Source organism: Mesocricetus auratus, unplaced genomic scaffold (genome assembly GCF_017639785.1).
Source record: "Mesocricetus auratus isolate SY011 unplaced genomic scaffold, BCM_Maur_2.0 Super-Scaffold_100707, whole genome shotgun sequence".
Taxonomy (NCBI): domain Eukaryota; kingdom Metazoa; phylum Chordata; class Mammalia; order Rodentia; family Cricetidae; genus Mesocricetus; species Mesocricetus auratus.
The window spans coordinates 14,001,119-14,140,504 of record NW_024429269.1 but is presented as its reverse complement, the minus strand read 5'-3'; the positions used below and the strand labels follow the sequence as shown (position 1 = coordinate 14,140,504).

Sequence of the window (139,386 nt, the reverse complement as noted above, 5' to 3'; positions counted from 1 at the left end):
CTGGAAGAGGCAGAAACCAGCCCAACTGCCTGCTATAGGTTTAGGCCAGAGTCACTTAGAAAGGACACTCCCTAACCTATTGAGCTGACAGACATCAGGCTGTATGGTGCACTCCAGGTTTTCCAGCTTTTGTGAGCAGTCACCCACCCTGGGATGGGTCTTGGTGATGCAGCTGTCCTTGGATCATTTCTGTAAGTAACCCTCACCCATATTGTTGGGGAAGTCCTGTGCATTTGTCAATAAAGCACTGTCTGGCCAATAGGAATCTAGATAGGAGAGACTAGGAGTCCAGGAGGACTCTGGGAAGGAGAAACACAGGAGAGTCAAGATGTAACGCCATGCGGTAGGAAGCCCGGAACTATTCTCCGGTAAGAAACATACTTAGATTAACAATTATAGGGTAAGCCGGGCATTGGTGGTGCACGCCTTTAATCCCAGCACTTGGGAGGCAGAGGCAGGTGGATCTCTGTGAGTTCGAGGCCAGCCTGGTCTACAAGAGTTAGTTCCAGGACAGCCTCCAAAGCCACAGAGAAACCCTGTCTCGAAAAACCAAAAAATAAAATAAAATAAAATTATGGGGTAATTACTTAAGTCAGAGGTAGCCAGTAAGAAACAAGCAAGGCCAACAGCTTCATAATTAATATAGCCTCCTGTGTGTTTATTTGGGACTGATGCCGCTCTGGAACCAGGTTGGCGGGAAGGCTCCTCTCAAAGAAAAAGCTTCTCTTTCACATATTCCTGCAAGTAGCCATAATAAAGCTCCTGGATGACCAAGTTGGACTTGGTGTCATTGGTACATTGATCTGCTGTAGGTTTCTTATCTGGGCTAATAGATGTGTGTGTTGTGTCTCCCAAGGAAAAGTTTTGTTGTACGACAAGCATCTACATGGCAGCTCACAGCCCTCTAACTCCAGCTCCAGGAGACTGGATGCCATCTCTGGCTCCCATGGACGCCACACATACGTGATGCACGGACATACGTACGGGCAAAACATCTGTATATCAATTTTTTATTTAAAAACATGATGCATTTAAAAAAAGAATTTGCCAAAATGAATGTATACACATATTTGTAATCCCAGCACTTGAGAAACTAAATCAGAGATTACTACAATGTCTAGGTCAGCCAGAGCTAATGGACGAGAGACCTGAGTTGTATAGATGAGCCCAGTCTACTTGTGATGGTAGGTAGTCATCAGAGGCTAATTGCTATGGAATAATCCTCTCATACACTGTAAAGATTTGACATTTGAAGGTTTAATAAAACACTGATGGGACAGTATCCAGGCAGGAAGGATAGTCGGGGAGACCAAACTAAGGGTGATGGGAAGAATAAAGGTGGAGACAGAAGCCTCCAGCCAGACGCAGCGGGAGCAGGAGATGAATGTGCCATTCTAATAAAGGTACCACCACATGGCAAAGAAGAATATGGGTTGACTTAAAATGTAAGAGCTAGCCAGGGTGTGAGGCAGAGGCAAGCAGATACCTGTGAGTTCGAGACCAGCCTAGTCTACAAGAGCTAGTTCCAGGACAGCCTCCAAAGCCACAGAGAAACCCTATGTCGAAAAACCAAAAAAAAAAAACAAAAAAACAAAAAAACAAAAAACAAAAAACCAAACAAACAAAAAGTAAGAGCTAGTTAGTAATAAGCCTGAACTATTGGCTATGCATTTATATAATCTATATTAAGCCTCTGTGATTATTTGAGAGGGACTGCAAGACAGGAAACTTCTGTTCACATATGGCACCCAACATCTGGAGTGGATCCACATAAGACCTGAGAAAGCTTGAAGAGCATTCTAACTGCAGGCGTGGTACAGAGATGCATCTATAGAGAGCTGTCGTAGAGACAGAGCCAGCCGCCAACTGCAATGAGCTAATTGGGGTGACATGTTTCTACCATCTCTCACACGGCTACAGTACAGAGAGGTGTTTCCTAGCTGCTGCCTTTAGACTTGAGCTGTGAGCTCGAGCTCACTGCATGATAGATTTGGGACTTTGCTCATGCAGACAGAAAAGGTTACAGGTACACAGCAAGGACAGATTCAGATGGAAAGAACCTCTAAAGGGGTTACAGTGTGTCTAAAAATATACGTAGGCCTGGGAGAGGAAAAAAAAAGGGTAGAGAAAGTCCTCAAAAAGAAATAGAGTAATGAAAAATATAATAAGTCACATAAAGGTGGAAAATAAACAGTCTAGGTTATGCATATTTTTGTGTTGTCTTTAATTTTTTTTTTCGAGACAGGGTTTCTTTGTATTGTTTTGGCGGCTATCCTGGAACTCACTCTGTAGACCAGGCTGGCCTCCAATTCACAGAGATCTGCCTGCCTCTGCCTCCCGGGTGCTGGGATTAAAGGCGTGTGCCACCACCGCCTGGCTCATCTGGGTCTTTTTTATTGGTGTCTGGTCCCCTTGTTCTGAAAATACATAAACTTATAAAAGTAACACATATCTGTAGTAATACAAATATACGCCGGGCGATGGTGGCACACACCGTTAATCCCAGCACTCGGGAGGCAGAGGCAGGCGGATCTCTGTGAGTTCGAGGCTGGGCTGGACCGATAGCCTCCAAAACAATACAGAGAAACCCTGTCTCATAAAAACCAAAAAAAAGAGTAACAGTAATACAAATATAAAATGTGCATTGTACACAAGTCAGCCAAAGATATATTTTTTGTTTGTTTTACATTTAAGTAGGTAAAATATACATCTTGTGACTTGTAGTTACCTTAGGTTTACTTTTTAATGTCAAAAAAACAAGAAAGAAAAAAGACCCAGATGATCCAATATTCAAAACAACTTCAAGGCTACTGACTGAGACGTCCAGCCTCACAGACCACTCCAGTCAAGACTTAACAATTACCCTGATTTTCTCAGGGTTCCTCAAAGATCACTAGCACCCACTAATCAACAGGAAGGAGTCTATAAATCTATGCCCACATTCCCAAAATACTGGTTATAATTTTTTTTTCACTTAAGGGGGGGAGGTTGGTTACAAATTATTATTGGTCATAGTCAATATTTTTCTAAAAGAAGAAAGGGGGATAGGATATAAAAATTATGGGGAAAATGCTAGGTTATTATGATGGGAAAGGGGGGGTAGATTATTGAATCTACTTTAATCCAAAAAACAACTGTTAATCTCAAAAGATTTTACATTGGTATGGATTTTAGTTTATTGATAGAAATTTAAAGTTAATTTTGTTACATGGTATGTATATTTCTACTCTTGTTTTTGTTGTTATTGTTGTTGTTTCGTTTTGGTTTTTTGAGACAGGGTTTCTCTGTGTAATAGCCCTGGCTGTCCTGGAACTCACTTTGTAGACCAGGCTGGCCATGAACTGGTGAGATCCATTCACCTCTGCCTCTCAAATGCTGGGATTGAAGGTGTGCGCCTCTATGCCCAGCTTGATTAGACTCTCATGGAAGCCTCATCAAAAGTCTACAGAGCTGAGAAAAGTCAGTTTTCAAGTATGGGTGCCTCAAAAACAGAGTGTATAAAAATGTTTTTCAGAGCCGGGTGTTGGTGGCACACACCTTTAATCCCAGCACTCAGGAGGCAGAGGCACGCGAATATCTGTGAGTTCGAGGCCAGTCTGGTCTACAGAGCAAGTTTCAGGACAGCCTCCAAAACAATACAGAAAAACCCTGTTTCGAAAAACAAAAACAAAACAAAAAAAAAATGGTTTTCCAAGCTGGGCGGTGGTGATGCATGCCTTTAATCCCAGGACTCAGGAAACAGAGGCAGGCGGATCTCTGTGAGTTTGAGGCCAGCTTGGTCTACAGAGTGAGTTCCAGGATAGTCGGGACTATTTCACAGAGAAAACCTGTCTTTTTTTTTTTTATCACACATACAGTGTTCTGTCTACATGTCAGAAGAGGGCACCAGATTGAATTGTAGATGGTTGTGAGCCACCATGTGGCTGCTGGCAATTGAACTCAGGACCCCTGGAAGAGCAGTCAGTGCTCTTAACCTCTGAGCCATCTCTCCAGCCCTGAAACCCTGTCTTGAAAAACAAAACAAACAAACAAAAAAAGGTACAGTCTAAAAGACTGCATACAAGAGTCTTATCTACTAGGAAGCAGCTCGCTATCCCCTCAAGTGGCCCAGTTATAAGTGTAATTTTTCCATTCTCTTGGCTTCCAGAGCTCCAGGAGGCAGAAGTCAAGATTCTATAAAAAGAAAAAGGCAAAGGAAACCATTGAATTTGCTTCCCCCATGCCCACCTCCAGCCATTAGTGATGGGGTGTATGCTAGGCAATACTGGTCCATCAAGCTACAATCTAGCCATCAGCCTTTAGCTCTGGTTGGCCTCAAACTTTTGATCCTCCTGTCTCAGCCCCACCCCCATCCCCTTGCTAGAACTGCAGGCATATACCATCATGCTAGCAGCCAGGATTTATTATTATTATGTGTAGGGGTGTTTTCCCTACATGTGTCTATGCACCTCATTCATGCTTGGTATCTGAGGTCAGAAGGCATCAGAGCTCCTGGAACTGGAGTTACAAAGATAAAAAGCATTTTAACAACCAAGCCATCTGAAGTTCCATTACTTTTTTTTTTTTTTTTTTTTTTTTTTTTTTGGTTTTACGAGACAGGGTTTCTCTGTATTGTTTTTGAGGCTGTCGGTCCAGCCCGGCCTCGAACTCACAGAGATCCTCCTGCCTCTGCCTCCCAAGTGCTGGGATTAAAGGCGTGCGCCACCACCACCCAGCATTCCATTACATTTTCAAGGCATATTTATAAATGAACTTCTAACAAATACCCAAGTAAAAAACACAATACGGGGCTGGAGAGATGGCTCAGTGGTTAAGATCACTGACTGCTCTTCCAGAGGACCTGAGTTCAATTCCCAGCAACCACATACATGGTGGCTCACAACCATCTATAGTGAGATCTGGTGCCCTCTTCTGGAGTGCAGGCATACATGCAGGCAAAACACTGTATGCATATAAATAAATAGATCTTTAAAAACCACAAAACACTCACAAAATATCTGTGCCAATTGTGATGCTGGGAACAGAATCTAAAAATGCTATTAACTGCTGAACCATCCATTCAGGCTCCTAGTGGCAAACATTTGGCTCTCTTGTATCTACTTCCTGAATGCTGGGACTACAGATTCTAGCCCATGGGCCAGTTCCATCTGACTCTTCTTGCATACACTTTTTTTATTTATTATGTATACAGTATTCTGCCTACATGTATGCTTGCTGGCCAGAAGAAGGCACCAGGTCTCATTACAGATGGTTGTGAGCCACCATGTGGTTGCTGGGAATTGAACTCAGGTCTTCTGGAAGAGCAGTCAGTGATCTTAATCTCTGAGCCATCTCTCCAGCCCCTCTTGCGTACATTTTTATTCCAAGTGCCTACACCACAGTTCCAGCGGAGACCAGAAGTCGGCTTTTGGAAGTTGGTTCTCTCCTTCTGCCATGTGGATTCTGGAGATTGAATTCAGGTCATCAGGCTTGACAGCCAAGTGCCTTTACCTACTGAACTACCTCGATGGTCCCCCAGTCTTATCCTTGTTGGGTTCTTGGTGACCAGAGTTGTCCAGAGCAAAGAGCACAGATCAGCTGTTAAAGCCTGACCCTTCAACTTTCACCACAGAGAGAGCCTAACTTAACCATTATTCCCCTTTCTCCGTCTCAGTACTAGTATGCTAGCTAGTAAATACGGTCTTAGCCAAACAAGGGCTACCTATAGCTGTCCCCTTGACACCATTTCACCAGTTACCAGCAATTGCAACAGTAAAGACAAGTATTAGGAGGGACAATCTAATAAAAAGGGAATTTGGGGATCCTGTGCTGACAAAGGGTAGCTGGTTGTTTCCCAGCTGCTGCCTGTCCCTCTGGCAAGAAGAGTTTTGGGGAGCCCCAGGCAGTATTATGCAGGCCTAGATGGGAGGGAACACAGAAACCAAAAGTACAGCGGAGAGTTTCCTATAGCAAATTCCGAGGCTGAGCGCATAGGCATATTTATAAATGAACTTCTAACAAATAACCAAGTAAGAAACACAATACACTCACAAAATATCTATACCAATTGTTATTTATTACTAGAATTTAAACTTTTTTATTTTAAGTGTCAGCAAAGTAGATCAGGTAGGAAAAGACACGCATAAAGGCAGGGAGCCATCTTATCACTTACAAAGTGCCACAAAGTTGATAAATGCAGGTTGCTAATAACTCTGAAGTACTCGTGGTGAACAGGCGGAAACCACTGAGAGTTGCTAGATGTAATGAGGACAGAACCTTTAGGCGGCTACAGAAACACTCAAGAGAGGATGGAGCTCTTGGCATCCGGCTCATCAAATGAACTGAACTTGCAGCCAGCAGGTGAGCTGACTTCACCACATCCGGCCTTAGGTAAATTCAAGCTTCAGAGAAGCAGACTGGGACCAACTGTTTCGTTCTTTCCAGCTTCCCCAAAGCCGAGTTGTGGGGCTGTAGAAGTCCAAGGCACAATCCCTAGGGAAGAGGTGGGCCTCAAACCATAAGCTACTGCTAGAGAACTAAGGGAAAAGTCACCTGAGAAAAAAGGACTCCCAGAGGGAGGTGCACAGACACAAATGTACCCACATACGCCGGGCTGGAGGGCTCAGTGCACTTCAACCCTGCGTGGGGCTGGCCTGAAGCTTCCTGGACATCCCACCCAGGAAGTGTCACACCAGAGACCTGCTCATTACTTCCCCAGCTGAGAAAAAAAAGCAGCCAAGAACAGGCCCCACTCAGCCTCCCCGGTCCCTGAGAAACAGGCAACACAGGCAGCAGCCCCCGGCCCCCCCAGAGCTGGTCCCCATCCCAGTCCCAGCAGACACATGGGAAGCGCACTAGTCCTTAGGGAGACAGCCAAGAAATGACTCATCATGAAGTCCAGGGCTCCCAGCCCTTCATGCAGACAAAGACAGGTCACTGTGGGAAAGGCCTGGCCGACCCTATGTATAGCGTGCAATGGACTGGGGGTGGTTTCTGTGATGCCATCTCGTGTGACCCAGCGCTGGGACATTGCTTGATTTTTATAGAAACATACACTGGAAATATACAACCGAATCTGATGTTCAGAAGTACTGAAACCTGCCCATGTGCTATGAGGCATTTTCGTAGCACAGACTGCACACAAGGAAGACCAGCCAAGCCTCCTGTCAATCAGAAGGTCCCTCCTCCACAGCCTATTTGGAATGTTAGGATCTTTGGGTCTCTGGCCTCTGGGGCCTCCCCAGAGAACTCAGAAGGATTGCAGGGTGCATTCCTCTTCCTCGCCTCAGCAGGCTAGAGAACTCTCCGTAGGGTTGATGGCAGCAGCAGGAAGCACAGCTCAGACATAGTTGGTAGGGGGCTGTCGGGCATTGAGCCGCTGCATGTGACAGCCATGGCAGAGCAAATGTCCATCGAGAGGGAAACAGCAGCAACCTTCCTCGTCACTCAGCTGCATGCGGCAGTCCTAAGAAGGAACGCGTTCACGTCAGCCCAGGCTCCCTACATACTGAGGCCATCTTGGGGGTCTGTTGGGCTCAGCATCAGACTAGCCAATGACTAGGAGGATGGTGGCCAGGCAGGGAGGGTAAAGGGAGACAGGGTGGACAGGACAGAAGTGAAGACCCAAGAAACGTTTCATCTGGACACCAGGGGTCGCTACTGCTGCAGAAATAATGACACAACCCCCATCTCCAGCAGTTCACTCTGGCGAAGCCACGTCCAAAAAGATCTACACTAGGACCAGGAAAGAGTATGAGACTACACATAGGTCACAGCGGTTTTCTGGTCCTGTCCCACTCCCACAGACGCCCAGCTGTTCCAAGACTGACTCCCCCTCCCAAACCCCAGTTTTCCTTCATCAGCCCTGAATCCCCAATACTCACCTCACAGTGGTAGCACTCAAAGTGATAATCGCGATCCATGGATATCACCCTTACGATGTCGTCACAGCCCTGAAACACGCAGAGCCCCATGGGGGTGAGCCCAGCACAGTGTCCCCCGAGTCATCATCCCACCCACTGAAGCCCTCCCACTCCAACAGGCAGACCATGCAAAGGCCTCTCTGCAGTAGGTACTATGCCACATGGTTTACGTAGTTTTGAGATGTTTGAGCAATGCTACCCCTAACCACGGCACCGCTCCAGGACAGTATGCCTCCATGCTTGCAGCTCTCCCTCTACAGAGGCTCAGCCTTACCTGCTGCTCATGGGTGCAGAGAAGCAGGGAAGGGGGAGGGGCGGGGGAACGGCACGGCTGAGCACACATCAGCCAAAGAAAGGCTTTTCTCCTAGGCACACTCTCTGTCTACATAGCTTAAATAATATCTGACCCCATTTTTACCAGCCTAAGGACAGCTTCACCCTTTTTCAGTCCCTATATCTGGTGACCTTGAGAGCCTTGTTCCCTGGACAGGGACAGAAGATAGCCTGGACCCAGCAAGACTATGGGACATGTCTGGGTCCGGAAGTTTAGGTCAGGGTGGTGACCCCAAGAGCAGAGTCACACGGGAATCTTCATGGAATGTACATTCCTCAGAAGTACCACTTCCCAAGGGAGGCCAGGCTGCATGTCCCCATCTACTGGCTGCCTCGGAACTCAGACCCACTGACCTCTGAGGGGAGGATGGGCTGTCCACAGGCCGCACATTTGGGGGCGTAATTTCTAGAAGAGAGAAAACAGTGATACGCTGAGGCTGAGGGCCCCCGGGGCTGGTCCCACATCTTACCTCCCCAGCGAGACTCACTTGTGGTAGTCGGTGACACAGTACACCTGGTTGGAGAAGTCCACTGTGAAGGGGACGCCATCCAGGCACTTGTTACAGACGACGCATCGGAAGCAGCCTGGGTGGTAGGATTTCCCCATGGCCTGCAGGATCTGGCTCGCAGGGCGGGAGGAGGATCAGTCTCCGTTCAGTCTCGGGCTCCAGCTACCCATTATGTTCCAACCCCCTCCTGTCCTCCTAGAAGAGTGCTACATAATTTGAGGGGACCAAGGCGTCTTAAAATAAAGGCAAAAAAACAAACAAACAAAAAAAACCTGAAAAGGGTCTCAGAAACTTCCAAGCCTATGGATTTTTTTGTTACTGTTTATTTCTTGGACACAGGGTCAAATATATCTTCGACTGGCCTTAAAAACTATGTGGCTGAGGATGACCTCTTGCCTCACTTCCAGAGACCTGAAATAACAGGTGTGCACACTCCACCACACCTGGTGTGTACGGTGCTGAGGCTGGAACCCAGGGCAGTTCCTGTAAGGCATTTGCTCAGCTAACAGAACTGTAGCCTCAGGCCACACCTAACTTTTTATTAAAGCTCAAGGTGGGTGCCAGAATTTTTATTTACTTTTCATTACTTCCCAGGTATCTACTAGACAGCCATAATTAAGAATCACCAATCTAATCTGATTCCTTTTTTTTCTTTTGGTTTTTCAAGATAGGGTCTCTCTGTTTAGAGCTGGTTGTCCTAGACCTCACTCTGTAGACTAGGGTGACCTCAAACTCAGAGATCTGCCTGGCCCTGGTGGGATTAAGGGCCTGTACCACCAAGCCCAGCTCCAATTCCTCCTTTTTATGCAAAAAACTGAGTTTCAACTGTTTTCAACCAGTAGCAAAAAAGGGAGCATGTTCACCTAGCTCAGGCTGGAGGGGAGGTTGTGTCTGTACAATCAGGGAGGGGACAGGTGACAGAAGCCAAGCGGGGTGAGACTAGGGTTACAGATTTGCTCTCACAGGCAGAGGGGCAGCACTGGGGAGGAACTGGAGCACACGCATCATCTAGTGACAGGCTCCCCTGCCACCTTCTCTTATGTTACGACATCACTGGTCCTCCCCCTCACTTCCAGGTCTCAGCTGAGGCGAATTTCTTACCTTCTCTAAAATCAAGTGGCCACAGACACAGCACTTCTCAGCTGCCTCCTGAAACCCTGAAAACTAGAGAAGGGACGACAGGAGGTAGTCACCAAGCTGAAAATGATGGAACCCGACCAGACGGTAGGCTACCACTGGACGGGCGACCAAAGTGTGGCAGTGTCAGAGTCAGTTCTAGGCCCCTCACTCACCAGATAATCTTCCTCACAGTAGACGGAGCCATTGACACTGTAGAAGGCCTTGCAGCGCAAAGTTCGTCCTAGAGGCAGCAGAGAAGGGAGCCTATCTCTGGAGTCCACACACAGGCCTTTTCCTCTCTCTCTCTGGTCCCTGCTCCCTGAGGTTGCATGGGACAGTTGGACCTAGACCTTACAGCTTTCCCTCCTAACTGTTGTCTTCCTTCCCAAACAAAAACACCATATGCACGTGGAGACTGAGGCAGGAGGATCAAGGGTTTAAGGTCATCTTGACCTACAGAGTAAAGCCTGCCTCCAAGAGAAAAAGATAAAAATCCCATACAACTCCAAATGGCGGTGGCCTCACTGCAGCCAAATGTTTCTGTGCACTGCTCGTCGAGCTTCACTGGTTGTCTGCCACGCACACCTCTTCAGGCCCTGGCACACCGGGAGCCACCTGAGAGGCGGGTAAGCCGAGCCGAGGTCAGGCAGGCTGTGTGCCTGGTGAGCATCTGAGTGCAAGTTACTTGATTTGCAGAGCACTGGTCCTAGGCCCTGCCCTCTGGGACCTTCAACCTAGGCTTCTTTGTTTCAGTAGGCATCCTGCTCTCGTATCTGTCTAGCTCCCTCCTGTCACATGGTACCTCTCTGGCGGTCAGGACATCTTGGAGAAACTACTCTGTGTGACCGAGAGCTTAGAGAAATGCACGAGTCTTCAGGGTCAGAGGCAGCCTGCAATTTTCCCAGGTCTACACAGCAGACAGTGTCCCTTTAGAGCAACATCCGCAAAGCTACTCCATAAGGTCTAAGTGGTCACGGGGAAGCAAGGCGTGAGAACGGGGTGGGGGGATGGGCAAGTTTCCCATTGAATCCCCTTCCAGCTCTGCTGGGGGGGGGGGGTCTAGAAAAGCTCACTTACGTGACTTGGGAGAGAGGAAAGGGGGAGGACATACCGGAAGAGGCCCAATGGGAAGGACAGCCAAATCAGCCCATAGCCATAGAGATGCAGGCAGAAGCTGGGGGAGGAAGGAAAGGCTGAGCGCTGGAGCCAGACAGGCAGAGATAGGAGATTACAGGGTTAGCCAAAGAATCAGAATGGTAAGCAGAGGGATAATGAGAGGTGAGGGAGGGTGTGGGGGAGCACCCCCACAGAGGGCCTCCTGAGCTAACAGCAGCAGCAGACATTCCTGGAGTGTGATGTCACCAGCTTGGCATGGCCTGATGGCCTCCACTCTAGTGAGGTGGCTGAACTCTGACCAGCCAAGAGAAAACCCCCCTCCCTGACCCCCCCACAGCTCCCCATTCCCCCAGCCCACACCCGCCCTTCCCACATTCCAGTCTTTCACTGTCGCCCCAGGCAACTCTGCCTCCTCGCAAGACCGAACCTCACCGAGGAGAGGTGGGGCTGGAGCCCAAGGCTGGGCCAGCAGGGAGGCACCAGAAAAGGGAGGTTCAGAGAGGAGCAAGGAGGCTAGAAGAGAAGCCCAGAAAGTAGATCCAGCTCGGGGAGGGAAAGCCGGGTAGCACTCGGACAGGCATGAAGGACAGACAGGGTGGCTACGGGTTCTGCCAGGTGTTTCTCTCCACGAAAGTGTTTGGGGGGGCGCGCTGGGAGGGGGGCGGGGGCGCGCTGGGAGAGGGGGCTTGTGTAGCAGGTGCACTCACCACAGGAACAGCAGACAAAGCACTGGGTGTGGTAGAGGCTGTCCAGGGCCTGGCAGGCATTGCTCTGCCCATAGATGCCTTTGTTGCACTTGATACAGGTGCCTGGAAGGGAAGAACCGGTCAGGGTCACACCCACTTCCCCAGCTCAAATCTGGGCATCCCCAAGCTTTTTCAAAGGTGCGGGACTGTTGAGCCCAAGGACACACTTCCCTAACTATCTGAGAAGAGAGGGTGACTAGAAATGGGACCCAGTGGCTTGGAGACACCAGTGTGGCTTGCAGAAAGCTTGTCTGCCATGTGTAAGGCCCCAGGTCCCACCCCTGGCACTGAGGAAATGGGTCGATAGTGCATGCTGGAAGTCAGGAGGTAGAGGCCAGAGGGTGTGGAGCTCAAGGTTACTCTGGCTACACAGCGTTGGAAACCTAAGCTGAAGCCATGAGACCCTGTCTCAAATGAAAAAAAGAAAGAAAAGAAAAATAGGGCAGCCGGATCTTTTTTTTTTTTTTTGGTTTTTTTTCAAGACAGGGTTTCTCTGTATTGTTTTGGAGGCTGTCCTGGAACTGGCTCGGTAAACCAGGCTGGCCTCGAACTCACAGAGATCCGCCTGCCTCTGCCTCCCGAGTGCTGGGATTAAAGGCGTGCGCCACCAATGCCTGGCCAGAACCTAAGTTCTTAAAAAAAGATGTTAAGTTCACGATGGTTTGCTTCTTTTGGGACAAGAGGGCAAGAAGTGGCTGGCGATGGGGACACCGGTACACGGGGGCTGGCAGCACCTGGAAAAACTTCCTAAAGAGAGCAATCCAGACCCGAGAGTCTCTCTGGGACATCAGGTTTTTATCATCCATAAACTTCGTCTGGCCCAGCAGAGGGTGCTCTGAGCAGACAGGCCATGTGAACACTCTAAGTCACAGCTAAGGGCACAGTGGGGGCTTCGGGGGCCAGGAGTGTGTGGGGTTGGGGGTGGGGACGCAGCCGTAAGGACCCTTCCTGCCCCGTGAAACGAGGCTCACCTGGCCTTTCCTGGCACTGTCCACTAACTTACACACACCTGGCCCTGGAACCAGCCTTTCCTGGGTGTGTTCCTCCTCCCTCCACTCCCCAATTCCAGGCTCATGACTGAGGGCTAGGACCTGTCTTTGGGGAGCAGATCCCGACGAGCCTGCCCACCTTCCCCTGGGCACACTGCCACGCTCCCTGCCTGTTGGGGCCCATCCCAGTCTTTGCCCAGGGGCTTTGGGAGCTGGTGCAGCAGCTGCGGCAACTGATGGGCCCGGGCCTGTCCTGTTCCCACCCTCTGGCAGCTGGGCAGTGCTGCAGCCAAGGAAGAGGCCCCTACCGGAGACAGCAGTAAAGGGTACCATCACACTAGCGAGGGCACAGCCGCTGTAGGGGCCTCCTGGTTTCCCTGGTTAGGGACAACCTGGTTTCATTTCTGAGTTCAAAAGGTGTTCTCCCTCCTCATGACCGGAGAAATCTGCCCAAGACTGCCATGCCAGGGGGTCCGTCAGAACCACGGACACCGTGGAAAGAGGAAGTTGCTCGGGGGTGTTTACCTCGCCTCCGTTGGCAGGCCATCGACTCCCAGCATCTTCCTGCCATTTAACTGCACTTTCTGAGTCTTTCTTTGGGCTCTAAGGGTTTAGGCAGTGAGACTTTTTTTTTTTAAACCAGCTCTCCCGTGGACCGCAAAAGGAAATTGTTAAATGGGCACTGCCGTGGTTTCCCCCATCAACGTGATTTAGGTCATCTGCTCTGCGAGTCCCCTCCACCGCTTACCCAATAGGTGAAAAAGCGTGTGCGGGTATTGAACTCAGTCCCCTCCAGCCTACTCCGGTATTACCTCTGAACTTCCAATTATCCTTCTCTCTAATCATATTTCTAGCCATAGGACGGTGTGTGTGTGTGTGGTGTGTGTGTGTGTGTGGACACGACAGTGGAGGAACACGGATGGTGGGAAAACGAGGGTCCTTGGAAAACCGAAGAGCCCCAGAGTCCAGGAGTGGGAGTGTCCTCCACATTAACAACGGAACTGCCTTATATAATTATGTCTGTGGGGGCTAACACCCTACCTCCTAGCTTTAACAACCGATTCTTGAAAAGAATATTGGAGAGAGGCAGTGGCCAGGTTTCCTCAACAGTAACAGGCAAGTAGGGCTACTTCTTCCTGAACGCTCGTCAAGTTATGGGGGAATCTCAAAGCCGGTTAATACCTGGTAGTCACACAGAGCAGGTATCTACAAGGGTAATGGTCTCCAGGCGGTCACTGGTCTTGCCCTGACTTCCGAAGGCCGGGAAAACAGGCTGCTAGGTCCTGGCCTGTTTTAAAAGGCCACCGGCACACACCTCACCACCAGGACTGGGGTTGACCTGAGTCCCCGCTTTCCATTCTAGGGAGTTCAGGCCTCCCTTCCAGGCTCCATTTCCCCGACAGCAGCCTGGACGGCGCGGGAGCAAGCAAACATCCCCCAGCGCGAGCACACGCTCCCCACCCCTGCGCCGGGCGGGCGTCGCCCACGGCACCTGGAGCGCCGGGGCAGGAGTCGGCACGCACGCGGCCGCCCGCCCCGCCCCCCGCGCATTCCCCGAATTCCTGCGGGCGGAGCCAGGAGCGGGTGGGGGCGCGGCACGCCGGAGCTTGCAGGAGCCCAGCCGAGAGGGGGGCGCGGAGGATGCTCTCCCGGGCCCGCAGCGCCTCCTCCTTACAAGGCCTCCTACTGCGACAGGCCGAGGTGCACCGATGCTTGGGGAAAACGAGAACCCCGAGAAAAATCAGGAGGTCGATTTGCCAGGGGTCAGTAGCCCTGTCCCATGAGAAACCCAGCAAGTGCTCTAGGGTCCGCCCTCTTCCATCCCTCTACCTCTTTTCTAGTCCGGGGTCTCCACCTGCCACCCCCGGGCACCGGCAATTTGGGCCGTCGAGGCGCTGGGAAACCGCATGCGTTGTCGGGTCTCTCGGGTTCTACTCACCAAAGTAATCTTCTCTGGCCTCTGGCTCCCGCATCCGGGCTCGGGAGGCCTCCGGCACGAAGGGTCCAGGAGACTCCTCCAGACCCGACGGCTCAATCCCCGAGGGTTCCCCGCGGGCACCGGCTTCTCGCCCACCGGTAGCCACCGTCAAGCGCAGCAATGCTGTTAGCTCGTCCTGGTAACGGGCCCCCGCGGCGCAGTCCCCGTAGCCCGTGACTGAGTGTCGTCCGGGTTGCGCCCCGCGTCTCTCCAAGGGCCCCGCTGTTCCCACTACAGCTCCGGCTAGAGCTCCGGGACTGCCCAGGGCTGGGGGGTACGAGTGGCGGCTCTCCTGGCAGCCGAAGCCCACGGGCCGATGAGCGCACAGTCGGTCGAGGGCGGCATGGAGCTCCGGGTAGGTGGACGGAACCGCTCCAGAGGAGTAGCCCGCCGGAGCAGGATTCAGGGGGAGGCCGAACAGGCACGGCCCCGCGGGCAGCGGGCTCCCGTGGCGCTGGTCATAGCCCATGCTGATGCCGCTGGTCCGATTGCTGCACGGCCGGCTGCCTCCTGCTCCGCCGGCCCCCGCCCCGTCCAGCAGCAGGCTGCCCCGGGGGCTCGACGGCTTGCTGGCGTCGCTGGCCGAGCTACTGGCGAAGCTGGAGCGAGGGCTGAGAGCCGGGGCCGTGGTCTCCAGCCGAAAATCAGGAGGCAACGACGGAGGTAGAGGCAAGGCTCGAGTGGGCGGCGGCCCCCCAGGAAAGGAGCCTTCGAAGCGCTGTGCCTCAAAGGAGCCGCGTGCGTTCCGCTCGGCGTCCAGGGACCCTGGCTCCCTGGCCGTCTCCAAAGGCTCATCTCCAGGCCCCCCATTAGCTCCTCGATGTCCTGATTTCCTAGGTCCCCCCAACCCACTCAGGCGCCCCTTGCCTGCTCCGGGGGTCCCATCAGACCCAGACCGGCTCGCTTCGCCCTTTCTGCGGCCGAACTTGGCGCTACCGGAGTCCGAGAGTCTCAACTTTTCCAGCAGGCGGCTGGCTTTCTCCCCTAGCCGCTCCATGCCCTCGGATCTGGGGCCTGCAGCCCCCTCCCCGCCCGGCACGCTGCAGCGTTTCGGCCCAAGGCCGGGCTTGGGTTCCCCGGGGCTCGGCTTCCCGGGGTGCAAGCGACCCACGAGGGCTCAGCGGGCGGCCCAGATGCCGGGCTCCCGCGATCCCGAAGCATGCCCCGGCGAGAGGGTCGGCGCGCGGCTGGCGGGGCCCGCGGCAGCAGCCGTCCTCCGCAGGTCTGTCCACGCGTCGGCTCGCGCCACCGCCCGCCCGGCCCGCCCCCCTGGCTCTCACTCGCACCGACCCAACTTCTCCAAACTTTTGTCTGCCTAGCCGGATCTACTTTCCGGGAAGGGCGGAGCGCCGTGTGCACCCGGGGTTGGAGTGTCCGCGCAAGGATTTTCTGCATCGCAGGAGGACGCTGTGGTAACTGCCTCCGAGGTGGAAGACTGCCGGCAGGACGTGAAAGGTCAAGGGGCAGACTGGGCAGCTGCGACCATAAAACTCAAGAGTTGGAACAGGAAAGAGTTCGAGGGGGATGAGTGAAAGGGAACTCTTTGTTTACAGTTGGAATGTGCGGAGGGGCACTGTGGAATGTATCCGTCAAGGATGGGAAGACGGGGCATGTTCTACACAGACATCGTGACACTGTTCTAACAGTGGGGACCGAGGGGGAGACGGAGAGAGGTGGCACAGAAGTGATAGGACGGGGGGGGGGGGGAAGATAACCATAAGAGGACGATGAAAGGTGGATACATAGGCTCAGAGACCTGTTTGTAAAGCTAGCTCTGAGAGGCAACGAATCGCAGGCAGCAAGTGTGGGAGCTGTAAGGACTACGGATGCTTACAACAGGGAAAGGACAGGTTGGCCCTGAGAGCTGAGAGACACGAACAGATAAAATGCAACACAAAGAACTTTCTGGACCCACGCTTCTTTGATGGTGGAGCGGGAGGACACAAGATTTATGTGCTTATGGGAAAAAGGAGAGAGGAAAATGATTGGGGCTGATCCCTGCTTCAAGAGCAACACAGGAAGATTTAGTGTGTACATAAAAACACGGAGGAAAAGGTTTGGGACTAATGCACCTTTAAGCCGGGAGGGAAAGGGAGCGGGGACAGGGAGAGACACCCCCTGGTGTTGGAAAGTGAAACTTTTAGCAGGCATTTTAGGTGGCTAGAGATCAAAAGTATGACTTCTAGGCAAGCATCCACCATCCCTAAATCTGACCCTCCCCATGGCTTGGTCACAGAGGTTGGTGGAAAACTGTATCAACTTAGGGGAAATAGAGGATATAAGTGATCAGGATGGACGAAGGAAAGAGGTGATAGTCATCAGTGATCGGAAATAAGGAAAGGAGGCTGGAGAGATGACTCAGCAGTTGAGAGCACTGGCTGCTCTTCCAGAGGACCTGGGTTTAGTTCCCAGCACCCACATGGCAGCTCACAACTGTCTGTCACCTCAGTTCCAGGGAATAAGACACCCTCACACAGACATACATGTAGGCAAAACACCAGTGCACATAAAGTAAAGACAAATAAGTTACTCCTGGGTTGATGGCACACACCTTTAATCCCAGCACTTGGGAGGCAGAGGCAGGCAGCCAGCCTGGTCTACAAAGCGAGTTTCAGGACAGCCAGGGCAGTTACACAGAGGAATCCCTGTCTGGGGTTGGGGGTGGAATAAGGCTCTAAGAAGACACTGGACTAAAACAAATTAGGCAGCTGGTTTTTTTCCAAAATAGCATGGCAGATGATGAACAATAGGAAACGGTGGGTAATTTCTCTCTTTTTCTTTTTTCCTTATAAGGAAAATATTTAATTGAAGGGGGGGGGTCTTTTTTTTTTTCTTTTGAGACAGGATTTCTCTATGTAGCCCTGGTTGTCCGGGAAGTTATTCTCAAACTCAGAGATCCCCCTGCCTCTGCCTCCAGAGTGCTGGAATTGAAGGCATATACCACTCCACCTGGCTTCCCTTTGTATTTAGGCACTATGAAGACTGCACACACACAAATCGTCCATATTGTTTTCATCTAAATATTTTGGGCACCTTTTATAATTTTAGTAACCATAGGAATGGGGAAGAAGAAAGTATAGTCACAGCACTTAGAAGTTTGAAGCAGGAGAATGAACAGGTTGAGGTCAGTCTGGATTATATAGTGAGGTCCAGGACAGCCTGAGCTATGTAACTCCTCCCTCTCTCTCTCCCCCCTCTCTCTCTCTCTCCCTCTCTCTCCCCTCTCTCTCTCTCTCTCCCTCTCTCTCTCTCTCTCCCCTCTCTCTCTCTCTCCCCTCTCTCCCCTCTCTCTCCCCTCTCTCCCCTCTCTCTCTCCCTCTCTCTCTCCCTCTCTCTCTCCCTCTCTCTCCCCCTCCCTCCCTCCCTCCCCCTCCCTCCCTCCCTCCCCCTCCTCCTCCCTCCCCCTCCCCCCCCCTCTCTCTCTCCACAAAAATAAGGCCAGGAGTACTCAGAGAGGCAGAGGCAGAAGGATCTCTGTGAGTTCCAGACCAGTCAGGGCTACATTGTGTCTCTAAACCACACCAACCACACCAAACAACATAGGAAATGAGAAAATGGCTTTTTTTGTATAAATTGCATTTTCTCTCACAGTTCATTTCCCCAGGGAATTGGCCTGGTCAAGTCTACAGCTTTTCTTGATCTTGAAATTTCCTCCCAGGCTGGAAGCATTAGTAATGAAGTAAGCTATCAGATTGCAACCTGCTGTGGGCAATCTCTTAAAACGCAGATGACGGTCCCACCCCATCTCCCACCTCCAGATGGAAGTAGGGTTTGTGTTCTTCCAGGTATTATCTGAACTATATGTACACCTCTAATATTTAGAAGATTTGACTTTGGGGGATGAAGATGAGAGTAATTTGTTGCTGTTTAGTTGTTCTTGTTTTTTTTTTATTATTTACTTTTACTTTATTTACTTGGTGTTTTGTCTGCTTGTTATGTCTGTGTGAGGGTATTAAATCCCCTGGAACGGGAGTTATAGATAGCTGTGAGTTGCTATGTGGGTGCTAGGAATTAAACCCTGGGCGGGAAGAGCAGCCAGTGCCCATAACCACTGAGCCATCTCTCCAGCCATTGTTGTTTAGTTTTTTTGAGATAGGGTCTCTCTATGCTAGACTGGAATGATATATAGACCAGGCTGGCCTCAAACCTACAGAGATCTTCCTGTCTCTGGCTCCCAAGTGCTGGATAAAAGTCACCCCGGTGAAAGAGCAAATTTATTTATTTATATAAAGATTTGTTTATTTTAGGTATATGAATGCTCTGTCTGCATGTATGACTTTATTCCAGAAGAGAGCACCAGATCTCATTACAGATGGTTGTGAGCCACCATGTGGTTGTTGGGAATTGAACTCAGGACCTTTGAAAGAACAACCAGTACTCTTAACCACTGAACCATCTTTCCAGACTCCAAAGAGGGAATTTTTTTTTGAGCTGGGGTTTCTCTGTATTGTTTTGGAGGCTGTCCTGGAACTTGCTCTGTAGACCAGGCTGGCCTCGAACTCACAGAGATCCACCTGTCTCTGCTTCCCAAGTGCTGGGATTAAAGGTGTGCATCACCAATGCCCAGTGAAAGGGAACCTTTTTTTTTTTTTTTTTTTTGGTTTTTACGAGACAGGGTTTCTCTGTATTGTTTTGGAGGCTGTCGGTCCAGGCCAGCCTCGAACTCACTGAGATCCGCCTGCCTCTGCCTCCCGAGTGCTGGGATTAAAGGCGTGCGCCACCACCGCCCGGCTCGTGAAAGGGAATCTTAAGAAGAATTTTGAAGTTCCTAAAAAGGCTTGGCAACAGTGGGAGCAGCTGATTGAACAGCTGTTTACAAGGGATACGGGGAAACAAAGTAACGAAAGGACATGCCCCAGCAGTGCTCATGATGTCAGGGAGCCACCCTGGTCCAAACTGGCTCTGGAGCTCCATCAGCCTCTTATTTTTATTATCGTGTTTGTCTGTTGTGTGTGTGTGCGCCTTGGTGCCCACGTGGAGGCCATTTCTCTTGCTACTATGAATGTCTTCTGGTTGTCTGACTTGGCAGCCAAGCCAGTAAGTCATCCAGATGGCCTTTTGTTTCTGATCCAGGGTTTGGCTTGGAGAGCTGTCTTCAAACTCAAAAGCCTCCTGCCTCTGTGTCCTGAGTGCTAGGGTTACAGGTATGTGCCGCCAGGCCTGACTTGTGCAAGCCTTCTCCATCTCCAACACTGCGATTGCAATCTACACACACAGCTGACTTCTTAGCCCAGACTTTTTCTTTTGGACTTAAAAACTCAAATGACTAGCCAGGTGGAGCCTGAGTCAGGAGGACTGTAAGTTCAAGACGTGTAGTGCGATCTTGTCTCAAAAAAAGAGAGAGGCTGAGGTATAGCTCAGTGGTGAATTCCTGTTTACTTTGTACTTGGTCTGAAAACAAGCCACTGGCAATCACCCCACATTAATAATGCTAATACCACCACTCCGCCTCTAAAGCACCCAATATCTGCGTTAATCCAGGACCCACTCCGGGCCACCTACAACCACTCTTGCAGCTCTTGCTAACTGCTTAGCCTCCCAACTCAGGAACCTAAGCTGGGCCCTATTCCTTCTCTCCCCCCCCCCCCCAATTATTACTTTACTTACTGTGTACGGTGCTTTGCCTGTGAGGACGCCTGTATACCTTGTGCCCAAGGACGTAGGGAAAGGGCATCGAGTCCTTTGAAACTGAAGTGATAGGTGGTTAGGAGCTGCCATAGAGATGCTGGGAGATGAACCTGGGTCCCCTGGTTAACAGCCTGTGCTAACTACTGAGCCATCTCTCCAACCCCTCTTCACCTCAGCCTCAAACCTGACCAGGTCAGTTGTATCAATTCTGTTTGCTAGAGATCTCAGTTGTCGCCACCGCTGCTGCCGCCGTTACAGTGTCAGGCCAAGGTTTGCTTCCTTCCATGTTCTACCCTGAGGTCAAGTGCTGTTTTAAAAATAATTATTTATTCTTATTTTATGTACACTGGTGTTTTGCCTGCATGGGGGTGTCAGTTTCCGAGTGATTGCTGGGAATTGAACCCAGGTCCTCTGGAAGAGCAGTCAGTGCCCTTAACCGCTGAGCCGTCTCTCCAGCCCCTAAGTGAGTCTTATAATACGTAGAAATGATCATCTCATTTCCTGACTTTAAAACTTTTCTGTGAGGGCTGGGGATCTAGCTCATTTGGTGAAGCATTTGCATAGTATGCAGGAGGCCCTGGGTTTGACTCCCAAAACCAGCATGGTGACCCGAGAGGTGGAAGCAGGAGGGTCAATAATTCAAGGTTATCCTTGGTTATGTGGTAATATCAACCTGGGCTACTTGAAACCCCGACTCCCAACAAACAAACTGCGTCCTCTGGGTGATTTCTGGCTGCCCTCAGCTAATGCCTGCATGTGGCCTAAGATGCCAGCCCCTTCCCTCAGCGCTGCGCCTGCCTCCAACACTGTGGGAGAAGTAGCCTCTGACCCGACTCACTCTTGCCTCTGGGCTTTGGAACTGTTTAGCTCATTCTCCTGGCCTTTGCCTGTGTCCTGGCTAATACTGTCCCTCTTTTAGGTGTTACTTTAAACGTCGATGTCTGTGAGAGGCCATTCCCAACCGCAGAAGCTGTTAGCCGTGTCTGCGGTGTTAGCCGTGTTAACTGTGTTAGCCGTGTCTGCGGTGTTAGCCGTGTTAACTGTGTTAGCCGTGTCTGCGGTGTTAGCCGTGTTAACTGTGTTAGCCGTGTCTGCGGTGTTAGCCGTGTTAACTGTGTTAGCCCTGCCGTCTGTCTGCTACTGTTACACCTTACATTCCTCCAGGCCCCGCCCTCTTAGGGTTTCATTTGCTACTCAGTTGCCAGGCTTCCCGACTATACAATGAACCCAGCAACCCGAACCTGTCAACTTGGTGTCGGCAGCCCCAACACAGTATATGACACCTAACCAGCTTATTGCTGTTGTTTGGAGCTCTTGATGGCCTCGAACTTGCTATGGAACTGAGGAAGACCTTGACCTCCTGATACTGTTGTCTTTACTCCCAGTGTCCATCCCTGCTTGGTTGGTTTTTGCTTTTTTTTCCCCTGAGACAGGGTGTCCTCAAACCTGTGACCCTTCAGCCTCGATCTCCCTATTGCTGGAATTATAAGCATAGACCACCACACTTAGTTTTAATATTTGTTGCACGACAAAATGAGTAAAAAGCCATTTTTCGAGGCGGTTTGCTTTGGAGGCTGTCCTGGAACTCCCTGTAGACCAGTATGTGTGTACATACTCCTTCCTCAGAGTACCGCTTTGGCTGACAAGACTGACAAAACCTACAAAAATGTGTGTTCTTGGTCACAAGAATGGAAGAGGGGCAGTCAGTAAAACAGGGGAGGGGTGTTTTACTCATTTGTTTCTTTTTGTTGTTTCTCTTTTCCTTTCTTTTTTCTTTTCTTTTGGTTTTTTAAGACAGAGTTTCGCCGGGCGTTGGTGGCGCACGCCTTTAATCCCAGCACTCGGGAGGCAGAGTCAGGCAGATCTCTGTGAATTCGAGGCCATCCTGGTCTACAAAGTGAGTTCCAGGAAATCCTCCAAAACAATACAGAGAAACCCTGTCTTGAAAAAACAAAACAAAAAAACAACAACAAAAAAAGACAGAGTTTCTCGGAGGCTGGAAAGATGGCTCAGAGGTTAAGAGCACTGGCTGCTCTTCCAAAGGTCCTGAGTTCAGTTCCCAGCAACCACATGGTGGCTCACAACCATCTGTAATGCGACCTGGTGCCCTCTTCTGGCCTGGGCAGAACACTGAATACATAATAAATATTAAAAAAAAAAAAAAAAGACAGGGTTTCTCTGTGTAGCTGTTGTTTTTCTCAAGACAGGGTGTCACTCACTATATATAGCAGGCTGGCCTGGAACTCATGGAAATCAACCTGCCTCTACTCCCATGCAGGGTTTCACTCTGTAACTCAGGCTAACCAGGAATTCACTCTGTAGCCCCGGCTGGCCTTGGACCCACAGCAGTCCCCCAGTTTCAGCTTTCTAAATGCTGGGATTCCAGGTATGAGTCACTATGCCCGGCAACATAAGAAATGTTTAAGCTTTAATTTCCTCACATGTAATATGTGAATAATAAAATTTTCTCATATAATCCAACAAATAATAGCCATCATTTAAAAAATCCAAACTATAACTAGCAATATCTAGACCCTAATTCCAAATACCAGTAAGCCCACGTTCCCCTGCTAAGAAGAGAAAGCCCATGACTAAAACGTCCCACCAGGGGGCAGTATTACCCTGGACTGGTCTGTTCTGCTTCCAGGGCAGCACAAGCGCAGTTTCTCCTGAGCTGTGGGTACAATGAAGGGAGGGAGGGATGGGAGGGTGAATGGGGGGCAAGAACAGAAATAGGGACACGTATCAAGGCCTCATGTTTCTTTGACCCATCCCCCTTTTCATCCCAGGCTCCTCCGAGGCACTGTTTATGCTTAGGAATAAGCATTTTCTGGCTTGCCACTGGCGCGCGGGAGAGGCACTCCCCTGCCTTCTACATAAGTTCTGCTACCCCACGAGAGTCTCCAGCTTCCACTTTAAGTAGACACTATGTTAAGAGAAGCAGATTTGCTTTTGCCGACTGCAGGAGGCCCTCATTATTGTGAGCCACCGGTTTCCGGGATGTGGAGAGTGACGGGGCAGAGCGACCCTCGTTATAGACTATATTCATCCTTTTCCACCTTGATTTCAATGAATGAGTTCAGATCAGGACAGGACGTCTTGTGAGGCTGGTCAAAGGATGGAGAGGCTGGTCCTTTCTCGTTGCCTCCTCCTCCTTCCTCTTGGAAATTGGGATTGTAAAGCTCGGGTGGAAGGAGCTGGGCTTCCACAGACGGCAGTCTGTCTGAGGGAGGCCCGTACACACGGTTGGCTTTGGTGCCGTGCTTTGAGTTAGCGTCCAGGTGGTAGCAGAGCTCTGTGAGACGCTGAGCCCGGAATCGGGGAGAGCGGGCCACCCACACACCTGGCTCATTAAGACTGTCCTCCTCATCGGACATCAGTTCTTCTGTCACGTTCTTCCACAGCTGCTGGTCCTCGGGCCCAAAATGCCTCATGATACTGGATCGGTTGGCAAAGAGCTACGGTAATTCCCAGGACAGAGATTAGAAGAAACAGACCATGGATTGTAGGAAGGGTTTATGCTGGGAGAAAGGACGTGTAAAATCTGTGCCTAAAGGCACCTGGTCCTCAGGTGAGACCTCAGGGTTAGCTCACCCTCCACCCGGCTGTCTGTCTGTCTATCTGTCCTCCAGTCTGCCGACTGTACCCTCAGCTGCTGTACTCTCTGGCATACCCTTCCCACTACAACTTACTGGGATCTAGGCTAGGGTTTCAGATCTCAAAAGAAAGGCCTAGAGACCTACCCGGTATCGGCGACTTCGAAGTTTCTTCTCCTCCTTTTCCTTTAGGCCTTTGAAAGGGTTAAGAGAGTTGCGGTACTCCCGCCTCTTGGTTAGGAAGTAGGCCACACAGGCTCCTGGGGGGAGGAGACAGCAAGAAGCAGGACCTTCCAGAGCAGGGATCCCCGGCCCACACTGCTGCTTACTGAGTGGAAGCTTAGAGCCGCCTATGAGCAGGCTAGGCTGTCAGTCCTCTTGGATTCACCTTCACCCCCCAAATATCCCTCACTGCAAAGAGAACTCCAGCTGCTTCTGTGCATTAACCTCTAGCGTCGGCTCTACTATTGCTACCCTACCCATAGATCGCAGGACTTTCTTGCAGCTGTCACAGGACCTCAGCAGTAGGTGTAGGCGACAGAGGAAAGGAAGGCAGAAAACTCAGAACTCCGTGGCTTTAGTTTTTGAGATCTAATGTTATTTGTGGGGGGGGGGTTTGCCTGCATGTGTGTCTGTGTGGCACATCTGTACGGTGCCCTCAGCAGCCAGAGAAGGACATCAGATCACCTGGAACTGAAGTTACAGATTCCTGTGAGCCACCATGTGGGTGATGGGAATTGAACCCAGGTCCTCTGGAAGAGCAGCGGGTGCTCAGTCACTGAGCCACCTCTCTGGCTCCAGAACATATAGCATTCAGGGCAGGGGACTGGCTTCTGGGTTGGCAAGATGGCTTACGGGGTAAAGGAGATGGGTGCCAAGTCTGATGACCCTAGTGCCATCCCTGGAAGCAGGGAGTCAACTACCACAAGTTGTCCTCTGAGCTCTACATTCGTACTGTGGCAAGCAATTATAGATGAGCATGTATGTGCACACACACTACACACACTAAATAAATAAATGCAGTACCTTTTGCTTTGTTTGTTGTTTTTTCAGCTTTTCAAGTCAGGGTTTTTCTGTTACTGCTCTAGATAACCTGGAACTCCCTCTGTACACCAGGCTAGCCACAAACTCACAGAGATCCGCCTGCCTCTGCCTCCCGAGTGCTGTGATTAAAAGTGTGCACCACCACTGCCTGGCTTGTAATGGTTTTTTTTAGATTTATTTATTTGTTTGTTTGTTTATTATGCATACAGTGTTCTGGCATGCATGTCAGAAGAAGAGATCTCATTATAGATGGTTGTCAGCCACCATGTGGTTGCTGGAAATTGAACCCAGGTCCTCTGGAAGACTAGCCAGTGCTCTTAACCTCCGAGCCATCTCTCCAGCCCCTGTAATATGCTTTTTAAAGGAGTGGGGCTGGAGAGATGGCTCAGCAGTTAGAAGAACTGGCTAGTCTTCCAGAGGACTGGACTTCACAGCATCCACACGACAGGTCACAGCTTCTGTTCTTGCAGTGCCTGGGCATCCAATGCCTTCTCAGGCTCACACATGCAAATGGTACACATGCATACACTCAGACACACATACACATGCAACATAAACAGATAAATACATATTTAAAAAACATCAACAACAAGGCCAGCATGGTGGCACGTGTGTCTCTGTAAGTTCAAGGCCAGCCTGGTCTACATAGACAGCTTCAGGACAGCCAGGTGACAGAGGGAGACCCTTGTCCAATAATAGTAATAATAATAAGCAGCTAACCCTGACCGCAGAGTCAGTCTCTACTAACACAATGTGTAAGGGCACTCTAGTCCTTTTCCCGTTTCCATTCCAAAATGAGTAGGGAAGAGGGCAATTTGGAGTAATCTTTAATAAATTCTAGGCGAGAACAATAACAAAAGGTTTTAAAATGCACACGCACTAGTCTCTCTCCCTTCCTTCCTTCCTCTCTTCCTTTCTTTCTCTTTCTTCATAGCCCAAGCTGGCCTAGAACTCTGTAGATAGCCTAGATTGGCCTCGAACTTGAAGTGGGCCTCTTGCCTCCGTCCCCAGTCCTGGGACCACAGGAGTGAGGTCCCATCCCTAGCTGCTACGCGCTATTTTACTACCAACTCCATCATCCCCGTGCCTCCTGCCTCCCAGCCAAGGGTAAGTAGTAGAAGGGGCAGGCAGGGAGCAGGAGCAGAGGGAAGTCTCTGGTCCCTAGGGTAAAAAAGCAGAGGGTTCCTTACCCTTTAGCTCCTTATCAGTGTAGTTGTGGGGACTGCTCATCAGTTCCTGCTTGAGCTTTTCCAAAAGGAATTTCACTACGGAAATATTCCAAGAGGACTTAATGCTGTCAGAGAGGAGAAAAGACAGAGTTAGGCAGACAACTTCTGAGCAGCCAGACACACCTGGAATGAATCAGCTTTGCAGTAATCGCCTTGGCTTGACACAAGCCAACATCCGCCCCCCCTCTGGGTCCCCCCCCTCCCTCTTCCCTCTCAGCAAAGCACCCTGTAAGCTTTTTGTCTTCAAGGGACCACACCTTTCAGATCCGTTGAATCTCTTGTCATTGGTGATGTGGTTATGCACATTGTGGACCAGTTTCTAGGGGGAGGGAGAAAGAATCAGGTCAGGAGTAGACAGGAAAACTTCCCTCTGGTCCCTAGGGTAAAAAGCATCGTCCCGGTGTGTGGCTTCGTCTCTGTCCCAATCATCAGTTCTACTTCCCAGGCTTTTTGTTTTGGGTTTTTTGTTTGTTTGTTTGTGTTTCTCTGTGTAGACATGGCAGTTCTGGAACTTGCTCTGTAGACCAGGCTGGCCTCAAACTCACAGAGACCTGCCTGTCTCTGACTCCCAGGTGCTGGGATTAAAGACATATGCTACCACCACCCAGCTTTCAGACACCTGTCTTGGATAAGTTTTTTTTTTTTTTTTTTTTTTGGTTTTTCGAGACAGGGTTTCTCTGTATTGTTTTGGAGGCTGTCCTGGAACTCGCTTGGTAGTCCAGGCTGGTCTCGATCTTACAGAGATCCACCTGCCTTTGCCTCCCGAGTGCTGGGATTAAAGGCGTGTGCCACCAATGCCCAGCTTCCTTGGATAAGTTTTTATTGCTGTAAAGATACACCATGACCACAGCAACTCTTATAAGGCAAACATTTAATTGAGGGTGGCAGCTTACAGTTTCAGGGGTTCAGTCCATTATGATCATGGTGCAGAGCATGACTGGGAGCATGGCAGACATGATTTTGGCTACATCTTGTTCATAAGGCAATAGGAAGTTGACTGATTCACTGGGCAATATTCAAGCATAGGAAACCTCAAAGCCTGTCCCCACAGTGATATACTTCCTCCAATAAGGCCATACCTGCTCCAACAATTTCATACTTCCTACTAGTCAAACTCCCTATGAGATTATGTGGGCCAAATACATTCAGAGATCGGTCTGCCTCTGCCTCTGCCTCTGCCCTCTGGCCTCTGGCCTCTGGCCTCTGGCCTCTGGCCTCTGGCCTCCGGCCTCTGGCCTCTGCCTCTGCCTCTGCCTCTGCCTCCTGAGTGCTGGGATTAAAGGTGTGCACCACTAACACCCAGCTGACACGCTGAGTTTTAATGAAGGGTTTTATATTTATTTCTGTTATATCTAGCTTTGTTTTTTTTTCTGATTTTTCATCCCAAGCCCCTGCAGTCAATGGAGATTATGAAAAGTGATAACCCCCTATTCAGAAACCCCCAGTCTATCCCCCATCTCTAGAGTTGGATGACTATACAAAATAGGAAGGTACCATCAGCTTTTAGTAGTTCCAGCCTCCACTTTATGAAGAAGAACAGTACTATTAGCTTCAAATTCTGCATGATGGCACATACTTGTAATCCCAACACTTGGGAGGAAGAGGCAAGACTAGAAGTTCAAGGTCAGCTTCAGCCATACTGGGGGTCTGGAACCAGCCTGGACTGCATGAACCTTTTAAAAGGGGGCTGGAGAGAGAGTTGAAAACACTGGCTGATGTTGCAGAGGACCAGGATTCAGTTCCCAGCACTCACATGGAAGTTTACTTAATTCAAGTCCTGGGGATCCAGTGCCCTCTTTTGGTTTCAGGGGGTACCAGACACACACACAGTACACATGCATATATGAAGGCAAAATACTTCTACACATAAAGATAAGAAATACATCTTTAAAAACTAGAAACTAAAGTTCAAATGTAAACAATCACACAGGAATAGGTGAACGATTTCATGAAGGTGGGACCTCTCAAAAAAGGAAAAGGAGTTGCCTGTCTTCCAAGCTCGTAGCTTGGAAGAGATCAGATGATGAAAAACCAAGCCAGACTTGAAGTGCAAAGGGAAAGCACTCTAGACGGTGGGTGTTGAGACTGTAAAGGCTGTTGGCTCATCTACCTCCTGGGTGAGCTAAAAATAAATATACTTCCCCAAGGGTGGCTGGCATCTGCAGCATTCCAAAGAGTTAAGCATACTGGCCTGGTCCACAGGCTCCACAGGGTCCCTAGCAGCATCCACAGGCATCCCAGCAGATCAGAGAGAGAGCTCTTGGACTCCTTCCAGAGCTCAAGATTAGCACTCTAAGGCCCTATAACCATTCTTCCCTTGCAAGCCAACAGTCTTGCTCAATAATGTATTTTCCTTTATTTTTCTGAAATAGTCTTACTTGCTGTAGTGCCAGGGCTGGCCTCAAACTTAGCTTGTGTAGACTAGGCTGGTTTCAGACTCAGTATTCTCCTGCCTTGGCTTCCCAAGCCCTGGAAGTACAGGTATTCTCCAAGTGTGCCTTTTTTCATGAATACCTTCCTTTCTCTTAACACTAGTACTTAAAACCTAAACTAAAGGGCTTGCTGCTGTTCCAGAGGACCCAAGTTCAGTTCCCAGCATCCATGTCAGGTAACTTACAATCACCTCAAACTGTGGCTCCAAGGGATCTGACATCTTCTTTTGGCCTCTGAGGATACATAAACACACATGGAAAACACACACACACACACAAATATATGTGTGTGTGTGTGTGTGTGTGTGTGTGTGTGTATCATTGCTTTTCCAGAGGACCCAAGTTCAATTCCCAGCACTCACACTGGGATACTCACAACTGCATATAACTCTGGCTCTAGGAAATAAAACACTTTCTGGCCTCTGAAGACTCCCGCACACATATAGCACACACACACACACACACACACACACACACACACACAAATTAGAAAACATTAAAAATCTATATTAAGATTCAGTTTCGGGGCTGGAGAGATGACTCAGAGGTTAAGAGCACTGACTTCTCTTCCAGGGGTCCTGAGTTCAATTCCCAGCAACCACATGGTAGCTCACAACCATCTACAATTCAATCTGGTGCCCTCTTTTGGCATGTAAGCAGAACACTGTATATATGATAAATAAATAAATCTTTTTTTATAAAAAAAAGATTCAGTTTCAAGGACAGCCTGGTCTACATAGCAAGTTATAGGTCAACTAGGGCTAATGTAGTGAACCCCACCTCTCATTAATTGATTAATATTTAATAAACTCCAACTGCTTCTAAATAAATAAGAAAACACACTCAGAGTACACTGGGTATAGTGGTGTATATGCTTATAATTCCAGTCAGCACTTGTGAGGTAAAAGCAGGAGTTCAAGGTCAGTCTCAACTTTGTAGTGAATTGAGGCTACTCAGTTTCACGAGACCCTGTTTCAAACAAACAAAGAAAATAAAGCCCCCCAATCCCACAAAGCTCTTGAGCTCACAGTTGATCCAAGAGACTACACTCACACGGAAGAAAATCTCGCCCTCTGTGCTGTAGACAGGCTGAGCTGGAATGCACATTGAGGGACATGCAGTTCGGTTCCTACCTGGCTTCTGCCTGTTGGATGTAAGCATTCTCCCTCTGCCGACCCACCAGCGACAACAGTCTGCAAAGTGGCTAGTCGTGATACATGTCCCTGGAGGGCAGCTCCTCCAGGCTGAGCAACACTGTGCTACAAGGTCTTTGTTTCCGCTGGCTGCCACACTGAGGACTCTCAGCCCAGCAGCATGTCCCTGGGGCTCCCATCCTCTCCAAGAAAATGTTAGGCCGTCTTCCTAGCCAGTCCCTTTCTGCCTCCAAGGGCTCTCAGAATGACTGGATTCTCGAGAAGTCTGTGGTTGGGCAAATGGCACTAAGCCTGGTGGCTTCCCACCTCTGTGGGGCTGGACACTGACTGCTTCAGGACACTCTAGCTTTCCCACACAAGACGACCCTTGTTACTTACCCTGCACATTGGCTAAAACTCGACCCTTGTGGGGGGGGGCGGTCAGTCTGCTCAGTCCTTAAAGATCTTCCCATCAGCATTATGAGAACACGGAGAGAGAGAATTCTCTTCTCTTTAAAGGGACACCATTCTGTCTACACAAGCTGGCAAGACCAGGCAATGGAAACGCTCTGCCCATGCTCAAGGTTACAGAATAATGTCTCTCTTTATCCTTCTCATTCCAGTAGGATTTAAGGCACTACTCATTCTATTTGGAGGCTTCAAGTCAACCCACTCTTGCAAACTAAAGAAAAAAATGACTGAAACTGAGCTCACTTACGGAGAGCACCAGATCTCGCTTGCGCCTGGAGTTTTTCTGCCCAGTCCCTCGAATCCTGCATGGGGAGCCAATAAATCCCATCGAGCGGCTCAGTTCCCCAGCGACGCCAGGGCTGGACTCATCCACGGCATTGTCCAGTGCCACCGAACCAAGCATGTCCTCAGGGCGGGCTGTGGGGAGCTTGGTTCCATTTTCTGGTCCTGTCTCTGAGGATGCCCTCTGGATAGCCAGCTGTGTGGCTGGTGAAAGCTGTTTGGCATAGGCAGGGACCAACACTCGTTGTATTGCCCCCTCAGAGGCCACATACTCATCCGCCATCTGAGAAGACAAGAAGAGCAGTCTATTAGAGCCAGGCAGAGCAGGACCTGCTTCACCACCATTCTTGGCCAAGAACAGGGAACAATGTAGAGGAAAGGTCAGGTCAGCAGCCTCTTGTGCCAGTGGCTTATTTCTGGGACTCTCTGAGAGCATCAGGAAATCGCAGATCATTCTCTTTTCCCCCGGGTGTGTATGGGTGTCTTTGCCTGTGTGTCTGTCTGGGCACCACATGTGTCCAATGCCTATAGAGGATGTCACACAAACAACAGACACCCAACATACGCTCTAGTTCCTTAGAGGGGCCGGTCTGGGCCAGGCTACAGCCCATAGTCTGGGCCTTCACCTCCAGCTGATGCGTGTGCGGTCAAGGACACACAGGGCAAGGAAAGGAGGGGGCAAAGCAGACCGCGGGAGGAAAGGAGTGGGGATTTTGCAGCCCGGAAAACAAAACGGTGGAAGGGAGGGAACCACACTCGTGGAGAACGATGCGGAGGAGGCAGCTGAGATCCGCAGGCCCATGAGCTGCCTTCCGTGCTGTGAAATCTAAAAGCTAATTCCATCCTGCCAGCTTGGAAGCCTTCCCCGCCCCAAAGAACCCCCAGCGCAAAGCACCACCTGGCCTGGGTATCCTCCCGTTTCCTGTCTCTCAGGCCCAAGCCAGGCAGAGAGGGCGAGGTACAGGGACCAGTGCTACAAAGCTAAGCCTTTAGGAGCGACAGTCAGCGGCTAGGATAGGCTAGCGTCACCATCAGCAGATGGGCTGGGAATTGCCCCTTCTCATTCACCCCGTGTGTTCGGGTCTTTACTCTTTACTGGGTATTGTTACCATGTTTGGGGCAAAAGGCAGGAGTGGGCAGACAGTGGGAGAGAGCTGAAGACCCCGCTGTAGAGTGTGGTGCACCTGCCATTCCCTGCCTCTGTGGTCTCTGCCATCCTCTGTCTCCTCCTCTTCCCTGAGTGCCTTTCTGCAGTTCTTCTTAGCCAGGGTTCTCCCTTGGGCACGGAAAAACGGAAGCACTGTGTGCTTCTGTGTCTTCTCTTGCCCAGAAGAGGCTCGATTTCCCTCCTCCTCTGCTCTCTGCCCCCACCTTCTAAAAGACATGTTTTTATTACTTCTAATTATGCGTTTGCATGTGTGTGCGTCTGTGTGTGAGTGTGAACACGTAAGTGCAGGTCCCAGGAGACCAGAGGCATCAGATCCCCTTGGAGGTGGCTGTTGTGAGCCACCTGACAAAGATGCTGGGAACTGAACTCAGGTGCTTTGGAAAAGCAGTAAGCACTCTTCTTTATTATTATTATTAATTTATGTTTTACATTCCAGCGTAGGCACTCTTAACCACTGAGCTGTCACTCCAGTCTCCACTTGGGCTCACCATGAAGCCCAGGCTAGCCACAAACTCATGATGATGTCACTGTCACACCCTCTATGTTCCTAATGTTCCTATTCACTTTTCTTTTGAAACAGGGTCTCAGGCCATGTATATTCTGATGGCCTTCATCTCACAGAGATTCATCTGTCTCTGCCTCCTAGGTGCTGGTACTAAAAGTAAGCAATTAAGCCAGTGGTGGTGGTCACTGCCGCCGCAGCCTTTAATGCCAGCACTTAAGAGGCAGAGGCAGGCGGATATCTGAGTTCAAGGCCAGCCTGGTCTACAAAGCTAGTTACAAAATAGACAGGAGTACATAGAGAAACCCTGTTTCAAAAAAACCAAAAACAAGGGGGGGGGATTAAAGGGGTCTAGAGAGATGGGTTAATGGTTAAGAGCATGCATTCGCTGATCTTCCTAAGGACCTGAGTTTGTGTCTCAACACCCACACAGAGTGGCTAGTTAACAGTCTGTAACTCTAGTCCAGGAGATCTGACTCCCTCTTCTGGCCTCCCCCTGCCATGAGTGCACGCACATGGAGCCCCCATATATACATAATTAAAATTAAAAAATAAATCTTGGGGGGCTGGAGAGATGGCTCAGAGGTTAAGAACACACTGACTGTTCTTCCAGAGGTCCTGAGTTCAATTCCAAGCAACCACATGGTGGCTCAAAACCATGGGTAATGAGATCTCACATCCTCCTCTGGTATACATGGAGTGTTCTATACATAATAAATAAAATCTTCTTTAAAATAAATCTTGAAAGGCAATCAAAGGCATACATCACCATGCCCAGTATTCTGCCTGCCTTTCGAGGCTCACACCTGTAATGCCAGCTCTCAGGAGGCTGAAGGGGTAGAATTGCTACAAAGTTGAGAACAGGAGCTGGAGAGATTGCCCAGTGGTTAGAGCACGGGCTGCTCTTCTAGTGGACCTGGGTCCAATTCCCAGCACCCACATGGCAGCTCACAACTGTCTGTAACTTCAGCCAGAGGATCTGACCCCTCACACAGCCATACACACAGGCACAGAAAAATAAATGAATAACTGGAAAAAGAAATAATGCAAGTATTCTTGCCAGGCAGTGGTGGCACACGCCTTTAATCCCAGCACTCACTTGGGAGGCAGAGGCAGGCGGATCTCTGTGAGTTCGAGGCCAGCCTGATCTACAAGAGCAAGTTCCAGGACAGCCTCCAAAGCCACAGAGAAACCCTGTTTCGAAAAACCAAAGAGAGAGTAGCAGGATTGCTGTAAATTTGACAATAGCAGAAACTACAGAGTGAGTTGTAGGCCAGCTTGGGCTAGAGTAAGATCCAAGCAATCATTGTTACCATCAAACAGGCAGTACCTCCTCATCCGACCTAAATCTTCCTTCCTTCCTTCCTTCCTTCCTTCCTTCCTTCCTTCCTTCCTTCCTTCCTTCCTTCCTTCCTTCTTCCCTCCCTCCCTCCGTCCCTCTGTCCCTCCCTCCCTTTTTTGCCAGACAGGGTTTCCTCTGTGTAACAACTCTGGCTGTCCTGGGTCTCGTTCTATAGACTAGGCTGGCCTCAAACTCACAGAGATCCGCCTGCCTCTGCCTCCCGGGTGCTGGGATTGAAGGTGTGCGCCACCAACGCCCAGCTTCACCTGACTTTTAATACGCTTATCCTTTGGCTTTCCCCTCTTCCCCTCCACGCTTCCGTCTCTGCACTGAAGCCCTTCTTGGCAAGCTGAAGGCCATGATAAAATATGAATGAGACGTCTGCTCATGGCAGGCGTTCTCGCCAGGAAAGGCAGAGCTGGTGGAGCAGCCGAGACAGCTGTGGAAAAGATGCCACGCTGGAGCTGTTGAGAAGGTGGGGAGCACCACCTCACTCACCACTTGCGCCAAAAATGACCTGCCAAAAAGACTCGGGTGGAAACAGGAGTGCAGGCTATCCCTGAAAGCGGGGGAAGCCTGGTGGGTGCCCTTCTGTTTTATCACAGACACACGTGGAAGAACGGCTTAAAGACTGAAAGAGGCGTGTGATGAGTATCTCCAGAGGCTCGGGCAGGGCAAGCATACGGGAGTTAGGGAGTCACTTACGGGGTTGAGCAGAGGGGCCCCCTCTGCGGCAGCCAGAGCACATCCCGGGAGCCGCAGATCTCTCTGGGGGGCCGCGAAGAAGCCCAAGGGCCCCTGCCCCACGGTGGAGGCTGCGCCCAGCTGCCTCAGCTCCTCAATCACCACCTGCACACCGCTGCCCACGCTGTCACACTCCTCCTCCATGGCAGACACAGTCTTGCAGGCTTCCCCCGGGCTCCCCTTGAGCAGTCCAGGCTCTTCGGGTGGTGGGCTGCGGGCCCGGTTCTCCCCATCTTCTTCAGTGGTGCAGACTTTCCCCTGCCGTAGCTCACACACTTCCTCCTGGAGCTGTTTTAACAACTCGTTGTTGGCCCGAGCAAGACCCAGGGCGGCCTCAGCCAGACCCACCGCCTTGTCCACCCGCTGGTAGATAATATGCAGGAGCTGTTCAGAGCTCTGCACCGCCAGGCCGTGTCCTGTCACTGTGATAGGGGTGCTGGCAGGAGGGTTCCCACCCTGAGAGCCCGAGCTGCCCTGGCTCGTCTCACTCTTACAGGTACAGCAGCAGCATCTGCCTTCACTGCCACTGGGAGGGGAGAAGAGAATGGTGGCACTGAAGGACATAGCTGATGGATGCAGATAACCGGACGGCTGCGCAAGTGTCCCGGATAACCGGGTGCACACTGCCGGACGGCTTGTTCCAGACAACCGGGTGCACACTGCCGGACGGCTTGTTCCAGACAACCGGGTGCACACTGCCCGATGACTTGTTCCAGACAACCGGATACACACTGCCGGACGGCTTCACAAGTGTCCCGGATAACCGGGTGCACACTGCCGGACGGCTTCACAAGTGTCCCGGATAACCGGGTGCACAGTGCCGGAGGACTTGTTCCAGACAACCGGGTACACACTGCCGGACAGCTTCACAAGTATTCCAGATAACCGGGTGCACACAGCCGGACGACGTCACAAGTGTTCCAGATAACCGGGTGCACACAGCCGGACGACGTCACAAGTGCTCAGAGAACTGGCCTTCAATAGGTAAGAACTGGCCTCGAGATCCACTTTCCTTTCTCATGGGAGGCGGTAGGAAGGGCTGGGGCTCCAGGCTGTGGGATCCGGGAGGAGTAAGCTAGTGGGTGAAGACACACACAGTCCATGGTTGCTTCTCAGCCTTCTGTTGGCAGGTCCTGTGCTCCCTAACCACACGGCACACTGGTGTCACACAGCCTTCACTGAAAGAGTAAAGCAGAGCAAAGGGTCTATTGAGTACAGTTCCAGAGGATTCAAGGCGTTCTTGCACCCAAGCAAGGACACTCCCAAAGCCCCACTGTAACCCAGGGGACAGGAAAGGACCACCTGCAAAGATGAAAAATCAAGGAAGAAAGTGGAGATCTATTTCCCCCTTTTCTCTCTGAGTCCTGTCATTACTCTAATTGCCCCTTGGTGCTTTGACAGCATCCTTTAAGGAGTTCAGGACACTTCGTGTAGGACATCTCATCTACACAACGCTAGGACACAAGTATCAGCCAGGCCTGGAGAAGAGAAGTGCACAGAAGTTATGGCTTTCTTATGGTCAAAGAAGAAGATGGAACCTGGTTATTGCTATTTGCAGCCTAATATATATTTAAGCTGATATCAAAATTTTTGTTGCACAATTATTTATTATTATATGCTATAATTTTCATACAGGTGCATTCAGAGTAAGACTTCTAAAAATGGTGCTGGAGAAATGACTTAGCCATTAAGAGCCTGGACTACATAGTGAGTTCCAGGATACCAGGGCCATGTTAAGAGTTCAAACACTTCGTATAGGAGTTTAAAAGCCTCTAATTTGCTCCCTTTATATTGAAGAAATAGCTTTCCTAGGCTAAATATTCACTATAAAAACTTAACTCAAGGAGCTAAAGAGAATGCTTACCAGTTAAGAGCATGGGCTGCTCTTCCAGAGGTCCTGAGTTCAATTCCCAGCACGCACATGACACAACTGTCTATAACTACAGTCCCATGGGATCCGATGACCTCTTCTGGTGTGCAGATCTGTATACAGACAAAATGCCCATATGCATAAAAAGCATAACCAATAAATCTAGAGAGGAAGCAGAACTTAGCTCAAATCCATGTACAGCTTTCCTGTCGCTACAGTCCCTGGAAAGCACAGCTGAAGTTGAAACTAAAGGTTAAAGCAAAACCACGAGGCAAATGTATGTCAGCTTGTGGATGGATGTTTCCATAAATTTACATAATGCATTCTTTCCCTTCCTAGATAAGGCCTATACTGCACCTGAAGATCTGGGTGTGTACTCGTGAGAGTAGTATATGTGTGGGTGTTCCTGTAGGGACCAGAGGAGAGCACTGCCTGTCCTTGGCCTCCTCTATCCCTCTCCATCTTTTTTTTCCTTGAAGGCAGGGTGTCTCGGTCTCTTCCTGAAACTAGTACTCTCATTTTCTCCAGCAAGGCTGTCAACCATTTTCCTGCTCTGCTCTCCACACGCTAGCATTACAGGTGCAGCAGACCAGCCTGGCTGTTAGGAGGGCGCTGTGATCTGAACTCAGGTCCACAGCAAGTGCCTTTAACCATTGAGCTATCTCTTCAGCACCAAGATTCTTTTTTCTTTTCTTTTCTTTTTTGTCTTTTTGAGACAGAGTTTCTCTGTGGCTTTGGAGGCTGTCCTGGAACCAGCTCTTGTAGACCAGGCTGATCTCGAACTCAGAGATCTGCCTGCCTCTGCCTCCTGAGTGCTGGGATTAAAGGAGTGCGCCACCACCACCCTGTTCCTTTTTTTTTTTTAAGATTTGGTTTTTTTTCTTATGTAGACAGTATTCTGTCTACATGTATGCCTGCAGGCCAGAAGAGGACACCAGATCTCCTTATGGATGGTTGTGAGCCACAATATGGTTGCTGGGAATTGAACTCAGGACCTCTGGAAGACCTAGCTGGCTGGCTTAGTACTTGCCACGTATCCCTGTATAATATACAGCAGTTACATAGCAATTTTCCCAGTTTTCTCATCTCTCCTGTTGTGTGTGTATAAACAGTGTCTGTCACAGGGGCTGGGGAGATGGCTCAGAGCCTAACAGTATTTGCTGCTCTCCCTCAGGGCCTGAGTTCACATCCCAGCAGCCATGTCAAGTAGCTCACAACTAACTGCAACTTCAGCTCCAGAGGTTTCAATGTTCTCTTCTGGCTTCCAAGGGCACCATCCCCAATACACACATGGACACACGAATAAATAATTTAAAAAGTTTTAAAAAGATTGTCTACATCAAAAACACCTACAGAGACCTACCTATAAGATACTGTCACAGGGTCAATGCTCCACAGATAGCAGCTTGCTAATATTATAACTATTATTACTAAGTTTTGTATTCCTACGACAGACATCAAACCTGACTCTAATTTGCTTGTTTTGGAGGTTGTTCTTGAAACAGAGTCTAACTATGTATCCCGGGCTGGCCTGGAACTAGTTATATAGCCCAGGCTACCCTTGAACTCTTGGAGATCCAACTGCCTCAGCCTCCTGGGATCAAAGACATCTTGTCATAATGCTCAACATGAAATTTTTTTAACTTTTATTGATTCTTTGTGAATTTCACACTGTGTATTGGGATCCCACTTATCATCCCATCTCCTTACATCTGCCCTCTGCAAGAAAAAAACAAAAACAACCAAAGAAGAAGAAGGAGGAGGAGGAGGAGGAGGAGAGAAGAAGAAGAAGAAGAAGAAGAAGAAGAAGAAGAAGAAGAAGAAGAAGAAGAAGAAGAAGAAGAAGAAGAAGAAGAAGAATCTTGTGGAAGCTGTAGTATAGCCCATTAAGTCACACAGCTTACCCTTTAGTGCATTCGTATTTACTTCCAAAATGAATTTCTAATTTGAATAAAACATAATAGCCTGAAACAGAAGTGGAAGATATTTTCCCCAACCTTAACATCCAATTTCTTCTCTTTCTCCTTTTCTTCCCTTCCCCTGTCTCTCCCTCCCTCCCTTTCTTTCTTTGGAGACAGGGTCTCATTCTGTAGCCCAGTCTGGCCTTGAATTTATAGCAATCCTCCCTGCTTCAGCCTCCTGAAATCTATGATTACAAGCTTGAACCACCATGGCCAGCTTTTTTTTTTCAGTATTTATTCATTTATATTTATTTGAACTTTTCTGTTGTATTTTTCTACTTTCTTGAGACAGGGTTACTCTGGGTAGCCCTCCCTGACTGTCCTGGAATTCAATCTGTAGATTAGGTTGTCCTCCATCTCAGAGATCTGCCTGCTTCTGCAATCTGATTGCTAGCATTAAAGGCTTGAAACTTTTTTAAAGATTTATTTTTATTTTATGTGTATGAATGTTTTGCCTGCATGCATGCATGTGGACCATGGTCTTGGTTGGTGCCCGCAGGAGATCAGAGAAGAGTATAGGATGTCTTGGAAATGGAGTTACTTACATACAGTTGTGAGCCACCAGGTGCTGGGAACTAAACCCTGGGAACCTGACTCATCTCTCTAAGCCTTAAATATTTGTTTGTTTTTCTAAACAGAGTTTTTCTGTGTAGTCCTGGATGTACTGGAACTCGCTCTGTAGATCAGGCTGGCCTGGAACTCACAGAGATCCACCTGCCTCTGTTTCCCAAGTGCTGGGATTAAAGTCATGCACCATCACCGCCCGGCTAAAGACTTTTATTTTGTTTTGTTTTGTTTTTTGAGACAGGGTTTCTCTGTGTTGCTTTGGAGCCTGTCCTGGAATTAGCTCTGCAGTGCTCTTGAATGCTGAGATTAAAGGCATGCACCACCACCACCACTACCCGGCTAAAGACTTATTTTTAATTGGTGTGTGTGTGTGTGAGTGTGTGTGTGTGTGTGTGTGTGTGTGTGTGACCGAGAGAGACAGAGAGAGACAGAGAGACAGAGAGAGCACTAGAGAGAGCAGTATGGATGCCCTTGGAGCCCTGATGCTGGAGTAACATGGGACTCAGCTGCATGACAGATGTGGTTGCTGGGAAAGGGTCTTTTGGAAGAGGAATAAACACAGGCTGAACCATGTCTCCTGCCCTTTTGCTTTTGAGACTGGGGCTGAAGTAACCCAGGTGTCCCTGAACTCACTGCGTAGCTGAGGGTGGTCTTGAACCCTTTATCTTCCTGCCTCCATCTCTCAAATGCTGGTATCACAGGCATACCTAGCTATTTTTTTTTTGTTTTAATCAGAGAGTTTAGCTATGTACCCCAAACTGGCCTTGAACTCACTATGTAGGCTAAGCTGGCCTCCAGCTTGCAGCAATCCTTTTGTCTCAACTTCTCAAGTACTGTGATTATAGGTGTGCGCCACCATGCTTGAGATGCAGACAGGAGGGAGAGTCAGAATTCAAAGTCATCCTTGGTTACCAAAAGAAAAAACAAAAACGATCTTGGGGCTAGAGAGACAATTCAGGATAAGAGGGCTCTTTTGCTCTTGCAGAGGAACAATGTTCAGTTCCCAGCATCCACATGGCCATTGGTGACTCCAGCTCCAGTGGATCCAATGCCAACTTCTCATCTCTCCTGACTCCTGCACACAGTCAGTGACACACACAGTCACAGTCACAGTGACACACACACACATTCACAGTGACACACACACACATTCACAGTGACACACACACACATTCACAGTGACACACACAATAAGTCACAGTGACACACACACACAGTCACAGTGACACACAGTCACAGTGACACACACACACAGTCACAGTGACACACACACAGTCACAGTGACACACACACACAGTCACAGTGACACACAATAACAGTCACAGTGACACACAGTCACAGTCACAGTGACACACACACAGTCACAATGACACACACACAGTCACAGTGACACACACAGTCACAGTGATACACACACACAGTCACAGTGACACACACACAGTCACAGTGATACACACACAGTCACAGTGACACACACACAGTCACAGTGACACACACAGTCACAGTGATACACACACTGTCACAGTGACACACACACAGTCACAGTGACACACACACAGTCACAGTGACACACACAGAGTCACAGTGACACACACAATAACAGTCACAGTGATACACACACAGTCACAGTGACACACACACACAGTCACAGTCACAGTGACACACACAGTCACAGTGACACACACACAGTCACAGTGATACACACACAGTCACAGTGACACACACACATTCACAGTGACACACACAATAACAGTCACAGTGACACACACACAGTCACAGTGACACACACAATAACAGTCACAGTGATACACACACAGTCACAGTGACACACACACACAGTCACAGTGACACACACACACAGTCACAGTGACACACACACAGTCACAGTGACACACACACAGTCACAGTGACACACACACAGTCACAGTGACACACACACAGTCACAGTGACACACAGTCACAGTGACACACACACAGTCACAGTGACACACACACAGTCACAGTGACACACACACAGTCACAGTGACACACACACAGTCACAGTGATACACACACAGTCACAGTGACACACACACAGTCACAGTGACACACACAGTCACAGTGACACACACAGTCACAGTGACACACACAGTCACAGTGACACACACACAGTGACACACACACAGTCACAGTGACACACAGTCACAGTGACACACACACAGTCACAGTGACACACACACAGTGACACACACACAGTCACAGTGACACACACAGTCACAGTGACACACACACAGTCACAGTGATACACACACACAGTCACAGTGACACACACAGTCACAGTGACACACACACACAGTCACAGTGACACACACACAGTCACAGTGACACACACACAGTCACAGTGACACACACACAGTGACACACACACACACAGTCACAGTGACACACACACACAGTCACAGTGACACACAGTCACAGTGACACACACACAGTCACAGTGACACACACACAGTGACACACACACAGTGACACACACAGTCACAGTGACACACACACAGTGACACACACACACAGTGACACACACAGTCACAGTGACACACACACAGTCACAGTGCATATAAAACTCTTGCAAGTACAACACACATAAAAATAAAAACTCTCTTGTCTTTTTGTTTTTGTGAGACAGAATTTCTTGCTTTGTAGACCAGGCTGGCCTAGAACTCATAGATCTGCCTGCCTCTGCCTCCTGAGTAGTGAGATTAAAGGTGTGTACTACCACCACCTGGTGTAAAAGCTCTTTTTAATATTTTTTTAGTTTTATTTATTTACATATTTATTTATTTCAACATAGGGTCCCTCTATGTAGTCCTGGCTGTCTTGGAACTCCGTATGTAAGCCAAGCTGGTCTTGAACTCATAGAGATCCACCTGCCTCTTCATCCCGAGTGTTAGAATTAAAGCATTTGTGCATCACTAAATCTTACAACCAGCGAATAAACAAACAAACAAACAAACAAAAAAACCCCAAACTAATGATGAGTCAACACAAATGACAAATGTCAAAATGAGGTTTACTAAAATACATTTAGGAGCCAGGCGTTGGTGGCGCACGCCTTTAATCCCAGCACTCGGGAGGCAGAGGCAGGCGGATCTCTGTGAGTTCGAGACCAGCCTGGACTACCAAAGCGAGTTCCAGGACAGCCTCCAAAGCCACAGAGAAACCCTGTCTTGAATATATATATATATATATATTTTTTTTTTTTCGAGACAGGGTTTCTCTGTATTGTTTTGGAGACTGTCCTGGAACTCGCTTTGGTAGTCCAGGCTGGTCTCGAACTCACAGAGATCCGCCTGCCTCTGCCTCCCGAGTGCTGGGATTAAAGGCGTGCGCCACCAACGCCCGGCTGAGTCATTTCAATATTATCTAATTTTATTTGCGTTGTTCTTCTGAGACAAGGCGTCATACAGCCCAGGCTGGCTTTGAACTTGCCAAGTAACCTTGAACTGACTTGAATGCTCGATGTTCCTTCCTCTACTTCTCCCATACTGAGATTACAAGCGTTTGCCATCATATCTAGTAGTCTAGCTTTAATACATGTGGAATTTATTTAGAAGCTGTACTTTTCATCCAGTCATGACAGCTATAACCCTAGCACTCCAGAGGTGAAGGCAAAGGAACCACCATTAGCTTAAGACAGCCTGAGAACATCGAGTTTGAGGCTGAACTGAAGTACAGAGCAAAACCCCAATTCAAAAAACTACAGTGGGGAGGGCTGATCATGCGGCTTAGTTAGTAAAGTGTTTTTCTCTCATCCGTGGGTTCAGTTACCAGCACTACTTAAGACTGAGTCTCATGGTATTATCTCCAGTTATCCCAGAACCTGGGGGTGGAGGCTCAGAAGTTCAAAGTCATCCTCCACTGCACAGTAAGGGTGAATCCAGACAGAATGAAAAATAATACACAGAGCACCTTTAATCTGACCACTCGAGTTCCAGGCCAGCCTGGTCTCCAGAGTGAGTGCCAGGACAGCCTCCAGAGCCACTCTGAGAAACCCTGTCTCAAAAAAATAAAGATAAAAAATCTGACCACTCAGGAGGCAGAGCAGGTGGATCTCTGTGAGTTTGAGGACAGCTTCATCCAGGTCCAGGACAGCCAAAGCTGTTATACAGAGAAACCCTGTCTCAATAACCACCAACACCAAAGCCAACACCCCTCCACACACACACAAACAAAAAAACAAAACAAACAGAAACAAAAACAAGAAAATTTCACCTTTAAACGTAAGTTCAAGGAGAGCCCATCGGTAATCAGAGCTATCTACCCCTTTCCTCCCAAGTCACACGTGTGTTTGTTCAGACTAAGTGTAGCATAAGCTCGCCATTCCTCTGCTCCTTTTCTCCTCACTCTGCCCATGAGTTCACCTCCTATGAAAAAGAAAAGTTTTCTCACTATCTAACAGATGGGTGTGATATGGTATTCTTGAGATATATGTTCTTACAATAGGCCTCTGATTCGTTCAGGATCAGGACAGAAATGGACTTCGTCGAGGTCCATTTCTGTCACTTAAATGTGACAGGCAATTCCTGTCATAACCTTCATTTTTTTTTTTGTTTTTGTTTTTCGAGACAGGGTTTCTCTGTGGCTTTGGAGGCTGTCCTGGAACTAGCTCTTGTAGACCAGGCTGGCCTGGAACTCACAGTGATCCACCTGCCTCTGCCTCCCGAGTGCTGGGATTAAAGGCATGCGCCACCAACGCCCGGCAACCTTCATTTTTTTTAAATAAAAAGGAACTAGTCACTTAAAGCTCCTAAGCTAGTCAGCCCAATTGCCTCCATTTCAAGGTACAAGATGGTCTTCTTAAACCCTGTTCCTATCAGAAACGAGTTATCACAACAAACATCATAAAATACACTTTCCCTATATTTTAAGAGTGACCAGTCTAGGCTGCATGGTGACGACACACACCTTTAATGCCAGGACCAGCCTGGTCTACAGAGATGGTTTCAGACAGCTGGGGATACACAAAGAAAGCTTGTTTCGAAGAACAAGCAAACAAAAAAAGAGGGGCTAGTCTAACAACCTACAAAATATGTAAGACCTCGTTGTCAGGTACAGAGGCCAGAAGAGCCTGGGCTCTAAAAAGAAAAGAGGGGCTAGTCTAACAACCTACAAAATATGTAAGACCTCATTGTCAGGTACAGAGGCCAGAAGAGCCTGGGCTCTTAAACAAAAGCCTTCCATGTAATCTGAAAATTGCATTCTCCCCCTGCCTTTCTTTCCACCTGGGAGTGAGGGGGGGCGTGCCTTTCCCCTCTGTCCCTTTGCGACAGAGTTAAGCACATTTTGTTTTGTTTTGTTTTGTTTTTTCGAGACAGGGTTTCTCTGTATTGTTTTGGAGGCTGTCCTGGAACTCGCTCTGTAGACCAGGCTGGCCTCGAACTCACAGAGCTCTGCCAGCCTCTGCCTCCCGAGTGCTGGGATTAAAGGCATGCGCCACCGTTGCCCGGCTAAGCACATATTTTTTTTAAAGATGTTTTTGAGTATCTTTTATGTGTATGAGTATTTGTCTATATGCATATAAGTGCACCACAGGCATGCTTGGTGCGCAAGGATGTCAGAAGTGGGCATTGGTTCCCGTGGGCCTGGAGTTACATGGCTATGAGCTACCATGTGGGTGCTGGGAGCTGAACCAGGGTCCTATACAGCTGTGGAGCCAACTCTCCAGCTCTCACTGGCTTGAACTATGCAGACCAGGCTGGCCTCAAACTCGTGGCAATCCTCCTGCACGAGCCTCCGGAGAGCTAGAGGTGTACTCCACTAAGATCCATTTGTCTAGAGTTTTCGTATCGACATGGCAGTCTTTAAGAAAAAAAAAAAAAAAAAGAATTAACACGCTAAAGTGCAGCTTGGTAAGATTAAGATTTCCGTTTTCCTAGAATATGCCTGATATACAGGACTTTACTATATTTGCGGAGAAACAGAACAATGTAAAACTAACTCCCAGGGCTTTTATCTCGTGCACAGAGCGCCTTCGGTTAACGTTGATTATTATTAGTTAAAGGTGACCCAGATGGGCGCCAGGGACTGCATCGCATTCCCAGGGAGGCGCAGCTCCAGGCCGGGGGTCTGCCTGCCCTCGAGGCCGCGTTTCACCGAGCGAAGTGGGACCCGGAGACTCACGAGTGGACCCCAAGGGTAGCCGAGCCCACCACCCGGTACCAGCTCCGGGCTTCCGGGACCGCTCCACCCGTGTGCCGCAGACGCGCGAGAAGGCGGCACCCGTGTACGCGCCAGAGCGCGCACACGGCGTGGAGGCACCGCCCCGCTCGCCCTCCCGCTGGCGTTGATAGGCCGCTGAACCAAAGGGGGGCAGGGCCAGGCTCGCTATTGGCGTCATTTCCCCGTCACTCAACTAGCCGGGAAGGGAGGGGCCTCCTCAGGGAGGGACGCGACCAAGAGGCTTTTTCAAGGACGCCAGGCGCCATTTTGGCTTTCTGTTTACTCGCTTTTGTTACGTGGTGCTCTACAGTTGTGTGTACACGACTGTAAGTACAGAGGCCGCAAAGCGTTTTCATACATTTGGCTGGCCTGATTTTGGGTTCCTGCCTGTCTTAGTTACAGATCTTACAGATGATAGTTTCAAAGTAGCAGCTCCTTCCTCCTTAGTTTGCATCTTTTACTGCTAGATTCTCAGCAAAATCTATAGATTCAATTTGCTTTGGGAAAAATGTCAAACCATCCAAGCCAATCCATGGGAGGGAGGGATTCCTAGGCGATGAGCCTAGGCTGCGACGTGTAAAAGCCCCAAGCTGGCTGGCAACTACTCTGAAGGGCGCTTTCCCTTCTCTGAGGACTAAGGTGACATCCTGCAGTGGTGCCCGAGACTTTAAAAGGCTAACATAACATTACCATCATTGCTGCGATCTTTAAGGTCGCTAGGATCTAACTACATTTCAAAGAAATGCATGTCTAAGCTTACGGACGGTCCACAATGGAGCTAGCATTTATTGTGCACCAATCTGACTTGCATTGTTGGGAAATAAAAATACTTTTACAAATAGGAAGTCTAGAGAATCCAAGCAGAGGCCATTTTCCTTAAGAATTTAAGACATGGTACAGACTTTACTGCAGGTGTTGTTTAGGTGTCTTTAAAACACTGTCTCTATACAACACTTAACTAAGTCTTGTGGTGAAAACTTGGGACTTCACTCTCTTGGGTACAACAATTGTGACATCTCCTGATCTCTGTCCACATAACTAACATTCTCACACAATCCGCAAATACAGACTGGATACAGGTATAGCCCGTGTAACTCCCAATTAGACTGTCCCACCACGCCGCTCCTATGGGAAGGGGAGGCTCTGCCCCGGAGAATAGTCCTTTAATGCACTCTTTTCCCCAAAAATTTGAAGATGTGGGGAGAGCTTTGCATTCACAAAATGCAAAACGATAACCGCGTTGTATTTTAGCCCTCCTAGGTTCTGTGCTTGCCTCTGCTGGCCCCGACCCCACACAGTTCGATAACGACTATTCTCACCCACACTTTTCACCTGTACAGTTTTTCAAACAAATCCAACTAATAAAAGACCATTTTGGCCAAAAGCCAGAAAATTTCCTTTTGAACACCTCTCCCCAAAACCAGTGATAGAGACCAAAATATACCCAGCCGTACATATGAAAACCAGCAACAGTAAAAAGGCAAAAGCACTTAAAAGTCACTCAAGGAGGCTCTGGGCTAAGATTCAGTAACTTCCCTCCCATCATCTGCCAAGCTGACTGGCTGCATGCTTTTGGGCAATTATTTAATTTTTCACTAATCTGATCAAAAGAGAAGCAGAAAATAAGGTAAATTCCAATAGGATGAAAGTCCTTAAGTATGCTAAGTGCGGGATTTCCTCTAAGCTTCACTTGGCATATGAAATCCTGTTTTGATCACATTTAGGAACACAAGAGGAAAAAAATTACGTTCCAGGGTTTGTTTTACACACATAAAACCAAAGGAAAACATTTGGAAAATAAAATCTGATATGGTACATATACACAAAGAATAAATCCATACGAAGTAGTGTGCTTTAAGCACAGACACAGACACACACACACCCTCATGAAATTATGTGTGCAAGACACACCGTCAGGGGGCTTTCCCTTCTCTCCAGGGAAATGTGTCCAATTATAAGATCCCTGTGTATTTAGTCCATTGGCACTCTTGCCACATCCACACCAATTGGCTTTGGTTCTGAGGGACTGTGTGTAAAACACATGCCAAACGGCTTTGTGAGGGCGCCTCAAATCTCTCTGTTGCCTGTGGTAGAAATTTACATTATCCCTTTAGCCCAATTAAAAACAAATCTATACTTCCCCAAGCGACTAAAATTTAAAATCCTTCAAGCACAAAATTTACCAGTTCTTAAAATGTGATAGCAAAATGAAAAAAAAAGAATCTCTGTAAATTTGTCTGGAAACAGTTGCACACGATCATCCTGCTTCTCAACTTGGTATATTTTTAAACCTTGACCAGGAAAAAGAAAGAGAAAGAGAGACAGAAAAAGAAATGGGGAAAAGAGCAAATTCCCCTTAGCAACAGTTTCCTCACCCCAGCACTGCCACAGATCTCTATTTTTTAAAAAATCTGAAAACACACACAAGATGAAGGCGAAAAAAAAAATGGAAAAAGGATACCCGAAGGTCGTATGGCTCTTTGTATTCGTGTGTGTGCAAAAAAGGAGGACTCGCGGAGCCGGAGCTCGGAAGCTCCGCCCCTTCCCGGACGCCTGCCCGGATTGGCCGCGGGACGCCCCGCCCGCAAGCACACGCGCCGCGCCCGAGGCGTCCGCCCGGGGGGCCCCCGAGGGCCGCGCACTGGCGGACCTGTCCGCGCTGCCAGTGTCCTTCCCTTCCCCACCCTCCGCTCACCTTTCGTGTCTCGCATTTTTTCTGCAAAACCAGACCCAGAAAAACAACCCTGTGAGCCAGCGCCCTCTGACTTTGCCAAACTCAGCGAAGTAGCTCGTTACCTGTGACCTTCTAGACCGGGGCTGAGCGCCAGGGTTGGGGACGTGGGCCTCAACCCTCGGTTTCCCAGAGCAGTGTCTCTGGGTCACGCCTGTTGCCTAGCAGCCCACCTCTACATGAACATTTATGAGTGAAACCTTGTCCAAGTGAAAGGCAGCGGAGCCTTACCCTGGGCCTTGCACCTTGGGGCTAGATTTCGGACGGCCCGAGCTAGGTTTCCCTACTGGGCTAAAATCATATTCTGAATACATCGAAATGTCTCCCTGCATGTAGACCATTGCTTAAACCTGAATTTTTAAGCAGTCCATAAACTGGTCTCACCACACCTACTTGTTCTAAAACGCGCGCGCGCGCACACGCACGCACACACACATGCACGTAAAACACGTATATATTTATGTGTGGGGGCGCTCGCGTGCTGCAGCGCCAGTGTGGCGATTATGGGATAATTTGCGGTAGTCGGTTCTCTCCTTTCTACCTTGTGGGTCTAGAGGATAAAAGCCAAGTCTCCAGGCTTGGCGGCGATGTCCCCCACTGGGCACTAAATTATTTTTTCTTTTTCTTTTCGGGCTTTCGAGACAGGGTTTCACTGTGTATCTCTGGCTGTCCTGGAGCTTGCTCTGTAGACCAGCTGGCTTTGAACTCAGATTCACCTACTTCTGCCCCTCCACAAGTGCTGGGATTAAAGGTGTGTGCCAAGGATAAAATCTAGTCCTTTTGTTGTTGTTTTTGCTCTTTTAGCATTTTGGCCTTTGTGAGGGGTCAACCACCCAGCTCCCAAGTAAATCACACATGGGGTCTTAATATTACTTAATGAATGCCGGGTCTTAGCTTGTTGCTAGCCAGATTTTCTTAAATTAACTGGTCTAATTAACTGGGGGCTTTTATTTATCTTTCTCCTATATATTTTCTTTCCTTCTTACTCCTTGTCCGGCTGGGTGGCTGGCCCCCCCTGGAGCCCTCCTCTCCTTGTTCTCTCTTTCCTTCTCTCCATTCCCCCTTCTATTTATTCTCTCTCCTGCCAGTCCCGCCCATCCTTGCTCCTGCCTCGCTATTGGCCGTTCAGCTCTTTATTAGGACCACCAGGTGTTTTAGCCAGGCACAGTAACACAGCTTCACAGAGTTAAACAAATACAGCATAAACAAAAGTCACACACCTTAAATTAATATTCCCCAACAAAGTCCTACCTATACCTATTTATTTTCTTTAGTATCTGAAACCCACAACCTTTCTCAGTCTTCCGGGTTTCCTGGCTTCCCCACCTCACATGAACCCCTGACCTATGAGTTTATATAAGAGGAAACTGGGCATGGTGGCTCAATTTTGTAATCCCAGCTCTTGGGAGAATGACACAGGATTACTGTCACCTGTTTGAAGCCACTCTGCACTACATACTAAATTCTTGACCAGCCTGGCTGACTGGCTATGGTGTAAGATTCTATCCAGAGAGGGAGGGCTGGAGAGATGGCTCAGTGGTTAAGAGCAGAGGCTGCTCTTCCAGAGGACCCAGGTCCGATCCCAGCACCCATATTGCATATGACAACCACCTGTAACTCTAGTTCCTGGGGATCCAACACCTTATAGCATTTGTGGGCATCGGCACACACATGGTACACAGACATACATGGAGGCAAAACAATCATAGACATAACAAATAAAAATATGGAGGCTGGAGAGATAGCTCATTAGTTAAGAGCACTGACTGCTTTTCCAGAGGATCCATGTTCAAGTCCCAGCACCCACATGGCAGCTCACAACTGTCTGTAACACCCTCACACATACATACACGCTGGCAAAACACCAATGCCCATAAAATAAAAATAATTTAAAAGTAAAATTATTTTAAAAAAAGAAAAAAGGAATTAGTTACGTGGTGCTATGTGTGACCAAGAGATACTAAGGCATGAGGAGAGAAGACTTACTTTAGTATTTAAATAAACTTTAAAAGTATGAAATTTGGGCCAGGAAATATAGCACATGATTTAAGTCCCAGCACTCAGGCTGCAGAGGCAAGTGGATCTCTGTGAATACAAGGTCAGGCTGGAACATGGGAAGTTCCAGGGCAGCCAGAGCTATACAATGAGTTCTGTCTCAAAAACAAGAACAACTAGCCAGGCAGTGGTGGGCATGTCTTTAGTTCCAGCACTCTGTGAGTTCAAGGCCAGCCTGGTCTACAGAGCGAGTTCCAGTACAGCCTCCAAAACAAGCCAGAGAAACCCTGTCTTGAAAAACAAAAAACAAAACAGAGAGAGAGAGAGAGAAAGGGCTACAAGCCTACAAACCTTTCCAGCTTTGCACAAACATTGTTGACACAGCTTCTTGCAGACTGTAAGTGACTGTGACAGTACCGGGACACACACAGAGGCATGTGTGGCTAGAGAATGTATCTGTCTCCAGGGGAACATGTTTCACAGTGCATTAGCTTCCACACACTCTGTCGCTGTCCTCCTCCCTCTCCCAAAACCCTTGGTCCAGCTCTGCCTGTCAGTGTCTCTATTCATCTTTCTCTGCTACATACACGTTACTCTGTTACTTTCCTGTCCCTATCTCTGATGTGTCCCTAGGTCTTTCTAGTTTCCTTTCTCACACTCCATTATTTTCTCTGAGATATCAGCTTTCTGGATACCTCACAATGAGTGGTAACCTCTTCTTGTTAAAAATCCACAAGCAAGCCCGGCAGTGGTGGCCCACGCCCTTAATCCTGGCACTGGGGAGGTAGAGGCAGGCGGATCTTTGAGAGTTTGAGGCCAGTCTGGTCTACAGAATGAGTTCTAGGGAAGCTAGAGCTATTACACAAAGAAACCCTGTCTTGAAAATCAAAAATAAATAAAAAGTAAATCCACAAGCGGTGCTTGGTTTATTGATTGTTTTTATTTAAATTCTGTGAAGTGGGGCTGGGAAAATAGGTCACTTAATAAAGAGCTTGCTGCTTAAGCAAGAAGACAGGGGGTCCATCTCCGGCACCCACACAAGGCTGGGCGTGGCCTTGCATGTATAACCCCAGCCTTGGGGAGATGGGGGCATCCGATCCCTGAAGCTCGCTGCCCAGCCCTAGGAACCTAATCTGTGAGGTACCAGTGAGAGAGAGAGACAGTTGTGAAAAACAAGGTGGCCAGTTCCCAAGGATGGCTGCTGAGTCTGATCTCTGGCCTTCCAATGCATCTCCACCTGCATATCTACTCCCTGCACCAGCAGCACATGGGCTCACACACACTCAACAAGCAAAAGCAGATTCTGTGATTAAACAACGGTTAAACAACGATTTTATGAGAGAGAGAGAGAGAGAGAGAGAGAGAGAGAGAGAGAGAGAGAGAGAGAGAGAGAGAGAGAGAGAGAGACTGTGCCATGCCATACAGTTGGTATAGAGGTCAGAGGACAACTTCCAACTTCCAGGAGTTAGTTTTCTCCTTCTACCATGTGGGTTCCAGGAGGCACCAACTCAGGTCATCAGCCTTGGTGGCAAGCGACTTCACCGGATGAGCATCTCCCAGGCCCCTGAATGGGAGTTTGTAAGGCAGGAAGGGGAGTAGCCTGGGGGAAAAGGGAAACCGTCTAGTGAGACTGAAATCCATGGTACCTTTCTTTTTCTTTTTTTGGGGGGGGGAGGGGTCTGAGGCAGGGTTTCTCTGTGTTGTTTTGGAGGCTGTCCTGGAACTCGCTCTTGTAGACCAGGCTGGTCTCAAACTCACAGAGATCCACCGGCCTCTGCCTCCCAAATGCTGGGACTATTCTTTAAAAAAAAAAAACTTACTATTTTTATTTTGTGTTGGGGGTGGGAGAGAAAAGTGCATCAGATCCCCGGAACTGGGGGTATGGATGTTTGTAAGCCACCATCTGGGGAACGGAGCCTGGGTCCTGGGCAAGAACAACTGCTCTTATCCACTGACAGCCATCTCTCTGGCCTTGGACCATGATATCTTATTTCTTTGAAATAAACCGGGACAGCAATTCATGTCTAGTGACAGCTTACCCGGAACGATGAAGGGTTAAACACTAAGTGAGGTCAAGCACCTAACTCAAAGGCAAAGCTTCTCCGAGAAATGAGTTGAGTTAAATAAACCCAAGAAGCTGACGTGGGTAGAATTTCTTCTGCCTGACCCACTAACAAATGCAAAACAGATATTTTAGATTTTTTTTAAAGCTTCAGTGGGGCATAGCCCCTGGAAGCCAGAACTTGGCTTTGAGGCCAGTCAGGCCTGTGGAGCCCTGAGGGATGAGGGCCATTGGCTGACGAGGAGCAGCCTGGCCAGGGAGGGGGGCGGCAGCTGCTCCTGGGGTTTTCTTCTTGCCCACTGTAATTAAAGCTCTCCCAATATGATTCTGGCTTCCTGAGGAAAGCAGAACTTATTAAAACAAGCAAGAAACAAACACAAAACAGTAGAGATGCTTGGTTGCAAGATATGTGTATTTTAAATCATAAAGCCCTCATGTCGTAAGGTCGATGCTTGCCGGTCATTTTTATTCTGGTATTATGGCCCTAGCAGGAGGGATCTTCTAAGAAAACAGCAAAATGTTAAAAACAAAAACAACCTAAGAGTACCCACTAGAATAGGCCTAGCTGTCACTCTTGTTACTGTAGGCATAAGAGGAACACCCCCTTACTCCCCTCAGAGCCCCTTGTCCTCCCCGCCCCAGCCTCACGTCAGGCTCAGTTTTCATCCTACCTCTCTTGCTGCCACTATTTTTGAGACAGGGTGGCCTCAAACTTGCTCCATAGACAAGGGCAGTCTTGAACTCCTAATCCTGCCTCTGCCTCTTCAGTGCTAGGGGTACACAGCTTCACCTCACCTCTTAATTTCTCCTAGCATACTGCGTGGATTGTGTTGTTTTATTTCCCCTCAAACGATGTGATTTCCTTTCCCCAAATGGCTTTGACAGTTTTCTCATTTGTAGCTGAGGAGGATATCAAGAGACACTGACCTTCTGGTCTTGCCTAAGAGGGAATATTCAGTAACTGCTATGCGTCAGCCTCTGATTTGCTTAACTGTCCTCCATGCCCTCACCTACCATCTCTTCACAAACATGGAGCTCTCCCTGCAGCACGCTCTACCCCCACAGCCCCCGCCTGATGGATGCGGAGATGCCATAAGGCACTTCCAGCCTTTACCCCACAATGTTGTCTGCTGGAAGGAGCGCGCACAGGCCTCTAGGAGTGCCTGTTTTCTTTTTTATCCTGATTAGACCCCAGACTAAGCCAGAGGACTCAGACTTTGGTGATACTGAGCTGTATGTAGAGGGAGGATGTCAGCCGTCCATTCAAGAGCCCTGTCTCTTGGAGACGGGAACTGCCACAAGAAATCAATCTTTCAGCTATTTAAGGCAATTTCTTTTCCATCATCCTTTGTCAAGACCACTGTATTAGGGATGATGGAGAGAGTCCCTGAACTGGTACATGCCACTCAATAGCAGCATCTCCACCAGTGAGAATATACAAGCACACAAGGAGGCAGCTGATGGCTTAGAAAGTGGCATTTTGTTTTGTTGTTTTTGCAGACAGGGTTTCTCTAAAACTTTGTTTGGAGCCTGTCCTGGAAATCGCTCTGTAGACCAGGCTGCATTAGAATTTATAGAGATTGGCCTGCCTCTGCCTCCAGAGTGCTGGGACTAAAGGCATGTACCATCACCGATTGGCTTTTTTGGTTTGTTTTTTTCAAAAACGGGGTTTCTCTGTTTAGCCCAGCTATCCTGGAACTTGCTATATAGACCAGGCTGGCCTCAACTTTAGAGATCCAACACCCCAAGATCAAAGGTATGTACTGCCACTACCCAGATGGTTTTTAAGCATTCTGGTTTTTTTGTTTTTTGTTTTTGTTTTTAGAGACAGGGTTTTTCTGTGGCTTTGGAGGCTGTCCTGGAACTAGCTCTTATAGACCAGGCTGGTCTTGAACTCACAGAGATCCACCAGCTGGGATTAAAGGCATGTGCCATCATCGCCTAGCCTGGTTTTTAAACATCGTAAATTTATTTTTTTTTAAAGACTGGGGCTAGGTGCTGGAGAGATAGATGGCTCAGTGTTAGAAGCACTTGCTGCTTTTCCAGGGGATCTGGGGCTCAATTCCAGCGCCTACATAGCAACTGATAACTATTTGTAAATCCAGCTCCAGAGGATCTGACACCCGCACACAGATATACAGGAAAAACACCAATGCACATAAAATAAATAGATAAATCATTAAAAAATAAAAAATTAAAAAAAGTCAGGCAGTAGTGGCACACACTTTTAATCCTAGCACTCAGGACTTGGACCTCTGAATTTCAGGACAGCCAGGGCTACACCAAGAAACCCAATCTTGAAAAACCAAAGGGAAAAAAAAACCTGTTTCATGGGGCTCATGCTGACTTCCATTTTACAGTGTAGCCAAGAATGGCCTTGACTTTTTGATTCTCCTGCATCTACTGCCCAAGAGCCGGGATTGCAGACACCCGCCACTACACTGTTTTTGGTTTTTTGTTTGTTTGTTTGTTTTTGTTTTTTTCCGTGACCAGCCCTGGTGTCCTGGAACTTGCTCTGTAGACCAGACTGGACTCAAACTCACAGAGATCCACCTGCCTCTGTCTCCCAAGTGCTGGGATTCTGGGATTAAAGTCGTGCACCATCATCACCCTGCTAAAGACTTTTGTTTTTTGTGGGAACACCAGACCTTGAGCAGAGACCCACTTCCCCTTCTGCCTTGGAAGGCAATGCTTTCCAAGCCCCTTGGGCCGCTGCTGCCACTTGGGCATAGACTGCGATGTCATATTGCATTTGCTGCTGAATGGTGGCGTATTGACCACTTCCGGTAAGCATCTCCACATTTCTCTGGGGCTGTCCGGCCTGTGCATTTCTTTGGGCTGTCTGGCTGCATCTTTCCTGAAACTCACCTCTCCAAATCAAATAATCTCCCCCCGACAGAGCTGCTCTGCAAAGCTGCTGCCAATCGCCAGGTATCAAATTAAGAGACGCAAAAGATTCCATTAAGGAAAGTGTAAAGGGAGCCTGTGCGCCATAATTTAAAGTTGCCTCTTTAAGTTGTTTTATATCCTTAAAATTTAAAGGGTTATGACGCCTAATGACCTGTCCAGAATTGTTCAGATCTGGAACTTCCATTACTGGGGCCACCACCGGGCAGCATTGGACCCCTCCTCTGGGTCTTCCCTCCAGGTCTGAGAAGGACTGGGTTATCTCATAGGAGGAGTCCCTTTTTTCAGAGTATGGGGAAGGGTTTCTCTCCCTGTCCTGTCTTTCCTTAATTAGAATCTTTTTAGTTCTTTTTAAGGGCCGTGATCTCAGCAAGTAATCGTTCCTTTTCAGACTGTGACGAGTCTGAGTCTGAGCTACTTCCATTTTCTAGGTCTGATAGAGAAGGATATAACCGATTCTGACCGGAGTCCTTCTTTTGGGTCGTGCCCGGAGATGTCTACCCGTTTTTTTGTTGTTACTAAGAGACTCCTCCTCATCCTCACTAACAATGGAGCCTCTAGTTTCAATCACGGTCTCTTCATCATCACTCTCTGCCCCTGAACTCAAGGAGGCTTGAGTCTCAGTCTCTTGTAACTCTAAAAAAGCCTCTTTTGTGTCCTGAACTACCTGGCGGTGACGAACCTTATCTGTCAAAAGTGCTCCCCTCACTAATCTCCATAAGGAGAATGTCGTAGGGGGCAAGGACTCAGATCCCTCTTTTCGTAAAAGTCTATGAAGATCACGGCGAACCTCCTCCCAATCTGGAATATTTAAGCTTCCCCCAGTAATGAACCATGGACTGGCTCCTTCGATCGATTTTAGAAAGCCTTCTAGGGTTTTAGACTTGACTGCAGTCCCATGTTCTTTAAGTAACTTTTTAAGTTGATACTGCAATGATTCTAGCTTCCCGGAACTATTCCCCATAGTTTCTTAACCCCGTCCACTTACCTCGCTTTCACGATCTCAGTGGGACCTCCAATTGTCTCGTCTGCTGCGCGGCCTGTGTCCGAGAACGTGCGGAGGGTGTCGGGTATTGAAAACACAGAGACTCGTTTAATGATATAAAGAAAACTTTAAACAGGCTCCAAAAAGGTTCAAGAAAACCTCCTAAGAAAATCTCCCACCAGAGAAGCTTTTGCTCTCTCCTCTACCCTCGCTGGTTCTGCTCTGACACCAGAGGTGGATGTGTGTGGGTTTCTGAAGGTGCGGTTAGTCTTTGGACAAGGTCGAGGTCAGGGCGGTTTCTGTGGGAAGGCCTTTCCCAGGAACTTATTGTATCATTTTTAGTAAACATGTTTTTACTAAACATTGTCTTACAGCTGCCTACTCCCAGACAGAAGGGGAAGTGGGTCTCTGCTCAAGGTCTGGTGTTCCCACAGTTTTTCAAGACAGGGTTTCTCTGTATTGCTTTGGAGTCTCTCCTGAACTCACTCTGTAGATCAGGCTGGCCTCGAACTCACAGAGATCTGCCTGTCTCTGCCTCCTAAGTGCTGGTATTAAAGGTGTGTACCACCATCACCTGGCTGGCCTTGAACTCAGAGGTACACTGTTTTTACGTGGTGCTGTTTGAACCTAGGGCTTTGTAAATGCTAGACGTGCACTCTATCACCTGAGCTACACCCCCAGCCAAAACATCCTCATTGTGAACGTAGTCTATTTGGGTCCATGCTCAGTGGTTCCCAGCCTCCAGAGACTTTACAGCCACATGAATCTCCTGAGGCACAGCAGTCATTTGTTTTCCAAGCCCGCTACTCCAGTCTCACTAATTCACAATTTCCCTGCACTTGACAAATGCAATTAACAAGCCTCCATCAGTTCCTAAGGACAGGCTCATCAATCAGAGCACAAGCTGCACCCTGCTGAGATGGGAAGAGAGATCCGCACAGGGAGAACCTGTTCTTCGTCTGACTGTTCTCCTGCCAGCCCTGTCTTCTTTTGCAGACCCCTCAAAGCTGGGTGTGTGATGTCAACTTTCTGTGGGCTCAGCCCACAAACAAATTCTAGTAGCATTTGAGCTGCTTCTTGCCCAGGAGGCTAGAAGCCCACCCTTTCCCCTCCAGGGACACATCCATCACCCATACACTGGGATACCAGAACAGGATCACCAAGACTTTCACTAAACCCTAAACCCACATCTACTTTCTTAGGGCTCCATCCTTCCCTTCCCAGCTCATTCCAGATTGTAGATTTGGCTCAGTGACTTTGATCCAAGCACTCAGGAGACAGAGCTCTGTGAGCTCAAGGCTAGCCTGGTGTACAGAGGGAATTCTAGGACAGCCAGGGCTACACAGAGGAACCCTGTCTCTTGGGGTGGGGGGTTTATCATTCTAACTGTGTATGGTCTCTTCCTACCAACACAAGCTAAGAGCTTTTTCCTCTACAGCCCTGGCTGGAACATCCCTGTGCATCTTTCCACCCCATCAACTTTTCATCTTTGCAATCCAAAGCAGGAAGCCTCTCCCTCCTCCCCGCCTATCTCTCTTGCTTTGCTATTAGCTTCATGAGTGAGGACATTAATGTATTCACCAGACGATGTCTTCACACCACTGTTTCCTGTAATTACAGTGCCTCCTCTCCCACTGTCCTGGCTTATTTGACTGTGAAGTGCCTGAAGGAGGGACAGTGTGGACAAAGATGCGAGGCTGAGGGTGAAACGTAGTGTAATTTAGCATCCAAGAGAATAAAACAAACGCTAATGCACCAGGAGCTCACCAACCGCAAACACACACCCATGTTCCAGAGCTTTACAAAAGGTATTGAGACAAATGAGACCTTCACTATGGGATGGGGAGTTGTTATTTATTATAACCAACGAGAGCCACCCCAATAGGTGCAAACAACCAGATCCACTTTCCTTCAGACGTCAGGTGCACTATACTTGTCGTGTAAATCAGCTACATTGTCACTGGAGACACGGATCCAGCCATCCTCCCGCACGTGGTAGAGGTTGACTGAACCTCCAGAGTAGGCATCTCTGTAGGTGGCTTGGTAGATGGCTCGGCGGGCTAGATCATAAGCCTGATGGACGTCTAGGTCGTAGGAGTAGCCTCGATCCATGACTCCATAAGCATACACAGAGCCAGAACCCACCGAGAAGGCCGTTCCAGAGATGCGGTTCCCCTCACTGTCTACATAGTAGAGGCCTGGAAAGGAGATGAGGGAAAAAAGGAAAAAGACCATCATTTCTTTGCTATCTTGTTCACTTTCTAAGGCAATTTCTCATCTTCCTCAACAGAGATGTTGCTCTGCAGCAGAATATATGCCTTGCATGTACAAGGTGGCCCTGGGTTTGATTTCTACCCAACACACACACACAGAGCACCATCAAAATGGAATCCAGCACACTTGGGAAGTGGAGGCAGGAGGATCAGGAGTTAAAGGCTAGCCTTAACTATGTATCGAGTTTGAGGCTAGCCTGGGCTACATAAAACTCTGTCTCAAAACAAAGCAGGGGCTAGAAAGATGCTCAGCAGTTATGAGCACTTACTGCTCTTGTCTAGGATCCAGGGTCAGTTGTCAGCATCCACAGGGTAGCTCACAACTGCCTGTAATTCCAGTTTCTGGGGATACAATGCCCTCTTTGGACTTCCTTGGACACTGGACGTGCAAACGGTACACATACATACATGCAAACACTCATCCACACACAGAAACTCACTAACAAAATACTTTTTTGAAAATTGGAGAAAGACAGAATGGAATTTACTACTGAGGCCTCCAGACTCCACATCACACCCCACATCTCGCCTCACATTATAGGAACTATCCTGCCTACTGGTAAGTCCAAAAGGCAAGGATGCTGAGCATCCCAAGCTTAGGACTTCAGGCATGGCAGACCGTAACACTTCTGCAAGAGACGGCTCCTTGTGGGCCAAAGACTAAAGGACCATCCAACACAGTGACAAGTGACTGAATGTGACTGACTTAAAATGGTACTACCACCAAATACTGAGAAATAGCTTGGGTTATTATCTTTATTTCATGTGCATTGATGTTTTTTCCCTGCATGTATGTCTGTAGGAGAATGTCGGATACCCTGAAACTGGAGTTACAGACTGCTGTGAGATGTCACGTGGGTGCTGGGGATTGAGGCTGGGTCCTCTGAAGAACAGCCAGTGCTCTTAGCCACTGAGCCATCTCCCCGCTCCTTGCTTGGGTATTGTATATTATATTAACTATAAACCAATCCCACCAGCTTCATTTACTTCTGATTCAATCTCACCATATGACCCAGGCTCTCCTGGTGCTATCTAGCTTAGGCTGGCTTTAAACTCTTGGCCCTCCTGCTTCAGTCTCCCTACTGCTAAGATCACAGAGGTGAATCACTTGGCTTCTCTGTGTTTTTAAAGTTAGGGCCAGGGAGGTGACTCAGCATGTAACCGTTGCTTACCACCAACCAGGCCTGATGTCCTGAATGTGATCCACAGAGCTAGAGAACCAGCTCCTACAAGTTATCCTCTGGCCTAGAGAACCAGCTCCTACAAGTCATCCTCTGGCCTAGAGAACCAGCTCCTACAAGTTATCCTCTGGCCTAGAGAACCAGCTCCTAGTTATCCTCTGGCCTAGGGAACCAGCTCCTACAAGTCATCCTCTGGCCTAGAGAACCAGCTCCTACAAGTTATCCTCTGGCCTAGAGAACCAGCTCCTACAAGTTATCCTCTGGCCTAGAGAACCAGCTCCTACAAGTCATCCTCTGGCCTAGAGAACCAGCTCCTACAAGTTATCCTCTGGCCTAGAGAACCAGCTCCTAGTTATCCTCTGGCCTAGAGAACCAGCTCCTACAAGTCATCCTCTGGCCTAGAGAACCAGCTCCTACAAGTTATCCTCTGGCCTAGAGAACCAGCTCCTAGTTATCCTCTGGCCTAGGGAACCAGCTCCTACAAGTCATCCTCTGGCCTAGAGAACCAGCTCCTACAAGTTATCCTCTGGCCTAGAGAACCAGCTCCTAGTTATCCTCTGGCCTAGAGAACCAGCTCCTACAAGTTATCCTCTGGCCTAGAGAACCAGCTCCTAGTTATTCTCTGGCCTAGAGAACCAGCTCCTACAGTTATCCTCTGGCCTCTACATGTGTATGTTGGGATGTACACTTTCTTGAACTCACAAACACAGGAAAAACAAATAAAGTAACTTAAAATGTTTAAAAATGGGGCTAGAGAGATGGCTCTATGGGTTGTTCTTGCAGAGGACCAGGGTTTGGTTCCCAGCAACCACATTGTGGCTGACAACTGTCAGTAATTATATTCCAGGCAATCCAATACCCTTGTGTAGCCTCTTCGGGCACTAGGCATGCACTGTAGTGCACAGACATATATGCAGACAAAATATCCATGCACATAAAAAAAATTAAAAAGCATATGTATATTCATGAGAAATTTTTTTTTTGGCTTTTCGAGACAAGGTTTCTCTGTGGCTTTGGAGGCTGTCCTGGAACTCGCTCTGTAGACCAGGCTGGCCTCGAACTTACAGAGATCCGCCTGCCTCTGCCTCCCGAGTGCTGGGATTAAAGGAGTGCGCCACCAACGCCCGGACATGAGAAATTTTTAAATTAATGTGTGCAGCTCACTTTTTTGTACTGTGAGAAAACGCTAACTTGCAGGTGGTGGTACACGTCTTTAATCCCATCACTCAGGAGGGAGATGCAGGTGGAGTGAGTTCCAGGACAGTCACAGCTACAAAGAGAAACCCTGTCTCAAACCACCCCCTGCCCCCAAAAAGAAAGAAAATGCTAGCTAAGTTTATCTATCATCAATTTAATTCTTAAATAAAGCTGTTTTCTTGTCCTGTCCTTGTGAAGGGAAGATGGAAAACATGCCAGACATCGTACTTATTGCTTTACCGCATTCAACCACTGTGCCGCGCACTGAACCAACTGACAGATGAAGAGCCAGGCTAAGAAAAACAGGTAACTTAAGGCCAACTGACTAAGACAGTCAATGACACAGCAAATCTAACTCCATGCCCTTTCCTGTACATATAGTGCAATGCCTAACTCGGAGAGGGCAGGAAAAGCTAAGAACCTAATTAACACGTACATCCTCAGCGTCCACTGAGAGCCCTTATTATCCCTTCCCCACTGTAGTCTCTACCCCAAGGAGCATAACTACAACACAACTCACCAGGGCCTCTCTTATCCCAGCCACAGATCATGGTGCCCATGGACAGCCCCATGCCTTTGTACTGATAGACCATGTTAGCAAGAAGTTTGGAGGCCGCTGCGACAGAGATGCGTTCCTTATTTCGAAGCTCATAGATTCGACACTGTCGAGCCAACAACCGCTCCCAGAAGCTGCAATCGGCTGCACCCCCAGCCATGGTGCCCAGAAGGTAAGGGTTGATTTCTATTACTTTCTTCACTGTCTGGGAGGCAATATAAGCTCCTGCTGTGGCCCGGGAATCAGCTGCAACAATGACTCCATGGCGAAACTAATTAAAGTCAGAGAAAACACAAAAAATAGGTCACATAAGACCACAAATATTTCCAATACTTCTCTTCGTATTAATGTAAAACCCTTACGCATCTTTTTTAGACCGTGTACTCGAGTTCACATTGGGTTTAACAGCAATCCCTGAATTGGGAATAGCCACTTTACATATGAAGAAGTAAGTTTAATGACATAAAGACGACCCTAAGAGGACTAGAGAGATGGCTCGGGGGTTAAGAGCACTGGCTGCTCTTCAGTGGTCGAGTTCAGTTCCCAGGACCCACATAGACCTTTGTGAGCGCCCACAAAGGTCTGTAATTCCGGGTCCAATGAATCCGACGCCCTCTCTTGGCCTCTGCGAGCACTACACACGTGGTGAATATACATATCAGCAAAACACACAAAAATAAGAATAAATAAATCTTGAAAGACTCGCCTAAGAGCCACAACTAACTAGTTACTGTAGAGCTAGGACGGGGACCTTCGTCGCTTGCACCTACTACGGTGGTTCCCGGACTTCATCAAGCTCCAGGGAGGGGACCCCAGTCTCCTTCCCTCACTGCCCCCCATCCCACCTCCCGTTTCTCAAGATTACGAGGCGACGAAACCGCTAAGGGTCGGGATGAGACGACCGACCCTCTGCCCGCCTCGGTTCCGGCTAGGATGCCGGAAAGGCCAGGGCCGCAAGGCGGCTGGCTGAGCACCTTGAAGGCCAGGGTGGTGGTTCCATGAAGCATTTCGATTCTCGGCTCCTCTGGGACACCCCAGCTGGGCGCCGCCAGGCTCAGCCCATCACCAGGGCTCCCCGGACCCAGGTCCAGCAGATCTGCACGACCTCCGAGTCCAAAAAACCCATGCTGGTTCACCGGTATCGGCCGCTGCAGCACGCTAGCCAGCGCCATTTCTAGTAAGGGCAACAGGAACTAGCTCTGAGACCGCCTCCCAAGAACGGACAAGCAAAGCCGCGCCGTCGCAGCTTCACGTCCTATTAAATCTGTAGCGAGGGAGGAGACATTTTTACTCCGGGCAACCACGCCTCCAAGTGCCTGCACCAGACTGTTTTCACCGAGGAAGGGCGGAAATAGGGAGTGGCTGTTCTCGGTGGGTGAGGGAGCTGAGTTCGGCCATCTTTGAGAAGGGCGTGACTGCTGGAGAATCCAAGCTGCATGCCAGTGTCCGGTCGCCGCCCAGGCCCAGGTTCAGGTTGCAGGCTGCATCTATGTTTCTAAAAACTCTTGTTAACAAGATTGAGGTTGCCACTGTTTTTAAGGTCACCCTTCCTAATACCGGTTAAAATAATTGTTTTCAGGCCATTTTCCTGTTGTGTTAATTCAGCCGAAGTAGTTTGTTGTTTAAAAAAAAAAAAAAAGAACAAAAGACACCTCCTCCTCCATCGGGGAGTGACAGACACGCCTTTAACCCCAGCCCTCCACTCGGGAGGCAGAGGCAAGGGATCTCTATGAGTTCGAGGCCAGCCTGGTCTACAAAGCAAGTTCCAGGACATCCAGGACTGTTACCAGAGAAACCCTGTGTGGAAAAGCAAAACAACAACGAAAATACCGCTTCTTTTTTATAGCATTAATACCACAGCTGATTTTTGCCCCTTTTTTGAGATGGTCATATTCTATAACCTAGACTGCCATTAAACTCACTTATGTAGCCCAGATTGTCCATAGCGCAACAGGCTCTCTCCCCTTGTCTTAGACTAATGGGATTGCAAGCCTGAGCCACTGTATCAGACTTGCTGTCCCTTAAAAGTTTTGTTTTTTTGAGACAGAGTTTCACAATATAGCTATGGCTTGGGCTGGAACTTGCTATGTAGACCAGGCTGGCCTGGAACTCACAGTGATCCTCCTGCCTCTGCCTCAGAGCACTGGGATAAAGGCGTGCACCACACCTTGCTAAAAGTAACCAGATTTTAATATTCTCTTCCATCTTCTAGTAAGAATTTTTAGTAATAAATTGCCTGAAAGGCAAATAAAGAATGAAAAACTGCTTTTTCAGTTCTGAGTTGGAGGTCCTGGCGACGTAAATAGGTTCCCACTATGTAGCTCTGACTGGAATGCTGTCACCTTCTGTCACTTGGTGTTATGTGTCCCTGATCACCTGGTGGAGGTAGTGTCTGTTTTCTACAAAGCCTCTAAAGAGAAGCATTACTACACTTATGCTGGCATTTTGTGCTCAGTATTTCAGAGGCCTCCAGGCAGACTACAGACTGTGAAGAAAGGTGTAGAATCTCTCACTGGTACAGATTGGAGTTGTCACAAATTTACCAGATCAAGAATTCCAGATAAAGTGCTTCAGCCAAGACCTGAAGATCATGAAAAATATGGTGGGGACCCCAGCACCCTCATAAACTGTACTTTGTTACAAGAATAAAAAGTACAAAAAGGCGTCCATACTGGGAAAAAGATACAGTCAAGATGCTTGGACTTCAGAAGGCACACAGCCCTCAAATTCACAAGAACATCCCTCCAGTGGACGCACAGTTGAAAGTGGTCAAACACTTGATACACATCCAGCCCCTGGAGCTGCCACAAGGACTTACCACAGAAGAGGCCGTGTCTGGCGCATGCCTCAAGAGCACTGGGGAATTGGTAGCACAGCGACATCTGAAGCCTGTGGAGCAGGAAGCAAGTCCTGATGCCAGACAGCTGCAGATTACAAATTGCAGTTACTGAGGAACTCATTAAAGTGTATTTCAATCCAAAAAAAAAATTAAAAAAATGAAAAACAAAAGTTTTGGTTAACTAAAAAGTCTATTCTCAGCTTAGTGCCTGCTTTTGTTGTTTGTTTGTTTTTGTTTTTTCAAGACAAGGTTTCTCTGTGGAGCCCTCACTGTCCTGGAACTCTCTCTCTAGACCAGGCTGGCCTTGAACTCGGAGATTCACCTGCTTCTGACTCCCAAGTGCTGGGATTAAAGGCGCATGGCAGGGTGCGTGCCTTAGCCAGGACATTTAACCCAGAAGCAATTGACATCTGAGAACCTGAAGGAGAGTTGAGGGTCCACAAAACGTAACAAGAGGTTCAACTGCAGCCTGCCAAAATGAGGTGCTTCATTGGTAAGAGGCCATATTTCATGGCCTGCTACTTCCTCTACCCACCTTTACCTGCCAACACTCTTGAGAATGATAGCAAGTCGGGAAGTAGGCATATTACGAATTGTTGCTTCCTTCCAGCCTTGCTTGTTGGATTCACCTATCAGTATCTAAATCCAGTGTTCTTTTGATGCCCCACTCAGGCCTTCCTCTCCTATAGCAGGCTTTGCATGCTCAGTATTTTTCATGCTGAAATCTGGCAGTATGTCCAAGTCCTACAACTAGAGGCAAAACATTTTTATCTGTCTCACACTTACAGTGTAGGAAATGCAAGGCAGGGCTTGAGCTGACTTCAGTTTGGATCCCCAGCACCTAGTTAAAAAGCTGGGTGTAGGCATGAGTGCCTGCAGCCCCAGTGTTGGGCAATGGAGACAGCAGATCCCAGAGGCTTGCTGGCCAGCTGGACAAGGGGAAAACCAGAATTTTAGGTTGCCTGAGAGATCCTGTCTCAAAAGAATGCAGTAGAGTGATAGACAGGACAGCTGCTATCTCCAGCTAGCTGCCACACGTGAGTCTGTGCCCCCAGCCCCCATGCACACACATGCATGATGTTTTTCTTCCGGCACAGCGGCTGCACCTGAATCTACTGCCGTCTCATCCAGTAATTGCAGATCTGCAGTAACTGACCAGCTTCTCAGGCAGAGGCCTCGTGGGACTTTTACATCTCACCGGGTCCTCCTCCTGCTGCTGCCACCAAATGTAGTTTTTAACTAAATCTCCATCAGTCAATTTATCAATAAGACTTGGGAGTCAGAGGCTGGGATGAAAACCTGTGAGGTCAGAGAGGTTGAGGAACAACTAGCTGACCTTCCTTCCCTCTTAGCTGGCATCTCAGAGAGAGTCTTTCCATTCAGCCAAACCAAAAGAGGCCGCTCCACTCAAAGTCCCTCCCCACTACTTCCTGAGAGTATCTCCACCCGTCTTCCAGGCTCCTTCTGACTCTCTGTGATTACTTCCTATCAACTGGTTGCTTGCTCTGCCTCCTGATCCAAGGTTGATTTTATTTAATTAACGACAAACACAAACTCAAACTCGGGGTTCACAGTGTGGTCGAATATCTCACAACACATGCATATCCCCCCACATTCCTGCCACACACAAAAAGAACAAGAGCCGGGCGCTGGTGGCGCACGCCTTTAATCCCAGCACTCGGGAGGCAGAGGCAGGCGGATCTCTGTGAGTTCGAGGCCAGCCTGGTCTACAGAGCAAGTTCCAGGACAGGCTCCAAAACAATACAGAGAAACCCTGTCTCGAAAAAAAAAACAAAAACAAAAAAAAAAAACAAAAAAAAAAAAACAAGAGAAACTTGCTGTTTATCCAGCATGAATTCTTTGCAATCACTCCTGTAACATGTCCACTCCTTTGACTCCTTTGAACGGTTCTTTCATTCTTGACTAATGGCACCTGTACGTCTGTTAAGGTGCGTTTTTCACTTTTCTGTGTCCAGGTCTAACTACATAGTGTAGTGAGCCTCTGTTCTCAGCTTTCCCAGAGAGGGATTGTAGGTGTGTGCTGCTGGGCTTGGCAAATGTGAGCTCACACTTACTTATATGTGTGCACATGAGAGAATGAGTTTATGTTTTGGTATGTGTGTTACGTCACATGTATGGTGTCAGAGAACAGCCTGCTGGAAACAGTCTCCTCCTTTTTTTTTTTTTTTTTTGAATGGGATGTTTTATTAGAAAGGGGAGGGAGGGGAAAGGAAAGAGACACAGAGACAGAGGGAGGACAGAAGAGAAGAGAGAGTCAGGAGGAGCAGAAAGAGAGGAGAGCAGAGAGGGAAAGAGCAGAGAAAGCAGAAAGAAGAGTAAGAGCGTGAGAGCCCCCTCTTTTTATTTATTTATTTATTTTTGAGACAGGGTTTCTCTGTATTGTTTTGGAGGCTGTCCTGTAACTCACTCTGTAGACCAGGCTGGCCTCAAACTCACAGAGATCCACCTGTCTCTGCCTTCCAAGTGTTGGGATTAAAGGCCACCACCGCCTGGCGCTCCCTCCTTTTTTTTTTTTTAATCTATTTTTATTCAATGTGCATTGGTGTTTTGCCTGCATGTATGTCTGTGTGTGGGTGTCAGATGTTGGAATTACAAACAGTTGTGAGCTGCCATGTGGGTACTGGGAATTGAACCTGGGTCCTTTGGAAGAGCAGTCAGTGCCCTTAACCACTTAACCAATCTCTCCAGCCCCCAGTACCCTCCTGTTAACACGTGGGTTCCGGGAACTGAACTCAGGCCATCAGGCTTGGTGGCAAAAGGGCTGTCTGAGCCATGTGGCCAGCCCCCGCTGTGACCTTCAACGAGAGCTGTTTCTCTGCTGTGCATCTCTTTGCCTCCTTCATACTTAGCACATGTGTGTGTATGACAGTGATGTTCTCCCGGTCACAGAGGCTGAAGCCTGGCTCGTCTTTGTCCCTTGACGTCCTCCACACTCAGTGACTGCCGGGTTCTCTTGCTTCTTATATCCTTTTTCATTACAGCGGATATCGCATTTGGTTTCTTTTTCTTTTTAAAGTTTAAACTGGGTATAATGGTGTAAATCTTAAATCCCACAGGCGGGGCTCTGTGAATTCAAGGCCGGCCTGGTCTAGTTAGAAAAATTGAGTTCAGCCATGGCTACATGCATAGTGAGACCCAGACTCAAGAACAAACAAAACAAATAAAAAATGTCAATTACGTTTTATTTTATTTATTTCTCCCCCCCCCCCCGTGTGTGTGTGTGTGTGTGTGTGTGTGTGTGTGTGTGTGTGAGTTTGAGGTCAGAGGGCAACTCTCAAGGGCCAGTTCTCGGACTCGGGGCTAGCTGGTCTTCCTGCTCCTGCTCCCCATCTTGTCATAGGAACGCTGATTACAGATGTGTCACTGCATCTGCCTCCCCTCCAAGACAGGGTTTCTCTGTGTAGCCCTGGCTGTTCTGGAACTCACTCTGTAGACCAGGTTGGTCTTGAACTCAGAGATCCGCCTGCCTCGGGGTTTTTAATGTGGGTTCTGAGGATCAAACTAGTTGTCAGGCTTGCTAAGCAAGTGCTTTTACCTTCCCAGCCTAGGATCGCCATCTCTGTATGCAGATAGGAGGGCCCCTTTGTCACCAAAGCAGAAGGGAAACTTTCAAGTTCTGTCACTCTTCCCCCTCAGTAGCCTGCTTTTCTGGGAGGTATTTGAGTCTGTCTCCTTTCCCCTCTTACAGAAACTCTCATCTTTTCCGTGTTCAGCACAGTCCATGAGTTGGAGGTCTCTGCAGGCCTAATGTCCCACAGAGCAAAGCCAGGAGGTGGGCGCCCAGCTCCTTCCCGTGGCATCTACCCTTCTCTTCAGTTATGCTAATTCCCACCTCCACCCCCTGTTGGGTAGACAGAGGATGACAGACAGGAGACTCTTCTGGTGACCTGGTGACCCTTACATGGCATGATAGGTGGCGTCCCCCAGCTCAGGAGCCTCCGCAGGCCCCCTTGGCAGTTCTCTGATGTGGGTGGAGATGCTTTACCGACCAATTCCGAAGCCTCGTTTGAGGTTGGGGGAAATGAAGCGTCAGCTCACAGGTCTCACTTACTGGCTCTGGCTGCAGGCCGGCTTCTCCACAGCGTCCTTCCTCCCGTACTGAGCCAGGCCTCAAACGCTGGCCGCTCCTTCCCGCTTTCACGCGGCCTCAGGGATGGCTCTTCAGGATGTGTGCCAGTGGCAGACCCTCGACACCCAGGGGCCATCCCCTCACTTGCCCGAGGCTGGTGGCTGGGCTGTGCCTCGGGGCTGCGACCCTCGAACCTTCCTGCAGATCCACGGCCCCAGGCTGGCTCATGGCACCACCACCCTGGCTTTTCGCTTCCGCCACGGTGTCATCGCTGCAGCCGACACCCGCTCCTCCTGTGGCGGCTATGTGGCGTGCCCAGCCTCACGGAAGGTCATCCCTGTGCACCCGCACCTCCTGGGTACCACCTCTGGGACCTCGGCTGACTGTGTCACGTGGTATCGGGTGCTCCGGCGGGAGCTGCGGCTTCGGGAGCTGAGGGAAGGTCGGCTGCCCAGTGTGGCAGGCGCAGCCAAACTCTTGTCGGCTATGATGTCCCGCTACCGGGGTCTGGATCTGTGTGTGGCCACTGCCCTGTGCGGCTGGGACCACGCCGGCCCGGCCCTCTTCTATGTGTACAGTGATGGCACTTGTCTGCAGGGGGATATCTTCTCTGTGGGCTCCGGATCTCCGTACGCCTATGGTGTGCTCGACCGTGGCTACCGCTACGACATGACCATTCCGGAAGCCTACGCCCTGGCCCGCTGTGCGGTGACCCATGCCACCCACCGTGATGCTTATTCAGGGGGCTCAGTGGACCTTTTCCACGTCCGAGAGACTGGCTGGGAGTATGTGTCCCGCAGTGATGCCTTTGTGCTGTACATGGAGCTGCAGAAAGCCCCGGGTTTGGAGCAGGAACGGGAGCTGGAGGCAGAAGCCAGTCAAGCCCACCCTGAGCCCGCCACTCCACAAGACGCCGAAGAAGGTGGAGAAGTCTTCGTGGAGTGAGAGGAGGTGACACCAGAAGACTCCAGGATAGAAATGGCGAAGACCGAAGGGATGGGAGAAATGACAGCACTCGGGGGACCCAGACGAGGCGGTAGCCCGGGAATGAGGCTGTGTGGCCGGCTAGTCCTGGAGCATCCTCATGGCCTCTGGCCTGGCCCTCGCGGTTGCAGCCTTTATTGTTCAAGTCCCTATCTTTTGCCTCCCAGAGCTATTGATGTCTCTGACCAACATGTTCTGATGCCCAATGGATGGCATGGCCTCTAGATTGACGCAGCCAACACTTGTTGCACTCCTACTGCGTGCCAACTGCCCTGCTATGCGCTAGGCCCTTTTTTGTCACCCATCCCAGTCTCTATGCTCATTTGGTCCTTATCTGTCTGAGACTTTATCTCTCTCTCCTGGTCACTTCTCAGTTTGGTCAGGCAGGGCACGGAGGAGAGAGAGAAGCCTGTCAGAAACTCTTAGAGGCCCTGAAGGCTGCAGGGCCTAGTTGGGTTATAGTGGTGATGGCCCTGTCTCTGCTGCCCCCCTGTCGTGACTATAATGACTGTAATGATTCCTCCTTTACTGAGTGCAGTTCTCATGACAACCTTTGGAAGCATAGCTCTTTATTGAAGCTGGATCAGGTTTAGAGTTATGGGACTCACTGGTTATAGCAGACACAGCACTGTTGTAGGACGTAGACAGCCCATGCCTGGGTTCTCTGTGAATATTTTCCTCCTAGCCCCCAACGCCCTGCCCCCCTTTTTGGGACAAGGTTTCTCTGTGTACCCTTGGTTATCCTGGAACTCACTCTGTAGACCAGGCTGGCCTTGAACTGATGAGATCCACCTGCCTCTGCCTCCTGAGTGCTGGCATTAAAGGTGTGGCCAATTGTTCTGCCTTCTCTGCCTTCCTTGCAAGCTTCTGGGGAATAGGCCGAGCCCCTGCCTATTGGCTGAGCTTGAATGAACATCAAGGAACCCAAGGGCTTGGATGGGTGAGCTCAGAGAAACTGCCCGTTCCCAGGCTTTTCTTGCTGTGCTGGCCAGGGCCTGAGCCCTGCCCTGTAGCCCTGCCCTGCTCTCTACCCCACAGACTTCTCCCCTGTTTCTCTACTCCAACTTCTCCTGCTTGTTCCCTCCAGAGGCTTAAGACTAGAGTGGGTACTAAGCTAGTGGAGCCAGCCAGCACATTTTCTGACCCTCCTGAACAGCTTCTGGCTTTCCAGGGAGCCCGGACTTGGAGATGCAGGCTTTCAGCTTCAGGAGAGCCACCGCCCTCTGTTCCCGCTGGTCAGGAGGTGGGGTCTGAAGCCTCCACTCCTAAGACTGACAGCTGCTTCCCCCCTCCCTTGACTGTCAGATTAAGAGTTCATTGACATTAGACTTACAGACTCTGAACTGGATTCTCCAAACTCTGGAGGGCTAGAAGGAAAGTCGGGATCCTCAGAACAGATGACTACTGAAAGTCCCCAGTACATGGGGACTAGCTTGCAAGCTGGGGTGGAAATCTGGTATTGGCCTTCATCCCTTGCAAACTGCCCAGCCTTGGGGAGGAGGTGTGGGTCTCCAGGGGTGATAACTGAAGGTCAGGGACGCTTGGGACCGCCTAGTCCTGGAGGAGCACAGGAGGAGGGGCAACTTTTGCACAGGCATGAGTAGGTCTTAACATTCAACTATAGGTGAGTGATTCAGGACAGGTGGCTGCATGTGTGCTAACTCTGTGGAAGAGAAAGGAGCACCATTTGAATAAGAGCAGTCACTGCAGCCTATGGGGTCCAGTGTCAGCCTCTGCCCCCACCCTACATCTTGCACAGTAGAGAGCGTACATGTGCAACCCAATCTCCTGAGATGCTCTGCACCTCTCTTCCCAGACTAGACAAGGAGACTAGAACCCTGAAAGAACAAAACTTGCAACTTCTATTTCCTTTTTTTGGGGGGGGAGGGTTGGGGGTCAGGCTGTCCTGGAACTTGCTCTGTAGGCTAGACTGGACTTGAATTCACTGAGATCCTCCTGCCTCTGCCTCCTGAGTGCTGGGATTAAAGGCGTGCGCCTCTCTTGTTTTTAAAGTTTTTTACATTTATATATGAGTGTTTTGCCTCCATGTCATGTACTGTACCACACACTTGCCTGGTGCCTGCAGGTTAGAGAAAACATCAACTCCCCCAGACACTTGAGATGCTTGTGCACTGCCATGTGGCTGCTGAGTGCTGAGCCCAAGGCTCTGGAAGAGCAGTCAGTGCTCTTCATCTGAGTTACCCCCAGGTTCCTTTACTCTTTTAGTGCATTGTTGGAGTGTCTCAGCAGGATTGCTGAGACTGGGCAGGCAGCGCTAATGCCCCTTTTGAACATACCCTTCTCTACCTGAGACTGGTCCACGATTCGTTTCCCTCATTGTTCAATAATTTTTAAAGGTTGAAGCAGCCCTCAGGGTGAGACCAAAGGGCCAGCGAGCCTGCCGTGACTGCAGACCCTGTCCTCTCTGATGTGTCCTGCTGTGGCTGTCTTTAGTGTCTTGACAGACAGACACCTGCTCTCCTGCAGGCCTTGTAATGTAGCTTCCCGGAGTAAATAACCAGCCATGGAGGGAGCCCTTGGTGTCCCACCGCCTGTTAGCTCTAAGTCAGCAACTATGGAAGGCGTGAGGTTTGCTCCCAGCTGTGTGACCTTAATCTCAGCCTTCAGAGATGGAGGCAGGAGACTTGCTCTGAGTTCAGGGCTAGCCAGGGCTATACAGTGAGGTCAAGCTCAGCCTGAGCTCCATGGTGATACCCATTCTCCCTCTCTCATGAACACAGCTTTCTCATTGCCAGCGTCCCACTCTTAAATCGGGAGGGTAACAGCTCTGCCGGGGCCCACTTACTCTTGGGTAGCCGAGTCCTACCTGGAGAAAAGGCCTGAGACTTGTGCTGAGCACTGAGGATGTCGGCAGTCCCAACTGCTGCCGCCCCACCCGACGCACCCCTCAGCACTCGCATCCCCCTTCTGACTCTTGTGCTGCTCCACCAAGACCTCCTGCGGCCCGGGGAGATGCTGTGTAAAAGTGGAGGTGTGACTGTGCTAGCACGGCCCGTGGAAGTGGGAGGCCCCGTGGAAGTGGGAGGCCCCGTCAGTCACCCGGCCCGTGGAAGTGGGAGGCCCCGTCAGTCTGACTGTGCTAGCACGCCCCTTCGTGGCTAGTACTGGAGGCCCAGGGCTGACTTGCTGCATCAGCCGCCTCCCCCACATTCTGTTTAGTTGCCCGTGTGGAACGTCCTCTTTCCCTCTTCTTGGTCCTGAGTCTCCGCTTTGACCCCGTATTCCCCTTGTTCACGCTCTGCTTGCCAGTCCCGCACGTTCATTCCTTGGGGCAGTTTGAGACGAACGGAAGTGGAGCTGGAGTTGGAGGTGACATGGGGACAGTCGTTATACTTCTGCTCCTCAAACGGAACAGCCCAGACGCTCTATGGAGAGGGTGAAGCCGGTGCCTCCCAGGAGAAGGACTGAGCTAGGACTAGGGGGAGCTTAGGCCGATTCCACCCGCACCACAGAGGACGCTCTGTCCCAAAGGCTGGTGCACAAGCAGAAGCAGACCCCTACTTTACAAAATAAAGTGTTTATTATGAAATTAGAGATGGAGGCCCCTCCCCTTCCTCCCTTTCCCCTTCCCCAGCCGCCTCCCCCCGCTCTCCCCACTCCTTTCCCTTCTGGGGCCTGAGAAGCACACACGACAGTGCCCAGAGCTGGGCGCCCAGGGCAGGCCGACAGCCGGGCAGAGCTCCAGGGCGGTGCTGCGTGGGGCTGAAGCGCTTCCCTGGGAGGTGAGCTGGCCCCCTCTTCCTCTGCGAGAAGCCAGTGGAGCCAGGATGAGGCCATGAGTGATGGGTGGAACCATGCGGGCAGGTCTACAAGGAATGGAGAGTTGGTTCAGAAGCAGGATTGGGGGCAGCTTTGGTCCACGCCCTCCGCTGTATCCAAGGACCCTGACCTGGAACAGAGCATCTCCTGCAGTAGGGTGGGGCAGCAGTGGCTGGAAGAGTCTCTTGCTTGGGGATGGATAACAGGAGACAAACAACAACAACAAAAACCAACAACAAACAAACCCAAAGCCAGGGACTGAAGGAGAGGGGAGGAGCATGTGGGCAGGACACAAGACAGAGAGCGTGTGTGGGAGACAGGGTCAGAGCAATTGGAGTTACTAGACAGGAACGGCCACAGAGTCACAGTGAGAACAGAAGCTGGGTCAGTTACAAAACCCAACCCCCGACAGCGGAGAATCTCAGACAGGGATCTCTGGAGACACACACAGACCGATTGAGGAGTGGGAGGTAACGGGGGCGGTAGGAAGGAGGGACAGACGCGTCGGGCCCCTGGGCTGCCCCCACCTGCCTGGACCCCGTGGGGCTCACTCAGAGGGCCTGAGCACGCTGACCCCCGCAGCGGGCAGGGCCTGGGCCCGCCTCAGGGGGCCGGGGGCTCCTTGGCCCCGTACAGCTCAGCCAGAGTGCGGAAGAGTGGGCCCCAGTCGTCCAGTGGCTCGGCGGGGCCGGGGACGCCGCCAGCCTCGCTGCCCGAGCCCAGGGAGCTGAGCGAGCCGCAGGAGGAGCCCCGGCCCTCGTAGCCATACACCTGCACCGAGTCGTACGGGGGCACACTGGGGTCCTCGTCCGCCTCGCGCAGCCGCAGCGCCAGCAGCTGCACCACATCGGCGGCGCCCGGTGGCCTGGGCTGGCGTGGCGCTCGGGTCCGCGGCAGCACATCGCGGCGCGCCGGCGGGCCTGCCCCTGCAGGAGCAGCTCCGTCGGGGTTCTGCAAGGCGGTGATGTCGAAGGCCTCGGTGTCCTCCTCTCCACCGCCCTCGTCATCATAGGTGATGATGTTCTCGCGAACGTCCTCCTCCTCCAGGACCATCAGCGCCTCCTGCTTCTGCCGCCTCAGGGCCACGAAGAGCACCACCAGGGCTGCACAAGAGCACACAGGCCGCGGAGCCAGCTGGTTCCCATGAGGGGCCAGACGGAAGCCGACACGGAATCAGAGCTCTTTGCCTATAGGAGGCTAGTTACTACCACAGAATGGCAGGTCCACTAGATGAGACCAAATGTTTTCTCTTGGACCTATCAGGTAGTAGGAAATCCAGGCCTGAGGGGTCATTCGCGCCCTATGTCTAGACGGGCTTTCTCCCCCCCACACGGAACAGGCCCAGCACATCTTACCCCACTGTGGCCTGACTCACCAAGTAGGGTGCCCATACAGGTGACAATGGCAAGCAGGGCACCGGTGCTCAGGCCGGTGGGGGAGAGTTGAGCCTCAGGCCAGCAGGATGCCATGGAGCCATCGGGCCGGCAGCGACAAACACTGACAGTCACCGTGGCAGTGCTGCTCAGAGCTGGCTGTCCCCAGTCCCAAAGTTCTATAGGAACCAAGTAGGGAGCCTGGCGGGGTGGAGCAGGGCGGGAAGGCAGCAGGAGGCTGGCAGAGCCATCTGTGGAAAAAGGAAGGCCGTTGGGGTACGTTCCTTAGGGTTGGTCCAGGCCATGGAGCCCGCTCCCCAGGCAAGGTTTATATAAGAGCAAACAAGTGTAAATGCACACCTGCCTTCTGCGGGGCAGATGGTTCCACAGGAGGGGCAGGGGTGGGGGAGGGAGAGGGAGAAGACAGGACAGGCATGGGCGTGGTTGCAGAAAGCCACCCACCTCGGTTGTCCCGGACTGTAAAGTTAGCGTCGGGGCCCACAGGACCTTGAAGGGAGACCTGGCTACTGTTGCCAGCTTCGTCTCTGTCTAGAGTCCGGATGACCTGGATCAGCTGGGAGGAAGACGAAAGACCTTTCAGAGGGGCTGCTGGAGGCCTTGAGAGTCCAGCCCATCTGCCTCCGCCGCTTACCTGGCCAGGCGCTGCAGAATCGCACACAAAAATGTCATAGGGCTCGGCCAGCTGGGGAGCGTTGTCATTTTCATCCAGGGTCTGGATGGCCACTTGCACACGGGAGGATTGTGCAGAGCTATCTGAAGCCAGAATACCAACATATGTACACCATATATGTACATACAGCATACATGGTTCAGAGGCACAGATGCTACCCATCATGCACACAGCAGCATGAGATAGCCCATAATACACAAGCAGTGAAAGAGGTTTTTTTTTTTTGGTTTTTCGAGACAGGGTTTCTCTGTAGCTTTGGAGGCTGTCCTGGAACTTGCTCTGTAGACCAGGCTGGTCTCGAACTCACAGAGATCCGCCTGCCTCTGCCTCCCGAGTGCTGGGATTAAAGGCGTGCGCCACCAACGCCCGGCCATGAAATAGGTTTTAACGTGGGTAGAACCACGCCAAGTACACGTGTCCACACAGTTCCTAAGATATGTATGTTACACAGTCGCATGCAACAAAAATACATACAGAGCAACTCATGCAAGATAAACACAGCATATGCACAAATGAAGGGTACAGGAGGCACCTACAAGGGGTGCAGATATAAACCATGAAAGACACAGTCATATTGAATATGTGGGTGTTGAGAACAAATCACACACAAAGTAGAAATGAGCAGTGGGTGAAGCATTAACCCCGTCCTGCCCTGGCCCAGAGAGTGCATTTTCATGTACAAGTAGAATGGACACGCGTACGCAAAAGCCTGGGAAGGGAAGCTGTGTACGGTGCTTCGGTGTTCGGATCACCGAGCTGACCTTGTGCAGGGAAGAGCTCCATGGTCCACAGGGTGTGGCGCTTACGCCCACCCTCCTGGCTCTCTGCCTCACCCCACTTTGTTTCTCCCTGTCAGTGTTGTTCAAGAGAGAACGCTTAGGTGAACTGGGCTTCCCAGCTCCTGGCCCTAGAGAAAGGAGCTGAGTTCATAGTTGGGGCAGGGCGGGCTGTGTGGGCTGCCTGTCTGTCCTAAGGTCGGGATAACTAGAGACAGAATGAGGTGGGGGTCTAGTTTTTCATGGCAGTAAGGGCCATGAGGTACTAGCCAATATTAGGATGGGGGACAAGAGCAAGATTTGGCAGGAGTATGAGGAAACACACATACACACAGAGCTACAAATAAACAAGCAACCAGACACAGCATAGCAATGTACGTAATACACATACACATAAAATCATCTCTACGGATGTGCCTGCCGCTACAGACAGACACTACAGACGCACAGACAGAAACAAGTACACATGTTTAACACGTGGAAAGCAGGAAGGCAGAGGAGATAAGAGCTCACACTGCAAACTGACTGGGTCAGACGCCCTGGCATTTATGTTCCATGTGACTTTGGGAAGTCACTTAACTTTTCTTTATATGAGTTTTCTCACTTGAAAACAGGGAATTAATCATATCTCCCGCATCAAGTTGTCGTGATTAAATGAGTCAATCCATTTTTGACACTTAAAACAGTACCTAATACACAACAAGCAATAACTCATCTGCCCACAAATACATATACAAAGTATTATCTATAGCTCCTTGTGTATACCACTATACAATCACATGCACAAATACACAAGTACAATCTATGCAAAACTAAAATGTGAACACATATATCATTATAGACATATGGTCCCAGGTAATTGTGTGTGTGTGTACACGTATATAAATATATACTTATATTTAAGATAGGGTCTATGTACCTCAGGCTGTCCTTGAACTCATTCTTCTTTCTTAGCCTCCCTAGTGCTGAGGTTACAGGTGTGTGTCACACAGCTGCATACTTCACACGTATGAATTATATCCATTCCTGAGTACGTGCCCATACGTACATACGCATACAGTTCTTTTTGACGTGTACTGACATTTGTATATACAGCCATAATGCTGATGCACAATTCATAAAAGCAGGAATTCGAGCAGGGGGCTTAAGGTGCTACTTACAGAAGGCTGTGGGGTTTTCCTGTCTCCCCAGGGCAGAGAGCTGAACCAGGTGCTGTGGGGGGGGGCACCAGAGGCTCCACACATGGAGCAGGCACACTTCCCTACTTCAGTGTGTGGGGGCAGGTCCCTGCAAACTTCCTAGAAGGGCTCCTTGTTGGGGGGCTGCTGACACACTCCTACACAGTTCTTGTCTGGCCTTGAGCAGTTTGTCACCACTCGGGTAGGAAGGTGTAGTTCTGGGTCTGAGCAAATCATGCGAGGCCTAAGTGTCAAGTCTGGAGACTGCTTGGGAGGCCCACTGTGTCAGCCTGAGAATGACGTTTCGTGGTAAGGCTCCAGGCTGAGGGCCAAGACCCGAACAAACAAGGGTGCCACGGCTGTCACTCCTCCTCCCCACCCACATTCAGGGATGGCTCCCTGCCAGAATGATGCCATGTCCTTAGGGCCCAGGACTCCTCACCCAGCTCTGTGGCCAGCACGGTGAGGTTGTGCCAGACACGAGCCTCGCGGTCCAGGAGCACCGCCGTTCGGATAGTGCCGTCTTCGGGCTCGATGGAGAAGCCACGCTCTGGATCCGAGTAGGGGAGGATGGAGTATCTGGGGAAAAGGGGACTGATCCGGGAGCTGCCGCTCCCCCCTGCTCCCCATCCTCCCCTCTGTTGGCCTTGCTGAGCCTCGTGTTGGCAGAGGACACAAGCTTCTTGAGCAGAGTCTTACCAGCCCCTCAGGGCCATTGGTCAGGCTGGAGTTCCCTGGGAGTCCCTAAGAATCAGGGGGACTGGATTTGCAAGGGGAGGTAGATGAGGAGAAACACTACCTGTGTTCATCTCTGCTCTGCCTCAGACCAACTGTGTGACCTTGGGACAATCATTTGACCTTGTTGAATCAAACTGCAGAATGGGAATGACACCAGCACCTCCCTCACAGAGCTGTGTCAGGAACGCTGGCCTGGAAGGGGGGGAGTGGGGGCTGGCCTGGAAGGGGGGGGGGTAGACCAAGCCAAATCTGGAATGGACTCTGTCACTCACTGTGGGCAAACAACTTAGCCACTCACAGCTGGCCTCTAAAACGACGACGATACTACTTCATAGGGACACTGTGGGAATTACATGTCATCGAGTGGGTAAAATGTGAAGCACTTAGCAACAGGGATCCATTTATCAAGTGAGATTTCATTTGCTTGTACGGCCACTAGGAGGTGCCACTCCAAAGAAGTGTGTGGAGGTGGGCTGCGGTTACTCAGGACCTCCAGCATTCCAGCCCCAAGGCCTGCCGGCACAGGAAGTGAGACCTTTGCTAAGTGATGGGATTTGAGGTAAAGACGGCAAATCCTATGAATAGCCAGCCTCTGTGATAGTTTAAGGAAACCTTATCCCTCCCCGGCTCGCAGTCCTGCTAACCTGATGGGGCTGGCCGGGGAGTCCAGGTCACTGGCTGAGATCTGGCCCACCAGGGTCCCAGGAGCCTTGTTTTCTGGCACCATCAGGTGGTAGGTAGCCTGGGTGAAGGCAGGCGGCTCTGGGGCATCCTGCACAGCCACTCGCACTGAGGCCACGTCCTTGAAGGGACCTCGCCGCAGGTAGGCTGGGTCGATGAGTGTGTTGGTGGCTTCTACCCGGAAGGTGTAAGAGCGGCGGGTCTCGAAGTCCAGGGGCTGTGATGAGGCAGACAGAGAATGCTGTGAGGGAAACTGGGGTGGGCTCAGGAGCAACACCTTCCCATGTGCATCTAGTGTGAGGAGAGGTGGCCCTGGAGAGGCCTGGCCTTGGCGGTCACAGCTGGCGAACACTAACCGCAGAGCTGCTCTCAGCCTGGACTTGTTAAGTGACCTGGAGACACCCACTTTCCCTTTCTAGCTTTTGGAACCTCATTTAAAAGGTAAGGCCACGATGACCTCCAAGCTCCAACACAGGGGTCCTAAGCAGGAAACTGGTTAAAAGTGTGGCCAGTGGGTAGGGCAGGAGGTCTTTCATTCTGTGTTAGTGTGTGTGTGTGTGTGTGTGTGTGTGTGTGTGTGTGTGTGTGTGTGTGTGTGTGTGTGTGTGTGTCCCGGTGCTGGGAATCAAATCTCAGCATGTTAGACCAGCTTCTACCACTGAGCTTTACGCCCCCAGCTGAGTCTTCGGGTATCAAGAGAGGGAAGGCTAACCTTCCGGACAGTAAGGAGCCCGTCCTGCCCCTGGGAGTCTGTGCTGATGCTGAAGGCCTCTGATCCTTCCCCATCCAGGATGCTGTATGCCATTAGGGCATTGTCCCCTAGGTCTGGGTCCTGAGCTTTAAGCCGGCCCACCAGGGTTCCAGGTCCAGCTGTCTCCACCACAGAAAACTGGTATAGACCTTAGGGGAACAAGGGGGGAAGGTATTCTGAGAGGAGTCTCCAGTCCTCCTGCCCTCCCCAAGCACGTCCTTTTTGTAGGGTCTGGCTGGGATGGGACTGGGGGAGGGTGGGATTGGAGGGGCGTCGTCTCTGAAAAGCTGAGGGGTAGGGCCATCAAAGGACTGTTTGGGCAGAGAACTGCCCTCTTACTCTGAGGGAACTTGGGGGGGTTGTCGTTGACATCACTGAGGGTGACTGTTACTGTAGTACTGCCTGACAGCCCCCCCATGTGGCCACCCATATCCTTGGCTTGGATCACCACCAAGAACTCCTCTTGGGTCTCGCGGTCCATGTTGGGGATGGCTGTACGAACCACTCCTGAGAGAGAGACACTGGGTCAGGGAGTGTGTGCCCCATGGCTGCCCCACAAGCTTCCCGGGGCCATTCTCACCGGTCTGGGGGTCCACAGAGAAGAAAGGCAGTCCATCGAGCACAGTGTACACCAGTTTGGCACTGTTCCCATAGCTGGGATCGTCAGCGTCATGAGCAGTGACTTGGATTACCGACGTCCCTGTGGGAGATTCCCGTATCCCACTCAACAGCAGCAGCCAGGCCAGAAAAGAGTAGACTGGGGCCCAAGTGAGGAAGGCTGAGCTAAAGGAGCCGTCTAGGGTAGACCACAACAGGGGGGAGGGCTGAAGGAGCTCCAGGAAAGCCAGGGCGTTTGGGGCTGGGGTGCTCACCAACATTAGACATCTCGGGCACCGTGGCATGGTAGGGCCCAAGGGGAAACACAGGCGGGTTGTCGTTGATGTCTTGCACTTTGATGATGAACTCTGACGGGGGCTCCAGCGGCCGGTTGGAAGCGCGGTCCACAGCTTGGGCCAGCAGCACATACTGCGCTTTCTCCTCACGGTCCAGGCTCTTGGTCACATGGATATTGCCTGTGGCCTCATCAATCACAAATACAGTGCCTGCCCCCTCCCCAGTCAGCAGGTACTTGGTGCGGCCCTCACCCCGGTCAACATCTGAGTGCAGCTGGAAGAGTCAGAGAAAATGGCAGGGAGCTCCAAGGCAGGCAGGCAGGCAGGCGCAGGTTAGAGTGTAGGTTGGGGTCGACTGTTAGGAATGCTAGGGGGACCAAGGTCATTGCAGAGATAAAGTTGCAGGGCAGGGCCTAAGGGCCTGGCAGACTAGTCACAGCAGACATGGGAAGGGTTGGTCCTTACCTTGCCAATAAGGACAGGCTCTGGGCCAGAATATTCCTCAATGACAAAGAACTGGTTCCAGACCCAGCTCCTTCGGGTCCGCAGCAGTGCAGGACCGGAGTGTCCCCGGGACCCTGCCCAGGCTGGGACTGGAGCTGCCAGGCGCCCCATGCAGCCCCAGCCACCCAGCCAGGCCAGCAGGAGCCTCACAAGGCCCCACATGCTTGTAATTGAGCCAGGGCGCTGGCTCACCAGCCCCAGGTGCCGAGGCTGGGCAGGGCCAGGCGGCCCATGCGCTGGTTGGGGAAGATGCGTTGAGGCTACCCCATGGATCCACACCTGTAGGACAGGGAGCTGTTCAGGGTCAAGGAAAGTCTAGATCCTGCTCCTCTCCCAGATCTGTAAGAAACCAGACATCCACTGCCCAGAGCCCAGTCCAAGACAGACAGCTGCACCCTCCTACCTAGCCCTGCCCGGATTCCCCTCCAGCCCTCTAAGCCTACACATTTTAGGTCAGTCAGCTCTGGAAAGCTGGGGAGTTAACAGCACAGGGATGGGTGCTAAAGGGACTTGGAATTTCAAATCCTGTTCTGTCCTTCTCCCTTGGGCACACAACTAGGGAACTAGAGACGGTAGGTGGCCTCACAGAGAAAGGGCTTAAAATTAAGAGGTTGTATTCACTGACACAGGGCCTTCCTTATCCATAGGGTCAGGCTGAACACAAGGAGGGTGCCCAAGTCCGGTTGGGACTTAGAACAGCACCCTTGCCCCCCCATCCAGACTGTCCCCAGTCCGCTCTGCTGGCTGCAGTCTTTGAGGGGGCTGCTCCAATGGAGCAGAGTGAGGCCGGAGGGATTGGGAACAGGGTTGCAGGCAGTGCAGGGAGACGGAGGAGAGGTGGAGTGGAGGCTGACCCAGGGGCCAGAGGCAGCATGATTGAGGGTTCTGGGTCAAGAATCAGGGATGGCCTGGCAGACGGGGAGACCAGATAGACGAGAAAGACAGAGCACAGAGAGAGAAGGGCAGCGGGAGAGAAGACATCAGGGAAGCAGCTGGGGTATCAGAAAGGTAGAAAGGAGTTCTAGGTACTAGGCATGGGAACTGGTAGGGGCAGTGTGTGTGTGTGTGTGTGTGTGTGTGTGTGTGTGTGTGTGTGTGTGTGTGTGTGTGTGTGTGTGTTCAGGCCTCGGGAACTTCATTCCGGTAGAGTAAGCTATCAGGAGCAGTAGAGGGAGGGAGGGGCTGCGGGAAAGGAGCTAGAGAGAGGACCCTTCCCATTTCTCTCTCTCCTCCTGAAGGGACCCACGGTCAGGTAGCTGTGCCCCTCCTCCCAGAGCAGACACACACCTGACAGGCCATTTGCTCCCAAGAGAAAAGAAGCCAGAGGGCAGCTGGGGACCGGGGAGGCAGGCGGGACGAAGAGAGAAGGAAGGAAACAGAGGAGTGGGAAACAGGACAGCAGGAGAGGAGAGGAGAGGAGAGGAAGGCAATGGGAGAGGAAAGGAGAGCGGGAAAGGGAAAAGAGGAGAAAGGTAGAGGAAGAAGAGATGGGAAGAGACAGGGCAAGAGGGAGAGAGAGAAGGGGCAGAGGGGCCGAAGGGTGAAGGGAAATCAGGAAAGGCAAAGGGAGAGGTGTGTGAGAAGGGAGAGAGCAGAGCGCGGGAGAACCGAGCCGGTACGGCTCGCAGCCAGAGCGCACCGCAAGCTGCGGGTCGCCCGCTGCCCCCGCGAGGATTCCCGACCCGGGCAGGCGCCCTTACCTGGCACTGCCGAGGGGCTCGGGACTGCGAGCAGCGCCCCGCCCGCCTCCGTCGCTGGCTCCCGGGGGCGCAGCCCCAAGCGGATCCAAGCCGGCGCCGCGGCTCCGCTGCAGGTCTGAGCGGCCCCGGCGAGAACAAGGGAGCGAGACGGAGGGGGCGGGGGAAGGAGGCTCCGCCTGCGGAGGAGAGGCGGCTCGCGCGGGAGAGGAGAGCCCTGCCTCCGACCCTCCCCGGCCAGTCCCCGCCCCCGCGGCTCCCGGGCTGCGGGGCGCATACAGATGCGGGGCCCCTCCCGGGCCGGCCCGCAGCGAGGCAGGGTGTACGGGCAGGACGGCCAGGCTATTCCGAGGGCCTGGCGGAGGGCCCCAAGCATGAACGGCCAGCACGGTACCTGCGGAGGCATACCGTGAGGTGGGGCCCCGGGAGAGCACTGCGGACACCCTGCTTCACGTTTGGGTTCGGGTGCGGCTGCAAGGCTGCCGCCTCGGGGACCTTGTGCGGGTCACAACATCGAGTTGAGTTGGCCAGGGTGAGCTTAAGGACGGAAGGGGAAGCGGGGTTCTAGGGAGCTCGCCAGGGACAGGGGCACGACATCGGTGAGTGAGAATCTTTTAGGGAAGCGCTTTTGCAAGGATCTATTTTAGAGTGCTTGCGCTCCCTGGTGGAGGCTGTGGGAAGCATCTTGAGGGTGACCAACTGCCTAATTGCATAGGGGACTGTGAAGCCGACCCTGGCAGCTGTTGGGGTCCTACAAAGGAAACGGACACACTATTTCCCAGAGTGGGAAAAAAAAAAAAGACTACAGCTTTGGGCTGATTAGAGCTGAGGCGGTGATGAGGATTCCTGAGGCAGGCGGCTGCGCCAAAAGAATGCAGAGGCTCACCATGCTCATGTCATTCAATTTGCCCCTTTCACCCCAACCTTCCCAAGGAAAGGCACGCAAATACTAGTTAAAACTAAGTCAGATTTTTTATTTTTCCATAGACCACATCATTTAATAATAAAAAAATAAAAATAAAAACTGAACAAAAGGAAAAGGTGGGTATAAAGTGGAACCAGAGGGCAAGAGGCTGCAGGACAAAACAGACTTGGGAACTGCAGGGGCCCCGGGACTCAGGAGGAGAGGCTGATTCAGCTCATAGGTGACCCAGTCCTGGCCCCGGCTGTTCCCAAAAGGCTGCGTGAGTACCCAAGGGAGGTGGAAAGCAGGACGGAGGGAAATGAAAGGTCTGGGGCACTTGGCTATTCCCACTTCCGGCCAAACCCTTCCCTCCATAACCTAGCTCTTACCTCTCGGACTTAATGGGAAGAAAGGAGGAGGACTAAGTTCCAAGAGTTAGGTGGGGGGAGGGAGACATTGCCACTGCTCCATTTGGTATGTGGGGACGGGTGGCAGTTACAGTTCAGCACTGAGCAATGGTGTGAGACCCTTGGTTCCGGGGTGGCGGTGATTGTACCTATCCCTCTGTGGCCTTTAACCTCCCAGGGCAGAGTGGCAGGTACCTGCAGCTCTGTTTTCTTAGCTAGCGGCGCCCACCCCGATCCCGTACAGGTGTGCTTCGACTCCGGCTTCTGCTGTGGCGCTTGGTGTCTCTGCGATCCCTCTCCCTGCCTCGGTCTCGGTCTCTTTCCCTATCCCGATCTCGGTCCCCCCTGTCCCTCTCCCTCTCCCGGTCCCTCTCCCTCTCCCTGCTGTGCTCTCTCCGCTTCTCCCGTTCTAGCTGTCGGTTCCGTTCCCGCTCAGCTTCCTTCTCCCGCTCCTTCTGCTCCTCCTCTTCTCGCTCCTTCCGCCGCTTCTCCCGCTCCTTGGCCCGTTCAGCCTGCTCTGCCTCCTTCTGAACAATCTGTAGCAAGGCCGGAAGGGCAGAGACAGAAAGCGCGTTACCGTCCTGTCTGAATCAGTCCCACTTTGTATACCTTGCCCCAAGGTCACCCCAGTTCCCTGTTAAACAGGAAAAAGGCAGGCATAGGGGTGAGCTGTGCGTCCCTCCCCCTTATACAGGAACCATCCACGTGCAGTCTCTTTGGTATTTTTCTAGCCTCCATCACTCTAGGGGCCAGCAAGATGGCTTGCTGTATTAAAGCCCTGCTTGCAAAAGCCCGGCAACTTAGTTCACCCAAGATCCAATTCCATCAAACTGTCTTCTGACCCCCACATGAGCACCATGGCAAGCAATCCCCTTCCAACATAGACACTAATAAAATGCTTTGAAATCCTCATGGAAAAGTGATTCTAAATATGAAGAAGCAGAGACAACCTGTATAAAACCTTATAAAACACATTTCTCAGCTCACAAGTCAAGTTCCAAGAAGTGTGGGTAACAGCTTCTTGGAACACCCAAGCTCCAGTTCCTGCCTTGATGACCGCCTTCACTTTCTCTACAGCACCCTCAGGGGCTGCTTTTTTTTTTACTTATTTTTCTTTTATGTACACTGGTGTTTGCCACGGGTGTCAGATCCCCTGAGACCGGAGTTACAGACAGCTGTGAGCTGCTATGTGGGTGCTGGAAACTGAACCCAGGTCCTCTGCAAGAGCAGTCAGTGCTCTTAACCACTGAGCCATCTCTCCAGCCCCAGTGGCTGTTTCCTAAAGCTGACTTTCTGCAATATTTCATTTCACCCCTGCCATCTCTAAGTCAGTGCCACTACTCAGCAAAGGAGAGCACTCACCTGGCTCTCAGTCAGTGGGAGCCAGTAGATGCAGGGAGCCGCCTTGGTCTTCCGAAAAAAGATCATCCAGCAACTTGGCAGGCGGCTCCTCCTGAGCCTTTTCTGTGGTAGGAGGAAATCAACATAAGATGCACAAAATCCTCCAACCCAACCCACCTGGGTCCCCGTCCCGTCTCTCCAGCCAGGAGGAGACATGAATACCCTGCCCTCGTCACAGCTAAGTACCTTTCTTCTCACTCTTCTTTTCTTTAGATTTTGCACGCTCTTTGCGGCGGCGGTCACGGGACCGTGATCGGGAGCGGGGCCCCTCTCGAACTTTGTCCCGATCCCATTCTCGCTCAGACCGAGTTCTCTCCCGTCGTTCCATTTCTCGTTCTCGTTCTGCCCATTGCTCTCGCACAGCCCGTTCCTGCTCCCTTTGCTCTGCCCGGGGGTGGGGTGGTGGCTGAACTGGGGGTGGGGGTGGGGGATGTAGGGGCCTTGGTGCTCCTTGTTCCTCTGCCTTAGTTTCAGAAGGTCGATCAACCAAGAGTCCCCGGTGATAGTCCAGCTGTGGACAGAGGGACAAGGACAGTCATTCCCAATGAAGTACCAGGGAGGAAAAAAACACAATCTTAGCAACTGGAGGTTTGGTGAGGGCCCGAGAATCCAGCAGAAGGCGGTTGCTTCTGCCCATTCTCTCCTTTTCCTTAGGGTTCTCACCTCGTCTTGTTCAGCATAGTCAGCACAGAGGAATTTGGGGTTGGACTGGGGCCACTTGACCCCATGCAGAGCTGTACGGGTAGCAACTGCCTCCTCTATTGTTGAGTACTGGGGAGGAAGAAGCAGAGAGAGATGGTGATCTTTAGTCCCCTCCACTTGCTACAATGCCCTCAAATCTGCCCATACTGCTCATAAAAGTACATGCCACAAACTAAAGAGTCAGTGCCTCTGCTCACCGTCACAAAGCAATGAGATTTGATCTTGTCAATCCAGAAGGCCTCTTCTACCAAAGTTCCTGTCCGCCCCAGTAACTCCTTCAGTTGGCCTAAAGTGAAGGGTCGAACCTGCCAATGAAAATGAATTTTCAAGCTCTTAAAAGGTTAGCACACCTATATGTCTAGCATTAAGATTTCCCAAGCAGGACTGGAGAGATGGCTCAGTGGCTATGAACACTGGCTTCTTTCCCAGAGGACTAGCTTGAGCTCTCACATGTGGATGTTGAGAACTGAACTCAAGCCCTCTTTAACTGCCAAGACATCTCTCTAGTTCCCACCCAAAGTGTAAACCCTAAAGGAGCGGAGCCTACAATATGGAAACAATGACTTACCAAGTTGGAGATATGGACAATGTTACTGATCTTGCCCCTGGGTGGGGAAGGCACCTGGGCAGTCCGGACTGGGTCATCAATTGTAATGGAAACTCCAGACTTCTGCTGGCTAATGGACCTCCGGGTTAAGGTATCTCCTAAAGTTACTAAGAAAAGAGAGAGAGAGAGCACAAGAGCAGCTTTCAAGAGGCAGCCCTGCTGGCTCACTGCCCAGGTGTCTCATGGCTTCCTTCCTTGCTTCCTTCCTCTCTTTATGTAGCCAGCAGCCACCCTTCCATCCAGATGTGCCAGGGTGCAAGGGCAGACTAGTCTCCTTACCGTGGAGACCTGAACATTTTAAGATGCAAACCCAGTTCAAAGCAGTACCTGGGAGATGCCAGGCACAAAAAACGTGTCATGTAAGGCAGAAGGCATCAAGTGCCCACATGGTCCACACGTGGTCCTCAGAGCACTCAGACAGCAGTCACACCTCACCCACCTTTCTTTACTTCATGCTCCACAGGTGGGGGCAAGGCCACCTCTACTGACACCTGGGGAGGGACAGGGGGCTCTGCTTCAGGTTCCTTTTCTTCTTCCTCTTCCCTCTGCCCATTCTCCTGGCCCTCTGCAGGCACTACCTATAAAGACATCAGAAGACAGAGGTGGTCTGCCATCACACGGGCATATTCTCTTCAGATTCTGGCTCCCAGAGTGGTATCAACCTCACGCATTCCTTCCACTGTGGGAGGTTATTCTCCTGAACTCTCAACTTTTTTGTGTTTTGAGACAGGGTCTATAGAGTACTGGCTGTCCTAGAGATCCATATGTGGACCAGACCATCCTTGAATTCAGAGATCTGCTTGCCTCTGCCTCTGTGGAATTAAAGCTGTGTGACACACCATGCCTGGCTAAACAACTTTTACTGGAAACAAAACAACGTTTAATTATCTGTGTGCCTGTATGCACACAGGCATCTCTGGAAGTCAGGGCCACTTTAGGAGCTGGATCTCTACCAAACAGGTCTTGAGGAGGGCTGTCAGGCCCTGAACAATCCTGCTGGCCTGAACTTCTCTGTCTTACTGTTTTCAGGCTCTACTTTTCAGTTCTGGTGTTGTGACACAAGCTGCTGAACAAGAGTAATGGCCTGGTACAGCTGTCTTCTTTGCAACTGGCAGCATTTGGCGTAGCACGAGCCCAGGATGTATCAATTAGCCAGCACTCAGCACAGGAGTCCCTGCTAGGACTTTACCTCAGCTCCTCAGCTGTCTGCTCTTATCCACTGCCTCGCTCCTGATACTCGGGTGCAGTACTTTTACCTGAGTTACTGTCCGGCATATTTTCAGTCCTTTGTCGTGGGTTCCATCTTCACCATTACGCTCCGTCTCATCCTCAGAGATCCGGGAGTCATCAGCATGAAGATCCACAACAGCCTCCTGCCCCGCCAGGGGTTTGATGTCGGGGATGAGGCTCTGGGACACAGACACCCCCGCTACCCCGTTACACTGGGCCCATGTCTACTCCCACCTGAACAGGGTTTATCCTCCCTTCCCTGGCTCCTCCCACCTCACCTTGAGCGACTCCGTGGTGATGCTGATGGAAGGTTTCTTCTGTGTGGCAGCTGTGCTGGCTCCCCAGCGTCGTTTCCGACCAGGCTGGCCCCCCTCTGTGTCGCTGTTTCCAGCTTGCACCCCCTTCGTAGCTGCTGTCCCCAAGAAACAGAACCAAACAGTTAGATGGCCTCAGACTCCCCACTATGTCAAACCACAACAGTTATTTAAAAAAAGGAAAAGGGGGTAACTAGTTGGACAAATACAAAAAAAGGAGAAGGGGGTAACTAGTTGGACAAATACTTGACTTTCAGAAGCCGGGGACAGGAGTACACTGCAAGACTAGGTGCTTCTATGACCATCTAATAAGCAGAGCTCTTCCATCACCCGAGTGCCTCACGGGAACAGTTAAAACAACTATAAGAAGCACGCTCATGTCCTAAAGTGTAAAACGGTAAGCATACATGGGCGTCTCTCTGATTACAAACTCAGGGTCAGATACCTGAAAGAACAGCATTTCTCTAAGAGAGCAGAGCTGGGTGTGGTAGCACAGGCCTACAACCCCAGCCACCTGAGAGAAAGTGGCAGTGGCAGTTTAAAGGCCAGCCTGGTCTAGAGAGCAGAGACCTTGCTTCAAAAGGAAGTAAGGAGAAGAGAATAGATTGGAAATGGTCTGGGGTACAGCACTCGCTCTCCTTAAACGTGGCTGGAGCCGAGGAAGCTGCTCTGGTACTGCTTGCCTCGCATGTACGCAGCAACACGCACACACTCACACTGGTAGCTGCAGAAACACAACAGGATTGGCTCAAAGGGGAAAAAGGAAGCTACATCTGTAGGAAAGGAAAGGCAGAGACTTGCTAGGTGGAGGGGACAAGGGAGATCTGCTCCCACCACGAATGCTACTGGGAGGATGTGGGATTCTGTCAGTCTGCGAACAGTTCTGTAACTTTTGCCAGGGATTGGGGCTAGACTTACAGACAACGGAGATTTTCCTCTTGAATGATTTAGGCATCGAACTCTGTATGGAGAAGATAAGGAAGAGAGAGAGAGAGAGAGACACCCCACAGAGAGGGGGGGAGGAGGTTAAATGGGGCAATCTTAGCATAAATGCCAAAGACACACAGAGACAGAGAGAGACACCAACAGATAGAGACCAAAACAGAAGCAGCAAACGGCAAAAAACGAAGCAGAATCAATGCAAGTTAGAGGAAAAATTAAAACCAAACATCGTAGGGAAACTCATCTACTTCATTTCACATCAGTGTATTAGCTTTACCAGAAATAAGCTGCAAGAGGAATTCAACAACCTCCCAGCTACTTAATTCATTTTTTTTTTGAGACAGAATCTCACTACGTAGCTTAGGCTAGCTTCAAACTTGTGGTGATCCTCCTGCCTCAGCTCCCTCCCAGCCCTTTAAAGTTGCTGACCAAGCCCTCTTCAACTGTATCTAAGGGGCAAGGACACAAACCCATTGAGTTACGCCAAGACCTGTGATCAGGTCCTCCCAGGTCTTTATTTACTAATTTGAAAGATACAAGACAATCAACTCTTAAGATGGCAACTTCAACAACTTTACTCCATGCCCAGTCTGACATCTCGACAGGACATGGGATGCTTGAAGACCAGCCAGACCGACAGCACCACGAGAAGAATTACACTAGGTTCACTGAAGATGAAGACCCTGAGCCTACAGCCATCTCCTGTTAAGGAGGCTCTGGTAGAGGGCAGACGGCCCCAGGGGAGCCCCGGGACTTCCAGCCACCACCCTTCTCCAGCAGAGCCTTACCTCTACCCTTCAAATAGAGCTCATCCTCAGGGTCTCTGGCTAAGGACCAAAACCAAACAAACCCAAGACAGATTTGAGCAAACCTCCTCACAGACACTCAGTGGAAGTAATATCACAGACAGAGCTAAAGTCTGGGGGACACCTTAAGACTTAGGTGCTTATTTCTGGGAAAACTAAGACCGTCCCACCACCCACCCTTCTAAAGGGTAGGGCAGAACCCTCTTAACCTTTCCCATCCACCCCCAGCCCCACCTGTGTCATCTAACCAAGTCTCCTTGGTTTCTGTTAAGGGCCAGCCTGACCCCTAGCTGGGTTGCTTGTGATGGGTAAGTTAGTGAGAAAAAGGGGGGGGGGGGGAGTCTTAATTAAAACAAGAAAAACACGAACCAAATAAATAAACCCAACAAAGAAATCAGAAAAATAAAGAAAAAATTAAAACAATAGATTAAAGAAGAAGTAGAAAATAAAGAATAAACTAGGAATATGACAAATGTTCCAGGTACCATCTCACACCTGGGATCTTCAGTTCAGCCAATCGCACCTCACTGTGTACTGTATCTAGTCAACCGCCGGTCCAATCAGAATGAGCCCTCCCTGCTAGGCGTTGTGCAATTGGTGGGGGGTTGGGTTGGCAAAAAAGGTGGGCGCACGGCGTGGTAGTCAGCGTGGCACTGCCAGAGTCCTCCCAGGGGCGCAGGGGGGGCGGGAGGGACACGTGTGGGGGGACGCTGCCCAGTTTCCAACATGTCAAGACAGTTCACTGGCGATGGCCAGCCTCAGCGAGGGGCAGAGGGGGGATAGGGGCAGAACATCAGTCCTGGCCCTGGAGGGCATCATCTTGCAGTCCCTGACGAGATGGCCTGTGAGTAGCAGAACAGGCAGGACCCTAGTCCACCAGTGGCAAGCAGCAGCAATACCACCACTCAAAACTTGGAATCCAGGTGATGGCTCCAAAGTCCTTTCCTCCTCGGAATGTGACTGGGGAGGGGTCCTTTCACCGAGGAGGAGCATGGAGCCTCTGATGAAGGCGGCCTGGGCAGTAGTAGATGAACTTCCCAGGACCTGGGACACATTCGGCAGCAAGATCAGAGTGTGTCTTCTGGGTTGTGGTGAGCATCTCCTCAGGGACTCCAGCTGAGACAGCGCTTCCAGTCAGGTGGATGAGTAAGCCCCTGCCTCCGGGGATGGAGGAGAAGTTGGAGCAAGCAACAGGGACCAAAAGAAAGTCCATTTGATGAGCAAGTGGTGACACATGGGTTGGGCTGTCATCAGCTTTGAAGCCCTGGGGTACAGACCCTAGACTCCTCTGCAGGGCTCCTAGTTGGCACAGCTTAAGCCATGGGTCCCACTCAGCGTTACAGCATGGCACTGTGATCACAAACACTGACTCTTAGGTTTCTGGGTCCCTAGGTGGGGATCCCAGCAGTCTGTAGCAAACAAGGCAGCCCACAGTCTTTGACACGTAAGAGCATGTGGGCAGGCGCCCCAGCACTGGCACAAACTCTTCTTGGGGTGTCCCAAGTAGGGAGATGAATTCAAGTCCACCCCTTTCCAAATGCCTTTTGTTTTCTCAATACGAGTCTCTCCAGAACAGTGCTCTTCTTAGCCCCCTGATGTAAGCAAGACAGGGAGGCAAAAGGGGGCCATCACAGGAGCCCATACACATGCCCCCTCTGGCCAAGACACCTGGATAGCAGACTCGGTTCTGATTGGGCGGCTCAGTAGCAGCGGGTGGGTCCAGAGGTAGAGGCGGCATCAGCGATTGGCCAGTTGGGCAGGGTTATATTTTACGGGCGGATTACCGTACATGAGGTACTTGGACAAAGTTTTACGGGGAAGAAGGACCTTGTAATAAATAATATTCTGCACATCAAATCACTTTCACCGGCCCCCACCCCCGCAACACACACCAGAGAAAGGCTACACACACAACAGCCCCTCCCACCCTGTAATAATACCACTCCCAAACCCAGCTAAACCTATTTCTTCAAGAGCTAAGAAGACTTCGCTGGCTCCAAAGGGGAAAGCCTCTTGAATTGGGTACAGGAAAAAAGGTAATATACATGCCAAAAAAGAAGAGAGACAGAGACAGAGAGAGAGAGAGAGAGAGAGAGAGAGAGAGAGAGAGAGAGAGAGAGAGAGAGAGAGAGAGAGAGAGAGAGAGAGGGAGGGGGACCTTCTGGGTCATTCCAATGCTGGCTTATAAGAAGTGTACCTCTGTGATGAGACCACTGGGGGGCAGAAGAGCCACAAAAATTCCTCAGCATGGTTGATATGGTAAGAGCCACCAAAGCCCACCAGGTGGCGTTGAGTACCATCAGCCTTTAAAAGGGAGGGAAAGCTCAAGGAGTTAGCTTCACATAAGCTTCAGCAGCAGGAAAAGCTGTGCTTGGGCTTTAGAAAAAGGACCACTAACAGACTTCCAAATTAGGAGTCTGGTCTGCTCTACTTCCCACTTAGGGAAAGAAAATCAAACAGCCCTGTCCCCAACACAAAGGTTTCCCTTGCTAAGCCAGCGAACTCTTCCATGGCCCTATCCTGATCCAAGGCCCTGCCTTGTCCCTTCTTAATTCACCCCACTGTGTAAGAGGGACCTCTAGGACGGTCTATTCTCCCTAAGCCTTGTGTTCTGCCACCCACCCCAACAGGTGGCTTGGCTAGTTACCTCTTTCTTCTCCTCTTCCTCAGCACTGCCCTCTGGGCGCTCATCATTGCTGACATGGTCCGCAGCAGGCACAGGAGGCTCTGGAACCTCATTTTCAGGTCTGTTTTCAGTTGTGTCCATGGTCACTTCCTCCTTCTCTTCACTGACAGGATGGAAGAGGTTGAAGGAAAGGGCAGGAGAGAATGAAGGGGAAGAGAGAGTAAGATGTTAGCTTTGGGGCCATAGCATCTCACTGTCTCCTCACTTGGGTGGGATTGTAATAGCTGCCTTTTAGATTAGACTAGAACTCTGCCAAAGGAAAGTGGTAATGTTTTCCTGGGGGAAAAAGCGCAAAATACAGTGGTCGAGGCCACCCAGTACCCAGATGGGACACTGCTCTCTCCATGTGGGCACTCAGAACTCAGAGTTCTTAGGTACTAATTCCACAGTTCTCTTGTAGGAAACAAACATCCTCCTCTAAAAAGTCCTTCAAAAGCGACCTTGATTTATCCATCAGCCTCCCTATCCCCTGGGTCACAGGCACCTTTACTTTATACAAGAATCTAAAGGAAGCCTGATGCCTTCATTTAAAAAAAAAAAAGAGAGGGCACGGCTGTATGGAATGATTCTGCTGTGTTAAATCAACTGCTTAATAAGCGGGTCCTGATGAGCCACGTAATGTAGAGACAGCAGGAAGAGAGAAGGGTGAGGGGCTTCGGGAGAGCACACAGGTTGGTGAGCTTGCCCACCTCTCTCATCCTAGGGAACCTAAAACTGCTCAAGTGTGAAGGTTTCAAGAGTCAGGCCACTTCCACCACACTCCCTCATTCCAACTTCCAAGAGATAAAGAGAACACTCCTCCCAAGTCAGTAATACCCTCCCCCACACCACACAACTCCCCCAAACAAGGAACCCACTCTCACAAGTTAGCCTCCACTTCAGACAAAGAAATTCAGACTCCATTAAGTATCTTCCTACCTTTCTGTCATCATCCCTAACTTCTAACTGCCCCACCCCCCCATACTAGGTTAAAAAAAAAAATCAAATCAAGATGGTCAGGGGCCCAAGTGACAGAGATGGGAAACCAAGTCTCCGAGGCCAATAACGAGTACCGGAAAATTCAGCATTCCCAACAGGCTGTCTACACACAAGGGGTCAGAAAAGCCTCCCTTGGGTAGGCAGGGAAAGACGCGGAACTGAGGGGGAGGGGGAGTCAGGACTGAGCCCCCAGCTAACAGGCCCCCACAGAAACACGTGATTTGTCTGCTTAAATCTTGAAGAAAGGCTTATCAAAAACCAAACCAAAACAAACGACCTATTTCTCAGAGAGGGCAACGGGGCCAATTAGAAATGGAGCAGGAAGGACAAAGGGAGAAAGCGGAATGCCTGAAAACAGATCAAAATGAAAGACAGTGAAAGCCATGAGGAGGCTGAGGACGGCGGGCGGGCTGGAGGCGGGGAAAGGGACACATGGGAATGGGAAGCTCTCACCCTTCTTTGCTGTCTGATAACATGATTTTTTTCTCCCCCTGGAAGTGCTGTTTATCCCTTTCTGGAATGGAAGAAATAACAAAAACCAAACAAAAAATCCTAAAAAAATTAAAACAAAAAACAAAACCCCAAACCAAACAAACCACCTTCTTTGCCCCAAGATCCCACCACCTCCTCCCAGCCACCCGATCCAGAGAGAGAAAATCAAGATGCAGCAACTGGGGATCCAAAAAATGGTGAATGGAAGGGGAGGCGGTGGAGCGGGGAAGCTAAAACAGATCTGGCTTTTAAGAGAGAAGCGTTTAAGTCCTCACGGCAAACCCCGAGTTCGGCTGGACTGGTCTCTCTGGAGGAAGAGGCCAGGCTGCTGGTAGTAGCTGGCTCTATTGTATTGGCGAAGCGGCGGCGATCAGCCGGAGACATGCAGGGGAGCCATCTTGCCACTTACCCAGCAGCCCGTGTGTGCGGATGGGGGAGGGCCCTGATGCAGCAGGGAGGGGAAAGAGGGAGGGAGCTGAGCGAGCAAGGTTCTTATCCTCTGGCAGGCCACAGGGAGTCAACTGGTTCCAGAAGCTAGGCCTTTCCCCTTCTTTTCTCAGGTTACAACAGCGACAGAGAGAGGTCTAACGCTGCAGGGCCAGGGTGCTTTCTCCCAGGGGGAAAGGGCCAGGTGGGGAGAGCACAGTTACAGCTGCCTGACTGGAAGGTAAGGGAAGAGAAACAGCAGAGTTCGGAATGAGAAATGATTAAAAGAAAGAAAGATAAGGCCCAAGTGGAAAGAATTTTAAAGATGACCAAAGTTCTAGTCCACCCTCAGAACATTGAGCCACAATCTTTGTTATGTGCCCACCACTCTCCAACCGAAAACTTCTTGCTGCTCACCCCTGGCAATGACCACATGTAGCTTATCTGTTTCCAATGGTGGAGGGAAGCAGATAAACCTGGGGGAGTGCCTTCTCCAAAAGAGAAAAGGGAGATGTCTCTGGAGGGTAACAGACATGTTCCCAATCAGCCAGGGGTTGCCTAAAGCTAGTAAGGAAAAAGCCAGAAGGCCTTGCACAGCCTGAAGGTCTCCAAAGCAAACAAGACATGGAAGTGAGAGGTGTCACTTGGGGCAAGGGAGGATGAGATTAGCTAAATACAATGAGATTTAGAGACAAGCAAAAACCAGTAATTATGGGCATCTTCACTAGATTAAATATGAAGTCTGAAACAGACCTGAACGAAAGATGCATTCCTGTCAAATATCCTACATCCCCAGTACTTGAGAGATTGGGGCAGGAGGATTGTTACAGGTGTGAGGCTAGCCAATCGCAAAATAACAATAAACAAAAATGCAAAATACCCCCAGTAATAGCAACAAAACACTGAAGAGACTCAACAACTCCTTTCCTTAATAGCAAACAGAACTGCAACACCAGACAAGCTTCTAAGAATTTGTTTGCAAGCTCACTCTCTTGAGGAAAGGGCTCTGCATGTGCTGGCCAGGATGGCCTTGAACTCAGAGATTAGCCTGCCTCTGACTCCAGAGTGCTAGGGTTAAAGGTGTATGCTACCACACCCGACCTTAGTATTTCATTTTGATCAGAGCTTTTAGAGAGGAATGAAATTTTCTCTGTGTTTTTAAGATTCTAAACCTACATGCAAAAAAAAAAAAAAAAAGCATGCTAAAGTGATGCTTGTGTATATTTTTAAAAGTTCTCTTTTACATAGTGATCCTTGTCTGCTCAGAAAGCAGGGCACGATCCTATGGAGGTTAAAAAAAAAAGCGAACCAAGGAATCAGACTGGTTCCACCTTTTATAAATTGTGTGATAGTGGCCAACTTTCCGAACCTCTCCTACTTTCTGTAAATCGTTAGTACTAGTACCCACCCTCGGGCAGCGTGAGCTCTGTGGGGTCTGGCTGGAATGCGGCTGCAAATCTAGGCAAGAGTGCATAAGAAACCAGGTGGGCAGCAGGGTCACCACAGGTGAAGATTTTTTGTTATAAACTCAAAGGGTAGATACTTTCTCTGACGCTAAAACATTGAGTGATGGGATGGCAGGTTTTGACAATGCCCTTATCACTCTGAATAATAAGTTCACCTGCCACCCATCTCTCCCTACAAAGTTCCTTAGGGACACTGATGGTGTGCTTTGGTCCCTAGCGCAGTGCCTAACACAGACACCTACATGAGCACTTCTTAATTACAGTGTAACGGCAGGTAACAAGTGGAAACTTCATAAACATTTGCTGATCTAAAAGACTTTCTCCTTGTTTCTTCATGTATGTGTGGGTCCCATGTACATACATTAGGTATGTACCTGAGTGAGCCTGCATGTGGAGGCAAGCGGTTAGTTGGGAGTCATTCTCCTTTTCTATATTATTCATTACATACAACAGGGTTTCTCTTAGGAAGCAGGGGCAGGAGGATCTCTGTGAGTTCAAGGCAGCCTGGTCTACAAATCGAATTCCAGGACAGTCAGGACTGTGACACAGAGAAACATGGTTTGGAAAACACAAACAAGGCCTGTTGGTGGTGACCCTTGCCTTTAATCTGAGCACTCAGGAGACACAGACAGGTGGACCTCTTAAGTTCCAGGCCCGCCCAGCTGAGACTTGTGCCTTCTATTTCCTATCCACCCACCCACACATATATAAGTGCATGTAACAACAATTCATGAGACAGCAAGGAAAGGAGTACATGGAAGGTTTCAGGAGAAAAGGGAAGGGGGAAATAATGTAACCATAATCTCAAAAGAAAAAAAGGAAAAGAAAGGAAAACCACTCATCATTTTATGTATGAGTGTCCTGCCTGCATGCATGTACGTGCACTGTGTGTGCCTGGTGCCCACAGAGGTCAGAAGGTGCACTGAAACCCCTGAACTGGAGTTACAGATGGTCACGAGCCAGGGTCTTAACCTTTGAGCCATCTCTCCAGCCCCTTCTATTTCCGTTGATGAATTTTATGGGACCCAAGAGTTCCTAAGACACTATTTTCAGAAGACAATAAGGAATCCTTGAAACTGTCCCACTTTTTTTAGACAAAAGGCACCTTTCTCTCTTTCTTCAATGTTAGTTCTAACTGTAAGGTTGTACTGGGAGAGGAGACAGAGATCCAAGTAAGCCAGGGGAAAGCATCACAGCCCAGAAGAGAAGGGCAAAACTACTTAAATAGTAACATCACATTACAATATGAACAACACCAAGAGAAACTAATGGAAAAGGCCATTTCTATAAGCATGCATGTTTAAACTTTAGTTATTACAGGAAATCCTAAGATGCTAAGGACCCAATACAAAAACTTAGTAAGAAATAGTGAAACCTGATAGTTTGATTTGGAAGGTTTATCCTCATATACAAACTTCTCAGTAAGCAAATTCTGGTAACAAATTATGCTTTTTTTTTTTCTTTTTTTGGTTTTTCGAGACAGGGTTTCTCTGTGGCTTTGGAGGCTGTCCTGGAACTCGCTTGGTAGTCCAGGCTGGTCTCGAACTTACAGAGATCTGCCTGCCTCTGCCTCCCGAGTGCTGGGATTAAAGGCGTGCGCCACCAACGCCCGGCCCAAATTATGCTATTTTTGTTTAAAATAATGTATCATTTGGGACACTGGCATTGCAAATCTCCCAAGGAGATCAGGTTTATAGTTATACTGGTTTAAAAATGTGTCCTTCCCAAATAAGCACAGCATCAGGAGTCCGAGGTTGTTCCTGTCGACTAGGTTGTGTACACAGAACAAGGTCAGTATATGGATTTACTGCTGCCCGTGATCAACTGCACCCACCGTTTCACCTTTTATTGCACCCCCTGAAAACATGTTCTCTTCAGACTTTCTCAGCATGTAAGCCAGGGCTGGTCTGCAATGCAAGATGTGGGATCACAGGTGTGCACCTCCGCTGTTTTTCTGGCGAGTAGAGCATGAGTTCACTTTTTTGTGGTGTGCATCTCTCATGTGCAGTGCCCACCAAGCGTTTTCATCCTCGGGGATCAAACTCAAGTTCTTATGTATACAGCAAGCATTTTACCAACCAAGGGCTTATCTCTCCCTCTCTCTAGCCCTCCCATTTTTTTTTAACATAAAAGGAAAGCATTATTTTTTGCTGTATGAGGAGATTTTTGTTATCTCTAATGCAGGCAGAAGACTAGGCTTTGGATCACAGCCTGACTAAATTTAGACTGAGGACTCACAAACCCTTGCCCAGAGCAGGAAAAACCACTATTACTACTCTAGCACCGCTCTGTCTCACTACACAGCCCTGATGTCCTGGACTCACTGTGTAGATCAGGCTGTACTCACCCTTCCCTCTGACTCTTCGTGCTGGATTAGAGGGGTGTGTCACAACACCCAGGTCACTTCTGACATGCAGAGCACCTCACTCTCAATCAGAAGCAAAACAGGTTTCACCAACAGGAGTTAAGAATGGTCCTTGAAATAAATTCTAATCTTTGCCTAACACTTTACTGTTGTTTTGTAGTCATATGGTATTGAGCCAGGAGGAAAACCAAGAGTTAAGCCACCAATGTTCTTTGCTGCTTAGTATTCTGAAATGACCCCACTTTTTAAGTTGGCAAGGGCTCTAGATCAGGCTACTAAGATCAGGAGTCCTGTCAATCAATCAGCTGAAGTATAGGAAAACCACAGAATTTATTTGCCAAACTCTATGTCGGTCAGCACAGTTGTATGGGCTTCAGCCTGTGAACGTATCTTTTAGTTAGGTTGTTGAACAGATTGCCTACCACACATCAAGACAATGGACAGTGTCATCTGCCCAAGCTATCATCTTGTCAGAATTAATACAACTGGATTTTCTTAGCCATAAAATGAAGGTCAAAATCATCTCCAGCAGTGAAAAAACTCTGTAAATAACCCTAAGCTTCACACACCCCGGAATTGAATGGAAAAAATCCAGAAATAAAGGCATTTCCAAACAACGAAAAAAGCCTCTTTGCCACAATCTTTGATTTGTTTTTTCAAGACAGGGTTTCTCTGGGTAGCTTTGAAGCCTGTCCTGGAACTTGTTCTGTAGACCAGGCTGGCCTCGAACTCAAAAATCTGCCTGTCTCGGCTTCTCCAGTGCTGGAACTAAAGGCATGCTACAACCACCCAGCTCTCTCGCTACAATCTTACAGACTTAACCATTTAAATGTGTGCAAGAAGTTCTGCAGATACTACTTCTTCTCAAAGTGCAGAGTAAGCTTTTCAAGGTGTGAACAACCACTTTAAACTGCCAGTGTGCAAGGTCATGCTGTGCTTTTATGGAATGGAAACACCATATTATGTTTAGTGACAGACAAAGGAAGACTTTTTGCTCCACTTTATCATAAACTGGGACTCAGAATACCTTAGTTTCATTTTATGGTCCCAGGATAAAAACCCTTCCCCAAAGGATGATGAATCTCTGTCTCACAACAGAAAAACTACCCCTTTAAAAGGAGCACACTTCTAGTTTCTGAATAAAAAAAAATGGCCACAAGATGGCAGCAGAATATGAACAAGAAATACAGCAAAGTTACAAAGGCAGAGCACAAAACTATCATTAGTCACAGGAAATAAGATTATCATGCTGCTTGCCCATCACCCTCCAAATTAGAGCTAAGAGATAGTTGGAAGCTCTTATAAGTGTGTACATGGTCAGACTATTATATATAGAGATACTACTGGTAGCAGAATTAAAGCACACTCATCTATGGAACAATAGGACATTTCCCAAAGCAATACAGAATTCCTGAAATTTAAAGTTAACCAATTTTACAATTCTAATACTTCATTTTTATTGAGAATTTGAGACGCTGAAGCCAGGAATTCTGAGAAAATAAATAAATATATATTTAAAGACAGGGTATCTCACCGTAGCAGGTTGGCCTTGAAACTTACTAGGAAGCCAAGGATGACATTCCATTCTCCTGCCTCCACTTCCCAGAGTGCTCCACCATGCCCTGTTTTTTTGCTTTTTCCTTTGTGAGGCAGAGTCTTGGTACTTATCCCAGGCTAGCCTTGAGCTTTCAATTGCTCTGCCTCAGCCTCCCCAATACTGGGATTGTGGGGTTACAGTTGTGCGCGAGACACCTGTCTTGCTTCAATAACTTAATTTGCAATACAAAGCTCAGAGTAATGAGTATCAAACTACAAAATTCACTAGATGTAAATAATTTCTTTTACATGTCAAGCACTAAGAAGCTCACATTAACTCTAAGAATGAAGTATCCTGAGAGGCCTCCTATCTGCTGTGCCATGTTCTTAGAGCACCGACTAGGGCAGGCTGCTTACTAAAGTCACAGGCAGAGACCAGGGAAAGCCATGCTCTATGTGGCTAGTCTTCTTTTTGGCTTTGCTTTGTTTTATAGTCAGGGTACTGCTATGTAGTCCAGGCTGGCCCTAAACTCATGATCTTCCTGCCTCAGTTTCTGCTTGTGCCACCATACCCAGGCTTGTGTGACATTCTCTTTATTTTCTGAGACAAGGTCTTCCTATGTCACCCTAGCTGTTCTATAATTTCTTATATAGACCAGACTAACCTCCAAATCAGTAATCTGCCTATGTCTGCCTCCTGAGTACTGAGATTAAGGGCGTGCGCCATTATGCCCAGCCTAGATACAGGCTTGATATGCAGCACTGGCCTGGAACTCACCATGTCAACCAGTCTGACCTGGAACTTGTGGCAATTCTCCTGTCTCATCCTCCTGTGCATTCTATGAGCCTATTTATTTATTTTGCAACAGAGTTTCACTAGCTGCTGTCAAATTTGCAATGAGCCCATTGGAGTTTAATCCTCTTTTGCCTGCCTTGCAAATGAGATTACAGGTACAAACCACCATGCCTAGCTTCTTGTTCTTTTTTTTTTTTTTTTAAAGAATATAACACTCTGCCTCCATTTATGTCTGCACGCAAGAGGGCACCAGATCTCAATATGTATGGTTGTGAGCCACCATGTGGTTGCTGGGAATTGAACTCAGGACCTCTGGAAGGGCAGTCTGTGCTCTTAACCTCTGAGCCATCTCTCCAGGTCCTGAACTTTCTTTATTACAGTGAGTTCGTAGCTCAGATGTAAGAGCCTGGTGAATGTGACTAGAACACTGAATTAGGATTCCTCAACCTTGCCTTAACCAGAACTCAGGGTTACACTCAGGTGTTTACTGTTTAAAGGAGTCGCCTAGTTCAGCTCAAAGAGCCCAGATGTTTTTTAATGCCCTGATCAATATTTTTCAAACTACCTCAATGTTCTGGGAGTTGGGGCCCTACCACAGTGACACTAAAGTCTGGCCTCTGTTCATTAAAACTCTGCCTTTGTACTTTAAAAGGAAGCCCTAGCGAGTCAAGAATGACCCAATAGTGGTCGTTCTTGTTACAGCCTTACTTACACAGTGTGATGAATCCGTTCTGATTCTGGGAGGTGAGAGATCTGAATCTCTGAGGTTTGAGGCTGTGTGGCAGCTGGTGGCTCTGCCTCTCCAGCTTCACACTTCTTTGGGCTCCCCTGTTAATGAAGAACACAAACAAACAAAACAAAGGATTTAATCCTGTTAGGTTCCTTTCTTTAACCTGGAGCTAGTAAGACAGGAAGGACAGACATTCACATATGGCCATCTTTGTCATTTTAGAATGTGGAATGGGAGGTACTTGTGTGTGGGGGTTTCAAGACAGGGTTTATCTGTGAAGTCCTTGCTGTCCTAGAACCTGCTCTGTAGACCAGGTTGCTTCAAACTCACAAAAATACGCCTGTCTCTGCCTCCCGAGTCCTTTAGGCATACACCCCTGTTGTCCAAAAGGTCTGTCTTTTTCTTTCTCCCTCTTCAGTTTCACTTTTCTAAGACAGGGTTTCTCTGAGCAGCCCTGGCTGTCCTAGAACTCTTTAGACCAGGCTGGCCTTGAACTCAGAGATCTGCCTGCCTCTGCCCACCTGGTGCTGGGGTTAAGGCATGCACCACCACTGCCCTAACAATTTTTTATTTGATGCAGGTTCTCATTCTCTGGTTGGCTTGGAACTTGTTTTGCAACTCACAGATACAGTTCTGTCTCCTGAGTGCCTGAACTGAAAATGTGAACCACCATACCTGGCTAAGGGTAGGTTCTTCAAGACTTTCTGCTGGGTCAGCGGCTGAGACCTGTAATCTCAACACTCAGAAAGCTAAGGCATGAAGAATGCAAGACACTATCTTAAAATAAGAAGTAAAACGTTTGAAAGACATAGATTAATACTACTACTTTCCTACTATGTGTAAGGCTCTATTTTTAATACTAGGTAAGGCTTTCTATAGGGGCTGGAGAAATAGCTGACATGTATGAGGCCCCAAGTTCCATCCCCAGCACTGCATCAACGACAAAGAGACACATTCTATTCTAGTAATCATTTTATTAGACTAGTGAGGTACTTGGGATTAAACCTAAGGCTTCTTGCTTGCTAAGCACGAAATCTACAATTGAGCAAACACATCCAAACCTCTGTACCCCACAGATCTTTTTTTTTGAGACAGGATCTCACTATGTAGCCCAGATTAGACATGAATTCAAAGCAATCCTCCTTAGTACGAAGATGAGAGACCTGCACCATCATTAATAATAATAATAATTTTTTTTGAGACAGGGTCTCTCAGTGGGGCAGCAGTTGTGTATGTCTTTATTCCCAGCACTTGGGAGGCAGAGGCAGGTAAACCTCTAAGTTTGAAGCCAGCCAGGACTACAAAGAAACCCTGTCTCAGGGAAAACAAACAATCAAACCCAAAAAATCCACCACTACCCCTCAAAAAAGCAAAAAAAGCTACACGAGACAGGGTCTATTATGTGGCTCTAGCTGTCCTGGAACTCTCTGAAGACAAATGTGCTGGCTGCAGCGGCACACACCTGTAATCTCAGCACTTGGAAGGCCAAGGCAGGACCTTGAGTTTGAGGCTGTCCTGGGCTATAAATCAGGGTGCTGTCTCAAAAACATTAAACAGTGGGGAATGAGGCCTAGAGGCTGTGACAGCTTACCTGCTCAGGCTGCAACCTCTGGGTCACATGCTTCTGCTCTGGCTCAGTCTGGCTCAGATGCCTTCCCCGGACAGAGGCTGAGGATGTGGGCGTCATCTTCTCCTTTGGCTCAAGGACCTGCAGCTGTGGCCCTGGTGAAACTGCAGCCTCCTGACCACACGAGGGATCTTTGGTTTCAGTGTAGCTGGTGTTGCTGTCTCTGGAGACTCCAGGGCTCAGAGACTAAAAACACAAAATGAAACAGAAGGAAAAATTATTTTATAAGGCAAATATTTGGTAGAGATGAATATGAATGATGATGTATATTTAAGAGACCAATGGCTTCTCCAGCTTTTGCTCACCTAATCCATACTCTGAGTCTTTTTGTTTTTAGATAAAGAGACCTATATAGCCCAAACAGGCACTGAGTTTCATTCCTGTTTCAGCCTCTACATTCCTATGTGTTAATACAGTCATGGGTTACAAATACTTGCCCTTCTTCTAGATCTGTCTCCTGTGTCTACTCCCATTTAAGTGAATGATCTCCAATTACTATTACTACTTTTTTTTTTTTTTCCGAAATTGGGTTTCTCTGTGAAATAGTCCTGGCTGTCCTGGAACTCATTTTATAGACCAGGTTGGCCTCGAACTCAAGAGATCCGCCTGCCTCTGCCTCCTAAGTGCTGGGATTAAAGGCGAGCGCCATCACTGCCTGTCGATCTCCAACTACTTATTCAACAAAATTTACTAAGTTCCACCCAGGGATTTATTCTGTGTAATCAAAGGGGCTCAGAATGGACAGGGTCCTAATGACCAATGGCTGTAATGAGGGGAAGGTACAGTGGAGACTAAAGGAGGATTCTCTCTTCCTGTTAGATGTCGTCACAGGTGAGTCTGGGCTATAACACTATTAGGATAGAGGCAGGAGTCTCCATACTCACTTTTCTGCTGCTGCTTGATGCAGAACGGGAACGGGATCGGGACCGTGACCTGGATTCTGATGTTGACCTGGAGCCCATCTTGGGTCTACCATGAGGGTTGGTGTGAGCTCGTGCTTGGGGTGCATTTTTCTGTTTAGATCTTGGAGATGACTGCGGGTGGGAGGCTGAACTGTCAGGAGAGTGAGATCTGGATCTAGAGCTCGAGGATGAAGGTGAGGAGGACCGGCTAGAGGAAGAATCAGCTGACTGTTTCAAACTATGATCTGGGAAGAGAGTGTGGGAAGCTCTTCTGCCCTCCTTCTGTTCCAAAGACTGCTTTTTCACAAGTTCCTCAGTGGTCCCTTTGGTGGGTGCTAATTCCTCTACCTTTGGAGGGAGGGGGTGAGCAGATTTTTCAGGCTCAGTTTCAAGACCCTTCTGGGCTGAGTATTCAGACTGTATGCTTTTCTGAGGCAGAGGCAGGGCGCTCTCATCCGACACTCTGTCTGCTGGAGATGCTGCTTTGGTGTCTGGAGTACTTGACAAAGGAGATAGGCCCCTTACTAACTGGACAGGATGTGGAGACATCACCAGCTCCCGACTTTCAGGCTCTGTATTACGAGGTGATAACTGAATGAGGACAGGGGGTGCTGGGCCTCCCACTGGCTCTACGTCTTCCTCACCCTGGAGCTGCATATGAGCTGGAGGAGATGAAGCTTCCTTGGTAAGTAAAGGTGGGGGAGTTTCCTCTTCACTGACCACTTGCTCTGGCTGTAGCACAACAGGGGCCTTCTCTAGGTCCTCAGAGAGTGGAGGTGGGGAAGGAGACTGTGATCTTTCCTCCAAGCCTTGGGAAGACTTTATTTCATTTGCTTCCTGAAGGAGAGAAACTACCTGTGTGTCTTTCTCTTGCTGCTGTCTGGCCAGGTGACTTCTTCTAGTTTCTTCCTGGGATCTTGTAACTCGTCCTCCTTTCTCTGACCCATTCTTTTCCTGGGGTGTTATGATTTGGGGCTTCTCGTCTGCCACCTGTTCTGGTTTTGCTCTGAGTGTTTCTTCCCCTTCTTCATCCTCAAACTGTTTCAGGATTGGTGCCTCTGCCTCTCCAGATTTCTGTCCCTCATCTACCTCTTCCTCCTCCTCTTCATCATCATCTTCTTCCTCTTCTTCCTCCTCCTCCTCCATTTTTAAATTTCGATCTACTCTGACCCTCAGGTTTCTAGATGGTGTTTCTTGATCCTCTTCCTCCTCAGCAGCCTGGCTGTACTCAGAGAGCTTAGCTGCTCTTGCCTAAAAGAAAAGATATACAATGGCTTCAAATGTACTTGTTCTCAATGAACAGATGAAAAAGAGCATCTCTTAAGGTACTTTTAGGTAAGGAGAAACTGAGCAACACACTTCCAGGCACGCAGAAGCAGGTGAGACAGACAGCAACCACTGCTGGCATGGGCTCCCTAGGAAATCACAGTGGAGGAGACTAAGGAGCAGGACAGTGAAGCTGCTCCCGGCTTGTTTCTTTAGCTTTCAGTCCCTCTTTATGCATTCTAAAAAGATTTATTACTTATTCATATAAGAGTTTATTATGTGTGAGTATGTGAGTACAAGTACCAGAAAGGGCATTCAACTCGTGGGAACTAAAGCCACAGATGGTTGTAAACTATCACGTGGGTAGCTAGAACTCAACTCCTCTGGAAAAGCAGACAGGGCTCTTAACTGCTAAGCCATCTCTCCGGCCCCAGCTTTTATTTTGTTTTGTTTTTTGAGACAGGTTTTTAAGTGCAGTTTTAAGTGCAGACCAGGGTAGCCTTGAACTCACAGAGCTGCTTCTGCCTCCTGAGTGCTGGGATGAAAGGCATATGCCACCACCACCCATCCCTAGCTTTAAATTTTTCTGAAGGTTTCTTTCATGTGCATGAATATTTTTCACATGGCTACTCCATGTATGTGCCTGGTTAGAAGAGGGTGTCTGATCCCCTAGAATTAGAGTTAAGGATGGTTGTGAACTACTGTGTGTGTGTGTGTGTGTGTGTGTGTGTGTGTGTGTGTGTGTGTGTGTGTATGTGTGTGTGTGCTGGGATTTGAACCCAGGTCCTCTATAAGAACAACCAGTGCTCTTAATCATTGAGCCATTTCTCTCTAGACCCTTTTTGAACTTTTAACATCTGGAAACAATATCTAGAAAGCAGAGAGAAGAACTAACCTATTGTTATTTGTATTTAGATGGCCCCTGTCTCCAAGTGCTGAGACTGTCAGTGCACCGCTGCCCTCCACGTCACGTCTCTGCAGTCAATTACGCCATGCCTACACTTTCCCACTGCTCTTCCTTAACGTCAACTGCTCTATGTACTTACTAGCTATAATTAATGCACTCATATAGTTTTAATTGAATAATTATGCCATATCTTGTCATATTATACCTTTAAGACTATTAACTTTCAATATCTAATTTTTTTTAATTTTTAAAAATTACGGAGCCGACTGCTAAGGTGTATAAGACATGTAAATGGGACTATTGCTACCATCTGTCTGCTTCCTAACTACAGGCACAATGTGGCCGCCACCTCACACTCTTGTGACCATGCCTTACCTGCTGTGCTATCCTGTATTCCTTCACACTAAAAGTGAAAATAAACCCTCCTTTTCTTGTCGGGTATTTGGTCACACTGTGATTAAAGCAGCGTGCACGCGCGCGCACACACACACACACACATACACACACACACACACATTACGGAGCTGGGCGTTGGTGGCACACACCTTTAATCCCAGCACTCGGGAGGCAGAGGCAGGCGGATCTCTGTGAGTTCGAGGCCAGCCTGGTCTACAGAGCAAGTTCCAGGACAGCCTCCAAAACAATACAGAGAAACCTTGTCTCAAAAAACAAAAACAAACAAACAAACAAACAAAAATTACGTTATTTATGTGTGTGGAGATAAAGAGGACAATATGATGGGAATTGATATTCCTTTTCTACTCTGAGGGTCTTAAGAGACTGAAATCAAGGTACCGAACACCTTTACTCACTGAGCCCTCACATTTAAGGTTTTTTTTTTTGGTTTTTATGAGACAGGGTTTCTCTGTATTGTTTTGGAGGCTGTTGGTCCAGCCCAGCCTCGAACTCACAGAGATCCGCCTGCCTCTGCCTCCCGAGTGCTGGGATTAAAGGCGTGCGCCACCAGCGCCCGGCCACATTTAAGTTTTTAAAATCCACATATCAGTGCGTTCATGTCAGGCATGCATGGTAGCACAAGTCTGTGACTCTAGTACTTGGGAAAAATCAGAGAGCAGACTTTGTCTCAAAAACAAAATGTTAAAAATGTACATATTTGCTCAGAAGTCTCAACGCCTTTAATCCCAACTCTCGGGAGGCAGAGGCTGGCGGATCTCTGAGAGTTCGAGGCCAGCCTGGTTTATAGAGCGAGTTCCAGGACAGCCTCCAAAACAATACAGAGAAACCCTGTCTGGAAAAACAAAAACAAACAACAACAACAACAAAGAGTAATATTAGAAAGATAGCTACCCAGAAATCTAGAGACCCCAGGATGGCAGAAGTACCCAGAATGTCACATTGAGCAGCAACTGTGACCTAGGACTGAATTACCTGTCTAACCCTGGATGATCGTCTTTCTCCTTTCCTCGGCTTCTCATCTTCAGATTCACCTTTTTCTTCAGAAAAAGAGGAGCTCTTTCCTATCAAGTGAAAGAAAGTCAAGTCACATTCATGATATGAAAGCTTAGATTCATGACTTTCTAAAACCCAACCAATCATCACCTACAAACTGCTTAGTAATAACTTGTTTCACATATATACTCAAGATTACACAAGCCCCAAGGATTCTTTTCATAACTACACGCTTAGGAATATTTTAACACCTCAAATAACTCTTAAGTCACTTCTGGAACTTTAAACTGTCCAGCAGGGGTACAGAAATACACAGTGTACCTATTTCTACAATGTCTTTTGGTACTCTGAAGCACAACTAGGGACTTTACCATTCTGATGCCTGCAATGGTCACTCACAAGTACAATGTCAGCCCTCCAGATGTTCAAGGCCAGCATGAGCTGCTACATGTTTGTGCTCTAGTTCAGTCTGGACTACAATGTAAGACTGTGTCTCAAAAACATAAAACCAAAAAGTCCTCATTGCTTTGTATACACTTACAAAATTATTTTATGTGTATAGGTGTTTTGTCTGCAAGTGTGTACAGGTTTTCATTTGATGCCTTCAGAGGCCAGAAGAGGGATTCCCCTGGAACCAGAGTTACTAGGATGGTGGGAGCCACCATGCAGGTGTTGAGAATCAAACCTAGCCCTCCAGAAGAGCAGCCAGTGCTCTGAGCTGCAGAGGCAACTCTCTAGTCACTATTAGCACTTTTGAAAAACTTGCCTAGTACTGTTGTTAGTACCCTTTACCCAGTATGGGAGTAAAATGATCTTCTGCATGCTAAACAAGCACTCTAGGGGTCTGGAGATGGCTCAGCAGTAAAGAGTTCTGGATGTTCCTTCAGAGGCTCTGGGTTTGAATTCTCAAACCTGCATGATGGATCACAACCACTTCTAACTCCAATTTCAGGTCTACATAGCCTAAACTGATCTGGATCCTCCTGGATTCTTCTGCCCTGGATTCCTAAATGCTTGAATGAATGAATGAATGAATGAATGAATGAATCAATCAATCAACCTACCTACCTACCTACCTATTTTTTAAGTTTTATGTGCATTGGTGTTTTTCCATGGATGTCGGGTCCCCTGGAACTGGAATTACAGACAGCTGTGAGCTGCTATGTGGGTGCTGGGAATTGAACCTGGGTCCTCTGGAAGAGCAGTCAGTGGCCCTTAACCTGAGACATCTCTGCAGCCCAAATGCTAGGATTTATATGTGTGAATCATGCTAGGTCTACTGCTAGGTTTGACAAAATATTATGAATAAATATACTACTTAATCTGTATAATCATAAACTCAAGAAACAAAGTTTTTTTTTTTTTTTTAAAGAAGTTAGGGATGCAGCTCAGTAGTATGGAATGCTTACTTAGCCAAGTGGTAAAGACCTGGGCCAAAGCTCCCAGGGATTAAAAAAAAAGAAAAAATATACACAGACAAGCTAATTCAAGCTAAATGAACAGGGCTTTAGAACTGGGTCCTCTTGACTGTGTTTTATACATTGGAGTTCAAGGTAGAAAATTACTAATCTAGACCATCCAAGTAAATACACATAAAACTAAAAAGTTTCACTATATTCCACAAATGAAATTGTGGAAAAACCACTTAAGTAATTTGAGTTTCAATATCTCAACTAAGAAAGAAAAGGGCATGAAGTGGACAATTCTTGTTTACTACCAACATTATATATAATACTACATGCAATATCTGAGCATAGCTCAGTGGAGAGTGTACATGTGGTACTACATTAAGTCCCTGAGGTATAAAGAATAGCAATGCACAAGTAAGAATTAGTTTAGAAAACAGCATGGGGCAGTGACTGGGCGATGGCTCAGCGGTTAAGAGTACTTGGCTGCTCTCCCAGAGCACCTAGGGTTAGATTCCAACCATCAACCAGCTGCAAGTCCAGTTCCAGGGGATCTGATGCCCTCTTCTGGCCTCCACAAGCACTGTAATGTGGTGCAGACAAAACACCCATACACAGAAAATAAAATTTAAAACAACAGCATGAAGACAAAGGGGGGTATTCACTAGAAGAGTGGGTGGAGAGTGCTTGTCTAATGCACAAAGCTTGGGTTTAATGTCCAATGGGGAAGGAGAGCAATGAAGATAATTACACTCCAAATACTTCATTAGTTAAAATGGGCTTAACCTTTTTTTTTTTTTTTCCTCGAGACAGGGTTTCTCTATGTAGCCCTGCCTGTTCTGGAACTTGCTCTATAGCCCAGGTTGGCCTTGAACTCAGAGATACACCTGTCTCTGCCTCCCAAGTGTTGGGATTAAAGGTGTGCACCACCACTGTCCAGTTTGGGCTTAGCTTTAATATAGTATAAAAGGCATAAATTTGTTTAACAGGCACAAGTTCCTAAACTCAGTCCTGAGCACCAAGACACTCACCAAAAAATAAATTTAAAAACCACACACAAAACATAACCTACCTGAGTAGTATTTAAACTAGTGTTAAATAACCCAGGATCTACTGTTTTCTATATACCAATAATCTAAAATGAATTAAGCTTTGATTTGTAACAAAACTAAACTAAAACTAATAAAACCAAGACTGCAAACATTTTATAAAATTTTATTCCATGATCACTTAACAGGGTCTTTGAAATGATATAAAATTTTTTTTTAAAACAGGATTTATGCGACATACATTGACAGTCTAGATTCTTGAAACATTTGAGGCATCCTAAAATACTATTGTCTGGACTATACAATTCATAATCCAATGATCTGGGATAGGTTAAATTGTAAAATAAACAAAACTAGAAGAAGAGATGACTGTTTTCCATAAACTTTAAAGCAAACCTCTCATTGGGTGTGGTGCTCATGCCCTAAATCCCAGCACTAAGGCAGAGACAGGTGGATCTCTGGATTTAAGGCCAGCCTGGTCTACAGAAGGAATTCAGGACAGGTGGAGTTACATAATAAAGAGAGCCTGTCTCAAAAAGAAAAAAGCAAAGCTCCTTTGACAGAAGAAAAGAAAGAAATTAATTTATCTTTTAAGCAAAACCAAGGCCAGGTATGGTAACACATGTCTATTCTTCCAGCACATGAGAAATAGGAGAATAAAGAATTCAAGGCCATCCTTGACTTCATGGCCATCTGAGATGGTAAGATTGAGATAGTAAACCTGAGGGTCAGAGATGTAGCTCATCAGTACAGCACTTGTGTAGCATGGTAAAGGTTCTGGGTTCAATCCCCAGCACTGTCAAGAAACAAACCAAAGCAAAACACACCACTAACAAAAAAAAAAAACAAAAAACAAAAAACAAAAAAAAAAACAAAAAAGGCAATTAAAAAGTTGTATATAACAGGCTTGTTGGTGGCACATGCCTTTAATCCCAGCACTCCGGAGCCTGAGGCAGGTGGATCTCTGTGACTTTGAGACCAGCCTGGTCTACAAAAGCTAGTTCCTGGACAGCCTCCAAAGCCACAGAGAAACCATGCCTCGAAAAACAAAAACAAAAAAACCAAAAAGTTGTATATAAAGTTGGCAAGAGATAAATGTCTTTAGAGCCAAAGGCAAGTTTTATTAAGTTGTAATTTACAAATTAAACATACCTAAGTTTAACACATTCATTCTTCACCTACTGTAAACTGTAGGTTGGTCCTCTGTACATTATTTTGGAAACCATACCATAAAACCTAAATTAACAGGATTCTGGATAATTATTAAGAGGTCATCAAAGAGATCTAGTAAAATAGGTAAATTCTCCAGTTTTGAACACCACTGTTTTATAATTCACGAAAACTGGAAGGGACCTCAGAATGAAACAAACATCCCTAACAATACAATCACTAACATACAGAGATGGAGGATAGCTTCCTAATTAAGTGTAAGGTGTTATGATCCATGCCTGGGACAACTGGTATCTTTTATTATCAACACACGACTACACGAATGTTTAAAGTCAGATGTTAATACATGTAGACATTTAACACTTTACCTAAAGGCTAACCCAACGCTGCCAGTAGGCTAATGATAAAAGAAATTCAGGGCTTGAAAAAGAGCTTTTCATTTCAGAAGAGAGGAAAAGGTAGCTACTACACAGTGTAGAGGTTAAAGTGAAGAATACGCCTTTAATCCCAATACTCAGGAGGCAGAGGCAGGCAGATCTCTGAGTTCTAGGCCAGCCTGATCTACCAAATTGAGTTCCAGGATAACCAGGGCTATTATACAGAGAAACCCTGTCTCAAAAAACAAAACAAAAATGAGAGAGAGAGGGGAGAGGGAGGGATATAAGGGCACTTAGGAGAGTAGTTTTAGGGCTCTTTTTAGATAAAGAGAATTGCTAGTATCTCAGGCTGACTTCAAACTCTCCATATTCCTGTTTTAGCCTCCTGAAAGTTGGGATTATGGGAATGCACCACCACACTTAGTTGCAAGGTAGTTTTGTATTATTATTATTATTAAATCTCAGAAAACAAAACAAATCCCTGGACAGAATTTATAGGACCCAAATTAGGTAACTATAGATCACAACAAAGACTACTATCAAGATGACCTTTATATATACATAAGCAACAACAATAGAAACCTAGCAATGATGCCAAACTTAAATATTACTCAGCCTTCTAAGGGATTTGCCAAATCCCCTAGACTCTTAGCATCCAGACAGAGAAAAAGGAGTAGGGCTACAAACGCTGTAATACGAAGACTGGGTAAGAGCACCAAGGACTCTGTTAAAGATGTATGATAGAGAGTGGAGGGAAGAAAACAATATTCTCAGCATACATTTTAAGATGTTCTTCACCCGGCGGGGTGGCGCATGCCTTTAATCCCAGCACTTGGGAGGCCGAGGCCAGTCTGGTCTACAAATCAAGTTCCAGGACAGCCAGAGCTATTACACAGAGAAACTCTGTCTCTAAAAAACAAACAAAAAAGTTTTTGTGTTTTCCTAGACTGAATTTTTTTGGAAGATTTTTTTTTATTAATTTATTATGTAGTGTTCTGCCTGCACATATACCTGCATGCCAGAAGAGGGCACCAGATCTCATTATAGATGATTGTGAGCCACCATGTGGTTACCGGGAATTGAATTTAGGACCTCTGGAAAAGTAGCCAGTGCTCTTAACCTCTGAGCCATCTCTCCAGCCTCTACACAGAGTTCTTAAAAACAAGCATCTAAGCCGGGCGGTGGTGGCACATGCCTTTAATCCCAGCACTCGGGAGGCAGAGGCAGAGGCAGGCGGATCTCTGTGAGTTCGAGACTAGACGGGTCTATAAGAGCTAGTTCCAGGACAGCCTCCAAAGCCCAGAGAGATCCTGTCTAGAAAAAAAAAAAAAAAAAAAAAAACCAAACAAAGTGGTATTTCTTCAGGGACCTGGATGGAGGGTTGGTGTGACTGAGCTCTTTCAGCCCTAACTTGTGATACTCACACTGTTTTGGGGATAGAGAATGTCAATCTATCACAGGCCAGTAAACCCTAACAATGACAACTTACTCTTCCCTTTCTGGTTTTCAGACTCTTGTTAACGAAACCCTGCTGCCCTGCTACTTACCACAAAGTGCAGGCTGGCCTGGATCTTGAGCCATCTCTGCCCCGCCTTCCTCGCCTGGAGTCACAGGTCTTGACTACTATGCTGCCCTCACTTCTTACATTTATTTGTGTGGGTGAGCATGCACACTTTGGCAGGTCAGACAACAGCGTGTGGGAGTTGGTGCTCTCCTTCCACCATCTTGGGTTCTGAGCTCACTGAACTCAGCTTGTGAGGCTCAGCAGCAAGCACTCTTCCACACCGAGCTCATCATCCTTCTCCGTCACTCCCACATCTGTTTTGCTGTGTTTTTACTGAACCCAGGACCTCATGATACTAGACAAGTGCCACTGAGCTATATCCCCAGCCCTGCACTACATTTTCATCTTTTAATTGTTGAAAATGGTTTTTACTGGCCAGCTTGGTGTAGAGAGCAAGTTCCAGGTCAGCTAGGAATTATGTTTTACTCATTATGTGTAGGTTTAAGTACATAGGCATGTACATGCTACAACACAAATGTAGAGGTCAGAGGGCAACCTTTGGAAATTCTTTCCTTCCATTTCATGGGGCCCTGGGAATTGAACTCGGGCTATCAAGTTTGGTAACAACCATGTCTACCAACTGAGCCATCCTATGGGCTCACCATCATCGAGGCTGGATCTCTCTACTAGTCCTGGCTGTTCTCAAACTTGCTGCGTAGGTCACACTGGCCTTGAACTCAGAGACTGTCCAGCCTCTGCCTCTCAAGTACAAGGTTAAAGGTGTAAGCCACCATGCCCAACCTTCTTCATTTTTTTAAATATGAGTCTTCATAAATTGCCAAACTGGCCACAACTCAGAATCCTCCTGTGTAGCTGGGATTGAACAAGCATCACCACGCCTGGTTGTATCTCATCTTTAGTGAGATGCATAGCCTAGCCAAGATTAGAAGAAAAGTCTTTGGCATAAAGCACAGTGGAGAGCACTGAAGGCAATTGTTGGCTCTACTCTACAACTTACTAAATTCCTGTTTTCTAACTTACTTTCCACCTCTCTTTTTCCTCAATTATAATCATAGGTAAAATCCTGCTGAGGATTTGAAACACCGAAATCAGTTATCCTCTCAAAATCTTTGCTTTTTGAAACATATTCTATTTAAGGATACACTGCTCATTTTCATTTCAAATTAAACTTAGAATGGAGAAGGTGTGTGTGGGGGGGGGCGAGCACACATGCACGATCACGAATCAGAGGGCAATCTTGGGTGTTTGAGTGCTATATACACCTTGTTTTTCAATAAAGGATTACTAACAGGCCAGGAGCTTGCTGAGCAGGCTAGTCTGGTTGGCCAATGAGCCTCAGGGATACCAGTCTCCACTCTCCAGTGACGGGATCGTAAGTACAGCATGCATTCAGCTTTTTTTTTGGCATAACTTCTGGGGCCCACACTAAGGTTGTCAAGCATTTTATTGATCGAGCTATCTCCCAGTGTTAATTTTCAGGCATCTGTGCTGGCCTGCCCTTGGGGGTCCTGACAGGATATGTCCTCAGCTGCAGTCACTAAGAGCACCCTGTGTACATTTGCTTCCCCTTTAAGACTTTGCCCACCTCCCATCTCTCTCCCTTTTCCCCACTTTCCCTCTCCCATCGCTTCCCCTCTCCTTCCCTTTCCTGTCCCCTCTTGATGTTTTTAAACACCACCTAGTCCCCAGAAGACCTTGCTCAAAACAAAACAAAACAAACAAAAAACCACAGTGAGAACTTTCTCAAGCTCTCTACTTACCTAGAAAATTTTAAAAGTTCATATTTACTGGTTTGGCACTTGAAAACTTCTGTAATGTTATTTTAATCTATGTTTTAAATTGTTTTTCTAAGTATTTTTGAAAACTAACTGTACACTGGTGGTATTAGTCTATTGTCCCTCCTTTAAAAGTTACTGCAGAGGGTAGAAACATGGGTCAGCTGCTTTCCAGGACCTGAGTTTGGTTCCCAGCATCACACTGGGAGGCTCACAATCACCTACAGCTCCAGAATGACTCTCTCTTCGGGCTCTCAGAAACCCACACATCTGAAATATACTCACAGGCACACTGTGTCTTTGTACCATCCTAAAATAATCCGCTTGTCTCTGTGCCAATTTCAATTCTACTGATTTCTTTCTTTCTTTCTTTCTTTTTTTTTTTTTTTTTTTGGTTTTTTGAGACAGGGTTTCACTGTATTGTTTTGGAGGCTGTCCTGGAACTCGCTCTATAGACCGGGCTGGCCTCGAACTCTCAGAGATCCACCTGCCTCTGCCTCCCGAGTGCTGGGATTGAAGGCGTGCGCCACCAACGCCTGGCTAATTCTACTGATTTCTAAGGATGGTCTCAAATCTATACTTCTGCCATGAGGCAATCTCTAATTACTCCAGTATTGAGACTGCTCACCTTTTAAAAATTTTTATGTATTTTTGTCTGAATGTATGTCTACATACTACTTGTGTACCTGATACCTGTGGTGGCCAGAAGAGGGTATTAGATCCCCTGGAACTGGGGATATAAATGGCTGTTAGCTGCCTTGGAGATACTAGGAATCAAACTCAAATTCCCCGGAGGAGCAGCCCCAGATCTCTCAATCTTATGATGTGGTTGTATTTGCCTACAATAATAGCACTTGAGAGACAAAGAAGTTATAACTCAAGACTGAGTTTAACCTGGGGCTACATAGCAAAACCCTGCCTTAAAAATAAAACAGCCAGGCAAGGTGGTACACGCCTTTGATCCCAGCACACAAGAGGCAGAGGTAGGTGAATCCCTGAGTCTGAAACAGTCTGGCACAGAGCAGGTTCCAGGGCTATAGAGAGACCCTGTCTCAGAAAAACAAGAACAAAATAAAACAAAGGTCAGACAAGAGGGTTCATCTTGTCAAGCTGAACTCAATCCCTGAATTCCACGACAACAGAGTCAACTTAAGTTGTCCTCTGACCTCTACATGTGAACCTTGGCATTGGTGCATTCAAATACACACACTAAATGAATGCAAAAAAGAAAGAAAAAGGAAAAGAAGTCCTATAGTAAAGGGCTTAAGAGATGGCTCAGTGGTTAAGAGCCTGTACCACTCTTCCCGAGGACCCTAGCTTGGTTCCCAGCATCCACGTCAGGTGACTAAAACACCTGTAATTCCAGCTCCAGGGCATCCAGTGCACTCCTGTGAATAGACCCACATACAGATACACATGATTAAAAATAGAAAATAATAATTTAAAAAAATCTTACGGTATATGTGTATCATTGTGTCATGTACTTACTGTCCTCCATTTCTAAAGTTTTATGTGCAATTATTCTCTTCACCAACAGACAATACATGTGCTAATGTCCCAGATACTCTAATAATAGAGAGATACATACAGCAGAAATTCCAATACATATTTCCGTGATAATTCATTTATAATAGACGCTCTCTCTTTCCTCCTGGCTTTATAAGCTGGGGAAAAGAGCAGTTAGAGCAGAGTGAACCAGCTGGGTGATGCATTAGGGAGGCAGAAGCAGGCAGCTTTCTGTGTCTACAGAGTGGGTTTCAGGACAGCCAGAGCTACATAGAGAAACCCTGTCTTGGAAAACAACCAACAATACAAAAAGAGCCGAATGAAACAGTCCACTATTTCCCTATTTTTGGAGAAACGAGGTCCCTAAAGAACTTCATAATCACTTCAAATTGTCAGTTAAATTTATTAAAAAGTTTTCAGGGGGCTGAGGGCTGGCAACACATACACACACACACACACACACACACACACACACACCCCACCCCACCCCACCCCAAATGTAACAAGGGAGAGGGCTACAGAGATAGTTGAGCTGTTTAAGAGCACTGCCAGTGCTCTTTTGGGTTCAATTCTAGCACCCATATGGTGGCTCACAACTGTCTACAATTCCAGCTCCATGGGATCTGATACCTTCTTCTGGCCTCATGGTGCACAAACATACACAAAAAGGCAAAACACCCATACACTTAAAATTCCAAAGGGACAGAGTACTTGCTGTTTGATCCAAAAAAAAAGAGGAGAAAAAAGGAAGAAATTTATTATCAACAGCATTTTCAGCTGGAGTTACAGCTCAGTTGGTAGAGTACTTACTTACCCATCATGTACCAAGCCCTAGGTTTCATCTTTAGCACTGAATAAAGCAGGATGTGATGGAGCACACCATAATCCACAACTTGGGAAGCTGATGTTCAAGAGTAACCCTTGGTTACTTAGTGAACTGGAAGCCAGACTAGACTATATTAGGCTCAAAAAGGGGGGAGGGAGGCTGGGTGGTAGTGGCGGTGCACGCCTTTAATCCTAGCGCTCAGAGGCAGAGGCAGGTGGATCTCTGTGAGTTCAAGTCCACTGCAGTGTACAGAGCAAGTCCCAGGACAGCCAGAGCTACACAAAGAAACCCTGTCTTGAAAACAAAACAAAGCAAGTGTGATGGTGCTCAGTTAAGAACACTTACTACTCTTACAGGTTCAGTTCCTGGCACTCCCATGTGAGTTCACAACTACCCACACTCGAGTTTCAGGGCATCTAATGCCCTCTTATAGCTCCCTGGGCACCAAGCATACCTATGATGCATACACATAAAGGCAAAATATCACTCATACACATAAAATAATTTCCAAAAATTTCCCTCAAGGACTCAGACTAGGATCAAGAAATACAGACATTGACTAACCTAAGACCTTACTTAAAATTAGTCTCAAAGGTCTTTCATTTTCTTTTAATCTTGAGTGAGTGAAATCTCTCTCCAATAAATATCTCCAAAGAAATTTATCTTTTTCAAGGAATTCTATGCTAATCAGAAGAACTGAAACATATATATTCTACAAGTGTTAAATATGGAGGGACTGTCCATATTTCACTGTCCTGATAACCATTAACTGCACTAACAGCTGAAAATATTTGTTCATTTACACACTGGCTTAGTATACCTACCTAATGTTCACTATCACACATACACACTGCCTTGAAAACCCTAATTTATGCTGGGTCAGTGGCACTTGCTTTTAATTACCACTTAGGAGGCTGAGGCAGGTAGATCTGTGTTTGAGGCCAGCCTGGTCTATATTAGTGAGCTTCAAAACAGCCAGGGCTACATATCAAGACCTTATCATAAACAAAACAATTAAAATCTTTTCAAAAGGCCAGGCAATGGTGGCACACATCTTTAATTCCAGCACTTGGGAGCCTGAAGCAGGCAGATCTCTGAGTTCAAGACCAGCCTGGTCTACAAGAGTCAATTCCAAGACAGCCTCCAAAGTCACAGAGAAACCCTGTCTCAAAAACAAAAAAAAAAAAAACTTTTCAAAAGACAAAGGCTATATTTATAGTCTTTTACATGAGATAATAGGAAAAATTAGGTACCTAAAATTACTATCACATGAAAAAATTAATCTTGCTCGAACCAATTCATAGGAATTATGCTAGAGCTCTTTATACTATGTCCATAAAACAGTATGTATTGCCTTAATAGCAGGTAGCTTAGCTGTAATTACATAATGATTTTATCAATATCCATCTACTTACTAGACTGTAAATTTCCTAAGACATTTTTTTTCCTCTACTATATCCTGGGGTCTAGCACATGCCTGGTATACAACAGGCATGCAATAAAAATTTGTTGAAGAATAAACAGTAGGTGTCAAATCTGGGAGTGGTGGTGACTAGATGTATACATACAACAAATAGATGAAAGTTAAGTTGTGACTGCTGCTAAATTCAGAGATCTATAAAAGACTGAAAAGGCACAGAGAAAAATCATACTAACTGATGAGACACTGAGCAGTTAACATAGAAGTGAAACCACGACAAATATCTGCTTTCCAGACTTCTTGGACTTTCATGGAGGCCTATCATGAAAGGAGGCATCACTACCTCCCCCCACCAACTACGCAAGATTGACAAAAAGCGCAGTGGGGAGGGAGATACGTACTGGGTGAATGGCTGCTGAGCTCCACCAGCTCTGGTCTCTCCAGGCTGCTCTCAAAGTCAGGAGGCAGCAGGGAAGCCACTCCCTCAGGATGGATCATCTCGTCCTCCGACTCAGCTGAAGCCTCTGCAAAGTACACAGTGGGTCGGGGCGGGGAGGAGTGAAGGGCTCAGCATATGGGATATGTAGGAGTGCAGGACGGCAGGCAAAGTTATAGATACAGACACACATACCAAAAAAGAGCGCTCAACAAAACAAAACAAAACAACATCTCCCTAGCGCAATGCTCTACCTCCTCTAAATGGTGACATGACTTATTTCTAACTCCTCCTCTCCTCAAACTAAGCTTCTCTTTCCTTGACGCAGCCAAACTGTAACTCATCTGGCTTCACAAAGCACTGAAAGCAAATGAGCAGCAATCTCTCCTGACTTGTTCCTGGGTTAGTTAGACCCACCTACTTGGTGACAGAGATCAAAGTAAAAGCCTTGTTAGCAGTGGCAAGGAGGGCTTACCTTCCAGCTCTGCAGCCTCTCGGGCTTCACGTTCTAGCCGCTGCCTCAGGAGCTCCTGCTGCTTCTCCAGATACTGCTTTATGAAACTGTTCTGGCTCATTTCCTCCCCAATCTGCGATGAGCAAACAGGATGACAAAGTCTAAGGGAGGGCAGCTATTAGGTGATTAGGAAGTAAATGCAGGCAATGGGCACCCAAGTCTTATAAGATGCAAAGCTAGCTGTTTTCCTAGTTTTAACCATGTCATAGACTTTGAGTTTTATTTTGTTTTTGTCATGGATAAGTACATAAAAAATATATTTGGGCACCGGGCGTTGGTGGCGCACGCCTTTAATCCCAGCACTCGGGAGGCAGAGTCAGGCGGATCTCTGTGAGTTCGAGGGTTCGAGGCTGGGCTGGACCGATAGCCTCCAAAACAATACAGAGAAACCCTGTCTCGAAAAACCAAAAAAAAAAAAAAAAAAAAAAAGCTAATCACAAATTTAAGCTGGAGGGGCTGGAGAGATGGCTCAGCAGTTAAGAGCAATGGCTGCTCTTCCAGAGGTCCTGGGTTCAATTCCCAGCACCCACATGGCAGTTTACAACTGTCTGTAGCTCTGGTTCCAGGGAATATGACACCTTCATACCAATGCACATAAAATAAAGTTAAATAGATTGTTTTAAAAAATTTAAGCTTGATATGTTAAAATGTTTAAAAATAATTATGGTGGCTGGAGAGATGGCTCAGTGGTTAAGAGCACTGGCTGCTTTTCCAGAAGACTTGGGTTCAATTCCTAGCATCTACATGGCAGTTTACAACTTTTCAAGATTTGACACTCTTGAAAAGACACACATTCAGGCAAAACACCAATGCACATAAAATTATTAAAAAAATTTTACTCATAAAAAAAGATTTAAAAAATTAAAAATAAAGTCAGTCAGTGGTGGTGCATGTCTTTTTTTTTTTTTTTGGTTTTTCAAGACAGGGTTTCCCTGTATTGTTTTGGAGGCTGCCCTGGAACTTGCTCTGTAGACCAGGCTGGCCTTGAACTCACTGAGATCCACCTGCCTCTGCCTCCCGAAAGGCATGGTCACCAAAGCCTGGCGGTGCATGTCTTTAATCCCAGCACTTGGGAGGCTTAGACAGAAGGATCTCTGTAAATTCAAGACCAGCCTGGTCCTCAGAGGACAGCCAAAGCCACTTATAGAAACCCTGTCTCAAAAAACAATAAGCAAACAAATCTAAAAGCAACAAAGCCAAACTACCTTCTAAAGAAACCTGAATTAAAAAAAGAAACATGAATTTAAATAATTTCTATGAACAATAAAATGTGAGTTTCTAAACATGTAAGACTTTTCTCTTCTAGTTAAAGATTAAAAAAAGATATAACAGTCCTAAGTATACGAGGGAAATGCCAAGACATTCTACAAAGCAAATCTACCCCATGTATCTTCATCCAAGAAACATAACTCTTGGAAGGTTTTCCCTTTCTTTCTTTCTTTTTTTTTTTTTTAAGGTTTTTTTTTGAGATAGGGTTTCTCTGTGTAGCCCTGGCTGTCCTGTAACTCACTCTGTAGACCAGGCTGGATTCAAACTCAGATCCACCTACCTCTACCTCCCCTGTGCTGGGAACAAAGGCAGAAGCTACACTGCCCAGTTGGAAGGCTTTTTCTAAGCTGTTCTATATTAAAGATCAGAATAAGCATTATGGCAAAAACAGAAATGCTAATATTTTATTTAAAATATTCAATCCCAAAAGTGATGTTACTGTACAAATAAGTTAAAAAGAAATAAAAATTCTAGGGACTATACTTCTTTTGTAAACAAGGTCTCACTACATAGTCCAGGCTGGCTTCAAATTTGAAATCCTTAGTAGTATATAGGTGTGCTACCATAATGGATCCTATTGTTGGCCGGCCTCTACCCCCACCCCAAGTGTGTGTGAAGTGTGTGTGAGAGAGAGATCACACCTAGTGCTCTTCCAGTAAGCTGTATCTCCAGACTGAATTGTGTCTTTTCATCTAAATTTTTATAAACTAGAATTTATGTAAAATATAATCTACTATTTTTCTCAAAACTGAGAATAGGTATGATGTATATTTTTAATCCTAGCACTAGAGAAGAAAAGCAGGCCAATCTCTGTGAGTCCTAGGCCAGTCTGGTCTACATAGTGAGTTCCTGTCTCAGAAGAGATAAATGCCAGGCTGGAGAGGTGGCTCAGCAGTTAGAAGCAATTGTTGTCCTTGGAGAGGACCTAGGTTTGGTTCCCAGCACCCACACTGCAGCTCACAACCATTTGTAATTCCATTCCAGGAGACCTAACCCCTCTCTTCTGACCTCTACAGGTAACAGGCACGGACATAGCATGCATGAATACAAAGCAAAACACTCATATAAGCAAAATAAATATTCTTTTTGTTTTTTTTTTCTGAGACAGGGTTTTTCTGTGTAGCTTTGTAGATCAGGATGGCCTCCAACTCACAGAGATCCGCCTGCCTCTGCCTCCCGAGTGCTGGGATTAAAGGCATATGCCACCACCATCTGGCCAAAATAAATACATTTTCTAGAGTGAGTTCCAGGACAGTCAGAGCTGTTACAGAGAGAAACCCTGTCTTGAAAAACCAATCAACTCCGGGCACTGGTGGTGCATGCTTTTAATCCCAGCACTTGGGGGGGGGGGCAGAGACAGGCGGATCTCTGTGAGTTCGAGGCCAGCCTGGTCTACAAAGCGAGTTCCAGGACAACCTTCAAAGCAATATAACATTCAACATTTGACACACTTGTAACTCCACTTGCATTAAAAGATAAACAAGGGGGATGGAGAGCGATTAAGAGCACTGGCTGCTCTTCCAGAGCATCGGGGTTCAATTCCCAGCACCCACATGGCAGCTCACAACTGTCTGTAACTCTAGTTACAGGGTATCTGATACCTTCACACCAATGCACATAAAATAGAGTTAAATAAATTATTTTTAAAAAAAGATAAACAAAACAGCTGGGCAGTAGTATCTCATGCCTTTAATCCCAGCACTTGGGAGGCAGTGGCAGGCGGATCTTTGTGAATTCAAAGACGGCCTGATCTACAAAATGAGTTCCAGGACAGGTAGGGCTGCTATACAGAGAAACCCTGTCTTGAAAACCCCCATAAAAATTAAATAAATAAAAATAAACAACAAACAAAAAAGATTAAATAAACCACAGAAAGGGAAATGCATACGGCTTGTATCTGCAATCACACCACGAGAGAAGCCGAGGCTGGAGAACTGCCATAGTCGGAGGGCAGCCTAGGCTACAGAGTAAGTCTCTGCCTCAAACACTCCAACCCAACCAACCTTTAGCATCCTAAGCACTGTGGCCCATGCTTTTAATCCCAGCACTAGGGAGGCAAAGACAGGCAGGAGGATCTTTGGGAATTCCAGAGTAGCCAGGGCTACATAGAGAGACCCTCCTGTTTCAAAACAAACAATAATAATAACAACAACAACAATAAAAAAAAAAGCAAGCCATCCCAGGGTTGCTGTCTCTAACATTCCCACATCATTCTTTATGTCCTTTAGTTTTCTCTTCACAAGTCCCCCTCAAGTCCTTCTTACATGTCTATAAAAGCAAGTCAAGGGGCTAGAGAGATGGCTCAGTGGTTAAGAGCACTAACTGCTCTTCCAGAGGACCTGAGTTCAATTCCCAGCACCCACATGGCAGCTCACAACTGCCTGTAATTCCAGTTCCAGGGAACCTGACACCCCTGGCATATGCGCCAAAGCAAATAAAAAAAAAATTTTTTAAAAAGTTGTTAAAAAAAAAAAGCAAGTCAATGTTTTCCATCGTATTTTCTAACAGTAAACACTTAGTTTCACCTACACTAAATGAGTCTCTCAGTACTCAACAGACACTGATGAACTGTGGGTTCCAAGTGTAAGAAAACAAGTATGTTTGCTGCAAAACCTTTGTTAATACAAGTAACATTTAAAAGTCTAAAATGCAACGACCTAAAAACAACCCTGAATTGACTCTTTGAAGTAGTTCTTTTAAATTGTTTAAGATTTATTCTTATTTATTTTACATGTATGACTGTTTTAACTGCATGGATAAATGTGCATCATGTGTGTGCTTGGTGTTCAAAGCCAGAAGAGGAAATGGGATGTCCTAGAACTGCAGTTAAGGATGGCCATGAGCCACCATGTGGGTGCTGGGAACTGAATCTGGGTCCTCTAAAGAGCAACAAGTACTTTTAACTACTGAGCCATCTCTTCGACTTTCATTACGTGTTTATGTACACGTACCCCCCTTGGGGTGGGTGGGTGGGCAGGTGTGTGTGTGTGTGTGTGTGTGTGTGTGTGCGCGTGCGCGCGCCCTCTCAGTCATGTCCTTAGAGGCCAGAAGAGGATCCTTAGGAATTACAGATGTTTGGGAGACATCCAATATAGTATGTGCTGGAATCTGAGCTCCAGTTTGAATCACTGAGTGGCAAGCACTCTTGACTAATGAGCTCTCTCTCCAGCCCCTTAGGTACTTTTTTATGCTTGCTAACCTCAGAAAGCTGACTAGAGGTATTAACAAGGGAACAGAAAGATTTTCCATAGTATCCTGAGACCTCATCTAGTCCTGGGCCCAGACACCACTGCATTTTTCTTTAAGTGTATAACACTAAATGAAGGGATTTTTAAAAGTTGAAAAGCACCCTAAGAGATGATATGGTCTAGAAATGTATGTCTTGTTTTTAACTATAGAATAGTATCTTCAAAACAAAATACATGTAGAAAGCTGGAGGCGGGAGCACAAGCCCGTGACCCCAGTACTAGGGAAGCTGGCAGCAGGAGTACTGCCCCAGTCTAAAGTCAGCACAGGTTACATTGTGAGCTCCAAGCCATCACGGCTACAAGGGGAGATTCTGTCTCAACCCTCAAAAACAAAACAAGACAACAAAAAAGTCAAAACAAAACAAAAACAACAAAGTGTCTTCTCCCAGCTATCCCAACAGAGCAGGTATGTAACTACTAGCTAAGTCCAACTACTTTTCTTATTACAGGTGAGACAACTAAGGCCTCCAAATGTTAAGTTTCTTGTCCTAAAAAACAAAAGTTTTAGGGATGTCTAAGAGTAACTGTATATAGTTAGGCAGCTAGCACTAATAAATTAATCACATTCTTTAAAAAAATTGTCAATAAGAGTTGTTGATAAGCAAGTATTTTATTCCACATTTATATTCAAAGACAACTTTTCCCCAAACTAATGGCAAATAAGTGACTTCAGAGTCTTTGTGGCACACTTGATCAGAGCCATATCTTTTGGGATGATCCACTGATACTTTTTTAATTCCAGTTCTTTATGCAAAATTAGTCTTGATTAAAATTCAACTGTCTGAGAGCTGGAGAGACAGCTCAGCAGTTAAGAGGACTAGCTGCTGTATAGAGGACCCAGGTTCAAGTCAGCACCCATATGGTGGCTCACAGCTGTCTATAACTCCAGTTCCTGAGGATTCAATATCCTCTTCAGGCCTCTGTGGGCACCAGGTATGCACGCGCTCGCAAACACGCACAGGCACAAACACATGTACCCACACACACACCACACACACACACACACACACACACACTACACTGATACGTATGCAGGGAAATCAGACACAGACACACACACTAATACGTATGCAGGCAAATCAGCCATACACATAAAATAAAAATAACCTTAAAAAAAAAGACAGCAATTGTCTAATATGGGAACACTTGCAATAAAAATAATTTAAGAAAATGCTGCTTTTGATAAACATGGAAGACACAACACCAACTCCTTTATTTACCGTTTTCTTCAAACAGCACATTTTATCTAAACAAATCTTTTTTCTTACCTGTGAATTTGGCTGGAATGCAGCATGGGGTGTTGAGTGTTTCTGTAAATTTTCTAGCATTAGAGCCTGGTATAAAGAAGAGCAAAAATAAGAAACCAGGAGGGGGGACCAAAAAGCAACCCAGATCTCTACCTCTCCCACAGCCTTTTCATTAAATTACTTAAATATACATTTATACCATACTCCTCTCACAGAGCATAAAAGCCCTGTAATAATACTGTTCTCATTCATCTTCGTGAGACCCTTAATGGTAGCCATGGTTACTGCTCCCAAATATACAGATATGAAATACAGGCATACAAAGACTCAGTGACCTGGCTATGTCATAGAAATCAGCAAAAGTGACAGAACAGGTACCAGAGTCCCTATTACTGTCTGCAATTTTGACTAGGAGCCACTCTCAAATCTGGTAACGGGGGTGGGGAACCACTCCAAATACTCAAACAAGCTTTAAATTACACGAAACCATGAGGCTGCTGATTAGGATCTGACTATTACTTGGTTAGCTATTCAGAACTGAAACTTAAGTGAACTGGCATAATTTTCAGCAGAGTGACATTCAGACTAATCAAATTATTAAAATTTCAAAGAGAAAACTGACCATAGACCTTGTAATCTGTAGTTTGACTTAATCCACACCCACCCACAAACTGTCAGCTTCGGGATAAGCAACGGTCTGTCAACTCAAGCCCTGAACTAACCCTGTCCCAATCGGCACTATCAGCCACGAACCCTAATGAACTCTAATCACACTGGTCCATCTCACCCTCCCTCCATTTACATCAAACCGATACACAATATGTATACCTCAGGACAGGCCCGTTCTCATCTACTCAAACTGACACGAAATCCCCAGCCTAAAGTGATCTGTCTCACCTCTCGCACTACAATATTCACCAAATTCTTATCCAGACTGTTTCTCGATTCCCTACAAATTAGGCACCCGTCTTTCACCAAGTCCTTCTATGAAGATTCCCCTTCATCTAATCAAGCGGACATTTTTACCCTACCCCAAATGTATTATTGCGGCCAGAGACACCAACGCTATCCGCCCAACTGTACCCCTAACTCGGACCCTGCCCTACTCGCCCCCCTTAAGGCCAGTCACACCGGTGGTTGTGGAGGGATTTAACTCCTTCTGCAGCGCATGCGCCGAAAACACAGACACAAACAAGGAGGGGGTGGGGGAAGAAGGAAGGAGCTTAAGACACTCCGGGAGAGTAGCGCGCACCCTCCCATTTTGGGCTCGCGCCGCTGCCGTTAAGGCGGGAACCGGCGTTATCTCTGTTCCAGCGCAAGCCACACCAACTACCGTGCGCGTGGATCCACAGGCTCGCGCTGGCGGCCTGAGAGCTCGCGCCGAGCCCGGACACTGCGCCTGCGCCGCGGCGGAGACTCGTCTCTACCGGGTCCGCTCCCCTCCGACACCTCGGCAACGCTGACTTCTCACCCCTTTGAGCCGCTTGACCAGGGCACTCTTCTGCCCGCTCTTGGCTAGGCCTCGCTGCTCCAGTGCGGCCTTCAGGTCGGTCACCCGCAGAGCCTGAAGAGGCTTCCCGTCCAGAGTCACCTCCTCCAGCTCCGCCATCTTGCGTGAGGTACTCGGGTCCGTCCCGACGGCTTCGGGCATCTTCGGTAATTTCCGCTAACGCCCTTCGAACGTACCGAATTGGCCCCGCCCACTGCCATAGTCTACCCCTCTATTACTGCTCAGAATTCCCCGGGTTCCTCCGGAACTGTTCGGCTGTTTCCGTCTCCACATCGGTACCAATCAGCTCTTTCCATTTGCCCAGCCTCCGCCCCTCCCTGTTTGCGTTCAGGATCGTTTGTTTTCGTCTTGCCGAGGCTTTGAATCGAATCTATTCGGAAGACCTCGAATCGCGCATAACCATAATCGGAGATATTCGGGCGTCTTCGGACCTGGGGCTGAGGCGCCGGGGTACTTGGGTATTTGGGGCTGGTTTGAGACCGGAAGTGCGTGGGTTACTGGGTTGGCTCTGCTTAGGGTTTTCAGGAAACATGGAAGAGACTAAGAGAGTTGGAGCTGGAGCTGAAGGACTATTGTGATCTCTGGGCGCTCTTTGAGAGGAAAGGGGAGGTAACAGGTAAAGATTTGATGTCTACAGGTTTCCTTTTGGAGAACCCTCCTGTAGTTTTACTTTCAGTAAGTGTCGCTTATTGTTACAGCGTCATTTGGAGCTACACCCTCCTGCTCCCGTGACGAAAACTCTGTGGTTCCCATCCTCTGCATCCTGGCCGCTCGGTCTAAAGAGCACCTGGGAGCTAAGACTCTTGCGGCTTCCAAACGTGGGAAAAAGTAGCTTTGTGTCTTTGATCCCAGGCAGTAAATTTATTAATGACTTTGAATTTAAGCTTACGGTTGAAGCCATGTGGCAAGACCATGGGGGAAAAGAACCCCTTCCCCTGAAAAAGAGAACTTTTAGGAGGAACTTCTCCCTGGACGCTCACTTTGAAAATGGCAGTCACCCTAAGCCGGGGTTTGAACTGATCTTTAGGGATACCTTTCTTGGTCGATACATATCTTCCAACTTGGAGCAGAAGTTGTAATTTAGGTCATAGAGGAGTGAAGGTTTTCATTGTTAGAGATACAAACTGTAGGACCCAAACGCTGTGGATTAAGTTGGCTGACACTTGATGCATGATGCAAAATTGATGGCACTTATAGGTATAAACGAGTAAGGAAAACTGTTCAGAGACACGTGTGCATCGTATCACAGTTTTTTTTGTTGTTGTTGTTTTTTGGTTTTTCGAGACAAAGCCCGGCCGTATCACACTTCTTAAGCTGCCTAAGTCAAGAAAGCAAAGGGACTTTTTTCAGAACTTGGAAAGTGTGCCTTCTGACTTTTTTAACCATTACTTTATTTGAGGCAAGGCCTTTATGTACCTCTGAAGTTTATTGGTCCTGTACAGAATTTATTAAGAGGGGTCAAAAAGCTGGGCGGTGGTGGCACATGCCTTTAATCCCAGCACTTGGGAGGCAGGGGCAGGCGGATCTCTGTGAGTTAGAGACCAGCCTGGTCTACAAGAGCTAGTTCCAGGACAGTCTCCAAAGTCACAGAGAAACCCTGTCTTGAAAAAAAAAAAAAAGAGGGAGCATAAAATAATAAAAATTCTTGACAAATTTCAGCAGCTGTGTATATATTGCATAGAAGGTGCTTGGTTCATATATGAACATTTAGGCTGGGACAAGTTGCTTGTACCAACGTTTATAGAAGTATACACTTTGATTTTAGAGAGGATAAACATGAACCTAACCTGAAACAGAAGTAGGAGAGAAGATAGAATAAGCATGTTTGTTTATTTGGTTTGGTTTTTCAAAACAGGGTTTTTCTGTGTAGCCCTGGCTGTCCTGGGAGTTACTCTGTAGACCAGGCTGGCCTGGAATTCAACCTACCTGTGCCTCCCAAATACTGGGATAAAGGCTTGCTCCACCACTGCCCAGCTTGCTTTTATTATTATTTTTTTTTAGAATTTTTTTTTAGATTTTATTTATTTATTATGTATACAGTGTTCTCCCTGTGTGCCAGCAGAGGGCACCAGATCTCATTCAAGGTGGTTGTGAGCCACTGTGTGGTTGCCGGGAATTGAACTCAGGACCTCTGGAAGAGCAGTCAGTGCTCTTAACTTCTTAACCGTCTCTACAGCCCCTGCTTTTATTATTTTTAATTGTGTATCTGTGTGTCTGTCTGTGGGCCTGTGTATGCCCCCTCCACACTATAGGTGGTAGTGCTCTGGAGAGCAGGAAGTGCATTTAAATACTGAGCAATCTTCTCCCTAGCCCCTCAGTTGGTTGTTTTACTGGGGATGTAACTCAACTAGCAAAGTGCTCTTTTAGCATGCCAGAAGCTCTGGGTTCTATCCCTGGCACCACAGAAACAGTGTGGTGGCGCATCCCAGTTCAAGGCCATCCTTAGCTTCATGTCCAGCTACATGAAAATTAGAAGGAATGTGGGGAGAGACTGTGGGTGGAGGTGTTGACATGCCTGTAATCTTTAACACCATCACTTGGAAGATGACTGAGGTAGGAGGGTCTTGAATTTGAGGCCAGCCAGATTTTTTGTAAGACTTGAGGTAACCTGTGAGAATGATTACTCTTCTCTTGACCCAGAAACCTCTGCCTCCAAATCATTCAAACCAAGAGGATCAGGTGTCTGTGTCTGTGTCTGAAATTGCCCTGGCCATCAAGGCTTTATGTACCTAAAGAGCCACCAAGTATCTGAAAGGTGTCCCTTTAAAGAAAGTTTAGCAGTAGTGTTGACAAGTGTACTGAGGACAAGCAGTAGGCCTGGGTATGAGATTGGTGGTCCTGGAAGAGTGCTGAAGTTTTGCTACATATGCTTGAGAATGTTGGACTTAAAAGTTCAGAAGTAGGGGCTGGAGAGATGGCTCAGAGCATTGGCTGTTCTTCCAGAGGTCCTGAGTTCAATTCCCAGCAACCACATGGTGGCTCACAACCATCTGTAATAAGATCTGGTGCCCTCTTCTGGCCCCCAGGGATACATGCAGGCCGAACACTACATACATAATAAATAAATCTTAAAAAAAAAAGTTCAGAAGTGAATTCTGTGGTCCTTGAAAATATCCAGAGCAATGCACCCAAAGTACAGTCAGATCAATCCACATGTGAGCTTACCTGTCATACTGAAAAGAACAGAAATATCTACAAGTAATAAACAGTGATTGGAAAGGTTGTGTGTGTGTGTGTGTGTGTCTGTGTGTCTGTGTGTGTGTGTGTTTTATTTTTTGTTTGACCCAGAGTCTCATGTAGTTTAGGCTGGCCTGGAACTCCCATGTAACTGATCTTTAACTCATGATGTTCCTGCCCCTTGCTGCTATTGTACCATATGTGTCACCGTGCCTGGCATGTGTTTTTGTTGTTTTGAGATAGGGCCTCTGTAAGTTAAACTGGACTGGAACTTACTGTGCACCTATGTAGTCCAAGCTGGCTTTTCATTCTTGGCAGTCCCCCATCTTGGCTTTCTAAGTGTTGGGATTATAGGTGTGAGTCACCACACCTGGCTTAGGCCAATGGCATTGAAAAGGAAAGAAGGCTTGCCAAATACCAAATGAAGTTATTCTTGGGTGACTTCTTTAAGGTAATTGTATAAACATAAAAATAAAGGCTCTTGTTACATGTGGCATGGCTGTGTGCATTTGTAATCCCAGTATTCAAGAAGCTGAGGCAGGAAGGACCAAATTCGTGGCCAGTCTGGGGCCACACATATATAGTGAAGTCCTATCATAAGAAAGGGCCCTGTTGTTTGGTTTCCTCTAGATTGAGTTGATGGATATGGTTGGGTACAGTAGGGTTTGTTGCTTAGGAGGTTATGTTTAGGTTTCTCTCTGTAAAGAGTGTGTTAACAGAGTTTTGTTTGTTTCAGGATGCCACTGGAATCATCTTCCTCATCAATGCCACCATCCTTCCCTTCTGTGTTGCCTTCAGTGCCAGACGATACTGCCAGTTCCACCCCTCCTCCAATGTCTTACATCACTTCCCAGGAGATGAAGTGTATTCTTCACTGGTTTGCCAGTTGGTCAGGTCCCCAGCGGGAACGTTTTCTACAAGACCTGGTAGCTAAGGCAGTGCCTGGAAAGCTACAGCCACTGCTGGATGGTCTGGAGCAGCTCAGCGTATCTGGGGCAAACCGGCCACCTTGTATCTTCGAGTGTCAACTACGTCTTTGGGACCAGTGGTTTCGAGGTTGGGCTGAGCAGGAGCGCAATGAATTTGTCAGACAGCTGGAGGTCAGTGAGCCAGATTTTGTGGCAAAGTTTTACCAAGCAGTGGCTGCCACTGCTGGTAAAGACTGATAAGGCCTTCAGATCAAGAAGATAACTACATGTGCTCAAGCCAAAGGCCATGACTCTAGTGAAGATTCAGTGCAAGTGTGTCATTTAAAGATTGGCCTGAACTGCAGGGTGCACTTTTCTCCCCTGTACCAGGAGGCAGAGGCAGCCTGATCTTCATATCAAGTTCCAGGCCAGATAGTGCTACAGAGTGAGACACTGCCTTAAAAAAATTGCTTCAGCTGGGCGTTGGTGGCGCACGCCTTTAATCCCAGCACTCGGGAGGCAGAGGCAAGCAGATCTCTGTGAGTTCAAGGCCAGCCTGGTCTACAGAGCGAGTTCCAGGACAGCCTCCAAAACAATACAGAGAAACCCTGTCTCGAAAAACCAAAAAAAGCTTGAACTTGATGACAAGTGCCAGCACTGTTTTTAACTTAGCAATGTGTCACCTGGACTCTGTAAATGTGATACTTAAACAAATCTGATTTTGTCAGACACCTGCTGTATTTTCAGGAGATGTACAGTAACATTTCGTCTTGCCAGTGAATTTGTTAGTGGCCACACCCTTTGGGCGTGGCTTCAGATGTGGTTGTGGCGGGAAGGTAGAGAAGTGCAGGGTGGGCTCTCTTCCTCTTGAGTGGGGATCGCATCACGGGCAGAGACTGCAGATTCTGTAGCAGGAATGCTGTGGTGGTTCTTCACTGTTATCTGTGTAAGCCGTTCCCCAATAAAACACCCATTTATCATTTGTCTTGGATCTAGTGGACTCATTAATGTCCCACCTTCAATTGGCACCCCACGTGGGGCAACATTTTGTTGCTGGTGTTTTTCTTTCCAGTCAGGTCTCTAACCGCTTCAGCCCCAAATGAACAAACAGAGATGCTATATTAATTATTATCCTGTTGGCTGATACCTAGGGCTTCTTACTGGCTAGCTCTGTCTTAATTATTAACCCATAACTACTAATCTGTGTATTTCTACATGGCCTTATCTTACCAGAGAACGCCTGGCACATCCCATCCTCCCAGTCTTTATATGGCGTCTCCTCACGCTCTCTGCCTACCTTTCTAGTCCTGCCTATCTTCCTGCCTCTATTGGCCAAACAGTGTTTTCTTCATCAACCAAAAGAAAAAACATTTATACAGAAGGACATCCCCCACCATCAGACACCTGCTTTATTTACAGGAGATGTCTAAATCTCAAGAATTTAAAACTTCTGTAATCACTAAAAAGAACCAGTGACTTATAACTTAAGGCTACTACTGTTGGCTATAGATGACTGATTTTACCACATTTACCCAACTCTAGCATAAAATGTGATGTCCCAACCATTGGACTTCCCAGTGATGATTTAATGAATTAAGGAAAATCAAGAGAAGGAAATAATTGCCTGATCCTGTACATTGTTTGACTCCAAAGAGCAATGAAAGATAAGTATTGAATAGCAGTGACCTTTTCTAAAACGTGTGATGCCCTTGGGGCTGGTAGTAAATGTTCTGCCATTGGTCTACAACAGTCTGAAAATAAGTGAATAAGTGATGCTTCACAAATTAAACTGTTTATTTGGGGAGGGAATTAAAGAATAGTTCTTCACTATAAGACTCCACATTTTATATATGGCAAAACTATTGAAAAGTTACCTGGCAAAGAGGCATTCTAAAGAAAATAGAACAGTAGTTACAATAAGTAGATTTTCCCATCCAGTGGTCTTTATTTTTATATGTGTATGTGTAAGGGCCTGCATGTATGTGTATGTACCATGTGCATGCCAGTGCCCACTGAGGTCAGAACAGGGTGTTGGATGTCCTATAACTAGAGTTACAGAAGGATGTGGGTGCTTTGAGTCTTGGTCTTCTATAAGAGCAGTAAGTACTCTTGTTTATATTTTTTATTTAAGCCAGGCAAGGTGGTACACACCTTTAATCCCACCACTCCAGAGGCAGAGGCAGGCAGATCTCAGTGAGTTCAAAACCAGCCTTGTCTACAGAGTGAGTTTCAGGATACCTAGGGCCACATAGAGAAACCCTGTCTTGAAAAACCAAAAAAAAAAAAAGGAGGGGGGGAGGGGCTGTACTGGAGAGATGGCTCAGCCGTCAACCATGTGGTGCCTCACAACCATCTATAATGGGATCTGACACCCTCTTCTAGCAAGCAGGCAGACGTACAGATAGAGCACTCATACACATAAAATAATTCTTTTAATTAAGTAATTTTGCATGTGTGTATGTATGTCTGTATATGGGTACTCATGAGCCACAATGCACATGCAGAAGTAGAGGCCAACTTGTAGGAGTTGGTTTTCTCTGTCCGCTTTGTGGCTCCTTAGGAATCCAACTTGGGTAAATGACTACTGAGCCATCTTGCTGGCTGGCATCACACCTGCTTATTTTAAACTGATCTCCTGTGCCATGTATGTATCTCTCATGATGATTAAGTTGTAGATGGTCCCACTCGGAGTGTAGCTCGTTTCTGGTAAGCCAAAGTTCCCAATGTGCCCATCAAGATTAGCAACAGTAGGCAGAATCCCATGGAGAGAAGTCCGTCAGTCATGGAGAGGTTATGGTCCATGGAAGTCAGCAACCTAGAAAATGAAAGGCGCTGTTTGTCCTGCAATAGTGCTCAGCCATTATGGAAAGGAAACATGTTTGGGTCAAGCACTAGGGCAAACAAACCAGTAAAAGCCAATGTTGAACCCAAAACACGGGGAGGAAACCAAGGCCCAAGTCTCCAGCAGCTTTAAGTACGGAAAGGAGACCCAGGGTAGTGGCAAGTAGCTTGTGGGAAGACACAGTTTTGGTAGATAGATCTATGAGCACTGCTTAAGGGGTGCAATGGCACACATTTACCATATAACCCCAGTCTCCTGAGGCAGGAGGATCAGAAGTTCAAGGTCATCCTCAGCTGTATAGTGAGTTTGAGGCCAGCCTGATACTAAATGAGACCTTGTCTCAAAACAAACTAAAAAACCCCACAAAAACACAAATAAATAAACCCTACAACTGGGGAAGCAGAAGCAAATGGATCTGTTGTGTTCAAGGCTAGCCTGGTCTACAAAGTAAGTTATAGGACAGCCAGGGTTACACAATGAAACCCTGTCTCACCCTTCCGTGTCTCCTTCCCCTCCTGCTCCCCAAAACAACAAAATACAACTAAAATCCCTAAGTTCTAGGATGGGAGACCCTATTTTTTGTTTGTTTTGGTTTTTCCAGACAGGGTTTCTCTGTATAACAATTCTGTCTTTTCCAGAACTCACTTTATAGACCAGACTGGCCTCTGCCTGCCTCTGCCTCCTGAGTGCTGGGATTAAAGGCAGACTGCCTATCGAAATCATATTTGTTAAGCATGCATTTTGTGTATCTTTTTCTAGACAAGGTTATGTTAGTGAAAAGATGCCCAATGGGCTGGAGAGATGGCTCAGAGGTTAAGAGCACTGGCTGCTCTTCCAGAGGTCCTGAGTTCAATTCCCAGCAACCACATGGTGACCCACAACCATCTGTAAAGCGACCTGGTGCCTTCTTCTGGCCTGGGCAAAACACTGTATGTATAATAAATAATTATTTTAAAAAATGCCCCAGCACTCGGGAGGCAGAGGCAGGCAGATCTCTGTGAGTTCGAGGCCGGGCTGGTCCAACAGCCTCCAAAACAATACAGAGAAACCCTGTCTCGTAAAACCAAAAAAAAAAAGCCTAACATCACATTGGACCCATCAGACAGTAATAGGAAGTGCACACCTTTAATTCCAGCACTTGGGAGGCAGAGGTAGGCAGATCTCTGAGTTTGAGGCCAGCCTGGTCTATAAAGTGAGTTCCAGTGTAGCCAGGGCTGTTACACAGAGAAATCTATTTCGAAAAACAAAACAAAAAGAAAAAAGTGATTTTAGGTGCTGGAGAGGTGGCTCAGAGGTTAACAGCACTGCTCTTCTTGAGCTCAATTCCCAGCAACCATATGGTGGCTCACAACTACCTATAGTGGGATCTGCTGCCCTCTTCTGGCAGAAAGTTGCACGTGCAGATAGAGCACTCATATACATAAAAATAAATAAGCTTCTCAAAAACAAAAACAAACATGCGATTCCAAATGTCTGACAAGCAGGGTGCAAAGCTTATTACTGATCTTACTTGCTGTGTTCTGTGGTAAAGATGGCTTTTCCATGGTGTACTTGGAGGGGTTTCTCCTGAAAAGTCAGAGTCAGGGTGCGGTACAGTGTAGCAACGGAAGGCCCTTGGCAGCCTGGAGACTTCCACATACTCACAGTGAACACCAAATTTGTGGTGATGAATGGACTGTGGAAATAGCACCTGAGCAAAAGGTGAGATCTCTTAACAGAGGAGGCGTGCTTAAAAGGGGATGCCTGTAGAGTGAGTGCAGGTCCCGGGGTGAGAAGAGCAGAGGACACAGGAGAGCCTGAGAGAAAGCACATGAGCACTCTGCATGGCCCACTGTCCTCACAGGCAGAGCTGTCCCCTTTACCTGCTAGTGCCACCTCTTGTCACCAGAGCCTGCAGAACTACCTCAGCCAGCTCTTGTCTCTCTTCTTTCCCCAGAGAGTGGCCTGGGGTCCCTGTTAGTCCTAAAGACAGCTGGAATAGCAGGTCTTGGGTCGAAAAACTCGTCGGTGGAGAAGTGACGGCGCCGGTACCTTTGTTACTCAGGCACAGGCGGCCTTGGGGACAGTAGAGAAGACCATAGTATCCGGGTATCTAGAGGAAATTGCTACAGCTTCAATTATTTGTTTAGGGCTGTCTTCTAAGGAAAATGGGTAAAGGAGACATTTGGGGGGAGGAAAGGGTGGTGATGCGCTGAGTAAAGAAATTTGATCACCAGCATGCTAAGTAAATGCATAAATAAAACAAAAATTCAAAGTTCTGTAATCCTGGATTATGAGAAACTAAGGCAGAAGGGCTGTCACAAGTTTGAGGTTAGCCTGGGTTGTAGAGCTAGTTCTGGGCCAGCCTGGACTACAGAGTAAGACACAGGAAGCTGGACAGTGATACCAGTCAAGCATTTCCCAACTTTTCTGCCTGTGTGCTCTGAATCACTTGGGTCGGGTGGTGGTGAGATTTCCAGGATGGAAACTCTGTCTCGTAAAAACAAAAGAAAAGAAAACATCTCACCTGAACAGCCTTTCCCGGAAGGCAGGGGACCCACGGTGACCCCTCCACTCGCACCTCGTACGCTCCCTTGTGCGTGCATTGATGTAAATAGCAACGGCCTGTGAGAGTTACCGAGGGCGGGCTGACCTTGTCTTTGGAGAGCTCTTGGGAGGTAAGGTTGGCAAGGAAGCAACGGCTGTGAAGATGGTAGAGCTCCCCATGGGGGCTCTGTGCTCTGGTGAGGAGTCCGTTTTCCTCCTTCCAGCACTCACTCTAGAGTGCAGGGAAAGCGGTGGTAAAGTGTGACACCATGGAGGTGGACCCCTCCTGGGCCTGCTCTTGTCTTCAGTAGTCCACTTACCCCACGGGCTAAGGGTTTGTACATGCGGCAGCCTTCTAGCATTGGGTCTGAGGAGCAGCGTCCCTTGTCCAGGTGCAGGTAGTGGCAGCCCAGCCCACTGTGTGGCAGGGAGAGTGGAGAAATGACCCTGGGACCGCTGACAGTTTGTACAGTCCCCTGCCCACTCAACACATACCTGCGGGTGCAGAAGAAGTCTGACGATCCATTCCCGCATGTGCTCACCAGGCCAAACTCCGGGCCAGAGCCTGCTTGTGCAATAAGAAAAGAAAGCACCCAAGGTGAAACTTCAGGCTGGGCATAGTGACCAGCACTCGGGAGTAAGAGCCAGGAGGAACTCTGTGAGTTTGGAGGCCAGCCTGGTCTACATAGTGAGTTCTGACAGCCAAGGGTACATAGCTAGACCCTGTCTTGGGGGCAAAAAGGATGAAACCCTAGACATCCCTCAGTACCAGCTTTGCTTACAGTTTGAATTACACCTTAGTAGCAAACTCCAAACGATATCTCCCCACAAAGCTGACTTGGGTTATAAGTGCTGACCCGCAGACCTTGCCTACTTCTTACCCTGGCCCCACAGGAGCTCCTCTGCAGCACTGTGGTTGACTTGATACCAGCCTGAATCTTCAAAGGCAGCCAGAGTTATCGGGTCAAGTCGAGTGTGCTGGGCACCATGGAAGGTAGCAGTCATTATAGAACCCTGGAGTAGCCTGGACTCCCAGTGCGAAGACAAAGAGCCCTGGTGGAAAGGTAGCAAATAGTTTGACTGCTCCCTGTCTGGGATGATTTGGTCATCATCGTCCCAAGGTGTTATTCTCACCTCTTCTTCCAAAGGAGCACCCAACACAGTCCCCGGCACACCCAAGTGTTTGGCTAGGCTGCGGCTGACAGCCGGAGTGGCGAGGAGCAGCTGTCCCCACGCGTCTCGCCTTGTCACACGCCTCCTCGTGGAACAATTCTCTCTAGCTGGCTTTGGAAAGGGAGAACCTAGGGAGGGTGAGACAGAGTCAAGGGGGTGAACTCCCTCTGGTTGGCATTATAGGGAGCCCACCCCCTCATTTCTTCCATTTACCACTGAGTCCTGAGGGGCAATCCCGCCATCTCTTGAAGAGCTCTCCAGAAAAACCCAGGACGTGGAGCAGTTCATGTAGTGTAGCCTGAGGACAGACAGCTGCAGAGGGAGGGGCTGGCTCTGCAGCAGGGCTCCAGCCCCTCGGCCTAACCAGCTCTCCGTAGGGCTTAAGACACTTCCTGTTCCACCCTGGTTAGGTTCTCCCGCTTCGTGGGAGGCTCCCACATCCCCCACCCATCATGCAGTTGTTACCTACGGCGACAGTATCACCATAGCTGAGGCTGGGGCTGCTGAGATGTTGGGTGCAGTAGACAATGGTGCCAGCAAGGGGCCTGTCTTCTGAGTCCAGCTGGCAGCAGGCAGCATAAGCTATGACAGAGGGCTGCAAACAGGCCGAGAGAAGGTGTAGAAAGGAAGAAAGTAAGGTAATACAGCCAGGAGTCTGCCTGAAATTAGAGGAAGCCAGGGCTCTGTAGAGCTCTGCTGGGGTGGTGCCCATGGGCAGCCTGGAAGGTTCGGAGCTCTACACAACGCAAGCCTTATCAGCATACTCCAAACTGGCCTCCAAAGAAGTCCAACTCAATGAAACTGCTTCTATTTCCATATCCCTCCTTACAAACCTTCAGATTAAGAGAGACAGCAAGGGAAAGGGATGGGCTTTGAACCTCACCTCTTTGTGACACTTGGAAGAGTGGGCAACCCTCACATACAGGAGAAAATCAGTATTTTGGACTCCAGGGCCATCTGGTTGGATTAGTTGGGGCAGACCATGCTCTGGCCACAAGGAATAACCACGCAGGTGGGCATCAGGAATCTGTCAGAGAATGAAATCTAGTATAAGCCTTGCAAATGGATGCAAGCTGGATGTTAGAAGGAAGGAGATATTTGTGGGCTGTCTCATACCATCCTAACTGAGTATGTATAACCCAGAGCACATATGAGGCCTGGGTTCAAGTCGAGTTTTATAAAAAAAAAAAAAAAAAGGCTGGGTGGTAGCACATGTCTTTAATCCCAGCACTTGGGAAGCAGAGACAGGTGGATCTCTGTGAGTTTGAGGCCAGCCTGGTCTACAGAGTGAGTTCCAGGACAGGCTCCAATGCTAAACAGAGAAACCTTGTCTTAACAAAACAACAACAACAAACAAACAAACAAACAAAGCAGAGTTTTGCCCCTAGGCATCCGTATCTCTGCTCTAATGTACTTGAGAAGCATGAGTGGAAAGGGACAAGGAATGTCCCTTATTACGAAGAACAAGATGGGAGGCAGTTTCACATGTCTGAAACCGGTTCCTGGTATGTGCTGAGGTATTAGGAAGCTCTAGGTAGATTAGAGACCTTTGGATCCCTAAAACCACCAGTAATTTGTTCTCACCTTTGCCCCGAGGCAACTCTCTCCTTGATACCCTGGGTTCAGGAGGCTGCACCTGTCAAAAAACATGTAGCAGTGAGCTAGAGACATTCTCTAGGCGTCTTTGAAGAAGACATTAACAGTGACAAACTCACCTGTGGTAGTTTGGGGTGTCTGGGTTTCCCCAGACGGCACGGCAGTATTGTGTAGGGTCTCGACTCAGAAGCAGAGGTCCTTGAACTGGCGTGACTTAAGGCAAGAGAACAGTTCGCCTCATCATCTGGGTTTAATTCCTTTTCTGTGACGGACTCTTTCTTTCTCCGAGACCCCTCCGCCCTCAGCTCTCGGTGGAATTCCTGACCCCTCACTTACCTGCTAGGATACCCTGAATTCTTCGAGCGGCCTCTTTCAGTGCAGCCAGGGCTCGAGATGTTCCTCTGGTTTCCTCCCCATCAGGAGCCCAAGCCTCACTGGATGCAAGCTCTCTTGTATAGTAGGTTTGGATTCTGAGGGGTTGAGCATCACGGGAGATGGGGAGAGGAAGGACCGAGGAGCGGAAGCGTGTGGGCATTTGGGAGAGGTGGGGCCTGAGAAGGCGCACGGACTTCTGGGTGTCATCATGCAGACATCTGCTTGCGGCCACCCCAAGGAGGAGCAGTAGCCGCATCTTCACTCTGCGTCCCGTCCGCGTGGCCAGCTCACTTATGTCTGCCCTTTCTGTATTCTGTCTCCACACCCCCACCGTTCTGGCTTGTTCTTAGAAGAGTTGAAAGTCGTTGACTAAATGTCCTTTCCTACTAGGAGACAGGATTTGAAACGCAAGGGCTGGAGCCGCCTCCTCTAGGGTGCCAGAGGTGGAGAGCTGGGGGAGGGGTGTGATTCTGAGCCTTCACCCAGCATTCCTGTCCCCAACTCTGTCTTTCTCAGCTGGAATCCTTGAAGCCCCCCCCCCCCCCCCCCAAGAGAGTGGAGGCCGGACTATGGATGAGGAATGGGAGGAGCAGTGGCTTTGGGTTTTTGGTTTTGTTGTTTTTCATGGACGCCTGCCCATCTCCTTGGAGGTGAGCAAACAGGTGTCGCATTTCACTGGGCCAGCCTCTAACTGAGCCGTGCGACTTTCAGGAATGTTCTGCACCTGCGTGGTGCTGTCAGCAGGCGCACAGCAAACACAGGCCTCCTTGGGGAGGCTCTGGGCTAGGCCTTCTAGACCCCACAGCAGCTGCTCACTCATTGGCAGGAGAGGGAAAATAAACTTTGACGATGGACGGAACAGAAGTTCAAAGCTGTTCTTTGGGAACCGCG

The 139,386-nt window shown here is 48.3% G+C and overlaps 8 protein-coding genes and 1 pseudogene across 17 annotated transcripts; 3 read left to right on the top strand and 6 right to left on the bottom strand.

Annotated features, from left to right (window-relative positions):
* Positions 1-6,036: 6,036 nt before the first annotated feature.
* Positions 6,037-15,978, bottom strand: Ajuba (ajuba LIM protein). Of its 4 annotated transcripts, none has more exons than XM_040740648.1 (8): positions 14,653-15,972; positions 11,686-11,787; positions 10,036-10,181; positions 9,845-9,907; positions 8,723-8,853; positions 8,589-8,640; positions 7,863-7,931; positions 6,037-7,444 (listed from the first exon to the last, which is right to left on the bottom strand). In XM_040740648.1, exons 1-8 carry the CDS (start codon positions 15,686-15,688, stop codon positions 7,319-7,321), a joined length of 1,725 nt encoding a protein of 574 aa, XP_040596582.1. In that variant the 5' UTR covers positions 15,689-15,972; the 3' UTR covers positions 6,037-7,318. The 4 variants fall into 4 exon arrangements, with proteins under 4 accessions (XP_040596582.1, XP_040596583.1, XP_040596585.1 ...); XM_040740649.1 differs by having other exon boundaries at positions 10,036-10,103; XM_040740651.1 differs by lacking the exons at positions 11,686-11,787; positions 14,653-15,972 and adding an exon at positions 10,974-11,265 and having other exon boundaries at positions 10,036-10,103.
* Positions 15,979-22,730: 6,752 nt separating this feature from the next.
* CUNH14orf93 (chromosome unknown C14orf93 homolog) lies at positions 22,731-34,826 on the bottom strand. Its single transcript, XM_040740570.1, has 6 exons — positions 34,224-34,826; positions 30,472-30,789; positions 26,446-26,507; positions 26,150-26,253; positions 24,063-24,175; positions 22,731-23,777 (listed from the first exon to the last, which is right to left on the bottom strand). Exons 1-6 carry the CDS (start codon positions 34,824-34,826, stop codon positions 23,352-23,354), a joined length of 1,626 nt encoding a protein of 541 aa, XP_040596504.1. The 3' UTR covers positions 22,731-23,351.
* A 22,545-nt stretch (positions 34,827-57,371) lies between these two features.
* Psmb5 (proteasome 20S subunit beta 5) lies at positions 57,372-62,003 on the bottom strand. The gene is made up of 3 exons (XM_005139340.4): positions 61,720-62,003; positions 60,710-61,016; positions 57,372-57,736 (listed from the first exon to the last, which is right to left on the bottom strand). Exons 1-3 carry the CDS (start codon positions 61,915-61,917, stop codon positions 57,450-57,452), a joined length of 792 nt encoding a protein of 263 aa, XP_005139397.3. The 5' UTR covers positions 61,918-62,003; the 3' UTR covers positions 57,372-57,449.
* Positions 62,004-62,723: 720 nt separating this feature from the next.
* LOC101823432 lies at positions 62,724-63,808 on the top strand (annotated as a pseudogene).
* A 3,836-nt stretch (positions 63,809-67,644) lies between these two features.
* On the top strand, positions 67,645-69,494 carry Psmb11 (proteasome subunit beta 11). Its single transcript, XM_005139346.4, has one exon. It carries the CDS (start codon positions 67,759-67,761, stop codon positions 68,617-68,619), a length of 861 nt encoding a protein of 286 aa, XP_005139403.2. The 5' UTR covers positions 67,645-67,758; the 3' UTR covers positions 68,620-69,494.
* Positions 69,495-72,259: 2,765 nt separating this feature from the next.
* On the bottom strand, positions 72,260-81,879 carry Cdh24 (cadherin 24). 2 transcript variants are annotated; one of them, XM_040740569.1, is made up of 13 exons: positions 81,724-81,879; positions 79,985-80,302; positions 79,499-79,679; positions 79,207-79,326; positions 78,966-79,133; positions 78,588-78,775; positions 77,839-78,092; positions 76,899-77,035; positions 74,464-74,585; positions 74,274-74,385; positions 73,814-74,062; positions 72,569-73,541; positions 72,260-72,485 (listed from the first exon to the last, which is right to left on the bottom strand). In XM_040740569.1, exons 2-12 carry the CDS (start codon positions 80,183-80,185, stop codon positions 73,042-73,044), a joined length of 2,232 nt encoding a protein of 743 aa, XP_040596503.1. In that variant the 5' UTR covers positions 80,186-80,302; positions 81,724-81,879; the 3' UTR covers positions 72,260-72,485; positions 72,569-73,041. The 2 variants fall into 2 exon arrangements, with proteins under 2 accessions (XP_040596503.1, XP_040596502.1); XM_040740568.1 differs by having other exon boundaries at positions 79,499-79,793; positions 81,724-81,878.
* Positions 81,880-83,431: 1,552 nt separating this feature from the next.
* Positions 83,432-125,997, bottom strand: Acin1 (apoptotic chromatin condensation inducer 1). The gene is made up of 19 exons (XM_040740667.1): positions 125,860-125,997; positions 124,410-124,475; positions 118,586-118,697; positions 118,076-118,198; positions 106,600-106,688; positions 103,020-104,288; positions 102,100-102,321; positions 100,491-100,606; positions 91,681-91,822; positions 88,204-88,246; positions 87,250-87,383; positions 86,998-87,150; positions 86,181-86,319; positions 85,703-85,848; positions 85,332-85,439; positions 85,096-85,203; positions 84,619-84,943; positions 84,394-84,495; positions 83,432-83,567 (listed from the first exon to the last, which is right to left on the bottom strand). The coding sequence occupies exons 1-18, from the start codon at positions 125,995-125,997 to the stop codon at positions 84,401-84,403; spliced, it is 3,528 nt and encodes a 1,175-aa protein (XP_040596601.1). The 3' UTR covers positions 83,432-83,567; positions 84,394-84,400.
* On the top strand, positions 125,908-130,493 carry CUNH14orf119 (chromosome unknown C14orf119 homolog). Of its 4 annotated transcripts, none has more exons than XM_040740669.1 (2): positions 125,908-126,044; positions 129,812-130,493. In XM_040740669.1, the coding sequence occupies exon 2, from the start codon at positions 129,813-129,815 to the stop codon at positions 130,239-130,241; it is 429 nt and encodes a 142-aa protein (XP_040596603.1). In that variant the 5' UTR covers positions 125,908-126,044; position 129,812; the 3' UTR covers positions 130,242-130,493. The 4 variants fall into 4 exon arrangements, with proteins under 4 accessions (XP_040596603.1, XP_040596605.1, XP_040596602.1 ...); XM_040740671.1 differs by lacking the exon at positions 125,908-126,044 and adding an exon at positions 126,091-126,348; XM_040740668.1 differs by lacking the exon at positions 125,908-126,044 and adding an exon at positions 126,357-126,514 and having other exon boundaries at positions 129,812-130,492.
* A 1,903-nt stretch (positions 130,494-132,396) lies between these two features.
* Lmln2 (leishmanolysin like peptidase 2) lies at positions 132,397-138,992 on the bottom strand. Of its 3 annotated transcripts, none has more exons than XM_040740660.1 (14): positions 138,457-138,992; positions 138,240-138,333; positions 138,109-138,160; positions 137,408-137,551; positions 136,990-137,119; positions 136,738-136,836; positions 136,486-136,652; positions 136,233-136,404; positions 135,847-135,916; positions 135,672-135,798; positions 135,332-135,583; positions 134,729-134,917; positions 134,336-134,515; positions 132,397-132,798 (listed from the first exon to the last, which is right to left on the bottom strand). In XM_040740660.1, exons 1-14 carry the CDS (start codon positions 138,749-138,751, stop codon positions 132,775-132,777), a joined length of 1,995 nt encoding a protein of 664 aa, XP_040596594.1. In that variant the 5' UTR covers positions 138,752-138,992; the 3' UTR covers positions 132,397-132,774. The 3 variants fall into 3 exon arrangements, with proteins under 3 accessions (XP_040596594.1, XP_040596592.1, XP_040596593.1); XM_040740658.1 differs by having other exon boundaries at positions 134,688-134,917; positions 138,457-138,989; XM_040740659.1 differs by having other exon boundaries at positions 134,688-134,917; positions 135,672-135,768; positions 138,457-138,987.
* Between the last annotated feature and the right edge of the window lie 394 nt (positions 138,993-139,386).

Coding starts and splice junctions, on each gene's coding strand:
- Ajuba (XM_040740648.1), bottom strand. CDS start 15,688: ATGGAGCGGCTAGGGGAGAAAGCCAGCCGCCTGCTGGAAAAGTTGAGA. Junction 9,908..10,035: donor ACTGTGAGGAAGATTATCTG/GTGAGTGAGGGG, acceptor TCCCTTCTCTAG/TTTTCAGGGTTTCAGGAGGC. Junction 7,445..7,862: donor TTGAGTGCTACCACTGTGAG/GTGAGTATTGGG, acceptor GTTCCTTCTTAG/GACTGCCGCATGCAGCTGAG.
- CUNH14orf93 (XM_040740570.1), bottom strand. CDS start 34,826: ATGTCCTTCAGTGCCACCATTCTCTTCTCCCCTCCCAGTGGCAGTGAA. Junction 30,790..34,223: donor GGGCCCCTCTGCTCAACCCC/GTAAGTGACTCC, acceptor TTGTCTTCTCAG/ATGGCGGATGAGTATGTGGC. Junction 23,778..24,062: donor TTCGAAGTCGCCGATACCGG/GTAGGTCTCTAG, acceptor GAATTACCGTAG/CTCTTTGCCAACCGATCCAG.
- Psmb5 (XM_005139340.4), bottom strand. CDS start 61,917: ATGGCGCTGGCTAGCGTGCTGCAGCGGCCGATACCGGTGAACCAGCAT. Junction 61,017..61,719: donor CCACCACCCTGGCCTTCAAG/GTGCTCAGCCAG, acceptor GACTTTAATTAG/TTTCGCCATGGAGTCATTGT. Junction 57,737..60,709: donor CTGGGATAAGAGAGGCCCTG/GTGAGTTGTGTT, acceptor TCTCCTTTCCAG/GCCTCTACTATGTAGACAGT.
- Psmb11 (XM_005139346.4), top strand. CDS start 67,759: ATGGCTCTTCAGGATGTGTGCCAGTGGCAGACCCTCGACACCCAGGGG.
- Cdh24 (XM_040740568.1), bottom strand. CDS start 80,185: ATGTGGGGCCTTGTGAGGCTCCTGCTGGCCTGGCTGGGTGGCTGGGGC. Junction 79,327..79,498: donor GCCCGAGATGTCTAATGTTG/GTGAGCACCCCA, acceptor AATCTCCCACAG/GGACGTCGGTAATCCAAGTC. Junction 74,386..74,463: donor ATTCTGCAGCGCCTGGCCAG/GTAAGCGGCGGA, acceptor TCTTCCTCCCAG/CTGATCCAGGTCATCCGGAC.
- Acin1 (XM_040740667.1), bottom strand. CDS start 125,997: ATGGCGGAGCTGGAGGAGGTGACTCTGGACGGGAAGCCTCTTCAGGCT. Junction 88,247..91,680: donor AGGAAGAGGAGAAGAAAGAG/GTAACTAGCCAA, acceptor TTCTCCATACAG/AGTTCGATGCCTAAATCATT. Junction 87,151..87,249: donor TCACCACGGAGTCGCTCAAG/GTGAGGTGGGAG, acceptor TCTGTGTCCCAG/AGCCTCATCCCCGACATCAA.
- CUNH14orf119 (XM_040740669.1), top strand. CDS start 129,813: ATGCCACTGGAATCATCTTCCTCATCAATGCCACCATCCTTCCCTTCT.
- Lmln2 (XM_040740658.1), bottom strand. CDS start 138,751: ATGCGGCTACTGCTCCTCCTTGGGGTGGCCGCAAGCAGATGTCTGCAT. Junction 135,917..136,232: donor GGAGCTCCTGTGGGGCCAGG/GTAAGAAGTAGG, acceptor TTGCACAAGCAG/GCTCTGGCCCGGAGTTTGGC. Junction 134,918..135,331: donor TTCCGGGAAAGGCTGTTCAG/GTGAGATGTTTT, acceptor AATTTCCTCTAG/ATACCCGGATACTATGGTCT.